The sequence below is a fragment of the Haplochromis burtoni genome, unplaced genomic scaffold (genome assembly GCF_018398535.1).
Source record: "Haplochromis burtoni strain Fernald_Lab_line unplaced genomic scaffold, NCSU_Asbu1 Contig_634, whole genome shotgun sequence".
Taxonomy (NCBI): Eukaryota; Metazoa; Chordata; class Actinopteri; order Cichliformes; family Cichlidae; genus Haplochromis; species Haplochromis burtoni.
This window is the reverse complement of record NW_024582995.1, coordinates 118,246-258,837: the sequence shown is the minus strand read 5'-3', so window position 1 is coordinate 258,837 and position 140,592 is coordinate 118,246. Positions and strand designations below refer to the sequence as shown.

The 140,592-nt window shown below is 39.3% G+C and overlaps 10 protein-coding genes and 2 non-coding genes across 28 annotated transcripts in view; 7 read left to right on the top strand and 5 right to left on the bottom strand.

The window, feature by feature from the left end:
* Positions 1–15,579, top strand: part of LOC102291114 (UDP-glucuronosyltransferase 2A2) — a 16,768-nt gene extending 1,189 nt beyond the window's left edge. The window contains exons 1-9 of one of the 4 annotated variants that reach the window (XM_042214976.1): positions 38–361; positions 1,283–2,041; positions 3,360–3,362; positions 5,483–6,109; positions 6,266–6,414; positions 6,559–6,690; positions 6,980–7,067; positions 7,666–7,885; positions 15,099–15,579. In XM_042214976.1, coding sequence (XP_042070910.1) covers positions 1,324–2,041; positions 3,360–3,362; positions 5,483–6,109; positions 6,266–6,414; positions 6,559–6,690; positions 6,980–7,067; positions 7,666–7,885; positions 15,099–15,384 — 2,223 coding nt within the window. In that variant the 5' untranslated portion in view covers positions 38–361; positions 1,283–1,323 and the 3' untranslated portion in view covers positions 15,385–15,579. Of the gene's footprint in view, positions 1–37; positions 362–1,282; positions 2,042–2,209; positions 2,359–2,502; positions 2,635–3,178; positions 3,267–3,359; positions 3,363–5,482; positions 6,110–6,265; positions 6,415–6,558; positions 6,691–6,979; positions 7,068–7,665; positions 7,886–15,098 lie in introns of those variants that run through there. The other 3 variants (XM_042214973.1, XM_042214974.1, XM_042214975.1) reach the window with 3 other exon arrangements.
* A 3,350-nt stretch (positions 15,580–18,929) lies between these two features.
* Positions 18,930–34,083, top strand: LOC102290397 (UDP-glucuronosyltransferase 2A1). 5 transcript variants are annotated; one of them, XM_042214972.1, is made up of 8 exons: positions 18,930–19,713; positions 27,647–28,300; positions 29,297–29,445; positions 29,591–29,648; positions 29,777–29,850; positions 32,135–32,222; positions 32,575–32,794; positions 33,604–34,083. In XM_042214972.1, exons 1-8 carry the CDS (start codon positions 18,996–18,998, stop codon positions 33,887–33,889), a joined length of 2,247 nt encoding a protein of 748 aa, XP_042070906.1. In that variant the 5' UTR covers positions 18,930–18,995; the 3' UTR covers positions 33,890–34,083. The 5 variants fall into 5 exon arrangements, with proteins under 5 accessions (XP_042070906.1, XP_042070905.1, XP_005949147.1 ...); XM_042214971.1 differs by lacking the exon at positions 27,647–28,300 and having other exon boundaries at positions 18,936–19,713; XM_005949085.2 differs by lacking the exons at positions 27,647–28,300; positions 29,297–29,445; positions 29,591–29,648; ... (2 more) ...; positions 32,575–32,794; positions 33,604–34,083 and adding exons at positions 20,044–20,192; positions 20,332–20,463; positions 22,717–22,804; positions 23,140–23,359; positions 23,628–24,106 and having other exon boundaries at positions 18,949–19,713.
* Positions 34,084–49,071, bottom strand: zgc:152968 (uncharacterized protein LOC564848 homolog). Of its 4 annotated transcripts, none has more exons than XM_042214969.1 (16): positions 48,958–49,071; positions 44,943–46,342; positions 44,758–44,853; positions 44,106–44,358; positions 43,293–43,648; positions 43,061–43,204; positions 42,843–42,957; positions 42,139–42,210; positions 41,913–42,053; positions 41,671–41,784; positions 41,322–41,395; positions 41,128–41,232; positions 40,781–40,896; positions 40,389–40,527; positions 34,685–34,805; positions 34,084–34,489 (listed from the first exon to the last, which is right to left on the bottom strand). In XM_042214969.1, exons 2-16 carry the CDS (start codon positions 46,236–46,238, stop codon positions 34,401–34,403), a joined length of 3,231 nt encoding a protein of 1,076 aa, XP_042070903.1. In that variant the 5' UTR covers positions 46,239–46,342; positions 48,958–49,071; the 3' UTR covers positions 34,084–34,400. The 4 variants fall into 4 exon arrangements, with proteins under 4 accessions (XP_042070903.1, XP_005949157.1, XP_042070901.1 ...); XM_005949095.3 differs by lacking the exon at positions 48,958–49,071 and adding an exon at positions 46,717–46,969; XM_042214967.1 differs by lacking the exon at positions 48,958–49,071 and adding an exon at positions 46,717–46,969 and having other exon boundaries at positions 41,913–42,050.
* Positions 46,312–54,400, top strand: poli (polymerase (DNA directed) iota). Of its 2 annotated transcripts, none has more exons than XM_042214970.1 (11): positions 46,312–46,385; positions 47,125–47,386; positions 47,507–47,626; positions 47,715–47,879; positions 48,979–49,125; positions 49,322–49,558; positions 49,805–49,983; positions 50,576–50,667; positions 50,750–50,883; positions 51,925–52,145; positions 53,464–54,400. In XM_042214970.1, the coding sequence occupies exons 2-11, from the start codon at positions 47,293–47,295 to the stop codon at positions 54,235–54,237; spliced, it is 2,163 nt and encodes a 720-aa protein (XP_042070904.1). In that variant the 5' UTR covers positions 46,312–46,385; positions 47,125–47,292; the 3' UTR covers positions 54,238–54,400. The 2 variants fall into 2 exon arrangements, with proteins under 2 accessions (XP_042070904.1, XP_014185370.1); XM_014329884.2 differs by lacking the exon at positions 46,312–46,385 and adding an exon at positions 46,881–46,951 and having other exon boundaries at positions 47,109–47,386.
* Positions 54,401–54,402: 2 nt separating this feature from the next.
* On the top strand, positions 54,403–62,377 carry LOC102291626 (ras-related protein Rab-27B). Of its 2 annotated transcripts, none has more exons than XM_005949090.3 (6): positions 54,403–55,769; positions 55,884–56,056; positions 57,340–57,425; positions 59,696–59,799; positions 59,939–60,062; positions 61,188–62,377. In XM_005949090.3, the coding sequence occupies exons 1-6, from the start codon at positions 55,733–55,735 to the stop codon at positions 61,375–61,377; spliced, it is 714 nt and encodes a 237-aa protein (XP_005949152.1). In that variant the 5' UTR covers positions 54,403–55,732; the 3' UTR covers positions 61,378–62,377. The 2 variants fall into 2 exon arrangements, with proteins under 2 accessions (XP_005949152.1, XP_005949153.1); XM_005949091.3 differs by having other exon boundaries at positions 54,404–55,188.
* Positions 62,378–66,330: 3,953 nt separating this feature from the next.
* Positions 66,331–75,229, bottom strand: LOC102293170 (sia-alpha-2,3-Gal-beta-1,4-GlcNAc-R:alpha 2,8-sialyltransferase). Its single transcript, XM_005949096.3, has 4 exons — positions 74,638–75,229; positions 71,790–71,912; positions 70,898–71,455; positions 66,331–69,022 (listed from the first exon to the last, which is right to left on the bottom strand). The coding sequence occupies exons 1-4, from the start codon at positions 74,793–74,795 to the stop codon at positions 68,740–68,742; spliced, it is 1,122 nt and encodes a 373-aa protein (XP_005949158.1). The 5' UTR covers positions 74,796–75,229; the 3' UTR covers positions 66,331–68,739.
* A 1,184-nt stretch (positions 75,230–76,413) lies between these two features.
* trnac-gca lies at positions 76,414–76,485 on the top strand. The gene has a single exon. It is a non-coding gene; the product is annotated as a tRNA-Cys (tRNA).
* A 2,481-nt stretch (positions 76,486–78,966) lies between these two features.
* On the bottom strand, positions 78,967–84,798 carry LOC102294549 (cyclin-G2). Its single transcript, XM_005949100.3, has 8 exons — positions 84,596–84,798; positions 83,946–84,068; positions 83,679–83,816; positions 83,320–83,570; positions 83,110–83,188; positions 82,933–83,031; positions 81,544–81,746; positions 78,967–79,805 (listed from the first exon to the last, which is right to left on the bottom strand). The coding sequence occupies exons 1-8, from the start codon at positions 84,656–84,658 to the stop codon at positions 79,694–79,696; spliced, it is 1,068 nt and encodes a 355-aa protein (XP_005949162.1). The 5' UTR covers positions 84,659–84,798; the 3' UTR covers positions 78,967–79,693.
* A 246-nt stretch (positions 84,799–85,044) lies between these two features.
* Positions 85,045–96,814, top strand: LOC102294057 (coiled-coil domain-containing protein 158). 2 transcript variants are annotated; one of them, XR_006053114.1, is made up of 23 exons: positions 85,045–85,454; positions 85,537–85,594; positions 86,300–86,439; positions 86,758–86,945; positions 87,071–87,180; positions 87,260–87,563; positions 87,655–87,707; positions 87,953–88,063; positions 88,200–88,281; positions 88,439–88,558; positions 89,584–89,799; positions 89,938–90,174; positions 90,516–90,684; positions 91,948–92,100; positions 92,450–92,562; positions 92,780–92,938; positions 94,185–94,277; positions 94,473–94,595; positions 94,947–95,110; positions 95,409–95,459; positions 95,654–95,715; positions 96,076–96,161; positions 96,677–96,814. XR_006053114.1 is itself a non-coding variant. In XM_005949099.2 (23 exons), exons 1-22 carry the CDS (start codon positions 85,322–85,324, stop codon positions 96,116–96,118), a joined length of 2,955 nt encoding a protein of 984 aa, XP_005949161.1. In that variant the 5' UTR covers positions 85,045–85,321; the 3' UTR covers positions 96,119–96,161; positions 96,677–96,814. The 2 variants fall into 2 exon arrangements, 1 of the variants encoding a protein (XP_005949161.1); XM_005949099.2 differs by having other exon boundaries at positions 96,003–96,161.
* A 38-nt stretch (positions 96,815–96,852) lies between these two features.
* Positions 96,853–103,150, bottom strand: zgc:158260. Of its 2 annotated transcripts, XR_001335804.2 has the most exons (5): positions 102,657–103,150; positions 101,653–101,781; positions 98,250–98,577; positions 98,007–98,129; positions 96,853–97,638 (listed from the first exon to the last, which is right to left on the bottom strand). It is a non-coding gene; the product is annotated as an uncharacterized zgc:158260 (transcript). The 2 variants fall into 2 exon arrangements; XR_006053115.1 differs by lacking the exon at positions 101,653–101,781 and having other exon boundaries at positions 96,864–97,638; positions 102,657–102,977.
* Positions 103,151–114,486: 11,336 nt separating this feature from the next.
* scarb2a (scavenger receptor class B, member 2a) lies at positions 114,487–130,994 on the top strand. 2 transcript variants are annotated; one of them, XM_005949101.3, is made up of 13 exons: positions 114,487–115,012; positions 119,161–119,318; positions 119,493–119,640; positions 119,891–120,085; positions 120,638–120,729; positions 121,537–121,656; positions 122,010–122,188; positions 123,646–123,764; positions 124,712–124,785; positions 124,915–124,966; positions 125,057–125,209; positions 126,257–126,304; positions 126,682–130,994. In XM_005949101.3, the coding sequence occupies exons 1-13, from the start codon at positions 114,890–114,892 to the stop codon at positions 126,811–126,813; spliced, it is 1,593 nt and encodes a 530-aa protein (XP_005949163.2). In that variant the 5' UTR covers positions 114,487–114,889; the 3' UTR covers positions 126,814–130,994. The 2 variants fall into 2 exon arrangements, with proteins under 2 accessions (XP_005949163.2, XP_005949164.2); XM_005949102.3 differs by lacking the exon at positions 126,257–126,304.
* A 6,921-nt stretch (positions 130,995–137,915) lies between these two features.
* LOC102296064 (serine/threonine-protein phosphatase with EF-hands 2) overlaps positions 137,916–140,592 on the bottom strand; it is a 14,965-nt gene continuing 12,288 nt past the window's right edge. For both annotated transcript variants that reach the window (XM_005949109.2, XM_042214984.1), the window contains one exon: positions 137,916–140,472. In XM_005949109.2, coding sequence (XP_005949171.1) covers positions 140,219–140,472 — 254 coding nt within the window. In that variant the 3' untranslated portion in view covers positions 137,916–140,218. The remainder of the gene's footprint in view (positions 140,473–140,592) is intronic.

Sequence of the window (140,592 nt, the reverse complement as noted above, 5' to 3'; positions counted from 1 at the left end):
GAGTCGGTATTTCTCCCATAGTGAGACACGAAAGGAATGCTATGAAAGAACTTAAGGTTATGTGTTGTTTTGAATGACATCTGATGCTATGTCAGCCTATTATAGAGGGAGGCATTAGTCCCTCCTAACATGGGCGTCACTTAGCAGCCTGTAAGGGCTGGCATAATGGCATTTGAGCTTCTGATGATGTCACGCAGGAAGCGTTTCCATAGTATGACACTCACTCATGTTACTCAGAGAACCAGAGTTTTATACACATACCGTAACCTTAAGTTTTAGCGGATTCAGCCCGTGTTTACTTTCGCCGGTCTTGAGCCGCTGTTCTGTCACCTGCTGTCGGGATCACCGTCTCTTTACTCTGGTAAGCTACACTTGGAGACATTTTGCCCATGTTGTGCAAGCTGTTACATTCATACTGATACTTTATACTTTAATTTGGGGGCTCTCGGATCATATCTCCGTCAGGGGCCCGACTTTAACGCCTTAAATCCAGGTTGTATAACGGTAAAACTTTGGCGGCCTGTCCTTCTCTAAGATTGATGTCCTTACTTCATTGTTTGGTTTTCCTCGTGGCTTTATTTGTTTTGTTAACTTAATTTCTTTCAAGGGCGATTTTGTTCTAGAGAGCTGTTGGTGTCAGGTTCAGGTGGCAGGCTAACTTAGAAATTGTTTACTTACACACAAGAAATAGATAATGTTTTGACTGGAATAAATCTTTATTGGTTTTATTTGCAATATCTCACAGTTAAACACCTCAGTTTCTTAGTTAAATCCAGGTTGGGTTTTCTTCAATCAGTAATTATCTTTTGGGAGGGGGGGCATTTTAAAAATTAATAGGTGGTTATTATAAAGAGAGACTAGGAGTTTTTTCCCTTCTTGTAGTCACCATGAGCTGCTCATAGTGGACTGAGAAAAGCCCAGTATTCGGACCATAATAATAATCAATCTGTTCATACCTGTTGTGAATTTTTATGTAAAATTAAAAAGAAATCTGAAATCGCTGCAGTCTTTAGGTGGATCCTTTTGAATACTTTGACTATTATTTTGTATTACTTCACTCTCTCTCTCTCTCCTCAACTAACAGCTACAACATCAGGCTCTGACATATTTATTTATTTCTCATACAAGTTAGATTTTAGTCTTGTTTTTTCAGTACTGTCAACTTTACAATCATTGCTTTATAACCCATTGTAAAATGACCAATGCAATACAGAAAGAAGTGAGCCAGAGTTCACCTTTATTAAGTTAATAATTATTTTTTCCTGGAATGCTTTCACCAAAGGATCAGACCACAGCTGGTTTTCCTGCTGAGATTCAGACACCATGGAGCTGCGTCTCTCTGCCTGCATTCTGCTGATACTTTGTGCAACATCGTGTGCAAATGGAGGAAATATTTTGGTGTGGTACACCGAAGGCAGCCACTGGATAAACATGAAGCTTGTTCTGGAGACGCTGATTGACAGGGGACACCAGGTGACTGTACTGGTCCCGAGCTCGTCAATGTACATGAACACCAATGAACCTGCCCGCTTTCACTATGAGCCCTTCAATGCCTCTTTCTCATTGGAGGCTTTACTGAAGTATCTAGAAGAGTTCCTCCAATTCAGTCTGTATGAGAGTCATTATATGAGCTACTGGGAGATCTACATCAGATTAATTGACATGATGAAAGCTAACCTGCGGTTTTCTATCCAGTATTTGGACGGTGTGGTGAAATCAGAAGCCATCATGAAGAAGTTGAAAGAAGGAAATTATGACCTTCTCTTGGCTGACCCCATCTACCCTGGCAGTGACTTGGTAGCAGATATTTTGGGGATCCCACTCATCTTCTCCTTGCGCTTCTCCTTAGCTAATAACTGGGAGAGGCATTGTGGTCAGATGCCTGCTCCACCATCCTTTGTTCCCGGTGCCATGAGCAAACTCACAGATAAGATGGACTTCTCAGAGAGAGTGTGGAACTTTCTCTTCTACGCTCTCCAAGACATCATGATTGATCACACTTTTTGGAACGTATTAGACAGATATTACTCTGATGTCAAAGGTGAGCAAATGGACATGAAGCACACGGTTGAAAAAAAACAACAATATTTGAAGTCTGCTAAAGCTTTAAATACAGTGTTTTTATATCCCATCTAACCTGCCCAAGAAAATACAACCTGCATGAACTATTGGTGATATGTTAATGTCTATTGTTCATGCATTGCAACAGGAACTCCCACCAGTGCCTGTGAGTTGATGAGTAAAGCAGACATCTGGTTAATCCGAACCTACTGGGATTTTGAATTCCCTCGTCCTTTCCTCCCCAACTTCAAATATGTTGGTGGGATCCACTGCAGACCTGCTAAACCTTTACCAGAGGTAAGGACACTCAACTATTACCATCTGATTAATCATTACATCACAGAATATTCCTGCCAGGAGCAGTGAAACCATCAAAATGTTGAACAAAAATGAGAAAACAGCTGGTTGGCTGGTGGTGGGATAATATTTGACTTGTTACAGGATCTGGAGGAATTTGTGCAGAGTTCTGGAGATGATGGCATTGTGATCTTCACTTTAGGATCCGTAATCAGCAACGTCACCAAGGAGAAGGCAAACATGATAGCCTCAGGCCTCGCTCAGATCCCACAAAAGGTCAGAGGATAATGTTTGTGCCAACTGTAATCAGTTTGTTCAAACCCTGAAAGCATGGAGTAGTTTGTAAGGTTTTAGGGTAACCAGTTTCAGCTCTGGAGTTGGCCACCCCTGACTTAGATCCTTACAGTCTGAGGTGCAAACTGGTGGTGTCGGATGTACTGAAACATAGTGTCCCAAAGATGTTCGATTGGATTTAGGTCAGGCCAGTGTGGGGGACAGTCAAGGGTATCCATTTTTTATCTTCGAGAAACTGTCAGCATACTCCTGCCACATGAGCCTGTGTATTGTTGTGCATCAAGAAGAACCCAGGGTTCAAGGATTTTATCCACATACCTAAATGCAGTAAAAGTACTGTTGTCTAGTCTGTAGGTCTATGCATCGCTCCATGGATATACCTCCCCAAACTATCATGTAACTAGAAACTCCTCCATGTTCACGACACTGTGCTGGGAGACAGCAAACCTTCTTTCAATGTGACATATGAAGTACTACCTGCATAAGATGTAATGGAAAAAACACCATGTGAACTTTCTATTTAAAGGTGCTGTGGAGATACAGAGGAGAAAAGCCAGAAACTTTGGGTGCCAACACTCAAATATATGATTGGATTCCTCAGAATGACCTCCTGGGTAAGTAAAGTTGGTACCAATCACAGTTATTTCTTTCTATGTCTGCCTTTTATTCCATGAGAAATAGTCCTAATGAAATCAGATGCCACAGAGACGGTAAAGTTCACAGTAACACCGCCAACTAAGAATTTTTACAAAAATACTCAAATCAGCTCAAATTAGTTGTTCAGGTTTATTGAAACCTTTTTGCTGTCTTGATGTATTCAGCTGTGAGCTTGTTGCGGGTTAGCTTTTAACCACTGATGTATCCATCACCATCCCATGGAGCAGCTGTAGTAAACAGGAAGACATCTGAAGATTTTCTTACTGGTTACAAAAAAAGCAACCTACATTTTACTGTCCAAAATATTTATGCAATAGATGTGTCAATTTAATGTGAAATAGAGCCAGCAGTACTTTCACAACTTGTGAGTAGATACAGCATTAACTCTGCCCTGGAAGATGTAGGAAATACAATGGAGAGGCAGAGGAAGTACCAGTGTTGTAGTCAATGGGACAGCATGCAATGAATGAAAACCTTGAAGGAGACCCTCATCACCACTAGAGTCTCCCAGAAAGACACCATGCTCATTTCCTATGAAAAAACAAAAAACCCAAACACGATAGCTCTTCAAGAGTAAAATAAATCAATGATTAACAATATTCTTGTTGACTGATAGAAGAGGCTGATATCTATGAATATGTAAGTGTTAATAACAGTCCAAACATGTTTCAAAATGTTTTTGAGAGATCTTTCATATAAAAAATATGATTAAGCTATTTGATTAGCTTAGTTGCAAATCCTTTAATATTTGTTACTACTCCAAGAAAGGTGCGAGTAGCTACATCAAGACTTTTTCCAGTTGCCACGTGGTGGTCAAAGTTGTAGGCAAAATTTGGTTAGGCACATTACAAATAGTAGAGTTAAGATTGTTGAATTGAAATTTGTTAAGACTGAGAGATATAAAGTGAGATTACTTTTGTATGCATGTTCTTGCCAAATCACTTTTGTCTCAAACATTACTGTATATTTTTACACTTCTGCCCAGAAACGACTCATAATCAATTAATTCCGACTCTGCGGGACAAGACCACATGAGCATGATGCCGTTTCAATATCTGTTTCTCTCAGTCAGGTAATTGTGTTTGGCATGTTGTATCTTGTATCTTATCACCTTATATAAAAGGTGAGGTCGGGGGGGGAATTTCATTGACAAGCACTCAGAGTGCCGTCTTCAGATGTGACAAACGTGCATGCTTGTGGTTTCAAATATCCAGGTGGTTTCGTATCTTTTTCTTGTGTATCAAAGTTTAGTGAGGATTGTAACTGACAGATGTGAAAATGGCTGTGTATTAATAAATATAAAAAAGAAGCTGAAAGGTAAATTTGATTAAACACAAGTATGTTTTAAGGCTGTATCCAGTTAGAATGGAGTCAGGACTCATGAAACTCAACAGGATCTTTTGGACCTCTCTTATTAAAGTGAGTTCAGTTGAATTCAGTTTTATTTAAATAGTGCCAAATCACAACAGCAGTTGCCTCAGGGCACTTCAACTTCATCCTTCACATTCTCCTCAAAAAATCTGGAGAGATCATCACACAGACTGTAAAAAAAACTTTTTATCAATTCCTTTATTTTACCAGATATGTCTTGAATGATAACTCTCCATCACCTTTTAAATATTGGCTTAACCTTGAACCTCAACACTGGCAGAGTCAAATCATCAATGGGGTTACAGCTTGTTTGACTCCTAACAATCCTGACTCCTTTGTGTTTCAGTGGCATGCATGGAAACAGTTGCACAGGCACCCACAACTTCCTCAGATTATGCAACAGTGTCCAAGCCTATACAGTTGAAATGACCATTGTTTTGCATTACTTCACTCCGTCTCTACCCGACTAACAACAACGTCGAGCTCTGACATTTTTACCAATTTCTTAGTGGATTTCTCATACCGGTTCAATCCTGCTTTTTTCAGTACTGTCAACTTTATTCCCATTAACTTTTAACCCATTGTGAAATGAGCAATACTGTACAGAAAGAAGTGAGTCAGAGTTTAACTTTGAGTTAATAATTATCTTTCCTGTGATACTTCTACAAAGGATCAGACCACAGCTGGTTTTCCTGCTGACATTCAGACACCATGGATCTGCGTCTCACTGCCTGCGTCCTGATGGTACTTTGTGCGACATGGAGTGCAAACGGAGGGAACATTTTGGTGTGGTACACCGAAGGCAGCCACTGGATAAACATGAAGCCTGTTCTGGAGACGCTGGTTGACAGGGGACACCAGGTGACTGTACTGACCCCGAGCTCGTCAATGTACATGAACACCAATGAACCTTCCCGCTTTCACTATGAGCCCTTCAATGTCTCTTTCTCATTGGAGGCTATGGAAGAGTTTCTAGAAGAGTTCCTCCGATTCTCCATATACGAGATTGATTATATGAACTACTTGGAGCTCTACATCAGATTCATTGACATAATGAAAACTGACCTGCAGTTTTCTATCCAGTATTTGGACGGTGTGGTGAAATCAGAAGCCGTCATGAAGAAATTGAAAGAAGGAAATTATGACCTTCTCTTGGCTGACCCCCTCTACCCTGGCAGTGACTTGGTAGCAGATATTTTGGGGATCCCACTCGTCTTCTCCTTGCGCTTCTCCTTAGCTAATAACTGGGAGAGGCATTGTGGTCAGATGCCTGCTCCACCATCCTTTGTTCCCGGTGCCATGAGCAAACTCACAGATAAGATGGACTTCTCAGAGAGAGTGTGGAACTTTCTCTTCTACGCTCTCCAAGACATCATGATTGATCACACTTTTTGGAACGTATTAGACAGATATTACTCTGATGTCAAAGGTGAGCAAATAGGCGTAAAGCACTGATTTATAAAACGATTTAAAACTTGCTAAAGATTTAAACGCAGTTTTTTTTAATATCCCATCAGATCTGATTAAGAAAATATGCCTTGTATGAACTATTGGTGATATGTCCTTTACTTATGCACTGCAACAGGAACTCCCACCAGTGCCTGTGAGTTGATGAGTAAAGCAGACATCTGGTTAATCCGAACCTACTGGGATTTTGAATTCCCTCGTCCTTTCCTCCCCAACTTCAAATATGTTGGTGGGATCCACTGCAGACCTGCTAAACCTTTACCAGAGGTAAGGACACTCAACTATTACCATCTGATTAATCATTACATCACAGAATATTCCTGCCAGGAGCAGTGAATCCATCAAAATGTTGAACAAAAATGAGAAAACAGTTGGTTGGCTGGTGGTGGGATAATATTTGACTTGTTACAGGATCTGGAGGAATTTGTGCAGAGTTCTGGAGATGATGGCATTGTGATCTTCACTTTAGGATCCATGATCAACAACGTCACCAAGGAGAAGGCCAACATGATAGCCTCAGGCCTCGCTCAAATCCCACAAAAGTTAAGTTTTCTTTAAGGACAAGTGTCCTCTTTTTTGGAAATCAAAATATGGTGACCTTAGACTACTAGGACTACCAAAACTACCATTTCTACCATCTCAAATTTTACATCACTCAGTTTTTCCTGCGAAAAGTCAGATTTTGTCTGTTTGTCTGTTGTTTGTCTGATGATTTCTAATGACAAGTCTTGAGATGTCCCCTACCCTTCAAGTGTTGAAAAATTACATTACAATATAAAACTAGCATACAAACCCCCCCCAATCATGTTAGCAAATATCTTACTGTTTATAGGTGCTGTGGAGATATAGAGGAGAAAAGCCAGAAACTTTGGGTGGCAACACTAAAATATATGACTGGATCCCTCAGAATGACCTCCTGGGTAAGTAATGTGGGTACCAATCACAGATGAATAACGGATCAATAGATGATGGGCAGTATAGAAACATTGATTGCATCAAAACTTATCTTAGTGAAAACAGATTCCACAACGATGGCAAATTTTCACTGCACACTGAACATAATTTTTTCTACAAAAGTTTTTAAAAGCCTGGAGCTTATTTTGCCACATTCAACACTAAATGTTTTATTGGAGGCTGTGAGCATTTGTTATATTAAAAACAAGGAGAACTGAATGAAATATGATTTTCTCACAGATGAAATCATGATTACAAGTTGCACGCTGCGCTAAACTACTTTGTTTAGTTCATTTTCTCAAAGCTGTTCCACTTTAACAGATGTCTGGACATGCAAGTTAAATTTCAACTTAAATCACTTCTTCACATATATTGACATTCCCAAGTAGTCCAAGTGTGTAATGAGTAATTAAATGTTTAATGGTTTGTTTAATGGTTATTTGGCATGCCTTACGTCACCTTAAAACTAAAGCTAAGTACTTGTCCAGGTTTAGTGAAACCTTTTTGCTGTCCAAGTGTGAAAAACTTACTCCAGATCTTTCATGGTTATTTGACATGTCTTAGGTCACCCTAAAGCTAGAGCTTTCATCACCCATGGAGGTACAAATGGGATTTATGAAGCCATCTACCACGGCGTTCCCATGGTGGGCATCCCCATGTTTGCTGACCAGCCAGACAACATGGTCCATATGAAAGAAAAAGGAGCTGCAGTTATTCTCAACTTGAACTTCATGACGTCTGAAGGTCTTAGAGACGCAATCAACACAGTCATCAACTACAAATCGTGAGTTCTTTGAACTATCTGTACTTTGGATTAGGATTTGAAAGTATAGATTTTATAGCAAAGATGAGTGTGGGCTCAAGAGTATGAAAAGTATGAAGGCCAAGCATAACATACCTTAAACCAGAATTATTTGCAATTTCAAGTCACAATGATCAACCTACACTGAACACAATCTGGTCTTGGTTTCTCATTCGTTTATTTATTTATTTTTAATTGATTTGCAGCATGTTTTGGGGTGCTTTATAGAGCCTTTGCGAGGCTTTTTTTTTTTCATAAATGTAAGTTGTTATGCTGTACCTTACTAAAACCACTGAGCCCTTTATTGTCACTGGAATGTGCATGTATTAATTTAACAAGACAAAAAAAAGGTTTAAATGTTCTGGCAACACTTTATAACACAAACTACAAATATGGTGCAAGTACGCTGTACTTACGTGCATTTTGTGTCAAGTCAGGTTTTTGCAGGATATAATGAAAGAAGTACACTGTAAGTACCCTGTACTTTCTGGAATGCAAACCATATTATGGAGTCACCAGCGAAACAATGAAACAATTACAATGAATGTAGCACCCACAACTAAGGCACAAGTAGCCTTTAATTACATGTAATGTTTTGTACCAAGTCAGGTTTTTGCAGGAAATAATAAAATAATTACATTGTTAGACTACAAGTACCCTGTAATTAAGTGCAGTTTTTTGTGCAACATTTTTTAGTTACACCATAACACAACCCGTGCCCCAGAAAGCACAGGATATTTCCAGTGTACTTGTTTTATTGTTTCTTGCAAAAACCTAAATTGTTGCCTGCAAATTGCACATAAGTGCAGGGTACTTATACGCTGGTCGTGTTAAAAAGTTTTAGCAACCCTTTTGTACTTTGTTTTAATTTGCTGTTAAACCTCTTTTACACTGATGGAATAGTAGAACACACACCAAGAATACCCATTCACACAATCAAATTCGTTTCACTTAAATCTGCAACAAACTAAAGTTATTTCCATGTCTCTTATTAGGCTTTGAGACCATGACATTTAACGTTTGGAGTTTAAGCTCTAATGTGCAGCCATCTCCTTAGAAATAAACAGCAGCACCGAGACTGCACAAAGTGATTAAATTATTAACTGGAGTTGAGGGCTCTTTACAATAAATTTCAAGATTAATGATTTTCTGTACCATTAATCTCTCAGTTTTCACAGCTCGTACATTTTCTTTTTATAAATATATGTAAGCAATGAGCCAAATTTAGTAATGCCAACATACTGAAGGAACAACATTTGTCTCTTATATATGATACACCTATATATACACTGTCAAAGATACTTGTCTTTGAGTGAAGATTTAAGGTGATAAGACAAATAAATAACTGCAACTTGAATCTGTACTGAGGCTCAGTATTTGACACAGAGTTCATGTTCACTGCTGTAATAGCTAATAATGATTAATATAATAACTATAATATTGGCCATATTATATTTACATTACCAAAGTGATATGACTTTAGTCTCATGATGTCATGGTCCTGGGCCATGTTGGCCCCGTATTCTTAGTTTTCATTTATTCTTGTATTTTGTTCCTTATTTAGGCCATGCTTCCTGGGTTGCCCTGTTACGTTGTTCTTTATGTGTTTTCCCCTTGTGACTCTTACCCCCTGTGTATTTGTGAGCCCTCGTCTCTCCTTGTGTTTTATTCCATGTTTTCCCCAGCCTGTTATGTCTGTGTGCCCCCCGTGCTCTCTCTCCTCCTGTCTGAACCTCTGTACTTCCTGTTTTACTTTGCCCGTCTCCCGTCAGTGTAGTGTTCACTCCTGCCGTGTCTTGTTATGATTATCAGTGTCACCTGTGTTCCCCGTACTTCCCTCGTTTACCCTGTGTATTTACCTGCGTCTCCCTCAGTTCTGTGTCGCGTTCTCACTCATGACTGTGTGCCCCTCCGTGTGTTTCCTCGTAAGTCCGTTCCTTAGTACTTCCCAGTTTAGTTTCATGTTATTTTATATCGCCGTTATCTTTTGTCAGCTTTTGTCAGCAATAAAGCTGCATTTTGAGTTCAGTCCTGTTTTCTCATGAGTTTGCGTTTGGGTTCTATTTCCTGCCTGCCACACAGCCAGATCATGACACATGAACAACATTAGCTAATTGTTATTTACTAACTAATCTTAAATGACTGTTCAGTACAGAAATGAAGCCCAAAAATCATGTTTTACTGTCCTGTGGTCTCAGCCTCAGATACTTATCAAATCACACAAAGCTCTTGCAGAAAAAAACAAAAACAAATGAACAAAATATGTTCTCCTTCATTTCTGTCAAACAAAGTTGTATAACATGTTTCCAGCGGTTAGTATCATGGTTGCTAGGCAACCTGGGCAGCGTGACGGAGACTAGACCCATACAGCCCAAAAAACTTGCCGTTTATTTTGCAAATCGAGCTCAACACTGCCCCTAGCGTCCTGGAGCACTTCCATTGTGATTTGTAGTTTGGATGTGTTTTGGATTTTGTAAGTGTTTTGTAGTTTGCATGTGTTTTGGATTTTGTGTTTTGGATTTTGCATGTGTTTTGGATTTTGTAAGTGTTTTGGATTTTGCAAGTGTTTTGGAGTTTGCATGTGTTTTGGATTTTGTACGTGTTTTGGATTTTGTAGTGTTTTGGATTTTGTAATGTGTTTTGGATTTTGCATGTGTTTTGGATTTTGTACGTGTTTTGGATTTTGAACGTGTTTTGATTTTGTGTGTTTTGGATTTTGTACGTGTTTTGGATTTTGTATGTTTGTAGTGTGTTTTGGATTTTGTAGTGTCGTGTTTTGGATTTTGTACGTGTTTTTGAGTTTGTGTTTTGGATTTTGTACGTGTTTTGGAGTTTGCACGTGTTTTGGATTTTGTAAAGTGTTTTGGAGTTTGCACGTGTTTTGGATTTTGTAAGTGTTTTGGATGTTTGTACAGTGTTTTGGATTTTGCATGTATTTTGGATTTTGTACGTGTTTTGGATTTTGTACGTGTTTTGGATTTTGCATGGTTTTGGATTTTGTACGTGTTTTGGAGTTTGCACGTGTTTTGGATTTTGTACGTGTTTTGGATGTTTGCATGTGTTTTGGATTTTGTACGTGTTTTGGATGTTTGTACGTGTTTTGGATTTTGCACGTGTTTTGGATTTTGTAAGTGTTTTGGATTTTGTACGTGTTTTGGATTTTGATGTGTTTTGGATTTTGTACGTGTTTTGGATTTTGTACGTGTTTTGGAGTTTGCTCGTGTTTTGGATTTTGTAAGTGTTTTGGATTTTGTACGTGTTTTGGATTTTGCACGTGTTTTGGATTTTGTACATGTTTTGGAGTTTGTAAGTGTTTTGGATTTTGTACGTGTTTTGGATTTTGTACGTGTTTTGGAGTTTGTACACCGGGGCCACCGTAATAAAGGTCTAATGAGCATAAAAGTTCAAGTACCACAAAGTTGTTGTTTTTTTAAACGTATCTCTTTATTTGAATTTTTTGATACAAAACAACAACAACAACAACAAACAACAAAAACAACACAATGTCATGGTTCTGGGTCAGTATTGACCCAGCATTCTGAGTTCTGGTCTATTTTTGAATGAACGTTTTGTTTCTCTGGTGTTTTGTTGATGATGATTATTATTGTTTGAGTTCTATGTGTTATATTCGGTATGCCTGCTTATGAGTCTGTGTCTCTGTCGTGTGCTTCCTGTTTTATTTTGTAGTTCTGTGTCCTATGTCAGTGCGTTCAGCTTTGTGCTCTCCCTGTCTCGTCAGTGTAATTAGCGTCAACCGTGTCTCCCAGCTGTTTCCTCTTCACTCCGTTCACCTCTTGTATTTAGTGTCTGTGTCTTCCCCTACTCGGTGTCGTGTCGTTAACATCTGTTCATCCTCTTACCTCCTCCATGCTGTGTGTTCGTCATGTTCCAGTTCTCCAGCACCACTGTTTGTAAGTTTTTGTTCAGTTTTGTGAGTCATAGTTTAAGGAGTTTTTCCAGCAATAAAGCTGCGTTTTCAGTTTAAGTCCTGTCTCCAAGAGTCCTGCGTATTGGGTCCACCACTCCTGCCTGCCTGCCACACAGTCAACCATGACAAATAAGCAGTCTGAGACATGTAAAAGGAAAACTATTAGAGTATGGTAAATAATTGGGTCTACCAGCCATTTACACATTTGTCCTGACAAACCCAACCTGCCATTGGAATGGGGCTGCCCCTCTCACTATAGTTTTCCTCAGATCATCAGGTAAGTAATCACTGGAGGGCGCCATATATTAAAAAAAAAGTGTCACTTCAATTCAGTCTCTGCCTCTGCTCTGGCCCCAATCTGTAACAACCACCTATTGCCACCATCCCTCGTGAACTCGTGTATATGGGAGTCCACGAGTGATGGGTATTACATGTTTTTATGATTTTTTTTTTAAACATAACACTATTCTAACCTTTAGTGACCTGTCTTCTTTGTATAATTTGCATTATTATAACTTGTATCATTTCTTCCGCTATTGTCAAATAAGACACTGTGCATCTTCTATCTTGCCAGAGTTTCCAAGTCAGCCCCCTAAGCAATGGTAGGAAGAATTATTTGAGCTGAAGTCTCACAGTAAGGCTCTTAACACAAAAAAGGGCGATCGTGGCTCAAAGAGTTGGTATTTCGTCTTGTAACCGGAAGGTTGCCGGTTCGAGCCCCGGCTATGACAGTCTCAGCGTTGTGTCCTTGGGCAAGACACTTCACCTACCGCCTACTGGTGATGGCCAGAGGAGCCCATCGCGCGATATGGTAGCCTCGCTTCTGTCAGTCTGCCCCAGGGCAGCTGTGGCTACAACTGTAGCTTGCCTCCACCAGTGTGTGAATGTGAGAGTGAATGAATAGTGGAATTGTACAGCGCTTTGAGGGCCCCAAAAAGCGCTATATAAATGCAATCCATTATTATTATTAAATCCTTATTAAGACATGGGGCAATTACTGACCCCCCCCCCCCCAAAAAAAAAAAAAAAAAAAAGGACCTGGGCCTTAAGTGGGAAAGATTACTGGGACAAAGTAATTGACAGAATTCATACCTTGTCCTCATGTGCAAGACTCTCTTATTCAGTTTAAGACGGTGTACAGATTGCACTTCTCAAGATCTAAACTTTTTGCAATGGGTACCACCTCATAAAATATATGGCTCTTAAAGTACCATGCTTATGACCGACATTAAAGTACAGTAGTATAGGCCTATTTAACACCTACATACAGTTTACACAAGACAATTTTATGTCTTATATGAATATTATTTATTTTAACTTTCATAAACAAGATGTGATGAGTGATAATATAACAACTGTACTGCATCAAAACATTCACAGCAGGTGGGATATCCGATCTTTAAGTGATTACCTGATGAACCCTGCTTCTGGGTCCAAACTACTCTGCATTTATTAAAGTGGTTTTAATGCTTTTTATTTTGTTCTATTTATTTTGAACAAGCCCCTAAAAACAGTCAGTGATCACTGTCGGCCTCTCTCGGTTTTTATTACTGCTAATCATTTTAAAGCTCAGTTTTTAAAACCTTACGATGTAACTACACCCCAGCCCATGCAGCAGAATATTAATGACTAACCTTGGATTGTGGATGGATTATCTCAGTTTTTCTACTGACTGAAGTTTGGTCTGTTTACAGCATCCAGCCATTCGATTAAATTTGTTCCTAATCATCAGGAACTCTCGCGTCAACTTTTATCGAGTTGTAAAAAGTTAGCTATCATACTCCAGCTTCACTGAGTTTGTTATGCTAACATAGCTGTGCAGCTAGCCACCGTGCAGCACATAATTATATACCAGCTAGCCCAACTTCAGTAATCCTACAAACGCCACTGCTGTTTATTTTTCAGTCTTCATTTATGTTGGAAGTGATAGCAGAGCTGTACATTTTATCTTTTGCTGTTGTGGTTAAGCTGCCGGAATTATAGCTTCACGACCCTCCTTTGTGGTTCGTGCTCGTCGAAGTTCAGTTTACTCTTCGTGACGTTTCAGCTGACAACATGAATTACTATCGTGTGGTGGCCTCGCTGGATCCGCTGTCCACCCGCTGTGTGATGACCCTCCATGATGATGATGGTGATCCCCCCCCCACCCAAGGGAAATGCACCCCTCTCAAGGCACTGCTGCTGTGGTGCTACTCCCTCTCCGATGCAGAGCGGGCTGATAAACTCCCTCTCTCAGGCCTGGGTGATGGTACAGCTCTCAAGCTCATGGAGGGCATGCTGCCCTTGCTAGGAACGGATGACGTTGGATTCCTCTTCCTCCGACAGTTGCTGTTGCGAGGTGACCTCGCCAACTCCCCACTGCTGGTCGCAAAGGATTACCATTCACTCGCAGAAGAAGCAGGTTGCCTTCTCCTGGCTACCAAGAGCTTCGGCATCCAGGTGATAGTTCCCAACTCACCAACGGTATCTCCCGCGCCACGGATTCTCAAACTCATCGATTGTACCTAGGATTGTGGCACTGCGGAAAAGGGCTGTGTTTTTACCATCAGTGCCGTTCCATCTTTGCAGTTTTAAGGCCCAGGGAAACAAGCCTGCCAGCGCTCTGTAGTTGCCGTGACCGCTGGCGATAAGGAAAGGCTGCTCTTCACAGAGGACTCGCGGTTGGAGAGACGTTTTCTGGTTCACTCCGGCTCACAGAAGAGCCTCGGGAGTCAACCCGAAAACGTCGGGAGCCTCCACAATGGCACATTATTTAATCTTAAAAAAATTGGAGCTTTCCCATGTACCACCAGAGAGAACCCAAGTACTACTAGTGGTACACATACCACAGTTTGAGAAAGACTGATCTAGACTATCTAAAATATACCCCGACATTCCTGACCTGTGTAACAGTGGCAACACATCCACCTCGTATTTAACTCATGTGTTTTTTACCTGCACAACACTTCAGTTATACAGGACTTTTTATTTTGCAGTGCTCTCTCCTGTTTTGAGTGTTACACTGAAGCCTTGCCTATTTTTATTTTTTTATTTTTTTATTTTTTTGTATTGGACGTTTGGATCAGGACTGGTTATCAGCTGTTCACTAGTTCTCAAAAATTGTAATTGCCTGAACTGTAATGAGGTATATCTTTGTATCATTTGGTACTTATTTTATTAGCCCTGATATGTCAAGCTACATGTAAAAATTCTATAACTAAAGAGGAAAAAAATAATAAAAATGTAACAATTCAGATTATGTTTTTTAATTCATATACACATTCACAGGTACAAAGAAAATGCTATGCAGCTGTCCAGCATCCACCACGACAGACCCATGAGTGCTCTGGAAGAGGCAGTATTCTGGATTGAATTCACACTGAGAAATAAAGGGGCCAAGCACTTGAGGGTCCAGGCCCATGAGCTCACCTGGTACCAGTATCACAGCCTGGATGTCCTGGGCTTCATCCTCGCTATAGTTCTACTTCTCATATTCATCTTCATCAAGACCTGCAGTTTCTGTTTGAACAGGTGTTGTGTCAGGAAAGGAAAAAAGAAAAGGAAGGCTGAATAACAGACTGAACTGAAACAGAGATGTGGGACCAGTGCAGTATTTGTTACCTACATGAGATTTTCTTTCATGTATGTTGAGTTTCCCACCATCTTATTCTTTATGTATCACCACTGATTACTTTAACTAATTACAAGTGTGTTAATTTGCATAAATGTACCTGAAGTTAATCTGACATTAAAAACCAAATGCTGATTGGCTGTTGGGTATATTTTTTTAAGAAAAGAAAATTCATTCTATGCCTTTAGCTGAGTAACACAAGTTTCTCTTTTAGTAATCTAGGCATACATCCTTGCCATCAAAAGTCATATAGATATAAAAGGTTCAAATTAAAATTTTACATAAATTATGTTATTATGAATTATGAGGAAAAACAAAAAAAACACTAAATCATGTTATGAAAGAGGTTGATACAAGCTGATACATTTGGATGACAAAATTTCGTAAACATTTCCTTTGTATGAACATGTTGAAAAGTACAGGAATAAGTTTTTACTTAAAGTGCTGCGGTGTCCTAAAACTCATTTTTTTGACGATAGTTCAGAATATGAAAAGATAAAAAAATTAATATGAAAATTAATATTAATATGAAAAAGCAACCACTACATGCTATCACGTCCTGAACACGATGTAATGTAACGTGGCTATATACAGTATCTCACAAAAGTGAGTACACCCCTCTCATTTTTTAAATTTTATTATATGTTTTCATGGGTACAACACTAAAGATATGACACTTTGACACAATGTAAAGTAGTCAGTGTACAGCTTGTATAACAGTATAAATTTGCTCAAAATAACTCAACATACAGCCATTGATGTCTAAACTGGAACTAAACTGGAGTCCGCTTCCACTCCTCCATTATGACATCATGGAGCTGGTAGATGTTAGAGACCTTGTGCTCCTCCACCTCCCATTTGAGGATGCCCCACAGATGTTCAATAGGGTTTAAGATTGTAGACATGGTTGGGCAGTCAAGTATCTTTAACCTCAGTTTATTTAACAGGGCACTGTTTTGGGGGGGAATCATTCTCTGCTTCAGTATGTCACAGTACATTAGCATTCATGGTTACCTCAATTAACTGTAGCTCCTCAGTGCCAGCAGCACTCTTGCAGCCCCAAACAATGGCATCCCACCACCATGCTTGACTGGAGGCAAGCCACACTGTCTTTGTACTCCTCACCTAGTTTCTGCCACACACCCCTGACACCATCTGAACCAAATAAGTTTGTCTTGGTTTCATCAGATCACAGGTAATCCATGCTCTTAGCCTGCTTTTCTTCAGCAAACTGTTTGCAGGCTTTGTTGTGCATTATCTTTAGAAGAGGCTTCCTTCTCGGACAATGACCATTTGATGCAGTGTGTGGCATGTGGTCTGAACACTGACAGGCTGACCCTCCATGCCTTCAACCTCTACAGCAATGCTGACAGCACTCATACAGCTATTTTCTAAAGGCAACCTCTAGATATGATGCTGAGCACATGCACTCAACTTCTTTGGTTAACCATGGTGAGGTTTGTTCTGGGTGGAACCTGTACTCTTAAACTGCCTTATGGTCTTGACCACTGTGCTGCTTCTCAGTTTCAGGGTGTTGGAAATATTCTTATAGTCTAGGCCATCTTTATGTAGAGTAACAATTCTTTTTTTTTCAGATCCTCAGAGAAGTCTTTGCCATGTTGTGCCATGTTAGACTTCCAGTGACCAGTATGAGAGAGTATGAGAGCAATAACACCCACACACATGTTCACCATTTGCACCTGAGACATTGTAACACTAACAGGTCACATGAAACCTGGAAAGGAAAATAGCTAATTGGGTACAATTTGGGGTGTACTCACTTTTGTTGCCATGGGTTTAGGCACTAATGGCTGTGTGTTGAGTTATATAAAGGTGACAGCAAATTTACACTGTTGAACAAGCTCTACACTGACTACTTTGCATTGTATCAAAGTGTCATATCTTCAGTGTTGTTCCATTAAAAAAATATATACAGTGAGATACTGTCAGCTGAAGTTGAAATAGGGCCGGTGTTCTAGATTAATTGGCATTGTAAATTAACTGGTGACGGTCAAAGAAATGGGTTTATGTATTTATTTGTCGGGTGGTTTGCCATGTGTTTTTTTTAGTTTTTAGTTTTGAGGTTAGAGATTTAGAGATTTTTAGTTTTAAAGCCAAGTTAAGAATATTCACAGTTTAATTTCCAAAACTTGCATATGATCTTCAATTTGTAGCTGATCTACTGACGTATCACATAGCAGCTGGGGCAGTCTCAAATGGAGTTTAGTCCACTACTACCACCTGTGGCCAAGTGCCATACGACTACCAGATTAACTAGTGACCATCTGCACCTGGTTCTATGACCACCTTGAGTAGAGGCTGAGTGGCTGCACTTAAACCTGGTGCATTCAGATCTACCCATAAACACGTTGAAAGATGCAATGCCAGCAATTTGGATTGTCAACACTTAAACCAATCATTGAGCAAAGACAACAGGGATAATTTTTTCTGTGTATTAAGCCTGGGTAACATTTGTAGTCGCCTTCTGTACAGGGGAAGTCCATGCACAGTCCTTGTACGACTTTCCACAGCAGGTGCATTCAATAAGAAAGAAAATTTAGATTGTCAGAATCATTCATCTAAAGTCGGGCTGTTGAGTGAAGCAACTAACGAAGATCCTCTAATCGCCTGAGCCAAGATAGATGGCAGACCAACTGTCTGCCATCTATAATCCAGTTTTGAGTTCCCTCCCCAGACACCTTAACGCCGACTCACATCCTGGGTCATCTGACCTCAGGAATTTGCATGATAAGGTGGGGCCAGGTTTCACAATGAGCTCACCCGAAATCCTGGCTGATTGGGACCCACACCCAGTTTCACACCTTGGCTAAGGGGATTAGAGGATCATCAGGGGGTCCTTTTGTCCCTCTGTGGGGGGATACTTCCACTAGGTTTAAATCTGAGACTCTCCACCATTTGACCTTAGAATGGAAGAAGCTTCGTGGATGAGAGGTGAAACGTCTTCAAGCAACTTAAAGAAGTCCAGACACTTTTCTTTGCAAGCTCCTTTGACTACGATGACCTGGATGACTGAGAACCTTCAGAGACACAATCACAGACAGAATTGAGTAAATGTTCATCTTAACTGAGTTCAGAATTATCTTTCATAAAATACTTTCACCAAAGGATCAGACCACAGCTGATGATCCTGCTGACATTCAGACACCATGGAGCTGCATCTCTCTGCCTGCATCCTGTTGGTACTTTGTGTGATATGGAGTGCAAACAGGGGAAATATTTTGGTCCTCCTCAGATTATGCAACAGTGTACAAGCCTATACAGTTGAAATGACCATTGTTTTGCATTACTTCACTCCGTCTCTACCCGACTAACGTTAACGAGCTCTGACATTTTTAATAATTTCTTAGTGGATTTCTCATACCGGTTCAGTCCTGCTTTTTTCAGTCCTGTCAACTTTATTCCCATGAACTTTATTCCAATAAACTTTATTCCCATAAACGTGAAGTTTGCCTTTGAGTTAATAATTATCTTTCCTGTGATACTTCTACAAAGGATCAGACCACAGCTGGTTATCCTGCTGACATTCAGACACCATGGAGCTGCGTCTCTCTGCCTGCGTCCTGATGGTACTTTGTGCAACATCGTGTGCAAATGGAGGAAATATTTTGGTGTGGTACGCCGATGCCAGCCACTGGATAAACATGAAACCTGTTCTGGAGACGCTGGTTGACAGGGGACACAAGGTAACTGTACTGATTCCGAGCTCGTCAGTATACATGAACACCAATGAACCCACCCGCTTTCACTATGAGCCCTTCAATGTCTCTTTCTCATTGGAGGCTTATAAGAAGCTTCTAGAAGACTTCCTCCAATTCTCCATATACGAGATGGATTATATGAATTACTGGAAGATCTACATCAGATACATTAACATTTCAAAGACAAACCTTCAGTACAATATCCGGTATTTGGACGGTGTGGTGAAATCAGAAGCCATTATGAAGAAGTTGAAAGAGGGAAATTATGACCTTCTCTTGGCTGACCCCTGGAAAGCTGGCAGTGACTTAGTAGCAGATATTTTGGGGATCCCACTCATCTTCTCCTTGCGCTTCTCCTTAGCTAATAACTGGGAGAGGCATTGTGGTCAGATGCCTGCTCCACCATCCTTTGTTCCCGGTGCCATGAGCAAACTCACAGATAAGATGGACTTCTCAGAGAGAGTGTGGAACTTTCTCTTCTACGCTCTCCAAGACATCATGATTGATCACACTTTTTGGAACGTATTAGACAGATATTACTCTGATGTCAAAGGTGAGCAAATAGGCGTGAAGCACTGATTTAAAAAATATTTAAAATTTGCTAATAATGTAAACACAGTTTTTTTTAAATTTTCTGATTAAGAAAATATGATCTCTTGCATAAACTATTGGTGATATGTTAATGTTTTTGGAACGTATTAGACAGATATTACTCTGATGTCAAAGGTGAGCAAATAGGCTGATTTAAAAAAACTATTTGAAATCTGCTAATAATGCAAACGCAGTTTTTTTTAATATCCCATCAGATCTGATTAAGAAAATATGATGCCTTGTATAAACTATTGGTGATACATTGATGTCCATTACTTATGCATTGCAACAGGAACTCCCACCAGTGCCTGTGAGTTGATGAGTAAAGCAGACATCTGGTTAATCCGAACCTACTGGGATTTTGAATTCCCTCGTCCTTTCCCCCCCAACTTCAAATATGTTGGTGGGATCCACTGCAGACCTGCTAAACCTCTACCAGGGGTAAGGACACTCAACTATTACCATTTGATTAATCATTACATCACAGAATATTCCTGCCAGGAGCAGTGAAGCCATCAAAATGTTGCAATGAGAAAACAGCTGGTTGGCTGGTGGTGGGATAATATTTGACTTGTTACAGGATCTGGAGGAATTTGTGCAGAGTTCTGGAGATGATGGCATTGTGATCTTCACTTTAGGATCCGTAATCTACAACGTCACCAAGGAGAAGGCAAACATGATAGCCTCAGGCCTCGCTCAGATCCCACAAAAAGTCAGAGGATAATCTTTGTGCCAACTGTAATCAGTTTGTTCAAACCCTGAAAGCATGGAGTAGTTTTTCATGATTTAGATAACCAGTTTCAGAGTGCTCTACTTCTGAAAACCAGAACTACCAAAACTACATGTTTTAATGAGATTGCAGACTTTGGACATTTTAGGCTGCATGTTCTTTGTGAGAATCAGCCATCTCCAATTTTACATCCATCACGCACTGCCGCTCAAACTCCACTCACACTCGCTCCTTTTCTACCACTCACTCTCAAATTCCACTCACGCTGCCACACACAGGAATCTCAGGAAGGGTCCACCAACAGGTCCGGGAAATCTATTTAAAGAAACAACGGTTAGTTAAAGACAGACAACTTTAAAACAGAGCAGAGAGCATGAACTATGCGGGTTCAACGTTTCAGCGATGAGGTGCTCAGAGCCCTACCCTTAAATAGCGCCAGAGTGATCAGGACAGATCAGCAGGAGGTGGTGGCAATAAACCCAGGTGTGAAAGGTGCGAGCCAAAGGCAAGAGCCCAGTAACTCTGAACTCTGCCCAGGCAAGCAGGAGACAGTAGGGAGGAAAGAGAGAGAGAAACAAAAACCCAACCTGTAACCAGTGTGGGCCAGCCAGAGAGACACCGGGACCGTGACAATTCCTTTGACTGTTCACAGCAAAATCTTCTAAATGCAAGCACCACCCTTAAATTTAACTCCAGGCCTTTTATCTGCTTAATTGATAATGACATAACAAAGGAATTGCCCACACCTGATGATGAAATGGCCCTTTAGTCCAATTACTTTTGGTCCCCTTAAAAAAAGAGCATGGCACATGTTAAGGAGCTAAACACTCCTAAATAGGGATGGGTATCGTTTAGGTTTTATCCGATACCGGTGCCAAATCGGTACTTTTGAAACGGTGCCGGTGCTCAAACGGTGCTCGAACCGGTGCTTAAAGAATGGAGAACACAAAATTGGTCCAAAAACCTCTCATGTTCAGCTGTTTTTTGTAAAAAGATAACAATGTTAGCCTTTTCTGCAGCTATGGGGCATATATGGTATCACTCTTGGCTGGAAGCAGTGCTTAAACAATGGAAAAAACACAAACTTTGTCCTAAACCTCTCATGTTTAACTGTTTTCCACTTTTTCTTTGGTCATTTTAGCCTTTTTGAGCCAGGGTGAAGGGAGTATCTGCCATCAAACAAGAGACAGCCGCATGTAGCTATGATGATGTTTGCTAGTTCACCTTACATGCATTAATGTAATAACGTGGTTAGCCTACTCAACGTATACAACAACATTAAGCTACTCACGCAGAGAAGAACGGCTGCTGCTGCCACCATCATCCGTCATCATTTCTGCTACACTGGCAGGGCTAGGGGCCAGGACTCTCCTCTTCGTGTTTTTGGGGGATGTTGCATAACAGGCAACCCACCCGCAGTAGATGTGCTCGGTGTGAGGTCTCGCAGCAAGCTATCAAATACGGCGCATTTCTCGGCTTTTAAAAAAACGCTATGCGTCGCCAGGTGTTTCATCGGATTCGAGGTGTTACCTCCTTTGACAGTATCACAGTATCAGCTTAAAGCACTTGTTGCTGCTGAGTTTGCATCTTTTGCTGTGAAGTACAGCCAGACTTTTGACCGCTTCGCCTTGGACATTTTTAATCTGTAGCTCTGCTCTAACAGAACGTACGTACCTGGCCCCGCCTACTATCCTCGGAAACGTAAAATGATTGGCTAGAAGTGTATCACAGCTCAGGAAAAAAAAGCACCGAAATAAAGCACCGAAATGTGCGCTGCTTTTCGGTCTGGTTACTACCGTTTATGTCAGAACCGGTGCCATCATGGCACCGGACACCGGTACCCATCCCTACTCCTAAAACCTTCATCCAATTTGAATGTAGATACCTATCTGAGAGTCTACAGATTATGTCGATGTAAATGATATAACTACAAATAGAACAGGTTTCAGTAAACAGGTAAAAAGAAAAAAAAAACTTGCATCAATCTTGTAAATACATATATATAAATCTAACTTTAAAATAAAATCTAAAATTAGCATTCAAAGAGTTTTATACCCAAATCACTCCGATTATGCAGCTTTAGATGACAGGTAGAAAACAGCTGACTAGAAACACATACTGCAGTTCTATTTTCCCATAATATTTTGTGATATATTGCCTAAAGTGTGGCTGTAAGTATACTACAACAGAAAACAAACAAATCATGTAAGCTAAGAAATATGTTACCTTTTATAGGTGGTGTGGAGGTACATAGGAGAAAAACCAGAAACCTTGAGTGCCAACACTAGAATATATGACTGGATCCCTCAGAACGACCTCCTGGGTACGTAAACTTGGCACTAAACACAGATTTTCTTAAAACTGCAATGACATAAATTAAACGCACATTCAACATGAAATGCAAGCTGTGAGCATTCTGTTTATTAACAAAAGGAAAAATTGATCAATTATACTTTTCTAACAGATTTGATCTTGATTGATAGTATTGCACCCTGTGCAAATCTAATCTGTTGCACTAAAAGATTAGTTGAATGCACATAAGTATTAGAACGTGCAAATCAATTTCAACTCAGCACTTATGCCGGGTTATTGAAATTCTCCTGTTGTTCACGTGAAAAACTAACTTTCAATGTCACATGGTTATTTGGCATGTGTTAGGTCACCCTAAAGCTAGAGCTTTCATCACTCATGGAGGCACAAATGGGATTTATGAAGCCATCTACCACGGAGTACCCATGGTGGGCATACCCATGTTTCTTGATCAGCCAGACAACATGATCCATATGAAGGAAAAAGGAGCTGCAGTTATTCTCAATTTGAACTACGTGACAGCTGAGGATCTAAGAGATGCAGTCAACACAGTCATCGATGATAAATCGTGAGTTCTCTGAACTATCTGCACTTTAAATTAGGCACTGGAAACAGGCTTTAAAGGGAAAAAAATGTAGCAGGGTCAGAGTATGAAACGTGAAGAATTTACCTTGAACCCCTTTTTCTTGGAGCCAGCTAACACAAGAAAGCCTTGCTGAGCTGAACTTTAATGACCTGTGTAAACAATTTTTTATGGTCTCATAGCTTTTTGATTAATACTGCATGATATTCATTTTTACAATTTTTTTTTCTCTCATTTATATACACATTCACAGGTACAAAGAAAATGCTATGCGGTTGGCCAGCATCCACCACGACAGACCCATGAGTGCTTTGGAAGAGGCAGTATTCTGGATTGAGTTCACACTGAAAAACAAAGGGGCCAAGCATTTGAGGGTCCAGGCCCATGAGCTCACCTGGTACCAGTATCACAGCCTGGATGTCCTGGACTTCATCCTCACTATAGCTCTACTCCTCATATTCATCTTCATAAAGACCTGCAGTTTCTGTCTGCACAGGTGCTGTGTCAGGAGAGGAAAGACCAAAAGGAAAGCTGAATAACAACTGAAAAAGGTGCTGAGTGTGTTGTGCCGGGGCAATATTCGTTACCTACATGAGACTTTCTTTCATGTATGTTGAGTTTCCCACCATCTTATTCTTTATGCATCACCACTGATTGCTTTAACTGAAGACAGGTGTAACGATTTGCAGAAGTGTACCTGAAGTTAATCTCACATTAAAAACAGAATGCTGATTGGCTGTTGAGTTTTGCTTTTTTAAGAAAGGAAAACACAAAATTCATTCTATGCCTTTACTTAAGTACTGCTCATGAAAAGTCACCACTGTGGGTCCTCTTGGCACTACATGTGGTCAACATTTATACATATATGGAAGATGGGCTCCAAATTGAACTTTAACATACAGAACTCATTAACATAAATGTTAATGTGATTGTGGCTCAAGAGTTGGGAGGTCATCTTGTAATTGGAAGGTTGCCGGTTCGAGCCCTGGCTGGGACAGTTTTGGTTGTTGTGTCTTTGGGCAAGACGCTTCACCCGTTGCCTACTGGTGGTGGTCAGAGGGCCCGGTGTCGCCAATGTCCGGCAGCCTCGCCCTTGTCAGTGCGCCCCAGGGTGGCTGTGGCTACAATGTAGTTTGCCATCACCAGTGTGTGAATGTGTGCGTGAAGGGGTGGATGACTGGATGTGTAAAGCGCTTTGGGGTCCTTAGGGACTAGTAAAGCACTATACAAATACAGGCCATTTATATTAACAAAAACCAAACTGCCCTCCGTGTCCTGAACGAGGTTTACACAAAATAATACATTTGAATCACAGCTAGTATTTGTCCCCCCTCCCCCCACATGAACTGTACAGGAATAATTTTATTTCCATCATTTTTTCAATTTTCCATCTTCTTTAACTTTCCACAGCATCAGCTCCATACAGGCAGTAGCATCTTCTGCAGTGTCATGGCCACAAACTAAGGGGTATAAAAATAATCTTTTATTGGTGAGTGACTCAATGTAGCATGCTCTCTGCCCTGAAAGGTGTAGGAAATATAATGGAGAGTCAGAAGAAGTACTGGCCTTCTATTCAAAGGGACAGCAAACAGTGGATGAAACACCTTGATGGTGGCCCCGTCATCACCACTAGATCCTCCCAGAACGACACCATGTTCAGTTCAGGAGAAAATAACACTGGAGCAGCTTTCCATCACTGCACACAGCTCTTCAAGAATAAAATGAATCAATGATCCTTGAATAATAGATCTTTTTTGACTGCTACCTGTTAATAACTGTTCATATATGTTTTCTAAGGTAGCTTTTTGTGAGAGACTTTATATACAAAACAATTGCTGTATGTGATTTGCTTAATTAGGTCACAGCAAATAGTGACTTTTTATTTCTACTTCAAGACAGGGATTGGTAGTTACATTACACTGAGACTTTACGGTAATGTGCTGCCACCTGGTGGTAAAAGCTTTAGATAAAAATTTGGTTCAGGTAATTACAAATAGTATAATTAAGATGGAAAAAATAAAATACTTTTAGAGGACATCAGAGAGAAATAAAGTGAGATTACTGTATCATGACATTTCAACCCTTTTGTCCAAAAATGACTTATGACAAATTAAATTCAGGGTATACAAGACAAGACAAGCAGACCATGACGAATTTTCAATATCTGTTGGTCTCTGTCAACTATGTGTTTGAAATACACCATATGGAAAAGAAATAGTAAAAACGTATATGATTTATATGTTATATTGGTTTAGTAAGTATCCAAAACATACAAGTTTCATTTATATAATTTTTCAAGGCATCTTATATCTGTTTTCACTCTTGTATGCTTTTCATACAAGTTTCACACAAGACAGATACAAACTTTATAAGATTTATATATATCTTTTCTATATGGGACACTACCCATCAAAAGTTTTGAAACACCTCAATTGTCCAGCTATTTATTCCAATTTATGTAATTCAAATCCAATGAATAGGTTGAAATGGTACAAAGGTAAGTGTTGAACTGCCAAAGGTTAAAAAAAAAAGGAAGAAAGGTTTCCCTTGATCTCTTTTTTGACTTCAATTGTTTGTTTCTACTATGCTTTCATTTCAGACTGCAATGTGACATTAAACAGCATGATTTTCAATAGAAAACTGGAATAATTGGGGTGTTCTAAAACTGGTAGTTTTTTAAGAAGACACAGTGGTGTATAGTATCTCATCAAATCGAATGCCTCAGAAGTTTGTATAGCTAACATTTTTGTATTTTCACAACAGCTGACCTCTGACCTTAATGCTGAGGGCACTGGGGTAAAAATGCGTGTTTTAAAAATCTTTCATTGATTAATCTAAAAAGACAAAGGAAGTCCTTGCAGTCCCCATGTGCTGCTCATAGGGGTCTGATTATTGGGATTCAATACCCGTTGCCGTGAACTTGTATAAGCTGCAAAATTTCTAGGCGAATCCTGTTGAATACTTTGAGTATATGATAAATAGAAAACATAACATTTAAAAAAATAAGTGTAACAAAAAACAAAAAGGTCCCAAATGGTATGTTCACAACCAATCAGATGTTTTGTACTTCATTTTACAAACGCCTTCCATGGTTCTGGTTCAAAACAGACATCCAGATGATTTTGTGTTAATTATTTGCACATTAAAGTCTACTGAGGACTGCAACTGGAAGATGTGAAATAAGCTGTGAAAAACTTAAAAAGAAAAAAGAATACATTTTTAAAAAAGGAAGTCAAGAAGTCACCTTGAGTAAACAGAGGTCTGTTTCCAGGCAGTGTCCAATTAGAATTGTGTCAGCATTTCTGAAGCCCAACAGCATCTCCTGGACATCTCTTAGAGAACCATGGTGACCCTTCACACCCTCCTCACTAACACCTGAAAATCTGGCCAAGTAAGTTGTCACACGGGTTCTAAGCAGAGCTGCATAATATGCGTTATAAAGCAAAACCTTACCATCTTTGAAATACTGACTAAACCTTGCACTTGGTGTTGACCAAATTTTCAATAGACAGAAAAATTTTCAGACTTCTGCCACACTTCTGTAGTGACAGAGCGAGTTGGTATAGTTTATGTAGTGCACAGAGAAAGATGAGGGGTATATTATCACATTACCTGGTGCTATAGTCAATGACATCATTTTCAGGTTTAATCCAAGGTGTCATATAGAATTAGCTGACTCGAGTTGACCGTTACTCTGGATAACTCCAAACCATGAATGGTTTAAAACTACAAAGGTAAACATATGTTTTCATTGCAAACTGATTAAAACAAAAATCAAACTTCAGACATCTTTTTCCACACCAACAAGTTCTGACATAAAGCCCATGGGCACAAGAGTTAAAGGTAGAGTATATAATGAGGTGAGCTGAAGTGTCATACAGCAATCCTACACACATCAACAATCCTGCTGTGTTGTGCATGTGTCACAAGATATACTTAATATTATACTTAATTAATAATGCCTCCCGGAACCAGAGGCAGACAGAGAAAGACCTGGGTCATCCGCAGCCACCCTAGGGTACTAGGTTAGAAATCAGTCTTGTTTCTCAGTACAGTCAACTTTACTGTGACTACCTTTTAACCCATTGTGATAGCACAGACAGATATGAGTCAGAGTTCAGATTTATTGAATTAATAATTATCTTTCCTGATATACTTTCACCAAAGAATCAGACCACGGGTAGTTTTCCTGCTGACATTCAGACACCATGGATCTGCGTCTCTCTGCCTGCATCCTGCTGGTACTTTGTGCAACATCGTGTGCAAATGGAGGAAATATTTTGGTGTGGTACACTGATGGCAGCCACTGGATAAACATGAAGCCTGTTCTAGAGACGCTGGTTGACAGAGGACACCAGGTAACTGTACTGGTCCCGAGCTCATCAATGTACATGAAAACCAATGAACCTGCCCGCTTTCACTATGAGCCCTTCAACGCCTCTTTCTCATTGGAGACTATAGAAGATTTTTTGGAAGAGCTCCTCCAATTCGTATTATACGAGTTGGATTATATGAACTACTGGGAGATCTTCACCAGATCCGTTAAATATGTGAACACACACATTCAGATTTCTTTTCAGTATTTGGACGGTGTGGTGAAATCAGAAGTCATCATGAAGAAGTTGAAAGAGGGAAATTACGATCTTCTCTTGGCGGACCCCGTCAAAGCTGGCAGTGACTTAGTAGCAGATATTTTGGGGATCCCACTCGTCTTGTCCTTTCGCAGCTCCCCAGTTAATAACTGGGAGAGGCATTGTGGTCAGATGCCTGCTCCACCATCCTTTGTTCCCGGTGCCATGAGCAAACTCACAGATAAGATGGACTTCTCAGAGAGAGTGTGGAACTTTCTCTTCTACGCTCTCCACGACATTGTGATTGATCACACTTTTTGGAACGTATTAAACAGATATTACTCTGATGTCAAAGGTGAGCAAATAGGCGTGAAGCACTGATTTAAAAAAATATTTAAAATTTGCTAATAATGTAAACACAGTGTTTTAAAATTTTCTGATTAAGAAAGATAATCTGATAAGATAAGATAAGATAAGATAAGATAAGATAAGATAAGATAAGATAAGATAAGATAAGATAAGATAAGATAAGATAACCTTTATTAGTCCCACACGTGGGAAATTTGTTTTGTCACAGCAGGAAGTGGACAGTGCAAAAGTTATGAGGCAAAAATTAGGATACAATAAGAATAAATACAGTACACAACTGTACAGAATAGAATAAAATACTATATACAGTAGAATAAAATAAAATAAATATACAATAAGATAAAAATAGACAATACAAATACTATATACAACTGAGTAAAAATACAACGATGACAGAAAGGATTATTGCACTTAGTATTATTGCATATGTATGGATGTGTGTGCTTGATCAGTTAAAGTTTTTATTATGGAGTCTGACAGCAGTGGGGAGGAAAGACCTGCGAAATCTCTCCGTCCCACACCGTGGGTGCCGCAGTCTCCCACTGAAGGAGCTGCTCAGTGCTGTCACAGTCTGCTGCATGGGGTGGGAGATGTTGTCCAACAGGGATGACAGCTTAGCCGCCGTTCTCCTGTCACTCACCACCTCCACTGGGTCCAGAGGGCATCCTAGAACAGAGCTGGCCCTTCGGATCACCCTGTTCAGTCTCTTCCTGTCCCCAGCAGAGATGCTGCCGCCCCAGCAGACCACACCATAAAAGATAGCAGAAGCCACAACAGAGTCATAGAAGGTCTTCAGGAGTGGGCCCTCCACTCCAAACGACCTGAGTCTCCGCAGCAGGTACAGCCTGCTCTGCCCTTTCCTGTAGAGGGCGTCTGAGTTATGAGTCCAGTCCAGTCTATTGTTCAGATGAACACCAAGGTACCTGTAAGGTACATAAACTATTGGTGATATGTTAATGTCCTTTACTTATGCACTGCAAAGGAACTCCCACCAGTGCCTGTGAGTTGATGAGTAAAGCAGACATCTGGTTAATCCGAACCTACTGGGATTTTGAATTCCCTCGTCCTTTCCTCCCCAACTTCAAATATGTTGGTGGGATCCACTGCAGACCTGCTAAACCTTTACCAGAGGTAAGGACACTCAACTATTACCATCTGATTAATCATTACATCACAGAATATTCCTGCCAGGAGCAGTGAATACCATCAAAATGTTGAACAAAAATGAGAAAACAGCTGGTTGGCTGGTGGTGGGATAATATTTGACTTGTTACAGGATCTGGAGGAATTTGTGCAGAGTTCTGGAGAAGATTGCATTGTGATCTTCACTTTAGGATCTTGATAGGTTTGTAGCTTGAACCTATTCGCTGGAACGTTGAAGACAATATAATTACACAGCAAAAGCATTGAACACCAAGTAGACAAAGTTCTTTGTGTTACTCAACAATACAAAACCTAACAGGATCCCTGATCAACAACATCACCAAGGAGAAGGCAAACATGATAGCCTCAGGCCTCGCTCAGATCCCACAAAAGGTCAGAGGATAATCTTTGTTTCAGCTGTAATAAAGTTGTGCAAAGCATGGAGTAGTTTTACATGATTCAGATAACCAGTTTCAGAGTGCTCTACCTCTGACTACCAGAACTACAAAAACTAGTTTTTTAAAATTACATTGCAGACTGTGGACATTTCAACGTGCAAGTGCCCAGTTTCCATGTTATTTCCACAATATTTATGTTTGTTTTCCTAATACAGAGTGTGAAAAATCTGACTTTGTCAACAGCTGATGATTTCTAATGACATATTAACCTCACGCTTCAATATACAGTTAGGTCTATTAATATTTGGACAGAGACATCTTTTTTCTAATTTGGCTTTTGTAATTTTAAATGATATAACTCGGATGCCATTGTAGTGCAGACTTTCAGCTTTAATGCAAATACCTTGTATGAAAATGTGAGGAACTAAAGCATTAAAAAAAAGAAAAGAAAAAAGAAAACACACAATCCCTTCATTTCAGGGGCTCAAAAGTAATTGGACAAATTACATTGAATAAAAATGAAAATAAAATGTTCATTTCTAATACCTGTTTGAAAACCATTTGCTGGCAATGACAGCCTGAAGTCTTGAAGTCAAGAAAATCACAAGATAGTGGGTTACCTCCTTTTTAATGCTCTGTCAGGCCTTTACTGCAGCGACTTTCAGTTACTATTTGTGGGCTTTTCTGTCCAAAGTAAGAAATTAATCAGTCTGTCAGAAATTTGTATCAACAGCAGGAATGACCCCACTTTTTAAATTGCTCCTGTGAACCCATTTTTGACACCAGGAACATAAAAACACACTGTTGTGTAGACATGTCCTCACGGTTCAAAGGGTCTTTTTGATAGGAGTTACGGTTTTGGATTTAGAAGCAGTTTTTCAACAGGTGCGGTCAGGGAGATTTGACTTAGTTTTGCTATAGAGTAATAGTATTCCAGTAGTTAGTGCAGGCCAACTGGATAGAGCATTCTGATTGGCCTGTTAAATCCAAGCTTGTTGTTCATTGGAGGATTTCTTTACAGCAAACAGGTGGTTCAAATCTGGGCAGTTGGAGTCAGTTGATCGAGTTTAGAATCATCTTTTCTGACTGGATGATCAGACATGAAACTATTTACCTGTCTGTAGTGGATTCACCCACAATTAAACTCATCTAACCTAATTTAATATCTCTGTTATTACTTTGACACACGTGCATAAACGCACACAGACACACACGAACACAGAGACAGATATGTGCACAGATGCAGAAACATTTTTTCACATTTGTGATTCTTGATTTTAGACATTTAAAATACATAATTCCACTCTTCTACTTTTTAAGGAATATAAGCTGTCAACACTCATCTAGATTTGTTCTGACTCAATTTTTTTTTGACATTTCACATATGTACTTCCAAGTCATTTAAAGAATATCAGATTTCAATATTCATTCAGATGTTTTCTGACTCTAAATTTTCTTTTGTCATTACTCAGCTTTTTCTAATGTGTATTTAAACATGTTGAGCTACCTTTCAATTTTGAAACTTCTTCTGTGTCAGCTTTCAACTGTTTAGCACTTTTATTTTCAGGTGAAAAATTCTCTTCTTCAGCTCATTCAGCATTTTTTACTTAACATTCAGGAATCATCACAATCCAGCTCAAAACATTCAACTATCAGCATTCACACTGCATTTTCTTCAGGAAATGCATTCTGTAGCGAACCCCCCCGAATGAAGGATGACACTTTACTGATGACGTTTTGAAGGTTTAATGGCAGTAAACCATCAATCTCACCGTAAGAGCTGGGGATGTATACATAGAAACAGCGTGTAAGCAAAATAATCCACACTCTTACAATCGTAAACCTTATAACATGAAGTTCGTTTCAACGTAACATTTAACAAATGTAGCGACTGTCACAAAAACATCTAAACGTGTCCTCATTTATATCATAACCATACCTTGTGCCTCTATCAAGGGGGCTGCTAATGACAAAAGAAATCTCCATAGGCTCCGTTAAGCCATCACATTTCAAAACTCCCGTGACTACCGCTGAAAACTGCGCCAAAAACAGTTTTACAGGAAATTGTCCCATCAAAATAAAAGCTTCTACACCCGAACAGGAAGTTAGTAGTAGAAGACAGCAATGAGTGCCAAAATAAGGTGCAAGGAAAGGCATTCAGGGATATTTACACATTCTCTAGTTTTTCTATAATACGTTGTGATATATTACTTAAATATACTGGGCTGTGAGTATACTACAAAAGAAAAAATGTAAAGTAAGAAATGTTACTTTTACAGGTGCTGTGGAGGTACAAAGGAGAAAAACCAGAAACCTTGAGTGCCAACACTAGAATATATGACTGGATCCCTCAGAATGACCTCCTAGGTACGTAAACGTGGTACCAAACACAGACTTTCTTAAATCTGCAATGACATAAATTAAACATGCATTCAACATTAAATGCAGGTTGTTAGCATTCTGTTTATTAACAAAAGGAAATTATATTATATACTTTTCTAGCAGATGTGATCTTGATTACATTACCCTGTGCAAATCTACCCTGGCTAATTCTTTTTCTCCAAGAGGTTTCACTAAAGATTAGTTGAATGCACAGAGGTATTAGAACGTGCAAATCAATCTTGGCTCAAAAAACTTTTTCCAGGTTCTTGAAATTCTCCTTTTTTTCACATGTGAAAAACTAACTTTCAATGTCACACGGTTATTTGGCATGTGTTAGGTCACCCTAAAACTAGAGCTTTCATCACTCACGGAGGCACAAATGGGATTTATGAAGCCATCTACCACGGAGTTCCCATGGTGGGCATACCCGTGTTCAGTGACCAGCCAGACAACATGATCCACATGAAGGAAAAAGGAACAGCAGTTATTCTCAATTTGAACTTCATGACAGCTGAGGACCTAAGAGATGCAGTCAACACCGTCATTAATGACAAATCGTGAGTTCTCTGAACTATCTGCACTTTAAATTAGGCACTGAAAACAGGCTTTAAAGGGAAAAAAATGTAGCAGGCTCAGAGTATGAAACGTGAAGAATCTACCTTAAACCATTTTTTCTTGAAGCCAGCTAACACAAGAAAGCCCCGCTGAGCTGAACTTTCAATTCAATTTTATTTACATAGCGCCAAGTCACAACAGCAGTCGCCTCAAGGCGCTTTATATTGTACAATAGATTGTACCATAATAGATACAGAGAAAAAAACAACAATCATATGACCCCCTATGAGCAAGCACTTTGGCAACAGTGGGAAGGAAAAACTCCCTTTTAACAGGAAGAACCCTCTGGCAGAACCAGGCCCAGGGAGGGGCGGCCATCTGCTGCGACCGGGTGGGGTGAGAGAAGAACTTTAATGACCTCTGTATACAAATTTCTGGAGTTTTTATGGTCTGGAGTTTTATGGCTTTTTCATTAATGAAAAAGCAAAGAAATGGTAAATGGCCTGTATTTGTATAGCGCTTTACACATCCATTCACACACTGGTGATGGCAAGCTGCATTGTAGCCACAGCCACCCTGGGGGGCACTGACAGAGGCGAGGCTGCCGAACACTGGCGCCTCTGACCACCACCAGTAGGCAACGGGTGAAGTGTCTTGCCCAAGGACACAACGACCGAGACTGTCCAAGCCGGGGCTTAAACCGGCAACCTTCCAATTACTAGGCGAACGCCCAACTCTTGAGGCACGATCGCCCCATAATGAATGATATTCATTTTTACAATTTTTTTCTCATTTATATACACATTCACAGGTACAAAGAAAATGCTATGCGGTTGGCCAGCATCCACCACGACAGACCCATGAGTCCCCTGGAAGAGGCAGTATTCTGGATCGAGTTCACACTGAGAAACAAAGGGGCCAAGCACTTGAGGGTCCAGGCCCATGAGCTCACCTGGTACCAATATCTCAGCCTGGATGTCCTGGGCTTCTTCTTCACCATAGTTCTACTCCTCATATTCATCTTCATCAAGACCTGCAGTTTCTGTTTGCACATCTGCTGTGTCAGGAGAGGAAAGACCAAAAGGAAGGCTGAATAACAACTGAAAAAAGGTGCTGAGAGTGTTGTGCCGGGGCAATATTCGTTACCTACATGAGACTTTCTTTCATGTATGTTGAGTTTCCCACCATCTTATTCTTTATGCATCACCACTGATTGCTTTAACTGAAGACAGGTGCAATGATTTGCAGAAGTGTACCTGAAGTTAATCTCACATTAAAAACAGAATGCTGATTGGCTGTTGAGTTTTGCTTTTTTAAGAAAGGAAAACACAAAATTCATTCTATGCCTTTACTTGAGTACTGCTCATGAAAAGTCACCACTGTGGGTCCTCTTGGCACTACATGTGGTCAACATTTATACATATATGGAAGATGGGCTCCAAATTGAAATTTTACATACAGAACTCATTAACATAAATCACACTAACAAAAAACCAAACTGCCCTCCGTGTCCTGAACGAGGTTTACACAAAATAATACATTTGAATCACAGCTAGTATTTGTCCCCCCTCCCCCCACATGAAGTGTACAGGAATAATTTTATTTCCATCATTTTTTCAATTTTCCATCTTCTTTGACTTTCCACAGCATCAGCTCCATACAGGCAGTAGCATCTTCTGCAGTGTCATGGCCACAAACTAAGGGGGGAGGGAGAAAAAAAAAAAAAAAAAAAAAGCTTATTCAACTGAAGTCAGTATCTTCAGCAATAAATCTGATATCTGCTGCATGAGTCTGTGGCATTTAATGTTATAAGTCATATTAATAAGTCATCTTTATTTGGAATGTAATGATATTATAGTAACAGATAAACCATTTGCATAGTGGTAACCCACCACTCTCTTGAATGATCCTTCTGAGGTATTCAGCTGTGAGCTTGTTGAGGGTCAGTTTGTGAGGAGGGCCCAGGCGGTGAGGAAAGACTACCGATGTATCCACCACCATCCCGTGGAGCAGCTGCAGTAAACAGGAAGATATCTCAAGCTTTTCTTATTGGTTCAAACTTGATAAATTACTCTGTTTTACTTTCAACATGAACTATAGCTACAGAATATGAACAAAATCCCGAGAAGTAACCAGTGAATCTTACTGCCCAAAACACTTAAAGAGGATATATAAGCTGAAGCTGAAATAGGGCCCAGCAGTACTTTCATGTAATACCACTTTGTGCCATAAAATGGTGCAGTGACTCAATGTAGCATGCTCTCTGCCCTGAAAGATGTAGGAAATATGATGGAGAGTCAGAGGAAGTACTGGCCTTCTAGTCAAAGGGACAGGTTGGTGGCCCCATCGTCACCACTAGATCCGCCAGAACACCATGCTCCGTTCAGGAGAAAATAACACTGGAGCAGCTTTCAGAGCAGCTTTACAGGGTTTGTTGTTGTTGTTTTTTTTCTTTTTTTTAATGAGACTGCTTCCTGTTTCTACCAGTTCATATATGTTTGCTAAGGTAGCTTTTTGTGAGAAACTTTTCATACAAAAACAATTCCTGTATGTGATTTGCTTAAGGCAGGGCAAATGGTGACTTTTTCTCTACTTGAAGAGAGGGGTTGGTAGCTACATTACATTAAGACTTTCCAGTAATGTGCTGCCACCTGCTGGTGAAAACTTGTCAAATTTACATAAATATTCAATTTCATAGCAGTGTGACTAAAGTGCTGTACTTTGTTTGCTGTGGAGAAAACTTACAAACATAATATCAATGAAATGTTTTGCACTGTCAAAGGCACCTGCAGGGGCCGTTGGTTTCATTCTATAATACTGGACTTATTTTTCTACAAAGGTTTGAACTTTGAGAGTGTTTAAACAAGAGAGAAAAGTGTGAAAATGTTCATGCCTGTCTGAGAAAAGTGTATAAAGTGTGTAGTGAGGGGTTTTACAGCCTTAAAACATCTATAATAATTGTAAAAATAAAGTTGGCTACTTCGCAGATTTCACCTATAATGTAACTGCCGCGATAAACGAGGGACCACTATAGTGCAATTAAGATGGTCAAAATAAAATACTTTTGGAGGACATCTGAGAGAAATGAAGTGAGATTACTGTATTATGACATTTGGACCCTTTTGTCCAAATGTCATACAAAAAATTAAATCTAGGGTATACAAGACAACCAGACCATGGTGTAGTTTCAATATCTGTTGGTCTCTGTCAATTATGTGTTTGAAATACATTACTGGTCAAAAGTTTAGAACACCCAAATTTCTCTGTTATTTACTGCAATTTATGTTGTTCAAGTCCAATGAACAGGTTGAAATGGTACAAAAGTGTTGAACTGCCAAAGGTTTAAAAAAAAAAAAAAAAAAAAAAAAAAAAAAAAAAAAAAAAAAGATAAAAGAAAAATAATGTCCATTTCAGAGTTCTACAAAAAGGCCTTTTTCAGGGAACACAAAATGGGTTAATAATTTAAAGCTGTTCTACAGCAGTGGAGGTTGATCAGGCCTTGAAAGCTAGAGGTGTTCCAACTTTTCTGGATTAGTTACAACTATCCTGTCTGCATAAAAGCAGTGTTGGAACACACTGTGATACCATACCCTCGTGAGCATCAGCTGAACACTTTTGTGCTGCAGAAAGTACTGTGTTTCTACAAAAATGGTGAGAAAAAGGCAATTAACAATGGAAGAGGGACAGACCATCATAACACTTAAAAATGTAGGTCTTTCCTGCAGAGAAGTTGCAAGGAAAGTCAAAATGTCAGTGTGTACAGTTTCCTTTACCATCAAAAGGCACTCAGAAACTGGAGAAAAACTGGCAGAAAGAGGTCTAGCAGACCCAAAGCCACAACTGAATCAGAGGACAAGTTTCTGAGTATTAACAGCTGATAGGCTGCTCAAAGGACATCAGCTTCAAACACAGCTTAATAGTGGTCGTAGTAATTAAGTCTCAGTTGCAACTGTGAAGAGAAGACTTCAAGCTGCACGTTTGACAGGACCAATTGCAGCAAGAAAGCCATTGCTGAGATTTCAGAATAAGACAAAGAGGCTTGGCTGGACCATGAAACACTGCCATTGGACTACTGAAGACTGGAAGAAAGTATAATGGATTGATGAAAATGCATTTGAAATCTTGGCTTCATCACACAGGATCTTTGTACACCATTAAGTAGGTGCAAGGATCGTTCCACAGTGGTGGCATCAACTGTCAAACATGGAGGAAGTGTGAAGGTCTGGGACTTTTTGCATCCAGAACCAAAACAGCTACCACAGCATTCTGCAGCACCATGCAGTACCCTCTGGTATGCGCCTAGTTGGTCAGGGGTTCATCCTACAGCAAGATAATGACCCAAAACATAGTTCTAAGCTACGCTAGAAGTACCTCAGGAGAACGAACAAGGTTGTAAGCTTGAAAACATGGAGTGGCCAGCACAGCCTCCAGACTTAAACCCCATCAAGCTGGTTTGGGATGAACTGGACAAAAGGGTGAAAGCAAAGCAACCTACAAGTGCCACACATTTATGGGACGATACCACTTATTTTTTATTTTTTTTATGTCCGATACCGATATCATAAATTTGAATATCTAACTATACCGATATAAATCCGATAGTGTATTTCTTAATCAATAAAACTATTTTTTTAATATCTTGCTGCATTTTGTATAAGTTCATACTCAAGTTTTAACTAAAGCTATTCTGTTAAACCTGTATGCAAAACATACACTGCACCCCAAATATTTCATAGTTCAGCAAAACTGATCAATCTAATACACTTAAACCTGCACCAACCTCCCTATTCTGGTATTTTAAAGAGTACTCAGAAATATTAAGCACCCTCCGTCTCGTGATGCTTAATCAACATAATCAACTTTAATTTAACTCGCGCATAAAAAAATTAAAATAAAAAAAAAAGCTCAGAAATCAATTCTTTTTCCACAATAATTAAATAGCTTCAACATCTTACTTCAACAGAATTGCAGACTGCACAGATGGTACATTTCTGAAGGAAAAAGTACTAGCTTACTAGGGTATATTAGACTTATTAGTTACTATATACAGTAATGGACTTCTATACATTTTACATCAGATTAAAACTTTGGTTGTAAGATTCAGATAATTATTTATTAAAGCGAGACATTTTAAATGAGAATAAGAAAGAAAAGTATTTCTTTGTGCCCCCCTTTCCCTGTTAATGCCCCGGCTAAACTTTGCTAGACCCGCCCCTGCACAGTAGAAAAGGATCCTGGTGCTGGTTTCCTCTTTCTGGTACAAAGTGGGCGATAAACTTACAAGAGAGACGAACTCACGACAGAAAAGCCGATCAGCTGATTATTGATCAGTTTCATGATTGAAGAGAGGCAGTCACTCCATATTTTGTTTGTTAAGCTTAACGTGGGAATGCTTTACAAACATCCAGAGATGAACTTACACACTTGCTTTACTTCTCTCTGGGATAACTTTCTCGGAGATGAAATGCCGGTTTGGTAGCGAGGCTCCAAATGCTCAACCTGACCACCGACAGGTCTCAAATGCCACAGCCGCTCTATCACGTGACGCATACTGCTCCGATGAGTTACGCCATGTCGCAAGCTTTCTGAGGTGCTTTTGTGATATTTAATGGATCGGATTACATTTTTATTTCTCTCCGATATCCGATATCCAGTAATTTAGGTACCGATACGCAATATCGGATCGGTCCATCTCTAGAAAGAACGCAATGGGTGTGTTCAGCTGTTATATCTCCCAAAAGTGGCTACTTTGATGAGTCAAAAATTTAGAATACATTTGGGTCTAATAATTTATTCCTTGATTTCTTTTTTGACTCCAATTGTTTGTTTCTACTATGCTTTCATTTCAGACGGCAATGAGACCTTAAACTGCATAATTGTCAATAAAAAAAATTGTTTAAAAAAAAAACCTGAAATTAGTATTGTAAAACCAATAGGTTTTGTTTTTTTTGTTTTTTTAAGAACACCCAGTAGTGTATAGCACCTTATCCAATCGAATAGCTCGGAAGGTTGTAAAGGTAACATTTTTCTAAAAACTTGAAAATCCTAGGTCTTTTCATAATAGCTGACCTCTGACCTTAATGTTGAGGCCACGGGGTTTCAAAGTCTTAAAATATTATTAACAAATTCACCTATGCATGTATTTGAAAACCCCAGGTGACTTCTTTCTTGATTTATAACATTTACAAGATTTTCAGAAAATCTGATGTTAAGGTCACAGGGATTCAAACATTCAGATTTTTAATAGCTACACCTAGGGTATCAATTTCAAACTCCTACGTTGCCTCAATCTCGAATTACTCAATTCACAAACTGTGTCCACGCTGCCTGTCCAGCAGGGTGTTGAAAATACTCCATCACTTTTTTTTTATTTTTATAAAACCGCCTGGGTGGTAAGAAATGCCTTATGTAATTACAGAGTTGTTCATTCAATAAGTGTTCTAAAAATCTTTCACTGATTAATCTAAAGAGACAAAGGGAGTCCTTGCAGTCCCCATGTGCTGCACAAAGGGGAGTCTAATTGAGATTCTCTCAATAACAGTTGCTACAAACTTCTTCCATGGTTCTGGTTTAAAACAAAAAGCTATCCAGATGAACCCTCAATGAACTCACTAGAACCATTACATCAGTGTCTCGGTGAAGTTAAATCCTGGATGGCCTCTAACTTTCTTAACTTCAATGAGAACAAAACCGAAGTGATAATTTTTGGACCAAGTGGCAATCCCTTTTATCAAATCGCATGCCAAAAATTTGGTCTTATATTTGACAGCAATTTCACCTTTGAAAAACAGATAAGCTCAGCTGTACAGCTGTCTTTCTTCAAACTGAGGCTTTTATCTAAGGTGAGATCACTTTTATGTTTTAAAAGCTTTGAACTGGCGATTCATGCTTTTATAACATCCCAGCTGGACTATTGTAACTCCTTATAAGCTGGAGTTAGCCAGACCTGCCTGGCAAGACTGCAGTTGGTCCAGAATGCTGCAGCTCGTCTTCTGACACGCACTAAAAGACGTGAACATATTTCCCCCGTACTTGCCTCTCTTCATTGGCTCCCTGTCCACTTCAGAATTGATTTTAAAATTTTATTGTTGACTTACAAAGCCCTGAATGGACAGGCTCCCGGGTATTTGTCTGACCTCTTGCAGCCTTATGCGCCCTTTAGATCTCTTAGGATCAAGTGATCTTTTGTTTTAGCCATACCAAGGTCGAGGCTGGTTCATAGAGGCGATTGAGCATTTGCAGTCGTAGCGCCTAAGCTGTGGAATAATTTACCCCTACACATCAGACAGGCTCCTACTGTCAATCTTTTTAAATCTTATCTTAAAACTCATGCTGTATTAAAAGCCAGTAAATACAAATGTGAGTTATTTGTTCATTTATATTTGATGTTTGGTATCAATATTATCAGGTATTTTACTAGGTATTTTGTATTGTTGTACAGGACTTTAGTCAACATTCCTGTTGTAATTAAATGTGCTATATAAATAAATAAACTATAACTATAAGGACTGCAGCTATAAAATGTGGAATACGCTGTGCACTTAAAAAAATAAAAATAAACAAGAATATGTGTGAAAAGGGAAGTCAAGAAGTCACCTTGAGTAAACAGAGGTCTGTTTCCAGGCAGTGTCCAACCAGAATGGTGTCAGCATTTATGAAGCTCAACAAGGTCTCCTGGACATCTCTTAGAGAAGCATGGTGACCCTTCACATCTTCCTCACTAACACCTGAAAATCTGGACAAGTAAGGTGTCACACGGGCTCTAAGCACAGCTGCACTGGTCTTGTTAGCTTCATTCCATCATCCTCATCATGTGTGTCATAAAGCAAAACATCTTCCCCATCTTTGAAATAATGGCTAAACCTTGAACTTAGCACTGACTAAGTTTCCATTATACAGAACAATTTTCAGACTGCTGCCACACTTCTGTAATAACAGAGCGAGTTCGTATAGTTTATGTAGTGCACAGAGATATATTATCACATTACCTGGTGTTATAGTCAATGACCTCATTTTCAGGTTTAACAAAGGTGTCATATACAACTTCCAGACTCGAGTTGACCACTGTCACTCTGGATAACTCCAAACCATGAACGGTGTAGCACTACAAAAGCAAACACATGTTTTCATTGCAAACTGATTAAAAACAAAAATCAAACTTCAGAAATCTTTTTCCACACCAACAAATTCTGACATAAAGCCCATGGGCACAAGAGTTAAAGGTAGAGTATACAGTGAGGTGAGGCTGTTTAGTCTGTTAGTGTAGCTTATAAAACTATCTATTTAACTGCACATTTTAATAAAGCCACATGTAAATCCCCAAATCCAACATCACCATTTCACAATCCAAGGAATAGACACCAGGACAGCTCCTGTCTGAGGGACCCTGGGAGATGGTAGACACAAACCCATCCAGGCTGAGGGCATCATGGACATGTAACTGGTTGACAAAACAAAGTGGTACTGGTACATATGAAATATTTGACAAGAATTCCTTTAACTCAGAGGACTTTTCCTTCCCCTTTTTACCTTAAACACTTGACATCCAGGGGCTCCCATGACTCCCTGACAGCAGCTGTAGCGAGTTTCCACTCCACCGGGCACTGGAAAATTTTATTAAAGTTTAAAAAATGTACCAATGCTTAAAAACTGTTACTGCACAGCCCTCAAGTCTTCAGGTTGCTTTGAGGCTGCTGCTTACAAAAGGAGAGCTTTGAACTAGTATCAGTATGGTGCTCCTAAAAAGATGGTCTACTAGGACGGTGCGCACCTTCAAGCATGTTTATATAGCACATAGATTTAACATTTAGATGGTGAAAAGACACCAGTCAAAATATTTTATAAAATAGTCAAGAATAACCTGGTAATGGTTTCTAACCTCTATTCTCAACTCCTTTCCCATAATGGTAGTTGCATTCCTCCTTGCGAATGTGTTTGCCACTTTGGCTCACAGAGTATGTAGCACCACAGCGACAACAGATCCTCTTCAGTGCTTTTAACAAATAAAATACAACACTTAACAGAGAGAACCAACCCGGAGTCCAAATACTTTAGTCAAGCACGCCCTCTAGTGAAATCATATAGGAATACCAGGGAGCATGGTTGGATATTTCCACTTACCATCTGGACTAACTTTCTTTTCAGCAAAAAGAACTGCAGAACCACATTTCTCTGGGTGTTGAACAGGATAGTTACTCTCAATTAGCTTTTCATCAGTCAAAATATAATCCTTCAGACTCTCATACAATGCCATGTCATCTGCTGGAATAATAAAAAACACTCATAAACTGTCAAAATATTTAATAATTATAAAGTCTACATTTGTACAAAGGAAACTAATGCTCACAATTTCCTTTAAACTTTGTTGGGTTAAGAGGTATGTTCCCTTTCCGTTTTTGATTGTAGACTTTGTTTTCATCTGCAAAACAAATATTTAAATGTCCGTTATATACCAGATCAAAACAACTGTTTATTATTATCTTTTTTTAAGTCAAAAAAAAAAAAACTCAAGATATATCAAAAACAATAAGCACAAAATTACAATTACGAGATATTCATACCAATTATAATGTGGTTTATCTAGTAGCCCATTCATCCCTTTTAACACTCTAATCAGACAGGTAATTGATTTCTGAAAGACCCTGCTTGAGGAACTGTATCCAGTCCCCCCCGTAGTACATGTCCTTATTCCGAGGCCACCTATCAAATGTTTCAAGTATGTTTAGATTTCAGGAGTGTAGTATAATTTTCTTGCTAGTACTGTGAATGGGGAGATGTCGGTCCATCTGCTCTAAACAAGTACAGTTAGAAAGCAACAGGGAATTTCCTTATTTAAAGCCCTGGATAAGAATTTAAATAAATTATCCCAAAAAGTCTGTAACACTGAATGAATTATCAATGAGTTGAACATTTTGACTATTTTATGTAATTCGGTGAACAAAAAGTACAATAATTGTACAGTGAATGAATTGTATGCCCAACATCTACAGAGATTCTGGAGATATTTTACAAACAGGTAATTTCCTACAGCTTTTTCCATGAAGTGCTCACCTTTAGCAGCAACAGTGCTTTGACTCTTCAGCCTCTTGAGTGCATTCACTGCAACACTCATATACTTGAGCTTGTTCACACTCCGATTGTACACTGTCTTCTCTTCAGCAAGAGCCTATCAACAGAAAGATCAGAGAAAAAAAAAAAAAATACATACATATGTCTCTCTCTTTCCACACTAGAGGTTGTTACTGAGGAGGATTGTGACATATGCTCACCTTTTCAAAGGCATCATTAACATTGGGTGTCGTTTTGAGGAACTCCTCTGTAAACATGTTGACATACCGCTGTCTGACATCATGGGGCACTTTGTCTTTGGCAGCCTCACACTGCTGCTTCAGTTTTCGTTTAACAGGCAACGGCTGTGGGGACAGAACCACATAATATTTATTAAGTGGGTTAAGCATTTCTAACTTGTACTGACGATCCAGGTTTAGTTGAAGTTCTTACCTTTGCAGAAGCTTGACCAGAATTTTGAGGAACAGTAGAAATAGTTGAACTTGAACGTAAAGATGCAGATGTAAAAGTAGAGTTTAGTAAAGGTTTGCGTGCAACAGCAGGAATGAGCACTGGTGCTGCCAGGCGGCATCGCTGCATAGGATGCATAGGAGTAACTGCATGTGGATGGTATGTTTGTTTTATAGCAAGGGCCCTTGTGTGAACCTGATTTATTGGAGTTAAAACTGGAGTAACTGGATTGGAATTGGAAGAAATGGGCACAGGGAAGGCACCGTCTGGAAGGATCAAATGCAAGTTGTTGCCCACTTCAATAACAGCTGGTCCCAAAGGTATATAGTTCACAAAAGCTATGGAACAGAAAAAATGTGTACTGAGGAAAAGCTAGTAAGAGCATACTCATACTAGACATGGTTTACTTGTACTGTGCCAATAATTAAAAATAAATAAAAAAAATACACAACTTGCACAGAAGTTTAAGAAAGGATGATAGAGCTACACAGAGCAATACAAGTATGCTTTAGTGATAAAACTTTCTATATCAAACACAAAAATACAATTTCAATGAAGTGCTTTCATTTGTTTATTGGAATGGTTTTTGTATACATTATTGTATATACATATGTACCTACATTGTTTGCACTTCAGATTAGAAGCCAAACTGCATTTCATCTTTTGAGTTATACTATCTCAATGACAGTAATCTGAATCTAATCTCATTTACACGTTATCATGCTCTTGCATTTTTTATTTTTAATGTGTCTAAGAACTAAACAATCATCACTACTACTGCCAACAGATACTTACCATTGCGCACAGGCTGGAGGGTTGCAGGGTTTTGAGTTAAAACAGAAGGTGTAAACTGGGTCTCTGGTTTCTTCTGAGAGGTGGAGGAAACAAAAGCCTGCCCACCTTTAACTGAAGCAGTCGGAGTGGAGGCTCTCTGCTGAACCTGCTGGGTTTTGGAACTGACAGAGGGTCTAGAGCCAAATCCTGAAGTTACTGGCTCACAGAGTGGAACCAAAACCTGCGGCTGAGGCCTGCTCTTAGCTACTGGCTGCTGCACAGAGGAGGTCATTCAAAACACATGCTTAACTTTGATTATCCAATCCTGGGTAAAGATTAGTCAACTTACATCATGTCACAACAGATCTTAAGAAAAAGGCCACGACTTCTAGTGAGTCATTATGGACATAAATGGCCAGCCCTACTTTTTAATGTTCCTGAGTGTGACCTTTCATCTGCCAAGCATGGTGATTTTTTCCCCCCACATTTCTGTCATATTATTTTTAATACGTTATTCAATTAAAATTTGTTATCATTATTAAAAACTACTAGGTTAGGCTTGGGTATTAAAATACTGTTTAGGCAATAAAAACAGTGTTTTGGATTTTAAAAAAAAGACATCTCCTGTCTTTAAAAAAAAACACATTTTGCTATGAGACTGGACTGTACCTACCTCTGTTTGTTTGGCTTCATGAGCCACTCTTTTCCTTCCTGGTAATCCCTTGGGTGTGACATTTACCTCCATCTTCTCTGCATCCACAGCCCCTAACTAAGAAATACAAGGGGAGAGAAAAAAAATCTTTATATTCTCAAAATAATTTCTTCATAATGAATTTGCAGTCTCTACAGGCTACTTACATGTGCACCAGGAGTCTCTTCAGTTCCTTTTTCCTCATTGTTTGCCTCCATGAAGATCCTGTAGCATTCCTCCATTGGGTCGCTATCTGAGAACTCCATTCCTGAATGGTTGAGCCCTTCCTCCTCCTCCTCATCAGAGCTGGAGTTGATTAATATGATCTCTTCAGTATTTACAGTCACCAAATTCTGCTCAGAACACGGTTCGGCTCCGAGTTGTGAGCTGACAGAAGTTGACAAAACATGCCGACCCTCAAACTCGCTGTTCTCCGACCCTTGTTCTGCTTGCTCTAGAGGCAGGTTAGGACCGTCAGCAGCTATTCCCTGTGTCTGTCCTGACATTTTGCTTGACTTTTTCTGGTTTCCTATCACTGCTGAGGGTGTACTTTTTTCAGAACAGCTGTGACTTTGAACTCTGTCCTGAGGCACTTGCCTGCGTGATGAGTTAGAGGCTGGAGATTTACAAAAAAGTAAATTCCTGGGTGTCTCCTGCTGATTAATTTTCTCAAAGATACTGAGCAGGTCACACTGAGGATTGTTCAGGTTGTGATCTTGTTGTTCGGGGATCTTCTCCAATACTGATTTAGTAATTTTTTGACATTCATTTACAAGGTCTTCTGGACTTTCTGTTAAGTCCACTACATTGCCACCATTTTTTAGATCTTCAGACTCTTTGTCAGCAAGTATAGTTAGTAAATCTTGACTGTTTTCAACATAATGAGTTTTATTTGAATCTGATGAAGACAGAGGTATTTTATAGTGTCGTGATGGAGAATCAGGTAAATTAGGCTCTTTTTTTTCCTCCGTTACCTCCACTGCTGTCACCTGAGAGGATTTACCTGCTACAGACTTAGCAGTTCTCTGACCAGTTTTGTCAGGAGAAGGAGGAACATCAATAATTAGGTCTTCACCTTCAGAAGAAACATCAAGTGGCTCCGGAGATGGTGATCGGGAAATCGGAGCCTGATACGCAAATGGTTCTTTATCAATACATGGGGCAGTGTTTTTCGGACTTTTGTCTTTTACTTGTCTACTTTTCAACTTCTGGTCCTTTGTCAATGAGCCGAAAGAGAGCAAGTCTGCAGAAAAGTTGGACAGTGGGTCATACTCCAAATCAGTCCTCGGTTTTGAGTTGTCAACCACATACTTCTTTCCTCGCTGGTGTGCTTTAGTAAAATCTGTGCGAGACGATGGCCCATAAGCTTTTCTGTCTACAGTTTTACTCCCAAACTCACGCTTGGAAGCAGGCCTGTTGTTTATGCGGTCTGCTTGTACAGTCTGGTAACGTGACAGTCGCATCCGCTCTTGCTCCACCTCATGCCTTACAGATTCAATCTCCTTGTTGATCCGCTCCAGCTCATGAAGGCAGTCATCTCCACAGCCCGTATAAGGCCTCTGTTCTTCTGTTCAACGTGAATATGAAACAGAATAAGTATTTACTTAAATGTAAGTGACAGCTTGATAATTTGCCATTTAGTTTTTGTGCTATTTGATGTGTGAAGATCCTATCGTGCCCCTTTAGTGACAAAATAGAACTTTTAAAGAACACAAGGTAGATGGTAGAAGTGACACTTGTCCTTACCTGCAGTTACAATAATGTGCTTAATTTTTTATGTTACACCTGTAACGTTAAAACCCTTTTTAATCGATTTAAAAGCTTCTTATAATTCCCAGGGTTTATGGGGTTTTTCTTAAACAATTAAACCTTTTTAACAGGTAAAACGGCAAGCTAATGCACAAGCTGTTCGAAGTCAGTTGGCATAGTTGAAGCACTGACCTGTGAAGTCCACTTTGGATGATTCAAATGAGACAGCAAACCAGTCCCGCGCCTGCTTTGTAGGATGTTTGTATAAACAGTGAGGCCGCTCACAACGCCCATGTTGTGAGAAGGGACAGTTTATATCAGCAAAAAAGCCCGAAGAAGGAAACATTAGCTACTTTCCGCACTTTTTTTCCTCAGATTTTTTTATAATTAACAAACGGACGCTAGCAGTTGAAGCCGCCGACATCAGGTGACGTCAGCCTTGTTTATATACGTTGTGGTCAGGTCGCGTGACGACTGTCGAAAAACCAATTTTAATACCTTCAAATAACACAGTATTCCGTAACATTTAAAATTTTGATTTTATTTATTGTGTTTGTAAATCTAAAAAAAAAATGCATTTATAGAAACTTTTTTTGGTAGTTGCTGCGTTGCAGTAACCCCTCCATGTCGAGAGATGGCAACGTTGCACGTAACTGAATTGGGACCTACAATGAAAGAACTATTACGACGACGACGACGACAACAACAGCAGCAGTAGTTGTAGCAGTCTATATTTCAGCAAAATTTATTACATTTACGAGCTTTGAGATGGAAAACAGCGAGGATGAGGAGGATGAAAACGAGTGGAGGAACAGTTTCGTGGATTCACCGACACATAGCCCCCCTGCTGCTGCTGCTTCAGGTAAACTTGGAAACTTAAGCTAGGCACTCTGAAACTGAAATCTGACAGTTGCTCTTTGCTTTCATATGACTTTCAGAGTTCAAGATATGGTAACTGTTGTACATATAATGTGTGTTTCAGGACCAAGCATCAGTAAAACGCGAGTACCTGCACACAAAGTCATTTTGCATTTTGACCTGGACTGCTTCTATGCTCAGGTGGAAATGATCAGAAACCCTGCACTGAGAGAAGTCCCGTTAGGTAAACTTGCATGCTATAAAAGCTGCAAAAGAAAAAAGTGTAAAAAAACATTTGTGCCAAAGCTTCCAAATGACTCTCATATCATCAGGTATACAGCAGAAGTACATCATAGTCACCTGTAACTATGTGGCAAGGGAGAGGGGTGTCAACAAGCTGATGTCTGTGACTGATGCTAAGGAGAAATGTCCTGAGCTGGTGCTGGTTAAAGGAGAAGACCTCACACACTACAGAGAGATGTCATATAAAATGACAGGTAAGCAGTGTATCACACCAGTGTGACATGAAAATAATGCTCTGTAGTAAGTAAAGTAATTTTTGTCGTAGTGTGCAGTATGATATTAAAGTGCACTCTGAGAAAATGAAATTGTAGTTGCTGCAATAAAAGAAGCTTGGAAGGTCAGGCTAAACATGGAGATTAAAGTCGCACCATAGCAATCAGGTTGGACTTTGGTCCACTGCAGCATCTTAATTCTTTTCTTTTTCAGCCATTCTGCTGTAGATTTGTGCTTGGAATTATTATGATGTTGATAACCCAGTTTTAGCCAGGCTTTTGCTGTATTTTGCTGTGTATGCTATATTTTACTCTAAAATACTTTGGTATACAGAGATGTTCGTGGTCAGCTCAGTGACTCCAAGATGTCCAGGTTCTGTGGCTGCAAAACAAGCCCAGATTAGCACCATGCTTGACAGCTGGTATAAGATGTTTGTGCTAATATGCTGTTTCTGTGATTTACAGCCAAATATTTCCACTTTGGCTTTGGAAAAAATAGTCATCCTTGATTTGTGCCGAATGCTTTTTATAGAGGTTGTCACACTTAGTGATGAAAAAATAATCAGCTGCATTTGATTTGCAGTCCTGTAAAAACCTTTCACATGACTGAAAGATGTGGGTAACAAGAGGGCCTTGCTGTAACTTCTTTTGACTAGCCATTTATGCCAGATGGGAACGTGACCCTTAAAGTTTATCTGGGATGCCATTTTTCTCCGGTGACTAGTGTTTGTTTCTATGACATGGATTTATTTTCAGCTTGTAGCAAGCAAATTAAATAGTGAGCTGCTTAAAGCAACAAGATATCAAATTTTGGAGTCGGTCTCTTAAAGAAAATCATGATTTGGTCAACTTTTAAATTCCACAATTCATAATGAAAACAACCCTTTTTGACTAAACTGCTAAAATCTCTAATTCCTACATTTCAGCAATTGTTTTCCTCAAGAATGTAAACAGTTTTTAACCCACTGTTTGGTTCACCACCCTGCTGGTGTTCCTTGTAGGTTATTAGAAACTAAATGGAATTGATGTTTTCATCTGATAACCGTTTGTATATATTTACCTTTTCTTGTTTGCCATCCAGAGCTTCTGATGTCTTATTGTCCTCTCGTGGAAAGGCTTGGATTTGATGAAAACTTCATGGACGTCACTGAGATGGTAGAACAAAGGCTTGCACAGATAGTGAAGTCTGAAGACTTTTCATTTAAAGGACACGTCTACAATCATCCAAGTAAGTCACATTTGTGCTTCTCAAGTGTAGATGTACATCTGGCCCACTGAAACTGGGAAATGGCTCGTAAAAATAGCTCAAACTCGTGAGATATTTGCATAGTGCTTTCAGTTTTGTTCTTCATGAACAACTCACCTGCAGATCCTAAACTGTATCGCATGTGCTCATACCCACAGTTTTTCCCCTTCCTGTTCAGGTGCAGATGTTAAAGCCAGTAACTACCCAAGGTTGGCTTTAGGTTCACACATTGCAGCAGAGCTCAGAGAAGCCGTCCACAGCAAACTGGGCCTGACCGGCTGTGCTGGCATCGCCACAAACAAGCTGCTAGCCAAACTGGTTTCAGGCACCTTCAAACCCAACCAGCAAACCACTCTGCTCCCAGAAAACATCAGTGACATCATGGGCTGCCTAAGCAGTGTCCGCAAAGTGCCAGGTATAGATGCTCTAAAAGATAGTTAATCATCAGTAGATGGCAGGTAGGTGAACAGAAATGCATAACACGATATGCATCGAGATTGAGTTTTAATGAAGTATAGTTGTTACACTGTTGTCCTTAACATTTGGAGCATTTTTAATTAAAGATGCTTTTATCCAAAACTCACTTATGCATTTTTGTTGTGTGTCACATATGTTAAATATGCCTGACAATATATTTTGTGGTGCCATCTTGTATTCTCAGGGGTGGGTCACCAAACTGCTAAGAGACTTCAAGCCCTGGGATTGGTCAGCGTAAAAGACCTGCAGCTGTGTCCTCTGAATGACCTGGCGAAGGAGTTTGGAAGTCCCACTGCTCAGCGTTTGAAGAATCTGTCCCTCGGTGTTGATGACTCACCTGTTACTTGTACTGGGGCTCCTCAGGTAGGATGCGACATCTGAGATTCCTGGTATCTAAGAAAGCTAAGGTCGGGAAGCTAAATGAGTTTTTCTTTTTTGTAGCTACAACCTGCATTTTTTCTGATGATCAGCAGGGAGCGGCTGCAGTAAAAAGATTTATGAATAAATGGGTGTTTGCTCCATTTATTCAGGCCCCCATTTTTGCTGTGCAGAAACTCTTGCAGTACTACAAGATAAGAAACTATTGGAACTTAATTACTGCTATCTACAGCTTATATAGTGTGAGGTTGTATGTTTTTAAACACTTCACTGATAAATAAGTTTTAGTAGTATTCAAACAAAACATCAGTGACTTGGTTTTAATTTGGCGTTTTGAGTTTAAGCAATCCAGTTCAGTTTAGTGAACCATAGTTATTTAGTTTTAAAATATAGAAAAAAGAATCCAGAAGTGACCTTTAAGGAAGCAGATGAAGAGTAAAAATGGAAGTTCATAAATAATATTGATTCCTGTGTTTTTAATATGTAAATTGCCGTAGAAATCCTTTAATTCTAGTCATGTTTGATGGGAAACGATTTTACATTTCTTGGCTGCATTGCTCTCCTCTTTATGTTTCAGTCTCTCAGTGATGAAGACTCTTTCAAAAAAATGTCCTCAACAAAAGAAGTTTCAGAGAAGACACAACAACTTCTGAGCAGTCTGGTTGAAAGGTCTGTTTTACCAGCTCAAAGCTGAATCGCCACAGGGGGATGGCTTCCTTAATCTTACCTTTGGCTTTATATTTGAAAGCAGGATGCGCAAAGACGGCAGGCAGCCTCAAACCTTCAGGCTCACAATCCGTAAATACACAACGACCAACAAGTGGTTCAGTCGGGAGAGCCGGCAGTGTCCGATCCCCAACCACATTGGACAGAAGATCAGCTCTGGTATGCTCACGTGTCAGGGAGAGCTCAGAATGATATCTGTAGAGGTTTTATCAGGTTTTTAATTTTCTGTGTGTATAAATTTTTGAAAAATGTGCTTCCACACTATAGTGGTTTACACATTTGCCTAAAGAGCAAGAGTTACCCACTCTGTCTATCCCTTGTCAATAATTAAATTTTGTTTTTTCAAAAATCTTCTCTCATAAATGTTTTACAGATCCTTTTCTTATGTTCTGTCACACATGTACTGCTAAATGGTAGATCCTCAAAATAAGATCATTTCTAGATGAGCCCTTTGATCCAACATTTCAGATTTCAGATTGCTCCAAATGCTCTGTTAAAAGCTGTTTATCATCCACTTAGAGTTTTACAATGTCACTCTGAGCAGATATCTCTATAAATGATCATTACACAGGAGGCTCCTCCTCCTTCTGCTTAACAAAGCGCCTCCTTTTAGAGGAAAAAATAAGGTTTAGTTTGAACTGTGAAGCATGCAAAGCTTCTCTAATAGAGTCAAAAAATAAAACGTAGCCAAAATATTAAACAATGTATACATTTTTTAAAAATATATTTGTCCTGGCTCTCTGCCTTTGAAAACTACATCCTTTTCCCCGAGATTTTGTCAGCATTCAGCAGTTTCCCCTCAGGCTAACTATAAATGAATATTCCTAGTCTTTACCCAACACAAACAGGCTACGCTGGGAAGGAGCTTAACCTTGCAGACTTTAGTTGCTAAAGTTGATTTCTCAAGTCAAAATCAGAGCATAAATAAACTTTTTTGATTTTGAGTTTAAGTCGGTTTACAGTGATTTCTTGCTTTTTCGCTAAACAAAAACATAATGAAAAGCTTTAGTCATCCAGGTCTGACTATAACTAGAAGTCTAGATGTACCATATCTACTGAGCCTTTGTAATATCTGGTAATGTCTTCAATCACATTAATTTAAATTAATCGGTTAATTAGTTGGTTAATGAAAGCAGTTAAAATCAGCTCAGTTAGGAAAACTCTTTCCATTAAAACAGTTTTTCTCTAATGCGTCTATAGGCAGCAGTGATGATGCTGTGATGCAGCTGCTCCCGTTGGCCATGAAACTCTTCTACAGGATGGTGGACTGCGGCGCCCCCTTCCACCTCACCCTCATTAACGTCTGCTTCAGTAATCTGCAGACCAGAGCAGCTGCCGTCACCGGGAAGGGCTCGATAACATCGTTCTTTTCACAGAGCACATCTCCCAAAAAATCCCAGGCCGTCTTATCGCAGTGCCAGGTAAAATGTAACGTGGCTTGTCAACACTGTTAGATAATCTTAGTTTGATTTTTCCATAAAAAGGAAAATGAAAGGGGTTGTAATAAAAAACATAGTAAAATCTTTTAACTGTAGCCTATAAAAGTGAAATTTTTTGGATTGCCCGCTAAGGCCTTCAGAATCACTCATGAAAACTGTTGGATCTGATTTCTGTCTGATTAGGGCTGCAAATAACTTTATTTTCTATCATATTAGTATATGAATTAATTAATTAATTATAAAATGTCAAACCATAATGGAAAAAAAAATTATTTATCATTTTCTTTCATTCCTATTACTAAGCGCCATTAGAGTTGCACTCGACAATTTCAATACTACGATTTGCAGTAGCTGGATCACTGAGGATCCACTGCCAGCATCCTAATGTTATAGACACCCAGAGGATTTTTGTCCATACTCTGATGGGTCAGAGATATTGAGCCAGCCATGGAAACCATGGCACATCACTATAGGCAAATTGATGTAATGAAATCATTGGATTTCCTGTTCTAAAAATATGCTACTGTAACCTGATTACCACCATTGGCAGTACTCCTCTTTCTTATTTGGCTGTTAGGGGCAAATATTTGTGGGTTTCTAAAGACACTCCAGAGCAACTTCAGGGGTTTTTCCTGACTTAAAATTAGCCTTTCAGGGTCAAGTATGGACGTAAGCACAACTAGTCATCATATTCTTGAGGCAATAAGTGTGTGTAACCATACGTAAGAGAGGTCCGCACATTATTTCTGGCCATGCTTGAGGAAATGAAAGCCCACTTAAAATATTACAACCCCTGCGATTTTCTTTTTAGGTAGCAACAAAACGTCTTTGTTAGGTGCCAAATTTATTATTCCGAAGAAAAACTGTGAACTGTGTTTAAATAAGTAATGACAGCTGAAACTTTCCTTCATGTTCTGCCTCAAAATGTCATTAAAGACATAATTTATCCAGATCATGTGGTCTGAGCTGATGGGCTTTCATGAAACATGTTTAACTTGAGTGGACTTCATATGTAACCAAACTCCATGAAAACGCTGCTTTGTGTTAGCAGTGGGAAGTCCTGAAAAATGTATTTAAGGCCATATTGGCTCTACTTTGAACATCATGATCATGAAATAGGTATTAAATTAAAGTCAAAGTGGTATTAGAAGGGTTCTTAAGAAATAATTAATGTTGGTCAGTAGAAAGGCTGTTCTTTCACACTGCCCAGTTACCTAATGCAGCATTTTTCTTTCCTGGAAGGAATGTGCTAGTACTCTGAATTTCCTCACTTCACTTTTGTTCCTCTTTCATTCTCCAGTGTGTTGATTCCTCTCAGGGTATTGATATGGATCATCAGTTTGGCACAGATGGCATGATTACTCAACACAATAAACAACCCGCCATACAAAGCTCTTCTAGTTCTTCTAGCTCTGAGGCACCATTACACGGGTTAAGATGGAAACAGAACTCTGCTGTCATTGTAGAAGAGACTCGAAATGCATCCTGCAGTACAGCTGGGTGCGACCCTGACGAAACTGCTAACGCTGTGACACGGTTGCCTCCCAATGTTGACCCGGAGGTGTTCAAGCTTCTTCCAGAGGACATCCAGAAGGAGCTGTTATCTCCTGCTTATGTGAGCTCCCTGTACAGCACTTCTAGCAGCCAGTCAGGCACTGATGTCCCCAGCACATCAAAAAGCAAACTTCCTGAGACACTTACAGACTCAGAAAGTATTAGTGACACAAAAGATGCTGCAAACAAGTTGAACTCTTCCAACAGAGCGACCACCGTCAATCACCAGGGGAAGGCAGGTACAAGCGCATTCCCAGAAGAAGAAGTCATGGAAGAAGGGGGTCTGTCATTCCCCCGGTTATCTGACTGCGAGTTCCCGGGAAATGTGGACCCTAAGGTGTTTTCTGAGCTTCCGCCAGATGTTCAAAGGGAGCTGATGTCTGAGTGGAAACAGCAGAAGCCAATTCTGAAGACTTCCTCATCTAAGAAACCAGGAAAAAGCTTGATGTCCAAAGACAGAAAGGCTCCAGGAAAAGGCAGCCAGGCCAACAACTTGTTCAAGTATTTCAAACCCAGTTAGAAACTATGTCACGAAGATAAATGAAAGTTTTCTTGATGTTGGGTTGTTGAACAAACTAAGCAACTTTTCTTAAGTAATTTATAACCTAAATTGACTCAGATGACCTTGAATGTCAGAAAGTTTGTTTTTCTTAAGCATTAAATAATTGATATCTAATACTGTGTGATATCTTTACCGTGTGTATAAAATATATTTTCTATCATACAACATATTATAATGGTAGATGTTCATATTAAACATGGTCAAACCATTTTTTGTGAGAGGCAACCAATCTGTATGTAGTTCACGTAAAGGAAGGGGGACTTTAAAAGGAGGGGTATACTAAGCTTTTAATCCTGCTTTTAACTGTTTAAGTATATATAGAAAAGATACAGAACCTGCCCAGCAATAAAGGAGGAAATTAACTGATTCCATCAATGATCAGTAGTTAAGCTCAATAATGGAATAACTAAACTATAACCTTAAAAATTAGTATGAGCAGAAAGCCTCACTTCAGACATTACTGATTAACCTGACAGTGCTGACAATTGATATATATTTAAAGTTCTTTTTTTTTGTACCACAGCACATATAAGTGACATAGTTTTCCTTTTTAGAAATAAAACCTTTTATAGAACTTAAAAACGTCTACAGGCCGCTTTGTGTTTAGAAGCAGGATTACTTCACTGAGCCTCCAGACGTGAGGCCCGTTTTTTTTGGTTGGACCATTTCCACTTAAATCCACAGACTATCCAGTGTTCAAAGAGCCCTTTTTCCTCGTAAATAACAGCGGAAAACACAAGGGTCTGTAAACACAGCAGAAGCTGGTATTAAACTCCTCCCTGGATCACATGTAGCACAGGGGAAAGGTTCAGGCTATGCAATGTACCATCGAATGATGATAGTGGTTATTTATTAAGAACAAGCGGTGCAACTTGTGAACGGATGTTTTCATTTTCTCCACGTAGACTGGTAAGATTTTAAAGTTTTAATGGTTTGTGTGTGTTGAGGGTGTAGTATTGATGTTTGGACTATTTAGAAAATTACTAAAGTAATGTTTTGTGTTAATCTAGTCAGTCTTTTTGTTAATCATTAGAGGGTTAATTAAGCAGCATCCTTGTCACTTGATTGCACAGAGTAAGATATAGTAATATCTCTTTTAATGTAGTTTTTTTTAAGTACATAAGGGAGTAAGAAAAATACTTTTAACTATTTGGCATCATTAAATGGGATTTCCCATCCTGCCTTTACTGGACTACCCCCAGCTGACAGTGTAAGCAAAGCATTGCGATGACATAGTTGCGTCATGCACTGCTGAGCTGTCTGCCCATAGCTCTTTAAGTCAATAAAAGGACTTCTGTGTGCCAAACAAGCTGGGTTTTGCTAAGCAAAGTTAGAGAAAACTCTGGAGAGGCATTTGACTACTCATGTGGAAGCCAGCTCCAGTCATGTGCTAGTCCTTCTCTGATCAGTGCCTAATGAGTGGGGAGTTATGACGTCCTGCTAAGCCTGTGTGATGGTCCTACAGCCTCAGACTGAGAACTGCAGCTTAGGTTGAAGAATTTAACCTTATAAGTTGTTATTTTCCCACATGTGTCTCAACTCTCATGGTTTGGGACATGTGAAAACCAGCAAAGTGTTGTAATGTGAGCTAAACTCTGTGGCAGGTTCGGCACTCAGCTGTACAATGGCTAACTGGGACTATGACTATCTGATCAAGCTGCTGGCTCTGGGGGACTCAGGAGTGGGAAAGACCACCTTCCTCTACAGGTACACTGACAACAAGTTCAACCGCAAATTCACAACCACAGTGGGCATCGACTTCAGGGAAAAGAGAGTGGTGAGTACATGTTAATGGTATTTAAATTATAGGGAAAAAACCATTTCAAAAACTCAGTAAGGCCAGGTAAGCCTTTTACACATTTATCTTTTTAAGTATTTTATAATAATTGGCAGATAATGTTTGATACAGAAATAAGTGGCCATTAACTTTTAATAGAGTACACAACAAATTATTATTTGACAGGTTAATGTGGGATCACTAGAGTCAAGAAAGCATTCTAGTGGAGATATATTGTAGGAAATATAAAAGAAGCAAAGATATGTTTGAAGGGATGACCCCCAGACTCCCTCCAATATTGATCCCCACCAGTGAAATCTGCATCTTTAATATCAAATGTTATTTAAAATGTTTTTGTTGTCTTTGTGTTAACAGTCATATGTGGTCTTTTTTTGTTAGTTTGTTTGTTTGTTTCACTGACTTCTTGCAGCAAGTCACAATAAATTGAGGCGTTCAGGTTGCTCTATTTTAGTAGAACTTTTCACATTTATTGAAACTATTTTAAATTTTACAAGAAAGACAAAGAAAAATCTGCAAATACTCACTGGACTAAAAAACTATCTCAATCTGAGAGTGTTCTTCTTACTTAAAACAATAATAAAGAAAAAGTATGCATATAGAGGGTAAAATTATTTTCTGGCTTCATCGTCTGTTAGAAAAAATGTGTTAACTCAGGTTGTTAGTAACATGGTAATAATCTATTGAAGAAAATCTAACTGAATGTCTAATAAACACTTAGACGTGCCAAACTCGTCTTAGGGAAATAATTAAAACAAAATAGAGAATTACAAATCAAAAGTTTAATACTTTCTTCTTGAAAAAATATAACAAAGAACAAAATGAAATCCTGTAAATCCTTATTGAGTAAAACCACGATTTTGAAGCTGAAGTAGCAACCCTAAATGTATTTTTCCTGATGTAATCAGCTATACTGAAAATGCTAGGTTTTTATGTTATATGAAAATCTCTGTAGTCAAGTCTGTAGCCAAGAGAAAAAAGACGTCTCTATTTGCTGCTTATATGAAACTAAAACATTAGTGTGGTATTATGTTGCCAGTACAGCTATGGTCACGTTGAGTTTTGTCCATAAAGTAGACCTGTTATATCAAATTATCTATTTTGCTTGATCCCTATCATAAGTGTAACTGTGTTGCATCCGTCCACGCATCCTGCTAATCCAAAGAAATGACACAAAACGTAAAATAGAAATCGTGTAATTTGGTTTGGATGTGGAGCATTTTGAACTTTTTGAGTTGATTACTGGGCTCTGTGTATTGCTTTAGGTTTATACGGGGACAGGTGTAGATGGGGCAACTGAGAAGAACTTCAAAGTTCACCTTCAGCTCTGGGACACAGCAGGACAAGAGAGGTAATCATGAAATTTTTCTTTGTTTCATAATTCATAGTTAATATTTCATAAATAAGTGTGTGTGTGGAGGATCGAAGCATTATTTATCATTTTAAAACTCTTTGCACCTGATAATTAATTCCTCACACCTGGTTTATGTAGTCCATTTCATGTCCGGAATGTCCAAATTTAGCTGTCAGGCACATGATACATGATGTGGTTGCAAAACCAGCTTAATTCTTCACCCTCCACTAACAGTCTTGACAGGTGGTATAAGGTGTTTGCCTTGATATACTGTGTTTGGTTTCCTCCAAGCTAAACACTATATTGTGCATTATGGACAAACATCTCTGCTTTGGTGTCATCTGTCCAAAAGATATTGTTCCTGACATCTTGTCATTTGTTCTGACATGTTCTTTTTAGAGAGAACAACTCTTGTTCAGTCTTTTGCTAATTGTATTGTCACAAACTTTCAGTGTTGGGGAGTAACGGAATACATGTGCCGGTATTCAGAATGCAGTTACTTTGTTGAAATAAATGGATTACACAGCGGTCTTTTCCTGCTTTATATGTTAAGCTATGCCCTCTCTATTTTTGGTAATTCCACACTGGTGGGAACCCAAACAAATCACATTAAGAGACTCTGTCTGTGTCTCAATCTCACGACCCATGTCACCCCTACTTGCAGCCCCATACAACGATGTGAAGGAATATCTTTATTATTCAAAACATTATTTAATATGAAGGCAACAGGCAGAGTGTTACAGGCATAGCCCTAAAGGATGTAGCCTCATGGGCAGTGTAGTCCGTGCTGCAGGGAGAAGGCACTGCCATACTCATTATCTGTCTGTGTGCAAGGGAGGGAGAAAAAGAAGAGTGGAAAAGTACGAGTTGTCACCGACCAGAAACGGGAGCTGGAAGCATGTAAATATAAAAATAACCACTGCAGCCAAAAAGAGAGCCTGACGAGCCCAGTTGTAAGTAAGCTATTAAGGCTCGACTGTACACTGTGTTCGTGTTTTCCTTCAAAATAACAATAAGTTCAGTTGGAGCAGCCTTTCAACGCCTCTCTCTGTCTCTCGCAAAGTTGACCCAGAAAACAAAGTAAAGCTAGTTTTCGGCTATGAGCCCGACACAGAACCCGACGTATTAGCCAGAGGTCCCTTTACTACGGTTCGGAGCTGCTGACCTGTTTTATAGTTCGCTACAAAAAATGCAGCCTTACCTAATGTCCACCCTACTGTTTCTCATTTTATATTAAGATTTAAAAATCTAGTTAGTATTGGTATGGCGAGTAGCCTTCAGTAATAGTAATAAATCACACAGCAATAGTACATTCATGTAGTTGTAAAAAGCATGATAATATATTAAGTAATCCAAAGTATTCAGAATACGTTACTCTCATTGAGTAATGAAACGGAATACGTTACAATATACATTTTGGGGCATGTATTCTGTAATCTGTTGTGGAATACATTTTAAAAGTAACCTTCCCAACGCTGTAAACCTTAGCATGCTAACTGAGGCCTGTAGAGTCTGAAATTTGGCGCTTGTCTGAATTTGTTGTTTGATCTGAGAAAGGTTGTAGGATTGTGCTAACTCACCCTTCAATGCTCCAGACAAGCAAAATGCAATAGATTCTGCATTTAAAGAGATCCTCACACTTGCTGATGATCAGTTGATTAAATGTATTTGATTAGCAGCCTCCTGCTGCTACTTACCTTCCTGTAGAAGCACTAAAGGTGTAATCAGGACTGCATAGTTCTTACTTTAGTGTAGCCACTCTGATGTCACCCACTTGTTACTGAAGTCCTATTTCTTTGAGCCCTCTCCATCATAGCTTTATGAAACCAGACACCATGTGTACAAGGTGGCACAGACTTTATCAAGTAACCCACACGTTCATAAGGTAGTGGCTAAAGCATACTCTGCTTTTATCATCATACGTAATATTACGCTAAGACTTGAAACTAGTGATAAAGACCCTAAACTGGAATAACTTTTGCTGAGGCCACTGAAAAACCAAACTGAAAGCTATTTTCTCTTCTTGGAACCAGAGTAGTTACCTCCTAGAAACAATGCAAGTAACATCTTCCATCCTTTATATACAGTCTGTGCTAAGAAAAAACAATTTTAGCCTTGTGGGTCTGCTGGGGATGCAGTTACAGAAATCCCAAACGCCAGTAGGATTCTTGGGACCATGAATGTTGTATTGTATTTAAATCCATTCAGCAGGTGCTTAGACATGTCACTTTGACATCTGCTTTCTAAAAAATCTGCTTTTTCTTTAGGTTCCGCAGCCTCACCACAGCTTTCTTCCGAGATGCCATGGGCTTCCTGTTGATGTTTGACTTGACCAATCAGCAAAGTTTCCTCAATGTCAGAAACTGGATGAGTATGTTTCCACTGAGCCCCCTGTTCTGCTTCCAATCAATATATTTAGTTTTATGTTGCTGCACAGATAATAATCTCGACTGATTCTGAGTTTCTTCTCATGTATGCTGAGGCTTTGCGTGGCTTCCTCTGTGTTTCAGGTCAGCTGCAGGCCAACGCGTACTGTGAGAGTCCAGATGTGGTGTTGGTGGGTACCAAGGCAGACGTCAGAGACATGAGAAGTGTTCACGCCAGGCAAGCCAGAGATCTGGCAGACAGATATGGGTAAGGCCTTACAAACACTGTATTAATCATAAAAATATGTCTGTACCCATAAAGAGACATAATAGTGTACTTTCATACTTGTTTTTTCATTTTTCTTTCCTCTGCGCAAACATAATTATGGCTGCTGTTTGTTTGTTTATTAATACTGCCATGGTATTAAATTAATAACCAAACTTCATGTGACAACAGTTTACAGTTTTGTGTATGACTTTTATTGATCTTATGTCCTGTTTTATTTTTTTAATATTCAGAAGACTTATTAAACCTGACGTTCTACCACATTAAATATAAGGTTACTGTAACCTTTTTATTGCTATTGTTCTGTGGTAAATTATTATTTTATGAATTGTTTTTACTCATTTTAGCTTCTCCAATTTTAGTAGGTCTCTCAAAAAACTTTCCCTTGGCCTTCATACATTATCACCTGATTCTAGTAACGATGCCAAGTGTACAACATAAAAAAGACATCCAGTGTGTCCTACTAGATTTCCTACAGATTTATAAATGACAGATGAGAAGGGGATAACTTTTGGACTTTTTGCTGATTCGTACACAATATCCATTATTATGAATAGATGAAAGTGGTTGCCTGAACTGATGAGTTCATTTGAGCCAGAAGTGTGAATTATCCCAAACGAGACCCCATTTTCCAAGCTGAAGCCCAAAGGGGCTTTTCAGCATGACCTACAAATACAAACTGACAGTGGGATCATTATATTTTTACAGCCTAATTGCTGAGAAAGACATTATCAGCCAAACCAAAACGAAATGACACTTTATTAAAATTGTTTGCTATCACTACTCTGGTGCCATTTTAAATTTTAAATTTAATATCATTTTATATTTATATAGCTTCATCTGGTAACTGTGACTTAGAAGTTTGTGTTTTCCACAGGTTCATGATGAGTTAATGAGTTCAGATTAGAAATTATTTTCTCTTTTCCTTGAAGATGACGGAAATCTAGTTTTAATTCTGTCACCATAAGATGGTGCTGGTCAACAGTTTTCCCTGATCTTGGATCTGTAAAAAAAACTTTTACAGCAAAGACTTATTTTGGATTGTAAAACAATCATTTTTAAGATCAGCTAATGTTTTTGGTTTTTTTTGTTCCACATTCTCCTAAGCATCCCGTACTTTGAGACAAGTGCAGTGACGGGTGCTGATGTGGACCTGGCGGTGACCACCCTGCTGAATTTGGTGATGAAGAGGATGGAGCAGAGCACATACGGGGGCCAAGGCTCAGAACCCAATGGCAGCCCCGTCTCCAGCCATGAAGTGGAGGAGGCATCTGTGAGGAGCAGGTGTGCCTGCTGATGTTGCAACCACCAGCTCCTCTTTTCTCTTTTACACCATATATCACTGCATTTTGAGATCCTACCATTTTCTCGAGATCTACAACAGCCTGTGAAATGAGACATTTGAGATCCTAAAACCAAGCAAAATATAAGCCCATACTGTACATGAAAGGAGAAGAGCTTTGGAAAGTTTCATTTAAAGCGTTATTATTGTTACAGTATAAATTCGTCTTCTAGTGTTATTTATTCACACACTTTGTATTGTCAGAAACAACATAAAAGAAAACTGCAAAATGAAACAACTGTATGTCCACTTATAAAAAACTGCAGTACTATGTAAAAGTCTTGAACCCCTTATTTCTTTATATTTTGCATCCAAGGAGCCAAACTTTCTTATTATGTTGGTCTTTACTTTCTGAAGGTCATTCAAAGTTTTTCTTTGGACACTGGCTGTTTTTAACACATTATCTGAAGAATGTTTATTTAAGCCACTTTAGCCTGACTTATAATCATTCACCGGAAAATATGCAACTCAACAGATGAGCCAGTATTGTGTCTACACATAGGAAACAACTTGGCAAATAACCAGTCAATACCCGTGTCTTTCAAGTTCTTTCTTTACGATTGAAAACTCAATTTCTTACTTTTTAAACTGCATTTCCATATATGTCTGTTTGAAAAACATTCCTGGCCCTTATTCCCATTTTCAAGTAAAGTAGTGGTCCAAAGACTTACACAGCTCTGTGAACAGGTCGAATATTGGCTCTTTTGACATGTTTGTACAAACACACCACAGATAAAGATATGGGTTCAAACAAATGCCCCAGAGTAATTTTTATAATTCAAAAAAATAATTAAAAATATAGATAGATACAAAACAGATAGAAAAAGTAAGTACACACTGATACATTTATCTTTCTTTAAGTGTAAAATTAGGTGGTTGGGTTGCTAGTGTTTTGAAGAACTTTATGCAGTGATATTTAAACATGTGGTCTGTCTTATTTAAACCTTTGACATCTTGGGTGTGTTGTTCTTTTTGTCATTGAAATGTGCGGTGTGAGTATCTGAAGAACTCTCAGACTTTTTACAGAATCCTGTGAAATCTTTTGAAATGATCATTCCACTGTGAAGTAAATCATATACCAGTGGCAAATATAGTCCCCAAAACTCAGTCGTAGGATGTGCAGGTAACTGTTGGTGCCAGTGCGTACATGTCTACTCTCCAAAGAGGCTCAGAATGCTGATAAAGACAAAAGCCTTCTCTGGGCATACAAAATCTAGGAAAGAGAAGACCAAAGGGTGCTTTCCAGAGGAAAGTCATACTAAGTGTGATGGATGATGTTGGAAATTATCTGGTCTGGGGTTGCTTTGCTGCCTCAGGCAGCTGGTAGTCAATGATTCCACTCAGTCACAGATAATGTGAGGAAAGTTGTCTAAAAGTGGAAGTTAAAATTATCCAAATCCACTAACTGTATATAAAAGATGGACATAGCCTCTGGCTCTGAATGCCAATTCCAAAAGACTTCCCATTCCAAAGACGTTTTGGGGGGAAAAGGCCCTTGGCTTTCAATAAACATTTTCTTGATTAATTTATGGGCTTGTGGCAATTTCCAGTTATATTAAACACACCCAGAAGTTCATATGTTAAAATGTAACATTTGTGATTAAAGATTTTTGATTTACAAACTGTAGATCCTGTTGTAGTCAGATCCAACACTGGGCTGGTAAGGTGTAGTTTTAAAAAGGTGTGATGGCAATAGTGAAAATACCCAGTGTGGGGCTTCACAAGAGGACTTCACTAGCCACTTACATACAGTCTATGTGTGTCCTAAGCACCACTGCAAATCCACCCAGGAACGGTTGGAGGGTTAATAACAGTGTGAAATAGTCTATGCAATAAAACCTTTGAGCATTTTAGCATCTTGCAAATAGAGGAATCTTGCATGGAACAGTAGTAAAAACGCAAGAAGCTGAAATTCGGGGACAATAAAAATGTCTCTACATGTAAAGTATATGTGACTTTATGTGTAGCCACTATTTCAAGCAGAATAAGATTTTTGTGTGTGTAAATATATTGCAAAGCCAGCAATTTCATTTAGTTTATGTAGTTGTTGTTAGTTTACTTTTTAAAAAAAATATTTTAATCTCCAAATGGGTCATACCAGAGAAAAATACTGTTTATTTGACACGTTGAGGCATTGATGGAAGGAATATGCAGGCACATAATGTATATTTATCATGGAATATAATCAAAAAACATTTACTGTAGGACATGGTTTCTTACTTGGATGATTGCTGTTGATCGAACAACCAGGATAGTACAGTCACTTACATGATTTATGACTTTTATACAACATGTACATAAGCAGCATAATGGAACAAAATCGCCATGCAGATCAAACACAAGTACAGAAATGTTAAAGGGTTGTTAAAGAACAAATCCTGTATAGTGCTCAATTTGGAATAAACACATTTAATGTTTAGGTAATGCACATCACTGTCTGGTCATTTAAACATACTGTAATGCACAAAAAATATATATTACTCTGACTGGAATACAATCATCACAGAGTTTCTTGGCATCAGCATATTTTACACACATTCTGCACATTGATTTTTAATGTTACGAGAAATTTTCTTAGAGGAGGAAGTGCCCAGCAGTATACCAGTGGATATTTCCAACAAATAACTCTGAAGGAGGACATTCATAGCTTTACAAGGAAATTCTACAAATGTAGTTAATTAGGGAAATCGCTGCAAAACAGTGGCCATTAGGCAAGTGTCAGCCCTAAAAACCTCAAATGTTTGTGGGGTTACCCTAGTGTTCTGAAGCCAAAGTGCCTCAAACTTGTATTCCTTTTGCATCCAGCAGGGGGCGACTCCATTGACTGCAAAAAGACTTCCTGTCCTATTACATAGAAATATGGAAAAACACCCTTCGCTCCTTCAGTCTGTGACATTTATAAACATTTTTATCATTACTTAATCAACTCAATGGGTTAGTTTTGTAAGTCATGATCAGGATATTGCAAGTCGTTAGCCAATGAGAATACATGTACGCAGCCAGATCCAGCCCTCACTTGCCACAGGCAGTCTCAAAACACCAAGGTGGTCACGGCGAAAACACTTAGCTTGAGGCTTCATATTAAGACTTTACAAATCAGTGGAGGTGTGCAGGGCTGCCACTTTCATTTTTTATACTGTCTACTGCCATTAGTTGTCATAGAGCTTTCACAAATCAGTTTCCATTATTTCTTTTAAGCACATGGTCTTTGGTGTACCTACAAAACATTCAGTGAAGGGACTGCTTAAATTATTCTTACACATCTATAACAATCAAAGTCCTAAAATTTGGCTGTCTTTTTACAAGATGTGCAATTTCATGGTTGTTGCTTTTAATGTCGTGACTGCACTGTGATTTAAAGATTAGACACACAAGTTAACGATTTGAATTAGTTCGTTTGAACAAGACGAAAGAACAGACACTACATATGGTAAATGTGCATGACTGCATTTCTCTGTGTGTTAAACCTCAGCCTAAGCTGGAATTTGCAACAAGGAGCACATGTTGCAGAGTCATGGGATGGTCATGTGGCCAGCTTTTATTGTTTGGGTCCAGTCTTCCTCACCCCCATATCCACCAGTCTGTTTCAGTCTGGCACGATAAGGTGGACTGTTTAAGACCCCAGGACTATCTACAGTTATAAAAAATAAAGCTTGTTCATTTTTAAGTTGATCTGTAGAAGTTTGGTCCCATGTGGAATACAGCGTTCTTTTTAGCCTTCAAACAGCTCTCATACAAAGACACCAGTGATATTCTTAAGGAATACACCACCAGGAATACAAACAATAGCAAATGACTAAATTTTACCCTTCAAAAAGGTTGTATAAAACTAGCCTAAAAGATCTGTTAGTGCCTCACATGCATTACCACTTAAATATTTCATGCTGTTTGTACAAGATGCAATAAGCCATATAACATTCATTCATTTTATCTTGCATCACGAATATTGAATTTGATACAGTTACGGTAGGAATAAAGAACATTTCTTCAGTCAACAAAATAGTGAAGTTCAATCGTCGTTTGGGACATAGTGGGAAACCTCAAGATCGGTTATTATTTAAAAAAGTTCTATTTCCTGATGTTTTAAGCCACACTTGAGCCATGATTTACATCACAAGGTGGTCCGAGTCTGGTAGCCCCTGGTCAAAAATGATTTTTGACATTTGTTTGTATGCTTAAACCAAGCTTGTGTTTACTAAGTGAGAATTTAAGCATACATATTGAAGCATGTTGCATAAATATGTTGTTAGTAAATAATAAATATCATAACCCACTTAGACTCTCTCATGTAACTAGCTAGCTAACATTAGCTCCCTAATGTTTCCATTTAGGCAGGAGAAAAAGAAACAATCTGAATGTGTAAACATAAACTTACAAGATCTGAAATTATATCATGTATAAGCAAAACTACATTCCACTAAACAGCATTAAGTAGGCTAGCATAATCAACTATGCACAACTCCCTTTAAGCTAACAGTGTGCTAACCACAAAACCATTCAGATTTGGAAGATATGTTACAGTTCAATAATAAAGTCTTTACTAATGATGATTTGGGGTTTTTCTGTTTGGAAACGACCAACATTTTCACATATTTCCACAAGGTTGCTAGGTCAGTGCTTTCTATTTTGGCCTAGGACACCCTCGCAAAAGCTATTCTTAATCTCAAGAGTTCAATTCCTGGTACACTTAAGGTAGACATACAACTTCCTCACTGAGCATTTTTTTAGCAGTTGGTTGGTTGCTCATGAACACTTCAGGCATTTGGTTGTGTAGGTCAGTGGTCCCCAACCTTTTTTGCGCCATGGACCGGTTTATGGCCGACAATATTTTCACGGACCAGTCTTTAAGGGGTTGCGGATAAATACAACAAAATAAAACCAGTACTGGTACCAAAAAAACAAGAAGATTTATTCATAACACACAGGAAAAGACCCAGAGAAACCGAGTTAACAATAAAACCGATAAAAAACCCTGAAAACCATAAATTCCATAAATCACACCCAAGCCTCAACTTTTGCGGCCCGATACCAAACGACTCGGGGACCGGTCCGTGGCCCAAAGGTTGCGAACCGCTGGTGTAATTAACCCTCTGAAGTATTTACCAAGTACTCATTTATCCACTGAGAAGTCAGCAGGGCTCCTGAACAGGGCTAATTAACCTTGTTTCACTAAAATCTCACCAATACTCTGGGAGTAAGTAGCAATCCAACACTGCACTGCACCACATTCAAGAGCAATGCACGCTGGTGCCCAATGGCTCCCAACAGAAATCCTTATATCAACACACAAACGCAAACAAGAGAGTGTGAGGGAGAGAAGCAGAAGCCTCTTTTACTATTCTTCCTGTCAGTTTGCAGGGAAACACTTGCTGTCAACCACAAACAATTATCACGTATCACTTAAAACCAACCAAAGTAACAATCCATGCACATCTGTGCTCCATTTTGCACATACCCATAGTCAATTTAGCACACCCAGGCATCCACACACTCTACCCACTTATATAGTAGGTGCATTTATACTTACTTTATATTTCAGACTGTTTATTTAAAAATAGCATGACTGACTATTTTTCATATAAGCTTTGATTTAGATGCTTCACCTCACTCTCCCACTCCTTTCTGTAGTTTATATATGTATACATTTAACCCACTGTGGCAGCATCTTCTCACTGATATCTGACATAACATAGCAGCAACTGGAACATAAAGTCTTAGTATTTCACGTCATGGCAGACAGTCCGCCATGACAATTTCGGATTAGGTCAAATACGTACACTCTTGGGTTTTATTGTGAACTATCATTTAAAATGATTATTTTTAAAATCATCAAAAAGGATCCCAAAACAGCCTAAATTTTGTCCGACACAATTTTAACCATCAAGGTTAAGCTTAAAACTGTGTGGAAAACCCACTCTGGCAACACTCGTGCCTTTAACTGTGAAATAAATATTTTTACCTAATAACTTAGGTTTGATTAAGAGTGGAAATAAATAGCTTGGCTCTTCTGAAGGATCATAAATTTTGGTTGGCAGATCTTTTAAAACTCACAAAATAGCATCTTGCATCTGCACGGGTAAATATTTTTAGACAATGTGTGAAAGATTTGCAGTTTTACAGAGTGGTTAGGTCAGGGATTACCATGTTTTGGGTTTGACCAGTGGCTTCCTGAGGTCCCAATTTAGTAAGCTAAGTTTTAAACTAGCTTAGGTACGATATTCAAACTTGGTAATAGAATAGAATAAACCTAGAACAAACCTTTATTATCCCACAAATGAGAAATCTGGGATTTAATCATGAATTGGCAAATAGATGGAGCTGTTGCTCCAGTCTGTCATGTATTTTGATAATATTTTAATTGTAAACATCGGTTCTTTTATACATGATGATAACAAAACTTGATGATCTCTTATCAGAAATTACTTGGCTAAATTTGATCCTAAATCAAGTAAGTTTACCATTACATATATTTTCATTGTTACTGATGGAAAATTATCCTCGTAGTCTTTTTGGTAGATTTTGGAAATGTCTCATTTTCTCAACACCTACGTAATGAAAGCCGGTAACACGTTCTGCAGTTCTGATCTAATGATCACAAAACACCTCTCCATGAATTTATGGCTTATTGTTGGAATGTTGATTATTATTCCAAAAATTTTGAAGTGGACAGTCAGGCTGTCTACAGAGAAAAAAGACACACATATATTTATATAGAGTACAATCTTGTAAACAAATACCATCTTCTAGAGCAGTGCAGATTGTCTGACACCTCGTGGGGGAAAAGGCCTGAAAACAGGAACTGCACCTCTCTGGAGGCATTAAATCTGATTACAAAAAACACTGATCTAACTCCTTCCCTGAGATTAGGCAGTGATTTCAGTGTACAGAATTGGTATACTGTTGTAAAGGTGATTAATCGATCTGTTTCAAGCAGAAGTGGAAATTTACTCCGTCCCACAGCTGAATCCCCCGTAGACTCCAGTTAAAATAGATGTCTGTTTGGCTCAAACTATTTAGCCAGCAGTCATGCAAAGGAGAATAATGAAAGCAACTGAGTTGCATGAAAGCCCCTAACTGTGGTGCTGAACACAACATGTTGAATGAATAACAACGCTGGGATCTGCAGCTCGAGTGAGCCTGACATCTTCATGTAAAATTACAACGTGACACGAGTGTGTATTTGCAGGATGATCATAAACTGCCTAAACACTTATCATGCTTATCATGTGTGCCACAACAGAAGTTTGAACTGAGCTGATGTATGTCGGTAATGGTCTCTGGAGTCACGTCTTAAACCATCCCGGACTCATCGAATGTCTAAGAGCAGTGCGTCAAGCTGAGTTTGATCACGCCTTCCCTGTGCAGCTTGTAGAGCAGCTTGAACTCGCTGGGCAGCTGGTGGGTTTCCTGCCACTTAGTGGTGAATTTGGTCCCTTTCTTGTCGTAGTAGTGGTACGGCAGATCCTTGCCTGTGTTGGGGTCCCAGCCAAAGGGCCAGAAGCCGTAGAGGTGGATCTCGTCACATATGGCTGAGGCCAGCGTGTACATGAGAATACCAGTGCTGAGACGCTTGGGAGAGAGGTTTTTAGTCTTCCAGTATCTGAGAAGAAAACAAATAGATCACAAATTGACTGTAACTTTGTGTTGTCTGTTCAACATTTTATCATGTGATGTACAATTAAGCACATACATGTTTTGATGGTGATACAATTTTTGTGATTTTGTGTCTGTTCACCACCACAATGAGTTTTAAATCAAATAGTCAAGATGTGATGGAGGTGCAGATTTTCCATTTTAAATCAAGCAGTTTAACAAAAGTATTGATGTAACTAAAGTACAACCAGTCATTCACCAACTAATTATAGGCCTGTGTGGTCATGGTTTTAGTGTTTGCCACACTTTAAATAAAACTACCATGTTGGTGACACCAGGGTTTCAGAAATACTCCCACAATATGCCCACATTTACATCAGTCGGTGGTGTCATATCAATGCTTTCATATTAGCGGTGGATTAAATTGGTCTTTGTACGTGGTTCAGTTTTACTTGTTACATATTAACAAGACATCCAATAACTCTCTGATATTTAGCTCATCTGGACAAAGGACAGCAGCCAGGTGTCTTTCCATCTGTCCATTTCATAATTCATAATAATTATTATTCCTTCAAGATTACCACACAGGTTTTTGTGAAATTGCGCAATGATCAACAATTGAATGTGATCAAGGTCAAGGTCACATGCATTTTCAAAGAATCACTTACTTGCTCCCAGAGCATTGGTCACATTTTAGTGAAACACGATTCATTTGTCCTGTTTAGGAGCCTCCCTGACTTCTCAGTGGATTTCAGTTCTCATTAGTTTGTGTAATACAGCCAAACAATAACAACAACTTATAGGTTCTGTGATTCACATATTACAATAACCTGTCAATTGTGATGGATCATGAGTCGGATGAGCTAAAACATCACTGGCATTCCAGTTATTGTTATCCTGTTTTTTCCTTTTGCATGTGCATCCTGTGTTCCTGTGTGCACTTCTTTGTCTGCATGAGTTTTGTCCTGGTCCCTCCTTCACTTATTTCTTGTTTTATTTTGAAGGTCATATCCTCAGGTGGTTGTCTGTGTGTGTGTGTGTGTTTTTTTACTGCCTTCCTCTGTTCTTTTCCCAGCTTTGTTAGTGTCCCTTCACTCGTACTGTGTATTTAGTTGCTGTCTTTCCTTTTGGTTTTAGTAAGATTATAGTTTTTGCAAACCCTGTGTTTTCTCTGCTAGATTTCTGTGTTTGGGATTTATGTTAGTTTCTCATTTTGAGATGTTTCTTCATGGATTTAAGTTGTTTTTAGGCTTTTTGGCTGCCAATAGAAGCAGCCTGTTTTATTTTGTTTTGTTTCTTTTTCTTCAGTGTGACATAAACCTCTCTGTTCAGTCAATAAAGTTAGAAAGCATTTCTACACCTAACCGATAAACATTTCTCTGAGCAACAGGTGGAGAGCAGAAACTGGGTGACAAGGAATGTGAATATAAAGAGCTGCAGGAACCTGGAACTGATTGAGGATTTTGCATGACTGGTTGACCTGGGATTTTTCAGTGGATGTGTGGTTTGAAATAAGGAAATAAGGTTTTTGGTTAACAGAAGCTTTAGCTATTTTAACATTGTGTCCCATAGTATAAAATTTAAAACTACAGACCTATGATAGGTCTATAGTCTACTGTCATTTATTCATAGACTTACAGTACAGTATTGCAGTACAGTAGCATGATAGTCTTTATAAAGGCTGCAGTAAATTGTGAATTCTGATGATTATTAAGCATAATAAAAAATTCTTTATTGCGGAAATGTTTCATTTTCTGTGATAATTAAAAAGCCTATGGAAAAATCACATTGGTTTCCAGGTTTGCCTAAAAAAATCCTCCATCCCTGCAAAGCTCAACAGTTACCAGGTGAAGAAAACAGCAAATTATGAATCAGATCTTACTTGTTCACGTCATGCATGATATTTCCTGGCCAGGCCAGTTCAATCTTCAGCTGTCCCTTGTGCTCCACAAAGAAATCCACCAAGGTCCGAGTTACTGTAGCTGAGGTATGAAGGAAGAAGGCAGGGATCCACAGGATGGCTCCCTCCAGTTTCTTTAGGTTGAGGAAGAAATTATTTCTGTCTTGAATGGTCAGCAGGTTATTGTAATACCTCTCCAGGATGCTGGGGTTAAAGGTGGTCAGGTTGGTCTTCTTGCCTACATCCTTGGAGTAGATGTCGGTGGGGGCAAAGTTGCAGCGGAAGACAAAATCGGCTTGGTCAATTTCAGGGCCACAGTGGCTGCCGGTAAGAATGCCACTATTTCCCACCACGGCACACATGCTGTAGTGCTTATTGAGGATGGGAGAGGTGTCGGGAAGCAGGGATTTGAAGTTGTTACTGATGGAGAAAACATACTTGTGGCTGGAATAGTCAAAGTGCATCAGCTGGCCAACACGCACGCTGTTCTTCGTAAGGGAAAAGTTGTTGGGAATGTCGATGTAGTTGAAGATATCTTTCCTGAAAAAAAAAAGATGTTAAAAAAAAGTCCAAAACCAATCACAGCGACTACATCCCTTTTTTATTTACAGAATGTTACAGGCACATACATACATACATACATGCATACATGCATACATATATATATGTACACATATATCCCATATAACAAATATGCAAAATTAGACACACAAACAATTCACTTGTTGGTTTTGAATGTTGGTTGGACAACACAAGCAAACAGAAGACAAAATGAAGAGGAAGGATGTTTTATGCTGTCTGATTTCCAGACCAGAAAATACTCAAGTTTCACAAAGAAGACAAGCAGAGTTCAGTTAGGAGTCAAATCTTTTACCTCTGATGATAAAAAGCTGTTTTGTTGAACTTCCATTTGGACGGTTTTCCTTGGAGCTCTTCGTTTAGGGCATTAGTTAAGGGGATGAAGGAGGGGTCCAGGAAATTCATGGCGAACTGAGACCTGAAATTAATGTCCACAAAACATTGGAAGCTGAGTCATCATGTAATAACAGCAGCAGCTATACTGGCTGCTGTTTAGAAAGATCCAATCAGATCTGCTCCTGGCACACTTTGGTCAATCTGCTTTTCATATCAGTCCCTCAAAAGACTTTCATGTTTAGAATAATTACAGTTAAAAATGTTCAAATGATTCAACTGTTTTTTTGTTTTTTCTCTTTAAAGAGGAGAGTGGGAAAAATGAAAATATTTAGATATTTTTCTAGTTAAAACAGGCCTAAATGAGTTTAGACGCCTTTGGGTTTTTATTTTATTTATTTATTTATTTATTTATTTATTTATTTATTTTGTAGAGAGCCCCTAAAAACTATTATTAGTATTAATTGTGGCATATTTTATTATTATTTTCTGGAGTTATCTTCTAATGGTTTATTTTCCTGACTTTTCTATTGACAGCAGTACAGGAAAGAATGAGAACAGGTTTTATGTCCAGCGTTGTTGATGTTATGATGTTACTGAGCGCTCACACACAGGCGTGGCTCGTGGCTTCTCAAGAATAATAAGACTTTTGTTGCTGCAGCAGAAAGAACACGAAGAGATAATTACATGACACAAATCAGTGATGCAGAATTAAAACACACTTTAACTGAAATACAACAAAACATTGCCATGACTTATAAAACTCATGTGCATTATTATTTTAGTTTGTTACAAATTTTGATTCCTATTCTGATTAAATTAGGTTTCAGTGTTTGTTTACGATATGCTCCAGATCCAGGTGACAGCAAGTCAAAAGGATGTTACCTGTCTATGTCCTGCAGCAGCCTGTATTCAGTTTGAATATTGCTATAAAATGATATGGATCAGTTTGTCTTTCATTCACTATAACAATTCACCAAAAATGATAAAGCTGTAGCTTCTGTTTTACCCACATTCGCATAACTAAGCAGTGTGTTGTCTTTTTGTCGACTGGGAATCCCCCGCTAGCTCTTATAATAATTATTATATTATTATATTTTTGTCATTTTCCAGTTTCTATTTGAGTGAGGAGGATGGAGAGCGAGGGGGAGGACAGAGAGATCCTACAAGAAAAGTAAAAAGGAGGGAGCAAATAGTCAAGGTAGCTGGAAAAACAAAAGTTATTTTTCATATGCAGTTTTTTATGTAAATGGCCTGTATTTGTATAGCTCTTCACTAGTCCCTAAGGACCCCAAAGTGCTTTACACAACCAGTCATCCACCCATTCACACACTGCTGATGGCAGCTACATTGTAGCCACAGCCACCCTTGGGCGCACTGGCAGAGGCGAGGCTGCCGGACACTGGCGCCACCGGGCCCTCTGACCACCACCAGTAGGCAACGAGTGAAGTGTCTTGCCAAGGACACAACGACCAAGACTGTCCAAGCTGGGGCTTGAACCGGCAACCTTCCGATTACAAGGCGAACTCCCAACTCTTCATGGAGGCTGTTGTGCTTTCCAGTAGCACACTTAAAAAAGAGAGTTTGTATTGTATGAATTCAGAAACCTTTACATAAAAGAACTCTATTATCAGTTTGTTTTGTGTGATGTTCTAGTGTCTGTACTGAATAATGATACTTTAAGTGCTTGATGATTTGGTGAACTGAAACAATGTTGTGCATGTTTCTCCGTTATTGAGTGTGTCATGAATCTCTGTGTACAGGCAGGAGATTGGACCCAAAATGCAGGACCCACAACACACAAAATACAGCTTTATTTACTGACTCAAAGGAAAGATATCAAACTAAACTAGACTGGGAAAATATAAACTAAACTTTACCCAAAGGCACACAAGGGATCACACAGCATGAGGGACGGTGCGACATGGAACATAGGGAGATTCTGACATAAATACACAGAAGGTAATGAGGGACGTGGGAACACACGGGGAGCACAGATGATGAGGGTTACACATAACAAGACAGGGAGGACACGGAACTGACAATACTGACCCAAGACGCGGACCTTAAACGCAACACAGGAAGGACACAGAGACGCAGACAGGAGGGGGGAGAGAGATCACGGGGAGATCACAGACATAACAGGCTGGGGAAACACGATAAACATGATGGAATAAAACACAAGGGGAAAAGGGCACACGAATTCACAATTAAATAAACACAAACACACAAAGGGAGACAGAGGGCAAAGACATAAGGGGAAATCTGATCAACCATAGGCTGCTGAACAGACAACTTAGGGATCTTAAGAATGCAAATGAACTTAATACAGAATGACAAAACTCAAAACACTGGGTCAGAAGTCCCGGGACCATGACAGAGCCTTTGCCTGAGTTTGATAACTAAAGAGTCCGCCTTAAAAACGGGTGGATTCGATTGAAATCTGATCAATAACTCTAAATTATTCATTCTTAGACACTACACTTAGACACTATAATAGGTCATCCAATTAATTGGGTTGCTTTTGAAAGTAACGTTGTAATGTTTATTCAATTAAATGGAGGTTTGCAAATGTGAAAAGGATTGATTACATTTGGAAACAGCATACTCCATTAACATTAATTACAAGGTACTGCATGAATGACATTATGATTGGAAGCTGAGGCCCACTTAAAGTTTGAACCTAGACAGCAATAGAAGGTAAAGTATGAAGTCTGGAGCCGTGCACAAAAGGCCACACTGTTTACATCAACCCAATTCTGCATCTGATCATCCATCCTCATTGTGATGAAAAAAAAAATCTCACTCACCGAAAGCCTGCATGAAACATAATCCTCGGGCCTCCCATGTAGTATTTGGAGGAGGAGAAGAGGCTGTCTTTTCTCAGAGACACGTAGCTGATGAGGGATAAAATGAGCACGGCGACGCACAGAATAACCAAACCCAGGGCCTTGGCGATGCGGACCATCTTGGGAGCGTTTTCATTCCTTGTATGTAGCTGCAGCGAGGTGTTGGCCTGTGTTGTTATTCCCGGGTCTGCACAGCGCTGCCGCCCGTCTGAAAAGCACACATAAACTGGCGCTCATCGGCTCATATAATCGTGTAAAATGGACGGGTGGTGATTTTCTGCGGCTGCATGATAAGGATGCCGCTGCTCGGTCCGCGCTCATTCCTCTTCCTCTCCTCTGCGGCTCGAAACCATCCAGGCTGCCGGGTTAATCAAGGAGATGGGAGCAGAAATGCGTGTCAACACATCCCAGACAGCTCCACCGCAAGCCGCGTACTTCAGCAGCACCAGCTGCACCAGCAGCATCACCACCTCCAATCCCACCCCCTCACACTCACGCTGATGCAGCTTTCGGCACAAAGAGACGCTTGTTCGGTAATTAGTTGAATGGGGCTGGCAGAAGATTTAAAAGTTCCGAGCATCAGTCTAATATGTTAAGTCATGCGCACTGGAATTTAATCTCGATATCCCGGCAGGGCATACATTTTAGTATTTAACTGTATTTTCGTTTTATGGAGTTTTCTTACTGTACAAGACTTTCTGGGCCACCTGTGTTACTTCATCAATTCACTTACTATGTACAGGTATTGCTGTCAGATGGTAAATGCCTAACAGCCTCTAAATAAATAGAGCGGTAAATAGACTGCAGCATGCATTTAACACAGGGGGCATCCGGACTTAAACCAGAGACCTCTTGATCTGCAGTCAAATCCTCTACCACTGAGCTATACCCCCTATTCCCTTTCACGTGTTTAAATTGTTTGTTTATATACATATATACAGTTTATCCAGTCTAACGTATTCCTGTAGTACAAACCTGATACTGTCGATTTTGATTGTTTGTTAAACAGTAACACAAACAACAGCATCTGGATTTGAACTGGAGACAATCTAAGCTGCAGTGCTCTTCCACTGAGTTATCCCCCCTGTGTATGACTGCACACAGTGTGGAACTTGAGGTCTCATCTTTCAGTTGTGGCGCTCTGGGCTTGTTTTCTAATGCATTCTGATATTTAATCTCAACACTGAAGCTCAAATGAAAAGCAGGTAAAAGCTGAGTAATTTATTAGGGTGAAAACAATCTGCGGTCATACAAATAAAGTTAATGGGTTTTATATACTGGGTTTTAACTGATTGAATTTCCTTTACTGTCTTTTTGGTGCTGAAAAGTACACAAAACAAAAGCAAGCACAGGTCAGAATTTAGAACAAAAAATAAATGCTAAAATGTGTGGGAGGAGCAGATCACCTGCTCACATATCATCATATCCTTATTGTCACAATAAAGCCTCTGCATGTCCTGCTTCTTTAGCTAGTGTTAGCACACTGGCACACTGTTGGACAGCAGCTGACATTAAGAATTTTATCTGCCTTTCAGAGATGTTTTTACAGGTTGACAGCCAGGAAGGATTTACTTTTACTCTTTTATAGAGAGACCTAAGTGCTATTAGATTAATGAATCTGCAGAGTGTGATTTTGTCATCTAGGCAGTCTTCTAAAGGAGAACTCTTGATCTGCAGTGACCTATAGTGTGTGCCTCTCAATGACTCTCTACAATAGCAGTGCTTAACAGGGAATTTGGGGGTATAGCTCAGTGGTAGAGCATTTGACTGCAGATCAAGAGGTCTCCGGTTCAAGTCCGGATGTCCCCTTTTTTTTTATATCAGAATTGCGTTTATTGACCATGTATATGCACCATGTATCACTGTTTAACAAACAGTATCAGGTTTATACTACAGGAACTATATATATATAAATTAATGGATTTTTTTTTTTTAAACCCTGGCTAAAAATTGTAGTTGCTATCTACAGCCACTGGATAACATGTTTGTTAGTTCAAGTGATAACACCAGTCATGTCTCTATTACATATTATTTGAGACTGTATGACTTGTACATCACCTACCCACATAGCAATATTGGTATGGCCCCATATGGCCCACACAATGTGCTTAACATGGCCCACATACCGCAAAGAATACGGCCCTTTGGTGGCCCAGACTGGTTTGCCAGAGGTGGCCCACACATGGGCCAGCACAAGCCAGTTGCAGACACACTGGTGGTCCTTTGCTGGCCCATGTGTGGATTACCTCTGGCAAACCTGATCTGGGCCACCAAAGGGCCATCATTCATTGCGGTATGTGGGCCATGTGTAGGTGGTGTGCAGCCACGGGCCAGTTATAGACACACTGCTGGCCCTGTGCTGGCCCAGAACAGACAGTTGTGCTGTTCAGACAGTGAATGGACTGATTTTTATATAGCGCTTTTGTACTCTTCCAGATTACTTAAAGTGCTCTATACAACGTGTCACATTCACCGACTTTCGCTTAACTGAGTGCTTCCTAACTACATTCATACACATTCACACTCTTGACACGCAGACTGGAGGAGCCACGGATCAAACCACTAACCTTCAATAAGTTTGTAACCTGCTCTACCACCTGAGATATGGCATGCCATCGCATAAACAGTGGCATCATTGCCAGACCTGGCACACATCTGGTTGATATACACTCAGCCAAAACACCAGTCAGTCAGAAGTGCCAGCTTGATGCCAGATCTGAGCCAGACCTGTTTTCTGTAGGGCTGGGCCTCATAAACCAAACCACAACCAAGCCAGATATGGCATGCCATCACATAGACAGTGCCATCTATGCCAGGCCTGGCCCATATGTGGATGACATACGTCTTATCATGCCAGAAGTCAGCCAGCAGTGCCGACTTGATACCAGATCGGGCCAGACCTGCTTGCCATGTGGCCACTAACACACACACAGACACAGTTACTTTACCAACTGACCCCTGAGCTCCTAAGTGTCCCTCAAACCTCATTCAGGGATCCACTCCTCTACTTCACTGTCACTCCCTGAAAGCTCACTGTCCTCACTTTCTGAGGACAGAAAGTGCACATTCCCTTGGTTTCCTTCCATAAAAGGTATTCACATCCATGTCCTGTAATTATGAGTAGATTATAAAGTAAAAAAACATTGACTGTGATCATATAAATGCACACAAACAAATCTCTACACACATATGCAAATGCATTATATTGCCTGAAAAAACTGGGCTAACTGCGCAGTGTTGCCTTGAGGCAACGAATGAAAATGAACATTTTCACAGTATAAATACATTTTAAAAAGTAGAACAAACAATCAAATATGCTTCTTTACATATTCATGCACATACAAGTATTTTTTAATATACATTTATGTCACTATAAACATGTAAAATAGTGATCTTTATCTTGCCTCCTAATGGAGATGTCTCTCATGTAGTGTAGCTTGCAGAAAGGGTTTTGTAGTGCATTATTATTTATAATATATCTATTTGTAATATCAGCAAGTCAAATTACTCATTCGTCACAGATTATTTTCTATAGCAACATCTATTTTGTTAGAAGAAGGGGGCATCCAGATTTGAACCGGAGACCTCTTGATCTGCAGTCAACTGCTTTACCACTGAGCTATACCCCCTTACTGAGAAGGTCACCCTAAACTATGGAATCTGAAGGCATCACGTGATTCTGTGACACAAAACACAGTAAAAACAGGTAAAAATATTGAAAAAAAAAGAAGCTAAAAATACAGAAAACTCCCCTCAAGGGCAGTGATTCCACTTTTAAACACGCAAATAAACAAACCAGCAGTTACGTCTAAATTTGGACAATACTGAGCCTGCTCCCAGTGTAGAATCTTCACATCCACATTAAACAAATATGTAGAACTGCTTTCTTTCAATATTCTTAAAATTAATTTTAAAAGTTACATTAAAACCCTCTTCTCGGTCCTTCAGTTATCTGCCACTTCTCCATGTCATGCGTTGCATGTCTACTCTCTCCTATAGCTTTGTTCTTCTATTTTGTCTCTTCTCTTTCCCCTCACCTACTAGCCCAAGACAGCAGCTCTCTTCCTGTTAAAAGAGAGTTCTTCTTCCCCACTGTCGGAAAGTGCTGCTCAAAGGTGATCATTTGAATGTTGGGTTGGGGGATTTTTTTTTTTGCCATTATAAGGGTTGTAGGGTCTTCATAATACACTTTGAGACAAAAACAAATCTAACTGAATTAATCTTAGAGGTCAAAATGATAAGACTTGACAAAACCTCAAAAAGTAAGAAAATAAAAACAGAACAAAACACTTAAAAAGTATTTTTTTAATTGGAGGGATTATTACTGACCTTCCAACATATTTCACATTATATCTTAATACAATACACATTAAGCACCATGTTTTTTTCTTATTTTTTTACATGCTATGTACATTTTTTTAAAATGTTTTTTTCAGTAAGCTTATCTTGGTAAACATGAAAACATTCACTGTCACATATTAAAAATCATCCATGCATTTACAGGCTGGTATTTTCCCACCACAACGTCATATATTTCACATTAGAATAACATTTGTTAGTTAGCACACTGACATCTGCAGAATACTGTGAGTATGTGTGGCATATAATATATATTAAGAAACAATAAAAGGATGTGGATGTGCTAGTGTGTTAGCTGGTACTCAACAGTGAAGGTGTCTAATTACTGACATCCTAAAGTTGTTACTTGTGCCTCACTAGTTTTCCTGGAATGTGTCGAGTTTAGACACAAACAGAAGACATTCACATGTATTGCCATTGAGCTGCCGAGATATTGCAAATTTCGATTTTGCACTATTATGATATGTTTTTGTTTTTTAGTTTGTTTTACATCAGAATAACAGTAAAATGAATTAACACAGGCACTTAATAATCCAAACCCGTCACTTGGCATACATACGATACACGATACACAAGTGAAACACACAGGTCTGCCCTGAAATCTGTTACAGTTCAGGGGACAAATACACATCTGGTGTTACTGCACAACTGGGAGTCGTTATTGTCTGCAGTTGAGAAAAGTGGAAGGGAAGAAGGCTCCTTCACCGTCGCTTCCTAACGAGCCGCATGGGCTGTCCTCTTCGCAGCTCATGTCCTCACAGGAGTCCTCGCTATGAGACAAGACAGCATTAATACTCAATGTTTCCTTTGTTTAATCGTTACAACCCTACTTACAGTCATTTTGAATGGGATTTAAGCAAAGTCCCACTCGAAACAGCACCAGCACCATTATTTTTATAGCATTTTCCAAATTGACTTTGATTTCATTGGTTACTGCTAGATAAAATCTTAATCTTGAACAGAATCTGTTATATCTGATAGAAAAACACCTAGAAGCTTTCCTGATTTGACCTAAAATAAGGTTTTAAACAAGCAGCAACTTCCGCAGCAGAAAAACTGAAGTGCCTCTCGTGGCTGCGTGAAGCTGATGGTGGAATTAAGGGTGTGGCTGCCTCACACAATAGGACAGTGTCCCATCATAAGCAGCTTTACCAATCGCTCTGCCTCACTTTGGTTAATGTGACTCAGTGAAGTGGAGTCTTCACTATTCAATTTTAGTGAGTAATGTTCTACATTTTGATGCATGCTCAGCCAGTCAGATAAAGCAATCCCAGAAAGTTGAATCTGTTCATCTGGACACGGCGTCAGAAAACATTACGTCCAAATGAACAGAATTAACTTTCTGGGACTGATGTTTTATCATATTTGTAGGTGACCTTCTACTAATAATAAGATTTTTGGGTGTGTGTTTCTGTCTACAGTTTGTAGATGTAGCTTCCCTGCTAATGTGAGCAAAAAACATTCAAAAAGGAATAAAAGAGAAAACATATTTGATACAGCGGTTGCCAAAACCCTTAGAATTCAGGTTCAAAATGCAGAGTCCTAACTCACAGAGTAAAGTTAGTCTTTGTTTTTATTTTCCTCTGGAAGTTTCTACATTTCTACCACCATCTTTGCTCTCCAAGAGCCACGCCTCACTCTTTTAATGTTTCTGGTTTTGGTTTAGTAGTGAAATTAACTAAGGGAATAATGAGTCCAGAATTCTATTAATGCTAACCATAACCTAATTGAAAGTTAATTGAGAATAATTCTTCTTCAGCACATATTTAACCAATCATTTTTACAATTCTGCTGTAAAATTAGAACTTGAAAAATGACATTTTGACTTTTCTTAAGCCATTTGTAGAACAGCGGTTCTGCAGGCTCTAACCTGCTGGATCTTGAAAAAACAAAACAAAACACACACACACCAAGTATGCATGTTAGTACTAATATGTGAAGGACAAATTTGTGTTATCTGAATGCAGCTTTACAGATCCTCTTACAAAGTAAATACAATAAGCATGTATGGAGGCTAGGTGGAAAAATAAAAGGCGAATCTATTTTTTCACCTGCTGATCCAGCTTATCATCACTTTTTAATACAGTTGCATCCATAGAGCACACATCTCTTTTTTAGGGCATGTTTTATTGTGAGAATTGTGTGTCAAATTATGTACACTAGAGAGAGTCAATATGAAGGACAGAGGATCAAAGGATAAACATAGCAGTCTAACATAAACTGTATCCTAGTATAAAGTCCGTGCGATGTTAGATTGCACTGATATGAGAAGAGATCGGCTAAAACTCCTAAGCGTTCATTGCTATCGACTGTGCTGTTTCCTGTAGTTACCTCTTCTAAACCACTGCATTCCATTAATGTGAATACATTTGCTGTGTGCTACACATGAGCTGTGGAAAATATTCTGACCTGATTTTACCATAATTATCCCATTTAGTTTTCCAAGGAGCCCAGCACACCCGAGAAATCATTATAACACAAAGAAAGTAGAAAAGATTAACTATTAACCTCTCGCTTTCATCCCAGCTTCTCTCGGGAATAGTTGGCAGACCGGGCACACTGAAGTGACTAGTTTGGAGATTCTGAGCCGTCCTCCTTGACACGATCCAAACAAGCTTTTTGTTGTCTGGTTTGTTGCATTCACTCGAGCGGTACTCCACCATGCACTTGGCCACATGTTCCTTCCAGTGGAGTAGCTCACTGTCACTGATCTGAAGAGAAGAAGAAAAACAGGAAACATCTGAGAGGTTACAAACAGGAATGGCCTTAAAATATATATTTTTTAACAGTTTTCCCATGCACTCTACATGCATTTGGCCAGGCAACAATAAGTAATTTTACACATTTTACAGTCTCCGCGGGATTACACCGGCCAAACTGCAAACAAGTTTTCTGAACACAATTATCTTTAAAAATATAACAGGCTACGTTTACACACCAGATACAGGTGCTTCATCTGGGGGAGTAACATTTACTCTTGACTTTTGTTTATAGGTTAGACTTTTAGGTTAGACTGGATTTTTAAGAGTTTTAAAAGCATATTAGTGGTCACCATGTCTTTCTAAGGGAGAGACTTTGCTGCTTGTAAATTTTTCAGTTTTAATAAAAATTAGACTTGTTTTGCAGTCATGTCTGGTCGCACCGTTTCTGTTTGGACTTTCATGTTGAGTGGGGTGAGACAGCTCCTCCAAACACAGGGATAGGTGAAACAAAGACAACATGTTTTTGGCTGGAGACAGAAAAGTTGGTGCCAAACGAGTTGGAAGAAAAAGTCTAAATATAAATAGCTTCAAATTCTAATTTTTGCCTCATAACTTTTGCACTGTCCACTTCCTGCTGTGACAAAACAAATTTCCCACGTGTGGGACTAATAAAGGTTATCTTATCTTATCTTATCTTAAATTCTCATTTCACAGCTATGATAAGACTACAGTGAAACTGCCAAAACATTAAAAACCACAACATCAGGGATGTGGAAGCTCATCTGGCTCCATCACAATTCCCGAGTTGCTGCCCATTGAAAGAAAAAGAAAGAAAGAAAAGAATTAAAAATGTGACCTTGACCTTGGGCAAAAGTTGGGTGAAGATGCATTATGTGATAATTATGTGCAATCCTGATTAAATAATGACCAATATTGTAGCAGGAGTCGCAATTCTTGTTAATTGTGAACAAATGCATGGATGGATGACTGACTCCTGACTCATAAGTACATTAAACCTTCAGCTCGATGAGCTAAAATATCATCAAACAAAATTTTTCTTGTAAAAAGTACACTATAAAAACTAAAAACTAATATGATAATACCCTGATAATACCCTTGTTACTAATACATTATGATGGAATAATACTGACTGTTTGAGAGAGGATTTAGCTGCCGCACCCTATTCTCTTCATACCTTTACATGTCTTTGGAACTGCTGGACAGTCTTCAACAACATGACTGACTGGGGGGCTTCAAATTCCTGAGCAATAAGGGCCAGCGCCAGCACGGATGGCTGTGAAGAAGAACAGATTAATTAGTCCTGATACTCCAAACTAATGCTGCTATGCTGTAAAAGTGTCACCTTGCTTACTTTTGCTTTAGAGAAAACAAGCCGGCATAAGCAGGCTTTTAGCTGGGCTTCCAGTCTCCCAATGCTTGGGATCTCCTCCCTTAAAATATAGAGGGAATCCTAATGTGATCTGCTAGTACAAGCCTCAGTCAGCAGTAACTATTTGACCAGCTCCAATCAGTCTGGAGCAGCATTAGCAACAAGAAAAAGTAAATACAAAAAAATATTTACCTTCCAGCAGACAGGGATGTGAAGGCGGAGTAGTAGAGGTGTAGAAAGGTTAAGGCTGTCACTGCTTTGGGCTCCACACTGAGCTTCTCTGAGATGATCTTCTCCATACGACACAGGTCTGACACGGTGAACTTGCTTTGGCTGATGCGAATAAGCTCATGAGTGGGTGAGACATTGCTTTCCTCCTCAACCATTTTGGCAGCAATGTGAAGACAGCAAACTCCAATACAGGGCAAATGCTTAGGCTGCACCTATCATCAACAGAAATGAGCCAAAATCCAATGAATCAAAGTCAAAGGAGTCTAAAGGACATTAAACATGCACAGTTGCAGTCTTGGCATTAAACTTGGAATTCTTACTTTCATAATGGTGAGAAATCTATCAAGTAAATTGACAGCTTGAACAAAAGTTTGGGTGCAGTAGCCAAAGAAGCTGGTCAGGCTCCACAGTTCTTCCACTCTGGTGTCTCTGCATTTTGCAGATACTCCGCTGTGATTCTACAAATGTACCACTATATATTAGAAAGGCATCACTGAAAATAGCAGTCATTTTAGCAAACACATATGCCTGCAAACACAGCTTAAAAAAAAACACTCCACAAAAACAAAAGCAGGTCAGTGGGCTACCTCTGTGGAGGCAGACTCCATCAACTTCAGGCCAGTCTCCCTGGGAAGAAAGTTGTACTCTGTCGCACAGCATGACTTCAACTCTTTCAAGAGCAAACTGTCAACGTCCTGAAGATCCCTCATCTGGAAAACAACACAGTGTAATATTTGTTTATTATTTTCCATTAAAATCCAAGAGATTGTCAGAGTAACCCTATGTTGACTGTAACTGTTGCCTCCTAAACCACACCTACAGGCTGTCCGGTATCCCTACGAAAAAATAAATAAATAAATAAATAATCTGGTATATAACCTGACGATCGTTACAATATTATAAGTGATTTATTAAGTGAATGCATAAAATATGCCGAAGCACAACTACTAAACCACCACCAAATCGCAGTAGATGTAGATATTTGAGCTAAATGACCACTGACCTGAAACTAGGTCACCGGGCTAATCCAAACAGGGAGATGATTTCATATTACAGACGGGGCTGAGTTAATAGAACTAGGCTATTTCCTTCTTTTGGGTTTTAGAAATTGTGTTTTGAAAAACAAAAACATCAATAATTGCCAAAAAAAACCCAAAAAGCATTCGGGGGGCGTCACCCACACAAAGTACTCCAGCGTAAGCTAACTTAGCTAGCGCTAATCAAGCAGTCGTTTTACCTTGCCCAGGAGCGGAAGGCGTGCAGGATAGTAACAGCTCCGTGACTTCAATTCAGATTTCATTCCTCCATGTTTCCATTTTGATTGGGATGATTGACGAGAAATAATAAAATAAGACCTCGATCACCGTCGAAGAGCGACGACCCCCTCCCCGCCGCCCGTAATAAACAAGCAGCTCCGGACCTGCTGGGGAAAACTACTTTAACCGTCATGCATCTCTAGAAACGCAACGTCTTGCCTGTTGGCGTCACAAAGTGGCACAAAAAGGCGCCTGTTGGCGGTGACAGTCGTCGGCAGTACTTATGTTTTGCCTCGTGTTTACGGTCACTTAACTGATAAACTTGCAGTTCATCGGTTCTGACTTTCACATACAAGTCTGTCATTATATTTTAACGGTTACACTCAAAGACCGCTCAACTACGTCGGCCAAATTAGCTACGGATTAGTGATGGCTCTTGTGGCACGGCTCCCAAAGAAGAGCTGGCTCTTTTGGCTCCCAATTGCTCTTAATATATTACCATCTGTAGCCTCATATTTTATCTTTATTTGGCAAATATGATGGGAGTTGGCTCTTCCAATTAGAGCCGATGCTTTTGCGCATGACACGTCACTACCACCGATGCTGTTTCCATGGTGATGAAACTGCGCGCTCTAGCAACTTGTTAGCAGTTGTCATTTGCAGGTTCTTGTAAATGTCTTAATCAATCACTTGACATAAAAAATGAGATGTCTTCCACGGGGTCCCAGCCCTCTGAGCCCCAGAGCTATAGGCTTTCCATCAATAGTGGCACTAACGTTTTACGATACCATTACACAGCGAAAGATAGAACAGCAACAGCGGCAGGAACTGGAACCGCTGGTAAGCTAAATAAGCAAAGTATTGCCTGTTAGTATGCTAAACTTTGTTTCAGTAACTTGGACGGTTCCTATTTACTTTACAGATCCCCATGATGGCCCTCTTCCGTTGAGATTCAACAGTGTGACACTGGAGGAGCTGAGGTAAGGTTCCTCACCATAACTTAACAGCTTTTGCACTGAAAAAATGACGCGCACTACGTTTTTTGTCCCAAAGATGCTAAAGGACAGACCCAATGAAAGATAAACATTTAAAAAAAGAACTTAGACTTGCTTCTTTCACTCTATTGCACTGTATTGTCAAGATTATAAATGTCCTGTCTCACAGTGAACTGAAAGGTAGATCACGCATGTGCCACTCTTGGATGGACTGTTATAATTCCTATTAATCCGGCTGTTCTAAAAGCTCCCTGAAAAAGCATCCAAATCATCAAATCGTCATCCAAGTCACAGCAGCAAGAGTATTAACAGGGACTGGAAAGAGAGATCGCATTTGTCCCGTGTTGGCTCCCTGTTGAAGCCAAAATTGAATATCTTAGAGACCTCATAGTACCATATTATCCTAACAGAGCACTTCATTGTAAGACAGCCCTGTCAGGCTTACTTGTGGTTTACTGTGCTTTAAGTAAAGTGGGAGGCAGAGCCTTCAGCTATCCTCTCCTGTGGAGCCAGGTCCTGGTTTTGATGCATGGCAGTCTTCCTCACAGCTTTAACGATTAGGCTTAAAACATTCTGTTTTGATCAAAGAAAATAAATCAGGCTGTGCTGCAGTGGGTACCATTAGTAAACAAATCTGAACTGAATTCACTGTATGAGTTAGTCTAAGCCTGAGCTTCTATGTATTGACAGTGATGAGCTTGATCGCCGCACCAAAGAAACCCAGAGACTACAAGAAGAGGTGGAAAATGCAACTAAGGTGGTTCTGGAGAGATTTGGCGGCAGCTGTAGGTCACCTGGACAAAGCTGCCATGATATTAAACCTCATATCTGTAAGTACAAGTGTTTCCACACATCTTGTTTATGCCGCTCTAACTTGAAAGATGGGGGGGGGAATGTGTTATCTAATGGCTTATTTATTATTGTTTTACAAAATCCAGAGTAGAATAAAATGGCTGAAAACTAAAGGCACAGAAGTACTGAAGCTCAAATTCTTCTAAGCTATTTGGGTCTCAGAAAATGTTTAAATCCAAATAACTAGCATGCATACACAGATATGAAGGGAAAGAATTCAACATAAACAAACACCCTAGCTTAACAGTGACAGTGTACGCTCTGAGTGTTTTAAACATCTGTTGCTGTTTTGGCAGATGACTCTCCTGGAGATTCCTCCTTTCTTCCAACCCACCAGCAGGCAGTGACTCAGCCTTTGGTCTTTGGTCTGGATATTTTAAACCAGGAAGTAGCCCAAAGGGACATCAGCTCTCCTGGAAAGCAGGTGTTAGAAAATGCAATGGATGACTGCCTTCAGCAGCTGTCAGACTTGCAGCTCAACAAGGTTCATATTTTATTGCAGCCATGAAATCTTATGTAATAGTTTGGTCATGTGTGATGTTAATAGCAGAGGAGGGTAGTGCACTCTCTGCATTATGTATCTTTTATGTTTCATCTCCCCAAACACAGACAGTTAATCAAGCTGAACAAGAAACATGCTGTCCTCAGAAAGCCATCACAAACCTGAAAACTGAGCTGCATAAAGTCCAGATGGAGAATGATGCCCTGTCTGACCTGAGGTGAAAACACAGATACAGTTCTACATATATAAAATAAAATGCCTGAATCACTTTGACCCACAAATCTTTTGATTTATAGATTAAAGGATTCGAGGAAACACGTTGATCAGATGGAAAAGATGCTGTGCTTGTTGGAAGAGCTTCAGAAACTCAAAAGGTCGAGGGACAAGAAGCTGCAGGAGATGGAGAATGAGGCGGTCGCGCTTAATAGGAAAGTTGAAACATTGGAGCAGACCATAAAGGAGGTGTATCATACATTGGATGGGAAACAATCTGAGCACTCAGTTATCAGCACTAAACATGAGAATCGCAAAACGCAGCAATTTATTCCTAATAAAGCAAATGTGGATCTCAATGACAAGCTACAGGGGAGGCCTTTTTTGGTAAGTGATAGCATTCAGTAGAGTACAATAATGGGTGTATTTTGCAAAAAAATATGACTCTCATGATTTTTTTCTTTCTGTTTCATATCAGTCAGAAGAACAGATGGGGAACAAGGAATACAGTGGAGCAATTGAACAAGAAAGGTATATCATTTTCCTAACTAATCAGTGAATTCTGTCATTTACTGAATGTCAACAACTGCCCATCACAGATTCTTAGAGCTGGGTTTGTCAAACCTGTTGTACAAAAGCTAAAGATTTTCCATTCACTCACACGAAGTACAAAGTAAAGCAGCAAATTTACATCAAAGAAACAAAGTAAACTTAAAAAGTTGCTGTGCCCTACCTTAACCGTGTAAATAAACCCTGTGCAAAATGTGTCAACTTAGACTGGAACACCTCATTTCAACTCTTGGCCAGGAGATGGCGATGTTGACTGATATACTGAGCTCATCGAAAGACAACAGCTTCAACTTATGTGCCAAAGTGGAATTGCTCAAGTAAGTGGCTGTGAAAAAATGTCTTCTTTTTATTATTCATCAGATAGTTTGCAGTGATAACTCCCTGCTGGTTTCTGTATTACTGTAAACCTGTCAGACAATATGAGAAGTATTCACTCATGATTTGTATACCCAGAAAACTCACCGTGAGACCGCCCTCACTGCACGAGTATCAGGCCAGAGAATTGGAGTCAACCTTTTCCAGCCTTAAAGATAAGGTAAAGATGATGTTGAAAAGATGAAGTTATTAAGTCAGGCAGGTATAAATTCGCTTCTCTGAACTGTGCTGCTTGGATGTGGAGAAGCAGCACCAGTAAATGGCCAGTATGTGCATCTTTTTTATGTGGTTTGTGAATGTGTTTTGTCATGTTGTAGGTTTGTGGTCTGGAGCAGCAGCTAAGTGAGGCTCAGACGCAGCTCTTGAGTGCTCAGCAAGAAAAAGACAAATCATTGCAACAGGCAATGGAACTTCATTCTCAGCTTAAACAACATAAGGTGTGGTACCACAGTTTTGCTTCTGTGCATAAACTGTTATGTCGGTGTATTAAAGTACAGTGGTTATGCCGGATTAAACTTTGTGTCAAGTTTAGGTAAAATTATGTAATTTATTTAATCTGCTTGTGAAACTTCTTTAGATGTAGGTGGGAGTGGTCAAAGACAATTAGCAAAACCAGGAGGAGGCTTTTTATAAATGGATGGGTTTTAAGGTTACTAAGGCAGTATAAACTGAGCCTGTACCACCCCTCTTGTAATAACTGATATTTTCATACTGTTCTTATGTACTGCACCGCCATCTATACAATAGGGCAACAATTTCCTTTATAGCAACTGAAGTTTGAACATCCTTACTGATCAGGTCTTTCTGTAATGCCAACACTAGAAGGCTGGAGTTCATTGTTGCTGTGAGGCAATATGTAAAAAACAATGTAACTGGGCATGCAAATTACAAAGCAACAACACTATCCAAGAGGCCTGGGTTTTTTTCTGTCTTAAAGTTAGCCTTTGGGCATTAGCTAAGGATGGAAGCATGATCATTGAGGTAATGAGCCTGTGTTACCTCAGTTAAAAGAAGTCTGTGTATTTTCCTGTTATTTGATAAATAAAATGTGTTGCCAAAGGCTGAGGAAAGGAAATACAGTGTTTTTTATACAACTCTGGTGATTTTTCAGTCACCCAAACAAGCTATTTAGGAATTACACTGGTCATACACTGGGCAACTGCTATCTCCCGCTTGGCATTAGTGTTGTGTAACGAATAAAGTTTTTTCCCACATGCCATCTAAAGACACAAAAGCTAATTGGACTCAGTAGTTGTCATTTCCAGTTGGCTATTTAGCCCATGTGGATTCAACAAGGTTGCTGTTAATTTTGGCCTCATGATTTACTATACTCACAATCTTACTATGTAAGGAGCAGTTCTCAACGTTCAGAGAGGGTTGCCTTAATGTGTAAAATTCCAAACGATTATAATTTTTGCCCATTCCAGTGCAGGCAACTCACTGTGCTTCCTGCTTTATCCAGAGGTGCTGTGACCAGCAGCAGTGTGAGCTCCAGGAGGGATTAAAGGTCCTTCGAGGGCAGCTGAAGGTGACTAAGGAGCAGCTTCACCAAGCTGGGGAGGAGAAAACCCGCCTAGAGGCCCTGCTGGAGCAGAGGGACCACGAGGGAAGGAAATCCCAGGAACTCCTGTGGGAGAAAGACAAAGAATTCCACTTAAAGCAACAAGAAACTCATCAAGTAATACACTTAAGAAAATGTGTTTGTGTCAGGTGCTTTTTTTTCTTTAGAGAGAATATTTTTAATGTTTTTTATAAAATTTTTTGGGGGGGGAGAGATCACCATTTTCAGTGAATTCAGGCTTAAATATTTTTTTAGCATCTTAACAGGTTAAAAGAGGCTCAGAGTCAGTGCCAGACCCTGCAGATAGAACAAGAGACATTGAAGCTGAAGCTGAGTGACAGAGAGAAGACGATAGATCTTCTAAAGTTCCAGATCGAGAGCAGCATCCAGATGACAGTCCAACAAAGCTGCACCATCGATGATCTTCAACAGGAGAACAGCCTCCTCAGCAACCAGCTCAACCAGCACAAGCTGGAGATGCAGCAGCTAAGGGTCAGAAGCAAGTATTAGGTCAAAACACATTTTTCCCTTTCTTTTTTCCTGTTGACATGTCCTAATGCAGGGGTGGGCAATTCCAGGCCCCGAGGGCCAGTGTCCTGCAGGTTTTAGATCTCACTTTGGGTCAACACACCTGAATCACATGATTAGTTTGTTACCAGGCCTCTGGAGAACTTCAGGACATGTTGAGGAGCTAATTTAGCCATTTAAATCAGCTGTGTTGGTTCAAGGACACATCTAAAACCTGCAGGGACACCGGCCCTCAAGGCCTGGAGTTGCCCACCCCTGTCCTAATGCCACCTTTTCTCTTTTTTCTATTACCATTTGCCGGTAAGGCTGAGGTAGATCGCCATAAGTCACACCTGGCTGCTGTAGAGCATGAGAGACAACAGCTCGAGGCCTCTGTGGCTGAGCAGAGCCAGCGCATCCGGGAGGAGACTCTGGAGAAACAGCAGCTTACCACCCAGCTGGAACTGCGACGTGTGCAGTTAGTCAGCCTTACTAGTGAGTTGAATGTACCCTGTTTCACAATCAGTGAAATAAGGTGACTGGTTAAAGCGTAGTCTGATGAAAGTTTAAAGATGCTGTTCAGCTGATTAATGATGATTCTGTTGACAGTAATGTTTAAGTGATCTGTGGTTAACACAAATCTGCCTTTTCTCTTGTTATTCATTCCCTTTAAAGAAAACTGTGTAATTAACCAAATTGTGGTTTAGGAGAATTGTTTACACCCTTACTGTCTGTGACATGCAGTTTGTCTCACACTATGCAATAGAATATCTTAAAAAGGCTTTAGGTTTTGTAAGAGAGGCATTCCACTCAGACACTCAGACTTTGAGGAGAATTCAGCAAAAGCATTGTAATCTTGGTAAGAGTCTGATTTCCAGGGAGAAAAAAAGCTGTTTAAAAACTTCTCTTTGGGAAAAGCCAGCAAATAGATTAAAGTTATTACAGTTACATTCAGGTGTTAACCAATGAAATTGAATTTAATTTAGATAACACTCAAAAATACCTTCATAGTAAGCACAGAGAAGTGTTAGAAGTTTTGTGCTTGATTACCTTGAATGATAGACCCTGACTCTGTTCTGTTACTGAGTGGAGAGATGGATAGTTATTTATGTGTTTGTTTGTTTTTAGCTTTCATTTTAAGAGGAATTCCTGTTGAAATTAAATCTCTTTTACCAGGGTGACCTTGTTCCCTTGCCCTCATTACAGTACTAACCTAAGTATCAGTGTCCAGGTTAATATAGACAAGTCTGAAATGTGCTGCCTAGAATAGTAAGCTGGCAAAGTACATTTTTACTGTATTCAGGGTTTTCCTGCACATATCAATGACCCTCACTGAAGACAGCTTAATTTTCTCAATTTTAAAACACATTATTTCTTATCAAATGGACAACAACGACAGGAGAATGCAAAACGTTTTGTTAAGTGTAGGAACACTGTGTAAACCCTGTATAACATAAGCTAAGCATCCATCTTTGGGTCGTCTGATACCTCTAATCAATAAACTGCTGAAGTCAAGCCTTCCATTTACCAGGAATTACTGTGTAGACCATGGAGGTGTTTCTCGAAAAACTTTAGCTCTCCTGGCTTTTAGTCTAATCAAATTATCTTCTTGTCCTGCTGTGTTAAGAAAGCAAAGAATTATGTTTGGTATGTTTACACTGTTAACCAAGCCCTTCTGTTGTGGTGTGTGTTTGCTTATGTGTTATCGTCTATTTCTCTCTCTGGACGTAACACGTGTTTGTCCGGGCACGATTTCAGAGGAGCACAAGCAGCTGCAACGGCTGCACAGCTGTAAGAACGAGGAGCATGAGGGTGCGGTGCTGAATCTTCAGAGTCAGATAAGGAACGCCCACGATGAGCTCGATCAGATCCAGAGCACCTTGGGGACCCTCAAAGGGGCTGACAGACATGGTTTGATCAATGTTTATAATTTAAAATGCAACTTAATTAAAAGTCTTCATGAACAAATAAAACTCTGAGGAACTGCTTGTGATTTTCATATATATTTGGTCAGGTGCACAGATTACAGTGAAGTACTTTCACGTTAGCGACCTTTAGTATCACAGAGACATTTTGCATTTCAGAGAACAAAAAATTTTATATTAGTGAAATTTATTCAATTCACTTTCTGACCTCCTGTGCTTCATTTCAGTCTGAGAGATGTAATCTGCAATTCCCTACCCTGTAATCCACCCTAAAGAAGAGCTCTGTGATTATTTATGTTGCCATCTTTCTGTCCCATGGTTTGACTCCACTTCAGGCCTCCAGGTAGCCTTGGACATGCAGAAGGAGATCACTGCCAGGAGAGAGCAGGTGGACTCGATGCAGAGCAAAATTCAACATCTGGAGGAGAAAGTGGAGAAGCTGCATCACGTGAGCTGTTACCATGTTAACTTTTGACAAGTTAGCTCTTGATGACATAGCAGTCAAAATGTCTTAATCAGTAGTCTTCAAATATGCAACACTATACAACTGGTTTTTGTTGTTGTTGTTGTTGCTTTTTTGGCAGTTAATTTTTCATACTTTTTCCAGTTCTTCACATTCATCTGAAGTGAGATGGGCATTTACTCCATGTTCTCTTCTTGTCCAGGAGAAAGACTGCCAGAACTTGGAGACCGAGCGTCAGCTCCAGGAACTAACCTTCGTCAGGGAGGAGAAGAGACAACTTGCTAACGAGCTGGAGGTGCTTCGCTCCAAAGATCAGCAGTTAACAGATAGGATCAGTGAGCTGGAGGCAATCCTTCACAAGGTGGCATTCATTTACACTTCATTTTAGTCATGACACAATTTTTGACACCTGCAATATTTAGAAGCGTGAATATGTTGGTGACTGCCTGAAACATGCAGAGGTTTGAGTGTAAGCAGTGTGCGGTGAAGAATAAATGTTTTAAAATACACTTTCTCCTCAGCTGGTAACTGTTTTCTTTTTTAACAGTTTCCCCTGTTTGCTTTTTTTTCTTTTGCTGACACTGTTTAATAAAATCATAAAATGCTCTTTACTCTTCTAATTATGGCCTGAACTTTACTGGACCATTGTAACACCTTGATTCTTTTCTTTTCGGCCATCCTGATGTAGATTTGCTGCTGTGCTTGTGATCATTGTCCTGTTCCGTGACACAGTTACGGCGTCAGCTGACACATATATGACCACATATTTGATTTTAGAATACTTTAACATACAGAGGAGTTCATGGTCGACTTAATGACTACAGGTCCCATGGCTGCAAAACAAGCCCATTTCATCCCTTTGACTTGGCATAAAGTATTTAAGCGGATAATGCTCTGTTTGGTTTTGTGGCTGTGCATTATGGCCAAATGTTTCCACTTTGACTTTGAAGAACATCGTTCTAGAGGTCCTGTGGTTTGTTCAGATTTCACTTAAGCTGTGTAGCCTGTTCTTTTTAGAGAGAGAGGAAGCTTTCTCCTGGAAACCCTTCCAAGCAAGCCATACTTGTTCAGCTTTCTTCAATAGTCATGCACCTGAACATTTAACATGCTAACTGGCCTGTAGAGTTGGAGAGGTAGCTTTTGGGTTTTTTCCTAATTCTCTGAGCAATGCGCAGTCTGATGTTGCTGGGGTATCCATTCATGGGGCGATTTTGGCATTGTGTTAATTAAACAGCTGAATGCACCAGACCAAGCTGCCAAAATTCTGGTTTTATACAGGTGTTCAAGTCTGATGATTAGAAAATCCAGTGCATTTTGATTAGTAGCACCTGGCTGACTCTTATGGAAGCAGTACATAATCTGCCCCATTTACATGATGGGCCCACATGCTTCTGTTAATGTTCATTATCCTTTTAAAATAAAAATTAATTAAAAGATTCTACAATTGGTAGCATCATACTTTCCTGTTTCCCAAAGAATAATTGTGTTCCTTTTGAATTAAAAGTTCAAAATTTTATAGAGACAAGTATAAAAAGGAACTTTGTCAGTCCTCTTGTATCTCTGTTTGTGTCCCAGTGTGACCGCAGTTTCTTTTTGTATTTCAAAAGATGTCGGAGAGCTTTGCAAACTGTCAGGATTTTATCCAGCTGCGGGAGCAGGAATATTTCCGCTTAAAACTCCACCATGCCCTCCACTTGAAGGTAAAGCTGTTCTACATAATTAGTAGGACAGAGCTTTTTTATAAGCAAGAATATGCTGTATTCTATGTCTGTGTATAGAAAAAAACACAATAAGTGCTCAATGCTAAGGTTCTCAGCTGTGTGTTAGGCTAGGCTATAATTTTTAAATATTGCACATCTTTCAGTGGGAGACATGACCACATTTGTTTTCTGTAGGAGCTCCAAGGTCAAAATCTGCACACAGCTCTGAAAGTGTGTCCACCTGATCTGGACTCCCTGATCCCATCTGCACACACTGCTCCACCTTCCTCCCAGCATGCCTTCAACGCCAAGATCAAGGTACAGTGAGAAACTCCCTATATCTCGCCTATCCCTCCTGCTTTCAGTCTGTCAAGTGCTTGTGTGAATCATTTTATTTGGCTGTACAGACACGAGACATCTGCTCAGCCTTTGAATTGCATTCCTGGAGCTGGGAAAGAAAACAGACTGTAAATAATTTCAACACAGGGTTGAAATGCTATTTGTGTTGGACTGCAGAGACAGTTTTATGTGTTTTTATTGATTTAATTCAGATAAAAGAAGACTGTCCCATATATTTTGATTTCACTGTTAAAAATGAACATTTTAATAAATATTTTACCAAATATCACTTCATTTACATTGTCATGCACATCTTTTTGGCTGCTGAAGTCAAGGAGGCAGCTGGAGAGCCCCACTTGTGAGCTCAGATCTCTTGACAAAATCCTGAGAGGAGGGATTTTGGAGAACCCTGGACCACACACCGATAACAGCACCACTGGCAGCAGCTTCCACAGGAGGAGGTCTGCACCAGAGAGAGTACACAGAACCGCACTGTACGTCTGGCTCAGTTCCCACACACCCCAAGCATTAGCTTTATTCTTAGGCCGACTTAGGTCACATATGGAAATCATGTGATATTTCTAAGTGAGCAAGAAATCATAGATGAGCCCTACGTGGTGAGTGCTTTCACTGACCACACAGTTTCAAAGTCTATGTTGTAATATAAAATGTAAAAAATTGCCTTTTATCATTCAAATGCTTGTATGTACCCAAATTTCTGCTGTACTCTCATACGCTCTTGTTATATCTCACTTTACCCATATTGTAATATTTCTTTTGTCTGTGACGCAGAACTGATCATTGCGATACTGGCTACAAACTGAGGAGAAATACCTTCAGCAGGTAGGGAAAGTGCCCCTTGTTTTTGTTTTTCTAAATATTTTGCATGACTTTGTGAGTGTGACTTACCCTAAGGCTGTGAGATGATCCCACCATATAGCCATGTGACCTGTTACCTCTCATGAAAGGCCCTGCAGTGTGCTACAGGCCTGTAAAGCAATGTAATGAATCTCTGTTTGCACACACACTGTGTACAGCGAGCTATGTTTCCTGAAGACAGCTGAACCAGATGAGAAAATAATCAAGTCCTTCAGTCAGAGTGAGTTTCATAAGCAGTTTTTATTTAATATATCTAATTTCTTATTACTAAGCATTAATTTATTTTATTTTAATTTAATTTTAGACCTGCAACAGTTTCTTGTCACTATTAATTGGTCTTGGTTGTTGTTTGGTTAAATACGCAGGTTTTTTAAAGTTACTGAACAAGAAAATCATCAAGAAAATATTTAATAGATAGTTTAATAGATAACTCTAGATAATGCAAGATAGAGCAGTTTAATAAAATAAGATTTGGTTTAAATCTGTAACAGACACTCTGCTTTTTAGGCAATTTTATATTAATACCAGAGACTGCAGTGAGGGATACTTCCTCACCACCGCTACTCTCACTGGGTCGCAGGTCACCAGTCCACTCTCTCCTGACCTCTGACCCCAACAACTAACAGAGACATGCCAAAATGCTTCTGAACCCCTCTTCTTTTATCAGTAAGTTCTTAAAGTTCTTAATGATCACAACTGAGCAAAACTGAGGTCATTCAAACAGTAGTCAGGAACAAACCAAACTGATTTGAAGACTTTTACTTTGAAAACTGTTTCCTGCTGTTGATGATAGTTACAGTTACATTGTTTTAAAAAACATGTTACAAGCATTGTTCACTCTACATCGATATCATGACATGAGTCAACTGTTTGTACAGATTGAGTCATTTATAGTTTATTCTTTTACTGGAGAGATCAAGGCAACCATTTCAGAGTCTTTGAATGTGTAGGAAAGGCTGAATAACATCAACAAGAAGAGTCATGTAGTTAAAGGTAAGTCAGTAACAGATGAAAAGACTTTTAGGTGTGACAGCAGCTGAAATCCAGTTCTGCGTTAAAGGCTATTACACTTGTCCTTTAGCATCTCACAGCATCTCATGCTTAGCATTCCATTGTGTTTCTGATTGATCATAATCTGTCAAATATCATACCTTTATGTTTTTTTCTTTTTTGTCTTACAGATGCCTCATTTTTCAAAGGTCACAAGAATGAACTCTGACAGCAGAAGGTTTTGAAAAAACAAGAATTTCACTCACATGTACTGTAGCAGTGTACCTCCACATGTGATGTGACAATAAAAGTGATTTGATTGATTTGAAAAAACAATCAGCTGTATTATCATGTTTAAATAAAGTGCTTGAAAAATGTGAAGTCTGTTAATAATTATTTTATTCATAGCATAGATTTATAATAAATTTATAATAAAAGCTGTGATTCAAGTAGTTGGGACACATGCTGCCCATACAGTACATCTAGTACAGTTCCGGCTGCTTTTAGGGACTCTGGAAATCTTCTGCCATCCTTTGTTTATAAGCACTACTTAATTATCCATATTTCCTTTATATGATAACAAATATACACACCTCTTGTTATTGATCTTTATCTTACTCTTCAAAAAAAGGAGATTCTTTAGAAATAAAGTCATACTTAAACACCCTTGTCCTTTGTATCCTCTTGAGCTTTTTCCATATACAAACGATGTGGACCTACCACGCAGAGGTCTTTAAATCCAAATATTTTGTATCCTCTTCACTCTTGATCGTTTGTGTTACATGCCATGAAACCAGCTGTTTGTTACGTTAGACGGGAAAGGACGATGGGTTTTCTTGAGATTTGTGCCAGATCCAAGTCCCCATTCTATTTCTTGTTTACATTTTAGTTCAGCTACTTGGACCTGTTGCCAGACTCTTGAATTTGTTTATTTTTGCAAGTAACTGTTTTTTTCCTCCCCAAGTAAAAGATATCAAAATTTATATTTCACTTATATTTGTGATCTGTACTGAATTTTGTTCTTGCTTCGGAAATATGAATAGCCTTCCTGGTTGGGATTTTGTGCAAAAACCTGAGAAGTTGCTGTGTGCTTGAATGGGCACAATTGGTGGCAAACAGACTTGAAGGAGGAGCACCATCAGAAGCATTCATCCTGCAAAAGTCAAACATAAGTATCATGTCATTATAAGAATATATTAGTTATTTTGTAACTTCTGCGAAACAGTAATGTGCTCTCTTGTTAGTTTGTTATCTCAAACTGAAAAGTTTGAGATAACAAACCTGTTACCAGGAAGGCAGACTATCTCCTGAAAACTATACTTTGATGTCCTTAATTGTGTTCAGTTGTTTTACTGAGACCAACTGGTCTCTCTTGATACCCTTTATATGTGTTTTTTTATTATATAGAAGGGTTTCTTGGAGTTGGATTTTGGACATCGTGACTTCTCTGCATTTAAGCAGAGAAGTCATGTTGGGCATTACTAAAATAGCCAGGTATTTCTAAGCTGCGTGTGTACCTACATTTTAAGTTTGGCTGTTTCCTGTTTTGACCTCCTCTGCGAGGTCTTCTGAAGGTGCAGGAAGTGCAGAGGCATTGCTCACATTCAAATCTGGGTCCAAAACAGCCACCACCCGATTAAATAACTAGAGAACAATAAGACCATGTAAATATGTTTTAACACAGTGTGAAGGTATTTGCCTTCATTCAGGCATCATTTATCTGCCTAACCTGAAGCTATGTCATTCTGGCATAGAGGAGCTTACTTCAGGAGTCAGGTGATCCTTATAGTGAGGGTACATAGCCAGAGGGTGCTGCTTGAGTTTTTCCTCTACAGAAGCGACATACGTACTGCGAATCTGCTTCTGGATCATCTGCTTTGAGAAGCAGGCATGCTCTTTAGAGATGCTCTTTCTAGGCGTTTGACTGGAGTTGTGCTCTTGAGTCCCCGGGAAAATAAGAGGTGAGACTCCTGTGTAGACCTCAGGTGTCACTGATGAGCAGAGACTGGTGTTTGTGAAACGCCAACACCTGATAGATGACAGCTTGTTATCCGGGGCTTTAAGATACTTTGCTTGCAACCTTTCCCTGTACCTGGGGATTTAGAGAAACGTAAAAACTTTGTGAAACAACATGAATACAACCCAGTAAAAGCGAATTTGTGTTGTTCAGAGAAACAAAAGCAGATATATCAAAGCAGACACTCATTGTGCATTTCCTGCTGAACAACACAGATATTTTTCTAGAAGCTGTTTTTCATATTCTGTTAAGAAGAAGGTTGAAAATGTGCAATTTATATATATCACAACAGCAGTTGTGACAGAAGTGTTTGCCCCTTTCCTATTTTTTTGTATGTTTGTCACAATTAAATGTTTCAAATCATAGAATTTAAATATTGGACAAAGATAGCACAAGTAAACACAAAATGCAGTTTCTAAATCGCTGTGTATATCATTAACCTCCTAGGACCTGGTGTCCACATAGGTGGACATCACATTTTGGGTGGTCTAGAACAAAATACTAAATTTTGCTCTACAAGGGCCTGATATCCACTTACAAGGACATTATACTGCCACTGTCCTATCGAAATTTAAAGCAAATGTCCTCATATGTGGATCTTATTTTTCTCAGAAACAAAAATCAGGTAAAAAAAAAAAATTGCGTAACTCCTTGTTTTTATATTCATCAGGTCCCAATCAGCCCAAATAGCAAAGAGAAATTAAAGTCAAAGTCGTGACCTGAATGCAACTGAGATACTGTGGCATGACCTTAAAAAGGCGGTTCATGCTTGAAAATCCTCCATCATGGCTGAATTACAACAATTCTGCAGAGATAAGTGGGCCAAAATTTTTTCTCGGTGCTGAAAAAGACTTTCACAGTTGTTGCTGCTAAGTTGGCCCAACCAGTTACTAGATTTGGGGGGCATGTAGGTTTAGATATTGTTTTCTCCCTTAATACCGTCATTCAGAAATTGAATATTTTAATTACTTGTGTTGTCTTTGTCTAATATTTAAATATTTTTGATAATTTGAAACATTTTTGTGTGACAAACATACAAAAAATAGGAAATCAGGAAGTGATGGTGGAGAGAAAGATGTTCTTTTTAACAGGAAGAAACATCAAGCAGAAGGAGGAAGTGAATGGAAAGACACAATGTACAAAACACTCTCATAGTTTATGAGAGAATGCTGTAGTGGGAGTGGAGAATAAAAGACATGCAGTGCATCGTAGGAAATCTCCCAGCAGCCTGACTGTATAGAAGCCTAACTAAGGCATGGTTCAGACTCACTTAATCTAGCCCTACCTATAAGCTTTAAAAAACAAACTAAAAGTAGGTAACGTCTGTCTCCTGATCATAGACAGATAGCTCGTTCCACAGGAAAGGAGCGTGGCAAGTGAAGGCTCTGCCTCCCATTCTACTTTTAGGAGCTTTTCTAAAGTTTGGTAATGTGAAGACTTTAATATGTCATGGAGCCTGGTCCTTCAGGAATGAAACTTTTTTTTTTTTAAATTAAAGTGTCTCATCATGTAAGCAGACACTTTTTGTGTATTTGAAAAGGTAACATGCTTCTGCTTCACATACTTGCAATCTGTTCTCTGAGTTGTCTTTATATTTACCTCTGCCAGCTAGACACTTATGTAGTCTGTACTAACTCCCATGTCCTTCTTTATCTGCTCAAATGATAAAATGGTTTATTTTTTAAAAAGGCTTGATAGTTTATTTATTTATTTAATTATTATTATTATTTGCTGGAATGGAATTCAACAAAATGTTCTTGTGTTTAGACTTTTTGATACTGCAAAAACATTCTCCTACATGAACACCCTTATCTGTCTTTCCAAACTTTTGGCAGTAGCAATATCATATTTTGTAGCATAGCGCAGTTTAAAGCAAGTTCAAGTTTCAGATTCTTACTGAGGGAAATTGGAGTAGTCTGGTGTATGACTTTTACCAGTTTCAGATATATTATGCTACAGTCTGCAAAGAAAGCAATGTTTGCTTCTGGTAGTGTGACCTTTATAAGCTTTCCAAGGGTATTATTAGTTGTATGACAACTGTATTCATCACCTTTGTTAACTAAGAGTCTCCTTGGTTGTTCAGATCTTTATGAAAAATTCAGGTGAGGAGTGTCCGAGTTAATGTGCCATAACATTTGCATGATGTCTACAGAGACAATATATGCGAAAATCTATCAACAAAGATGGTGTTAGTATATCTTGTTGGAGATTAAAAATCTTATTTTGGGACATAGCCAGCAAACTTTTCAAGCACTCTCTATCTAACTTGACTTGTGAGACACTACATACAGTTTTACATCCACATGACCACTGAAATTAAAGCTCATATAAAATGATAAATGCCAGAAGTTGCTTTATGGATGCTAAGTTGTAAAACTCAGGATTTAACCCTTAGAAAATGAATGGCTTCCTGCTTAAGTGTACTTTGTTTTATGAAATTATTCACTTTAATCTGGTAATTTCAAATTAGTCTTTTGCTTAATTGACTGTCTCTTATGTAGCACTTTTCTACTCTGCTTAAGCACTTTCTACAACATGTCTCGTTCACCCATTTACGCACATTTTTAAAGTTCAAGCAAGTGGTTTCTAAGCAGAAAGAGACATAATGGATTACGGAAAAACTGAGCCAGCATAGTGGTGTTTTTAATAACAACAAATTGAAATTTAGCATTTATGTTAGGAAGTAACTTGATGTGTCCACATGTGGCATTCAGTACAGATAATTAATTATATAATCTAATAACTCACAATATTGCCATAAAATCAATTTTCCCTGGTTAAAAATGTTATTGTTTATTTATTAATTCTTGTGGCATGCCAGCATTTAATCCTTTTACCCGCTTAAGAACAGCGGCATTATATTTTCTTATTTGTGTTTCTCTAGTTCCCTTAGATTACCTGCAGACTGGTGTTGTCTTATTATTTATTCTGTACTGTGTTCTCAATCTCAGAGATATTGAAATTCTTAACCAGGGTAAAGCGTCCAGCTGTGTCGCCTCTCTCTCAGCAGCATAATGGCATACATCAACCCCCCCCCCCCACTTACATGCACATCTCTCATCCTTTAGAATATAAATAAAGATATAAATAAAGCAGCTCAGTGACAATTTTAAATAGCACTCTTTCCATGTGTGCGGTGATGTAGAGTACCATGTTTGTCTTCCCTAGTCCTGCCTCTCCCTTTTCCTCTTCCTCATCTGAATTCTATGTATTTCTCAAGTCTCCTCATCCCTGCCCTCATACTTGTTCAGGTCAGGTGGGCAAACACAGGAAGTAGGTCTAAGAGGCAGCATCAGTGATGGTGAACAATATGTGGACATCATATTTTGGGTTGTCTAGACCAAAATACTAAATTTTGCTCTACAAGGACCTGATATCCACTTACAAGGACCGTATACTGCTACTGTTCTATCAAAATTTAAAACGAATGTCCTCATATGTGGATCAAATTTTTCTCAGATACAAAAATCAGGTTAAAAAAGAATCTGGTAATTCTTTGTTTTTACATTCATCAGGTCCCAATCAACCCAAATAGCAAAGAGAAATTAGGAGGTTAAACCAGTGCAATGGTCTGAAAAGTAAAAATGAATTAGGTATTAGAAATGCACACATAAAATACTGCCAATAATACAACTAGGAAAAATGCTCTTTGAAGCAAATTGTCCCTCAAGCGTAGAAGCAAAATATGAGTAGGAAATTAGTATTTTATGTAACTGTCCTATTGTAGCCATTTTATAATATTATATTTTATTGTTGAACCTATGTGAGATGGAGTTAAATTCATTAGATAAGCCCTTATGTTACTTATACGGTGTTTTATACGCATAAGGTTACTCAGCATATAAATTAACTGGAGCATGCAGGCCTGCTGCACTGCAATACAACATTAGCATAAAGCTGAAATAATTTTACTTGTAGATGAGTAAATGCATTTATTGCTGTTTGCCAGAAATAAAGCAGTCTGAAAGGGGATGTTATGTATTAGTGCGATTTCTATTTACAAGTAACATTATTTAACACTATTACATTACAAGTACATCTTTTTAGACAGTGCAATGACACTTCTCTTAGCAGTGGTTAAAAAGGGCGAATGCAAATATTTTCTATGTAAATAAAAGAAAAAGTACAGTAAAAAAAAAAATTAAGTGACTTACCAAGGAAAAACTGGTTGCTTGGTTTTAGACTCCATCTTCGTAAATATTATCTGTTAATGAGTTTTGGAAAACCCCACGAAAAACAAGCGTTACGTTTGCTGACTCGTGAAGTCCGACGGCGGTTTGTTACTCAGTAACTATGGTAACAGCGGAAGCCGCAAAAACTCTAGTTAATTTGCTAAAACTGCTAATTTTCATATGAAAGGAACCCAGGTTAAAATAACTTTTGCTTTCATTATGTTTCCGCTGTGTCACATTTAAGGTGTACAGCAAACAAGTACCAACGAGTATTTGTTTATTTTACCGCCAAATCCAAATACCCAACCTTAATTTGCAGTGAGCGTGTTGCGGTGTTCAAAGCGAGGAGATCACAACTTTGTTCCCCAGTAGCAGGCAAAAAAAAGATAAAAATCTGAAACACTTGAATCACATTCTGGACAACAGCTTTATGGCCAATGTCTGCTTTCTGTACGACAGAAATAATAACAGAATAACCTAAATGTTTTACTACAGAGCCAAAACTGTCATTAACACTGTGTACATCTAAAGTCAAGCTTAACCTTCTTTTCGACTGAGTTGAGCAGAGGGTGCATTTTCCGACACTCCGCAAATGCATCTCATCACCGGCCCAAGTCGTGGATGTGATGACTGATTTCATAGCGAAGTTGAAAGAGAAGCTTTCTGGTCGGTTACATGGACTCGTGGTGTTGTAACAGTGGGGGGCTTTGCGGTGAGCCCTTCCACTGACGAGTTTTGGACTGATGTCAACACCCACCAGTTTCCTAACATTAAGAAAGTAGTAGTCGTCATGCTCGTTATGTTTGGGTCGACATACACATGTGAATCAAGCTTTTCACGTACAAACTCGATAAAAAAAAAGCAGCTGTCATTGTTCACTGATTGACAGTCCTCTTCACCATTGTCTTCAGTTTGCACTAACATCTTATAAGCCAAAAGTCGCTGCCCTTATTCAGAAAAAGAAATGTCACTTGTCCCAGTAAGAATGCCAGTGTAACTAATCTACATATCAACATAATGTGGGTGTGTAACAAGCCATGCCTAATCAAAGGTGTTGATTTAAAACAAACCTATGTCCCCTCAGTGTGGATCAGTAGATGTTGTTTTCATATGTGCTACTGCAACTACAAAGTCAAACATATCTTTAGATACAACACACATCTCCAGTAGAGATAAGTTGCCTAAAATCCTTCTGTGTTTCCCAGGATACATTTGTACTTCACTCTTAAAGCATACTTTCCATATTTTTCTGCTAATGTGAGAAATTGTTCAGATTGTATAGAAATTAATGACAAAACCTGTTGTTTAGAAACATGGCTGTTGCTGCCGACTGCATTAAATCACATGTTGCTCCCTTCAGGCCTCATGAATTAGCTAATTAGCTCCAGTTTAGGTCCCCGGACTCTCCTGCTGTTTAAACATCAGGGAAAAGACTGCTGGGACAGAGAGACTTCTGTTTCCCCTCTTTGAGCTCTGATGATCCCTATTTATAGAAACAAACTGAGTTAGTAAGCTGTTCAAATGCAGTCAGTGAACTGTCTAATGCGCAGTTTCAGTTTTCTTTGCCAGCAACACAGTCCGCTTGAATGCAGCCATGTGACAGTGACACCAGAAACCTGCCTATGTTAAAATGTACACAGGAGCATACATGGCCCCTTTGCTGATGGAGCAGCACCTGGTGTGCTCATACTAAATTAAATTTGGTGCTGAAAGCAAGTACTTCTCCATAGACCTTTTGGCTGGAGCTATGTACCATCAGCTGATGGAAAAGGCAACCACTAGACTGGAACAAATTCTTAGCATTTAAAAACTGTGCTGGAATTTAAATGTCAGCAAGTATAGCGTTCAGTAAGACCAGTGTTGGAGCTGATACAGACTGTGAATGGGTTGTTTGCCGCCCTGAGGCTCTTCCTCATGGCTGTAGGTTTGTGGAGGTGTCGCAAGACTGCCCTGAGGTGAAGACACGATGCATCAGCAGCAACACTGATCAGTAAGTGGTTGGTCATAAACATCTTATGCCTAGAGTTATAGCCGTAGGTAAAGTTTCACTTTTGCGACTCTGCTCCACCCAGAAGGTGTCTTAAAAGCTTTTTCTGCATACGTCAGTCAGATTGAGTGGCATTCAGTGGACTGCAAAGGTCAGGTGTCAGGTCAGATTGTCCTCTTCCTTCGTGCTTATGACCTGAGTTTTCTGTTGCATCAAGGGCGTAGATTTGGTTTTGGCATTGGTGGGGACGGACGATTCAACCACCGAACCTTTCTTTTTTTTTTTTCCTTTTCGTCTTTGCTTCTTGATAAAAAAAAGGAGAAATATACTTGCCTACATATGCTATTCTACGTGCTTTTAAACCATTTAAAATTACAATTCATAGTTTTATATGTGAATTATATAATGTTAAGTTACTATTAAACAAATGACTAAGTATTTTATACTTTAGTTTACTTCAACCATATTTCATATAAATCAGATATCATACAAAAATAAAAATAGCTTAAAATACAGTCATGACAATAAAAGAATATGACTTTAAGGACTTAACAACATTACTTCAGTTATATTACACCAACATCTCTGATACATTAGCACTAAGGGAACATTGAATGACCTGGTGGATTTTGTCCATAAAACTACTCATCTAAGATTACCACAAAGTAAAAGATCTCTTAGCAAAATTATGCAACATTTTAGGCACACTATTGCCCCTATCAAGTCAGTGAGCTGGGGTGTTTTACTCTAAACATGAACTACTGTTACAGCAACAGACATGGACTACTGGTGTCCCACACAACAACTCAATGTCCACTATGTGAAGGAGCCAAACACATGCCTTCTCCTCTCATTAACTGAGATAAACTGCTGGCATATTTGTTTTACATCTATACTGTCCAGTCTCTCCTGGTGGACATGGTAACACGTTATTCATGGTTACATACAATTTTAGACTGATGTGGGCCAAAGCCTAAAACGATGTGCCGGGAGTTTGCTGTTCTCCCCGGTTCAGATATTTGAAGTTTGCACAGCTACATTCTCGCCTGAAAAATTTTTAAAAGTTTATTTTGCAACCCAGAAAGAGTAATAAGAGGGGCACTGAAAAACGGGAGGGTTGGCATGTATTGCCTTGCATCGCCTGATCGCCTGCAACGTTATTATGATGAACAGGTTTTATGAGTGAACTTGACTTTAAGTGACTTACAGGCTTCTTTGAAAAATACTTTCTTATATCCAGGTTCTTTTTGCTGCCATCCTCCTCTCCTGCTCACAGGATTGCCGCTGCTAAAACTAAACAGAGCTCCCTGAAAGGCACAGCCAATCACATTGGCCATATTTGTCACATGATATAGGACTCCAGTAGAGAACGTAATTTAACTCTTTCTGCACCGCTGGGTGAATGAGACGTTGACAGATCGCCTTTTTTTTTTTAAAATTTCTATCGGTTTTCTTCTTCTTTACTCGAAGAGATTAAATTATTGGTGGGGACATGTCTCTTCCGTCCATGCCAAATCTACGCCCTTGTGTTGCATACAACAAAATTGTCACCCTTACTAATTTTTAGCATAGTTGTTGACCTTTGAACTTTCCAGTTTGTGTGTGGCATCACTGTGACACTGACAGCTTTGACCTGCTGTTGGCATTTACCTAAAGTGTGTTTTTTTTACTTTTGTCTGTAAGTGCAACCAAGCTAACTATAGTTGGCATCAGAATATTTTCCATGTTCCTATCTCAGACTTGAAGCACTACCTGTCTGTCTGAAGGGCAGGAAAATTCAGTCATCTCTGCCTTTTCAGGCCGCCTTTTACTTCTTTGAAAGTTTTATATCTTATTTAGTTTCTAGTGCTGCTTTTAGGGGCTGCAAAGTTACTGAATACTGATTTCATTCTTTCTTTCTTTCTTTCTTTCTTAACTGGGAACATATTTTCTTGTTTAATCTTTTGCCGGCAGTGAGGAAATTCCTGAAACCATATGCACTCTAAGTTTTACATGCTGCACCTTTATTCTCCAGAAGAATTTCTTTCCCATGCACTCGAACTTATCAAGTTGTTTGACAATGACCAATTACACTGGCGTGAGTGGACATTGTCTGCAAAGAGCTCTCTAAATGGTTGGATGGAGATGGCCTGACTTTAGAAAGCTCAGCCCCATTTAGAAAAAAAAACAAAACGTCTTGGCGCAAACACTGGGATGTGGACCAGTGTGTCTACAGTATTTACACATTCAATCTTTAAGATACTGTGTGTGCTGTGATCTGTGAAAGAGTCATTTGTTATTACATTACTGAAACAAATCCTACTTTCATAAATTTATCTATAAACAAATCCAATACAATGGTGAAGTAATAATTCAGATGAATTGTTTAATTTTCTTTATTTTTTGGGAGGAGGGGGGTTATCTTGGCCAGATATGTCAAAAGTAAAAAGAACCGATTTTATTATTTGTTCGATTGCATGCATTTGTATTTATTTTGTTTATTGCACAAATGCACAATAAAATCAATTTTAAAAAACAACAGGTCAACATTAACTTTCCTCCAGAGAGTTTCTATCTTTCATCAACGGGAATCGGAAAAGTACAATTGAGGGAAACTATTACAATAAATAGGAAATGTTGTTGTTTACAGTGAAATCAGAGGGGTTGCCAGCATGCTGGCTTTCCAGTTATAAAGTCTTTGCTGCCAATTTGAACAATGTTTTACAGCCTTTAGGATGTTGAGCAACCGTACAAAACAATACACCAAAGAGGATGTGCAAACCTCCCAACATGCTCTTTGTAAGGAGTACAATACATCTGTTGCACGATAGGTCATCGCTCATCTTCAGGGTCCTGTGGTCAAGGTCCTGTCAGCCTTTGAGGGAGTGAATTTCTCTGAACTTTACTCACACTTTGTCATATAACCACCTCCACGTCTAAAGTAATGCTTTTAAAGCAGTGGTTACTGCTTTTTAATGGAAAAAAACACTGACCATGCTATTTTTCTATATAAATATTTTTGTATTCATTTTTATATTGTTTTTAATGACACCTGTTTCCAGTTAGGCTGTATCTAAGAGAATACATAATTCAGGGTGCAAATGACAGTTAGTTTCAGCATGGATAAACACTGGAATTCACTTTCCATAAGTTGCTAATAAATTCATAAATTCAGTCAATAAATTGTAATAGGACAATTATTCATCACAGTCCCAAATCGCAGAGAGGCATTAGCAAATTGCTGATCAACAAGCTGAAATAATAAATGTCCTTATATTAATCAAGTTGTTCATTTTGCCTGGTATTAAATAATTTCTTATCACCCCTACAAAACAACTATCATTTTCCGCTGCCTTTCCAAGCCATCCTGCAGTCCCGCAACTTTTACTGAGTGAAACAGATTGTGGGCTGGATTTGTCAGACTATGCCTAAAGCACAATGCATACATTGTTGCATGACTTTCCTCTAAAGCCCAGAGACTAAGCCGGGTCAACTCAGTATATGTTTAAACCAGGTGAAAACTCACTGATTATTTCTCAGCCATTGTGATGTAATGTGAGAGAAGCGCCACCTTGAATTCTTAAATTAACGCTCTGCCCTGGAACAAAGAGTCATTGGCTCCAGTTAACAAAACACATTAAGCTGAATGGTGGGAAATTAGCCACACCTAGGCAGACAAAGAAATACTGTGGTCAGTCCATCACTTAAACGCAGATGAGTAACATACCATGAGAACACGCATTCATACAGTGAGAAAGGAAGATTGTCTCTTAGGTTGCACTACCTAGTAAAGTAAAAGTACTTTCATTACATTTTTTTTAATTACTTTAAAAAAAATGTAAAACTGCATTAATTTGTCACTTTTTAAGGTGGAGCTAGTCCTGTGGTTTTTAACCTAGAAGTGTGGCGCTCTTCAGAGACTCAAAAACTACTCACTTAATCAATAGACTATTGATGTTTGATTGGAATTGTGTTGCCTGACCTTTCCTGCTGTGAACATGAAATCTCATGAGAAGTTTAAATGAAACTGAGTCTTTGGTGGAATTGCTAAAGCTGTATACTCACCAGTACACACATTTAGGAACTACTAGGTCCATGTTGAACAGTATTTCTATCTGAAAAATAGTCGAGTCAGAGTATTAAGTTGCAGAAAGCACCTAAAATACTTCAAAATTGTGTGCTTTCACTGCTGTACAGGACATTGTCTTTGATCTCTGTGTTGCTTCTTCAGCAGTTATTGGATTTCTCCGATTACCTAACATTTATTTTTCCTGATACAGCGCACTTTCAGTCACTGTGAGTCCGTACAAAGAGAACCAGGAATGGATGAAATAAATTTAGTGTTCAGTCCTCTTCCCATAGTACTTTATGGCTCTGTTTGCATTAATCACCTCCAGTGAAATTTTCCCAGCACTCCTCACAAGACCCCATGCCCACAACTATGCCTGTATATCACGGCTCGAGCCTTACAAAGGCTGTCTCTGCCTCGCTAGTATCGTGACTTAATGTTTGGTACCAGGCTCCACTATGGTGCGGCCCTATGTCAGCTTATGTCAAGCAGTATTTACAGAAGGAGTTAATGGTGTTTCTGTTGTGTAGTTTTAAGGAGGGAGGTGCAGAATACAGATGATAAGATGTGCCTGGTGGATGGTGTGATTGGTTTTTACTTTTTGAATCTACAGAAAGTACATCGTTTCTGTCAAGTAAAGCTATACCGTGCTTCTATTTTTTTAATAATTAAGAAAAGCTGCCTTCATTTTGTTTTATTACCGTGCAGCTTTAACATTGCCTGGGTTAACTAAACGGTTAACCATCTAACCATCTAAAAGTTCAAGTTATCTTTTTTTTCTTTTTAAGATTATGTTTAAAGGGTGATGTAGACCATGCTGCTGTAGTGTTTAACAAGTCCTTGATGGTTCTCACAGCGTAACAATGTTGTGTTTTTAAACAAACTGCCACAGCTTTGTTTACAGTTATTATAACAGAGTTTATCATTTTAGATTTGACATTTTACTCCATTCCAAATGAGAGTATGGGGGATATTACTCCATCTTCGGAGAGGAAAACTGAAGATGAATAAAAACAAGGAAAGCAAATAAGATTCCTTTAAAATTCTTTCCAAACTCAAAATCAAACTTTCTCAAATGTTGCATATGAAGCAAATTAAACCTAAAGGCTTTAGACCTTCAAGTATTCTAAAACATTTAGATGACAGTTAAACTGTCATTTTACTCATGCTAGCATGACTAGTTTAGAGACTTCAGTGTATGGTAGACTGAAATATCCCAGCAATTTAATTAAGTTTACATTCGTGGCACCCATAGCATAAAGAGTAATAGCTTTGGTAATCTCCCCCAGTTTTCCTAGTTTTATTCGGTACAATATACTGACAACTACTGGTCCTCTGATTTCACATCAAGCTCAATCATCAAGTCACATTTCCATTTTTTTTTTTCCAATGTGTAATATCTGCAACATAACCAAAAGCATTTACATCAGCTCAATTCATCCATCCGCCCATTGTCTTAGCTGCTTATCAAGTTCAGGGTTGCAAGACGCAATAATTAGCACATAAAACCATACAAGGCTACCATACTGAACTAACAGGAACACAGTAAACGTCAGCATGTTAGCTAAAGTTATGAGGATGTTAGCATGCTGATGTTGGCATTTAGGACAGTCTTAGTTTTCCATTTACAACGGTCTTAGTTCAGACACACCTCTTTGTCCCTGTTTACACGTGAAGATATAACCTGCAGCTACTTTTGTGAAGCTGTGAGGGTGTTGGCTGTATTATTCGTACAGTGCTGCTGATGAATACACTGAAAATAAATTTCAGTCTAAAGACGTGAATCATTGTTTGCATACCGCCTGTGTTATCTGACACCTTCTTTATCGGCTAAGATGTGTTTACAATTGGCCTGTGAACAAATATGAGACAGGATTTACTCTTCAGCGGTGCCCATACTTGCAATAGAACCACACTTAATAACAACTTTCTGTTCACAATATGAGACTAAACAGGGGCCAAAGAGTGACTGACTCTAAACTGACTGACTCATTATAATTGTTGGGCGTGTGAGGTTGGTGACCTGAAGTTGTTCCCAGGAAACAATGTGAAATGAAGTCCCATTTCACCATGTAATCACGGACCAAGCTGACTCTGCAGAATGACAGATACGTTCATAGAAGACTTTCTTTTCCAAAGTCATGAATGGCCATTTGTTTAAAAATAATAGGGCTTGCTGTTCAACCACATTTGAACTTTAGCCATGTCTTCAAAGCACAAACCAAAAGCTATTGGTGTAGCCCTGTGGATTGGGAGGGGGGCTCAAAAATGTGTCAGAATACAGTGAATGATCTATGTGGGCAACAGACACTAGTTTGAAGAACTTGTCTGAAATTATTTACCCTACAGATAAGAGGCTTCTTGTTGGGGCATGTATAAATAGTTTCCTTTATCTCACCATAAGCCCCATTATTTGCATAAAACAGTTTTTTGTCAGCTTTCAAAGTTTGATGTCTTCTGCCTCCAACAAGTCCAGCAAGAAAAAAAAAAGACATCAGTATCGCTCTGCTGACCGAACATAAAAAGAGACCATTACAAAGGTTGAACTGTTTTACCCCGCTTCACCCTCCCAGCCTTTCTTTTGGCAGAAACAATGTTGCAGCATTACTTGTTATCCTTCCCCCCTGATGATTTTCTTTAGCATTTTTTACTCCGCTTGTTTGAACAGATGCTGCCCCCTCCTGTAGCCCCCATCCTCTGGGATTGCCATAAGGCTCAGCACAATGAGGTAACACTCAATTTCATTAATGGTGAGAGTCCGGTCCAGTAAGTTCCTTCCACTAACAAACATCAAACAATGTATATCTCTTCCTAAGAAAAACCTGTGCTCTTTTGTCCTGTTTTATTTATGAATGGATTATGAAAGAGGCCGCTGCATGACCTTGCTCACCTTACAAGCTGTCCATTACTGCATAGACAGCCTTTTATAGCAGGGTGAATCCTAACCTGTTGGCCACCGACCAAACATCAAATACCATCTAGTCAATAACAAACAGATTACTCAAAAGATTGGATCTCTTTCACAGGGGTCATTCAGATTTCACATTTATTGCAGAGAAAAGCTGCAACCACTGGGATAAATTTGTGAATGGGTGATTGAGCTGGGAAGCAGAGTCAGATTTAGCCAGTTTTTTCTTTTTAATGTGTAAACTGGTGTCTGCACTGGTATCTCTTTTACAGCTGGTGTTGCCTGTAAATAAGGGTGATGGTGGCTCACACTGGCCAGTCCTGTTTCAGCCTCATGCTGTTTTCATACTAAAGAAATGTCATCTCTGACCTTTTCTGATTAAAAACATCATCACATTTCATACAGATTCTGCTAGCACAAGGTCCATTTTGAGAAGAACGTTGTAAAATACCAAAAGACAAACATTAGAAAAACTACAGAAAACTTCAGGAAAAAGTTGAGAAGAATCTTATTTTCACGAATTTCATCTGGTCATAACACATGGCTGAAAGTTTAACATATTTAAAGTGAGATTAGTCAACCCTACTGGCATTGTTTTGCAACAAGTGCTACCTGTTTATCTCTGTCCCTACTTCCAGGACTAATTCATACATACATACAGAATCAGCATTCACATGAACAGATGTCATGTGAATACATGTACAGCAGTAGAAAAGGGTTTTAAAGCACTGACCCAAATTATTCAAGTGCAGCTGCAGAGTTCATGGCCCTGGAAAAGTGATCAGTGTCCCCACAAATGTCATCATATTTTGAATGTTTAAAAATAGTAATTGGTGCAAAGCCCTGCATACTTAAAAACAATGACATGACCTTGTGTAAAACCAACTAAAAATGTATTCTGTAAAATACCAGTACATGTAGTGTGCCTTTACTGGAAGGAGCTTACTGAGAAAATAGGCCTTCAGGGCCTTTTGATGAAAAGTTGCTCAATTACCCTGTTTGTAGAACTGCACACACGTAAGCATAAGTATAATGTCATGGTCCCCTTACATTCCTGTTCAGAGAAAAAGGGTGTGACAATAAACTTCACATGTACGAGGCTGATCACAGAGTGTAAACAGTACTACATTAGGTAAATAGCAAGAGAGCATGCCAGGACAGCCTCTCATGATGGGTGGTTATCGAGCTCTAACATCTTAACTGTTAGAACAAACATAAAGTGGGCCTGCACATTTATAAAATGGGCAATAATCCATTATGCATCAAGAAGGAGGTATGAAGAAATAAATCTTTAATGTTTTACTTCCACACAGCTATTTTTTTCAAAAATCTTATTACTTTTAATTAGTTAAACTACACAAATAAACTTACAAACAAGGAACTTCAGGGAACACATTTTTAAATCATTAAAAAAAAACAACTTGTATAGTCCTGGTGTTGTTATGTTTAATGAAACATGTCTACAAACAAAAAATACCAAACAAAACTGATGTGTTTCCTTGGGAAGTTAAAACTGACAATGGCTTGCATGCCAGTCATTTTAATTGTTCGTTTTCAAGTCTCTATATATAGATATATAACTTACAAGAAGAACCTCAGACAAAAAAACAATATGAATCCAGGAAGCTCCTACTCAAATAATTTCCCAACTACACAAATACACTGATCTATTTAGATGCCCCAGTGTGTGTGAAATCAAGGCTTTACAGCTCTTGCACATCCGCATGTAACTAAACCAAACATTATTCATTGTTTTGTTTTAAAAACAGCTGTACTTTCCTGTACGTGCTCTATAAAGGTCATTCATACCTGCTTTTAGTGTAGTTAAAGTAAAAACATAAATTTTTCAACACGATCTGTTTTTGCTTGTATACAAGACCTAAAATATTACACTTTTGCCGGTATTTAATCGTACTTTGCCTCACGATAACTGTGCAATACAAGCAATAAATCTTCCACATTCTTCTTGTTCTCCACAGCATCATGCGTGGGCTCAGCCGTGTCCTCACAAGCCGCTGAGAATCCACTTTCCTCCCGGCGGAGAGCGTCACATCGTCCGGTTCCCCCTTTATAGAAGCCCCGCCCAGAAATCAGTCGATGAATTCAACATCGTACTCACCAGCGTCTGACCAATCAGCGCCTCGAGGGGGTGGTCTCGAGACGGTGGTCCGGGAGGACGATAACCAATGAAAACGTGTGCTGGTCGGACAAAGGGCTCGCGTCAACAATCGTTGGTCGCTTGAATGGGACATTATTCATGTCCACGCGGTTCGTATTTAAGGAGGTAAGATGAGGCGAGCTAGCGGTTTCCGTATAAAAAGTAACGGGTCCTAGCTGTCTGCACAGTTGATGTGATGTGCCACGAAGCGAGCTGAAGGTGTTTCCTTCCCAACGTCACTTTTCCCAAAAACGGTTACCGCCAGTATGTGCGGTGCAGCTCGGTCCCAGTAAGCTTATTAAAAAGTCACCGGGTGTCACACTACCGGCGGCGTGTGGATGTGCACGCTGCTGCCAAATCATTCATAACCCTGGTAGCACTGGGTGTACTACTGCCAGCTCGTGTTTCACTGTGACTTAAAATATAATCACAGTTGTTAAGCATTAACTCAAAGACAAGCTGTCTGGGGTCATCTGGCTACAACAAAAGCAAACAGTGTGCGCAAAGACGCACAAAAAATCGATATATAGAGAAATATAAAAACATAAAAAAGAAAGACAAAATATACTGTTTTGGTGTGTACGTGTTTTGCTGTGTTTTTATGTGACTTCGGTCTTGTAAGAAAAACATCATCACTGCCGTTTCTTTCTCTTTGCACACGCCCACCGCCCCTGCAGCCTACCCAAACGACGCTGTTCGCCTGTCTCCTGACCGGGTACATTAATACGTAGAGCAAGGGGAGGAGGAGGTCAGCTCCTTTTCTGTGTCCCGGTGTACCGAGAGCTGCCGTTTCATTTCATCACCGCCTCCGAGCAGCTCCGTCTTCTCTCTTTCTAGGTACCAGGTTTTAGTAGTATCTGGTATTTTAATGAAGAAGTGCCAACATTTTTGATACACATTTCCTCCACCTCGCCTCTGCCTGACTGTGGAGCTCACGCCGGAGCCGTTAAGAGAGAAGTTTAAACCCTAGCTGCTGCTCAGGAGACTGGGGTTACACTGTCCCACACCTCCCCTTCGCCGTCTCTAGTTGAAGATTTTTGGAGAATACCGTCCAAAAGTTTTCGTTTCTTTTTTTTTCTGTGTGCCAAGAGGACAGCAAAAGACGCCCGGCAGCATGACTCGGAGATCCTGTGCCATTTACGCCACCGGCTTCATCTGCGCTCATCTCCTGATAGTGGGAATCGCCCTGGTCGTGGCTCAAGTCTTCCAAACCATGATCCACAGCCGCTTAAAAAAGGTGAGTTGGATCTCTTAAAAAAGAAGATTTCTTTATGTTTTCGGTTCATTTGCCACTCTTTACATATGTCACACACGAGGGGTTCAAATGTTAGCGTTTCGTCTGCAGTAGCCAATCATGCACCTACACCTACAGCATCTCACCTGTGATGGCACATGCAGGGTCACACGACCGAGTAAATTGTATAGATTCAACTGTTCACGTTATTATGGGCTGATTTTTGCTGCATTCTGTCCCTCCAGCGATGCGGGATGAACCCAGAGCCTGCCCACCTTCACGAATCCGCAGGATCCGAGGCTTATACATTGTTTAAGTCGCCTTACAATGCTCTGTGATTTCGAGGGTTTTGTTTTTTACAAGCTTCAATTAAGACAGGCCATTTAACGTGTTTCGGTTTGTTTTAATGGTTTCCACAAAGACCGCTGTAGGTAGAAATCCCCTGTAACTCCCACAGTGAGGGGGGAATATGATGAGGTGAGCTTGTCATGACCTTATCTCCTTTCATAATAATTCCTCTTATTTGTTGGCTACCTTGAACAGTTTTTGTTTTGTTTGTTTTTTTGCATCAGTTTGCTTATATTAGATGCTGCTGATTTTTGGGTCAAATGAGAGAAATATATAATCTATCATCAGTATATCATTTCATAACCTTTCCTGTACCAGGCAATGACCTGATGGCACAATTCTGTTCATACAGGCACCATGCACTGTCTTTTTCAGGTGTTAGGTTTCTGAGAGGGATCATCGGTGGTGGTGGTAGTAGTAGTAGTAGTAGTAGTAGTAGAAATCTAGTTTTGGGGGGTGGTCTGCAGGTCTGGAGGGATATGGGGGGAAGGGAGTTGAGTGAGCGGGCAGGAGAGACTGAGAGTGGTGGATCTATATCTCTCTTTGCATATTGTAGAACTCGTCATTATTTCTGAAAATCAAGCATCCAACTTGTATAAATCAGGCAAATCTGCATCTATTTGATTGATAAATCCTCACGTCTTGCCAAAGATAATTGGCTCTTTGGTGAAGTAGGTCCTTAAAATACAGCTGCACGCAGTCCAATCCTGTACATTTCTTAAATTGCAGCACTGCTTTATTTTGTGTCTTTGCTGTGAGCAAAATTTTCTTGTGCAATTTTATCTGGGTAAAAATTACTCAACATAAATGCTTAATTTTAGTGGGTTTCAGTTTTGTGTAGTGATTTTACAAAATAACGTTCACTTGAGAAATAACTCAGGCTAAACATTTGTGTTTTACTGTATTTTGATTCAAATTTATACAGAAACAGCTTTTGCTTCAAAAACCTGCTTTCACCATTGCACTTTTGCAGTTAAATGTCTGCATGCTTGCGGACTGGTGGGGCATTAGGGGTGGGTCAGCCTGAACCATGAATGTCTGCTTTTTATTGTAGTTTAGGACATGGATGGGGTGATGGAGCGGGGGTGCTGCCAGTTGACACCCTCTCTCAGATAAACCTGCTGCTCTCTGCCCTTTAAAATGCCTCACATTCCTCTTACTGACACAAATTGTGTTGAATGCCATCTGCAAATCCTTATCAGTACTTTAAAACCTCTCTGCCTTTTCTTTCCTGCTTCAAAAAAAATTGCATCTTCATGTTAAGGAGGAAAAGGCTAAAATCAGCTCAGCAGAAAGGTTTAACATTCTATGCGTTTCAAGTTGGCGGCTCAATAACAGCTGCCTCACTGACATGGTTTCCCCTTCCTGGGGTTAAATTTAGGTCGGGGTCGCATTTTTTCTCTCATTCGCAGTCACGGCACCATCCCAGGGGACCCAAATTAAGAGAGTTAGTCAAAGTTCATCAACAGGGGACCTAATTCTGATGTGGCTGGCGATTACATGAAATGACAGCATAGCTAATCCTCTTTCACCACAGTCTTCCTGTTGAGTTAGGCTGTCTTGTACGCGTTGAACCAACTCCAAACAAATCTATCTAATCTGACTTTAAATTCGTCTCTTTGTAATAAGAAGCAGCCGATGTGTTTGGGGCAAGTCTGCGTTACCTCCAGGCACAAACTCTTGAGTTAAGCCGGATGTGGAGGAAGAGTCATAAAAGCCATGTAAGGAATTTGACAGACGTCTTGCCCCCAGGGGTATGATTTTTGTTTAGGAGCAACCTCTCCTAATTCCTCGCTGTTGTTCCGGGCTTGGCCTAGCCCAAGTCGTTGAGCTCAGATGACGAAACTGAAAAGAAGAGAACACCCACTCACGCCACTCCTCAGCTGTGTTTTCACTGTAGTATAAAAGCCTCCAAGACCAAGGTCATGTTGGTAAAACTCAAAATGTGGCACAGTTTAAATGTTAAAGCTTCAACACTGTGGAAGCACAAAGAGAAATTTACAAAAGCTTTTATTTTTACAATGCCTACAATGTTTGTTTTTCTTCTTTTGCTGATCAAAGCAGGAGCTTGTGACGCCACACCTTAGTTGTACCTGAAGTTGCTTGGCAAAGGTCCAGTTCATTTCAATTTTTCCACTAGCAAATTCCACCGCAGTGTGTCTGTGTGCACTGAAAAACCTCCCTGCTTTGTCCCTTGGCTATCTTTTTTTTTTTTTTTTTATTTCAAGGTTTTTCTGGAGATAAATTATGCTAATACAACTTTCATGAAGGACTTTCCAAAGACCTTTGTTCAAGGTTTGGCAAACACAGGGATCCATGCGGGCTGTCACACAGAAAAAACCCGACGTTGACTCAAACCTGTTTCGAAAGTGAGACGCTTTCTTTTAAAAGGGAACAAATTGGGTCATTTTTGCTTGTTGTTTACTGCGTGGACACATCTTATGATGGTAGCACTCTTTCTCACTTCATGCAGTGTTATTCGAGCTCTTAATTAAGAAACAGGATCTTCAAAACTCAAGAGAGTCTCACTTCTTAAGTACCTCAAGTTCTGTTCTTCCACATACTGGATAGTCATCTGCCTGGGATGTCAGGCTGAAAGTAATTATTCACAATTTCAGTCTCTGAATAATTTACATTGCACTATTTTTCACAGAATAAATACTAATCGGCAAAGAAACTAATTGCTGATTGTAGTCAGGTATGAACAGAAGACAAAGTAGTTTGTCTTCTGTAGTTTGCTTTAATCTTATGTTCCCCTCTTTAATCAGTTGTCTAACTTGATCAAAGTAGATATTTTAGCTGACCCCTGTGATAATCTGATATGTGGTTTTCTTAAGCAGGAAAAGAGGAACTGATGTAACAAAGCTCGGAAAACAATAGCTTTAAGTAAAACAAGATGTTAACCCAAACAGGAAGTGCAGCCACACCTTAAGCTATAGTTTCACAACAGTAAGCGCCCGTGAGAAGCCATAGAGGACTATGTATAGGATCTCTAAAGAGCACCGCTCAGCCGACAAATCATTTGAGGAATGAAAGACACAGACGGAAGAGGGTCGTTTCTCCACACTAAGTTTAGAAAACTGGCAGGAATGGGAGGGAAAAAAAAAGTGTTTTCTTGTTTTTTTCTGGTCAACGAACAATCAACATACTTGAAGGTCTTTAATTTTCTTTTTACAGCTGGCAGTTCAAGTTAATTGTTACCGTTCCTCATGTTCAGCCATGTGGTGTCCAGGTTAATCTTACAGACGGTTTATGTACTAGAGACCTTCATTTTTGTTTAGGTTTTTTCCCCATAGGAGTTTAGCCAAAGAATCTGGGAAATGTCTGAAGCTGTTTTCAGCATTTTTGTGGTCATTTTGTTTTTCTGTATTTTGGCTACAAATCTTACCTGACATCCTGCATCCAGTATGATGGCTAACGCCACTAAGTGCAATGTTTTCTCATTCCAATATGCGAGTACCGTGGGCGGACTGAAAACCCACTGTCAGATTCTTGCCTAGGCTTGCTGAAGTTGGAAGACTGTGCTCAGTTTTTGCTAAGACTGGCTGGCTGTGCTGATGGTTTTTCAGCTGTGAAGGACTTTCCTCTGCTTCCCTCTGGGTTTTGAGGTGTTGGCCCGGCACCAGCTCCTTGCTGAAAGGTGCCATGTGTTCTTTCAGATGGCCCTCTTTGAGACTAGAAAAAGAAAGCACTCCTAATATCAAATGCAGCACAGCAACATTCTCATCACTTCATGCTTTGGGAGATATTATTCCTGTTTTTCCTGTTTTTTGAATGTTTTTTTTCTTTTCTTTTGTTGATAGGAAATTACTTTAACAGAGAAGAGCCAAGTGTTCGAGGCATGGAAGAATCCACCTCCACCTGTTTATATGGAGTATTACTTCTTCAACGTCACCAATCCAGAGGTGTTCATGGCAGGTGGGAAGGCATCTGTTAAACAGATCGGACCTTATACTTACAGGTTAGTTTGTGAAGAAATTTAAATGCGTCTGTAATATGTAATGTTGGAAAAGTGAAATATTTTAGCCATGTTTGCAAAAGCCCTGTTTAAGGAAACTCATCTGAAGTTATTTTGATGTGTGAAATCAAAACAAAAGAAACTTGGAATAACTGACAAATGTCCTGTCCACACCAGGGAGTACAGGCCACGGGAAAATGTAACCTTCCTGGAAAATGGCACCAAGGTTTACGCCTTGAACCCAAAGACTTTTGTCTTTGTGCCTGAGAAGTCCGTCGGAGACCCACAGGTTGACATCGTCAGGACTGTCAACATCCCGTTTGTGGTGAGCGAATGGATTTCTATGACTAGAAGCAGAAAGGTCATATAGATTTTGGATGACATCCAAACGCATGTTCCCAAAATTTTCATTGTAGCATTTTCATTTTTTTGAACGGATAAACAGAAGGCAGCAGGCCAAGGAAGATGCAACTAATGACTCAGTGATCTTTTCCACTGTGTGTGATGGGAGCACTCTCACCTTTTGCCTCCAGCCTTCTGATGGTAGCATTGTTCTCTTTGTCCGTCTTCCTTAGGCAATAATGAACGAGCTGAACTCCTACTCCTTCTTCTTGCGAACTATTGTTTCCATGTACATAAACAGCCTGGGTATTGAACTGTTCATGACCCGCACTGTGCACGAGGTTCTGTGGGGCTTTAAAGACCCTCTTCTCACAAAAGTCCACTCCATGAAGCCTGAAGTAGATGAATATTTTGGGCTAATGTGGAAGGTAAGCTCAGCTGCCATTTAAGTTTTACTCACTTTGTTGTTTCCAGAGATTTTTTTGTTTCTCTTGTTCTTGGGGGTTAGTCACACAAGAGGAAGTCTGTGGTAATGTCATGTAAGAAAATTCTGAATGCTCACATGCTGATGGATGACATTTTTATTTCCTGTTTATAGAGTATTGTTCGCATCTTAGCGACGCCACAACCACGTGATCCTGAGTGTAGCATTTAGAGTGACTTAAAGACAATTACTAATTTGTTAGTCTGTTTGTTTGTTTGTTTGTTTGTTTGTTTGTTTGTTTGTTTGTTTTTGGTAACAGAAAATTTATGTATTTGGCCTTTTTGTGTTTGAACTGATTTCTGATCAATTTGTTGTTCAAAATATTGATTTAAACTGAAGTTTAATCTTCACTTGGTTACTTGTGGTTGCGCTGACAAATACAAAAGCTGAATTACATTTATTTGCTGATGTTCTCATAGCAGCAGAATATCTGTTTACCATCCCGCACAGTTTTCTATCACAGCAGCTGACAGCAGTTTTATTGTCTGTTCAACAGAAAAACGGCACCCATGAAGGAGAGTTTGTGTTCCACACCGGTGAGCAGAATTACTTGGATTATGGGAAGATCGACACGTGGAACGGCCTGAGGTAAAAACTCATACAGGCCACTTTCAATTGTCTTTATATAAACTCTTTTATTTTCATTGTTTCTTGAATGGTAGGAAACACTTTCTAGCCGGCAAATGGCTTCCTCTTCCTTCCACGCACCTTAATAGCATTTACTACGTTATGCAATGTTCATCCGAAAGTCCAGAGGGGAAAGTCTTTGCTCCCTGGCTTTAGGGGGAGAGGGGTTGCAAAATGGATATTTGGATATGTACATCAACCTTGCACTTTGAATGTGTGTTTAGAGTACTGTGTGTGCTGAAAAAAGTACTCACTTTGATGAAGCAATACAGAAATACTCGGTTTCTGACACACAAACGGTCAAACTATACTGAAATTCCTTGTTCGTACAAAATGGCTGCTGTTGTAGTGACTCTGTAGCACAGTGGCGGTATGGGTGTAATCGCAGTCAGCAGTTTGATTTTTCAGCTCGAGAGACCTTGATAATTCCCTGCTTTCTATTCACTTGTCGTATAATACCGGAAATGTGAGTAAGGCCAAATGCCAAAAACATAATGTCTCTCAGCTGTGAGAGATGTGAAATATTTATGGGTTTCCCCTGTTTATTTCAGCTTTCAGGAAGATTGTATTGTTGTAGAAGGTGAAGGCTGAGAACGAGTTGCAAAATAATTCTGAGGGAGAATTGGGGGGTGGGGTGGGGGTGGGGGGTTAAATGAGTATAATTTCTTTTAATATTTGCTTTTTTGTGGAATTGCAAACTAGAGCAGTACTAATACTTGTTTGTTTGTTTTTTGTACAAATTAATATCTGGTTCTTCTTGATCAAAAGGGAAATGTCGTGGTGGTCATCCAATCAGAGCAACATGATCAACGGCACCGATGGCGCGGTTTTCCACCCGCTGATAAACAGGAACGAGTTGCTCTACATCTTCGCTGCTGATCTCTGCAGGTGTGCATCCTTATGTGGCTTTAAATTTGTTTACAGGCAAAGCACCCGGTGGGGTGAGGACAAGAACTTCAACCGAGGTTAATGAAAGGAAATGCCAACTGAGTCGCACAGTGTGTGCTTACAAACACACTGATAAGGGCAACTTCTGAGAAGGCATCCAGTAGAAACTCAGTTGGAAAGAGTTAGGCCCAGACATGCCAAGATTGAACAGGAAATGAGCGTTGTCATTCTTTATTCTGTTTAGAAGATTTATAAATGTAAAGAGAACCATTTCCTTCTTGAATGGCACTTGAGGTCTTTATTAAACCCATCCTGAAGTCCTTAAGTGATGAGTGCTTTCTTTCTCTCCTCAGGTCTATTCATTTAGCCTATGTGGAAGACGTGGAGGTGAAAGGGATTCAAGCGTACCGCTTTGCACCCCCTAATGACGTCCTCATGAGCCCCAAAAACAACCCCGCCAACGCGGGCTTCTGTGTGCCAGCTGGTGACTGTCTCGGCACCGGGGTGCTTAAAGTCAGCGTTTGTCGAGAAGGTAGGAGCACCGAGCCATCCCACCGTCAGCCTCTCCCTTGCCCCAATTACCCAATTCCCCCACACACTGGCCCCATGACACATTTTTGTTTTTCTCCTCATTTCCCCCACCCCTCAAAAAAAAGGTCCTTCCACTCAGCAACCCTGTGCCCTGGCTGCTATCTGACATTCCCACTGTTTGAGCAGGCCAGATTTTACTCAGTGGTTTAATAATTAACTGTGCCGACTGAGATTGGAGGGGTTATTGAACTATTTTATGGTGGTTATTAAGGGAAGTACAGTTGTTCTGATAACATGATCTTAACTGGGCTTTAAGGAAAGATGCTATACCGTAACCTCTAAACTTTCCTGCTTGTTCATTTGATTAATTACTTTTATAGTTTTATTACTTTTGAGTGAAAAAATCCACACTGTAAGAGTCTTAAATAGGAAATGTTTTATGGTTTTATATTAGGCTGCTGCTGATTAAACTCAGCCATAATCGAACACGATTGGCTGTTGGCATCGCTTCCTGCAATTCAAATGTAAAGGAAAATCTGTTGTGGTGTGACATTTCAGCCAGTCAACATCAAGGCCTGCTGTGATATGCAAAGTGGTGTCATCCTGAAACTGTCTGAGTGCTGTAACCACAAAAAAAAAAAAACATTCACTGTAGCAGTGATGTGACAGTTACAACCTGCACCCACCTTTTTTTTTTTTTTTTTTTTTTTAGAAACAGCAGCTTTCAAAGGTTGAATTAATATAATTAAAGGAAATTTGTTTAGGCTACAATCAAATGAGATTAAATTCTCAAATCAGATCTTTAGCACAGTCTGTCCACGCTGCAAGTGTTCAAGATTTGTGCATGCAGACATCACCGACCCATCTCCATAATTGGAGACTCGGCTTTCCAACGTGACTTTTCTTCCAGCATTTCTTGTACCGACACTTTGTCTGCCAGAGGGTCCAGACTAAGACGAAAAGATGAGGATGTTGCATTTCAAACCACATCTAAATGTTTTTTTTGATCTGATATGGAGAAATATTTAGTTCTCAACACTTTCTAAAATCTAAATATGTTTTAAAGAAAAAAGGGAAAAAAAATCAAAGTTTCATTTTGATTGACTAAATGAAAAATACTATTTATACTTTACTCCTATGACAGAGCATCTTCGTGTTTCTGTTTTGCTAATGCGTCATTTTAAGGAGTAACGTCTTCTTTGCTAAAGGACTGATCACATTAGTTTTCTTGTTTTTAAAGAAAAGCAGCGTTCTCAGCTAATCATTACCAACGCTCAATAAAACCTAAAACACACATTCATTAGCTATCATTTCTATTATATCATTTAGTCACGAGTGCATGTTTCCGTCACACAGAGCACTAGCTGTTATCTTAAGTTACTACTTTTATCGTTTTTCCTTGACCCTTGCTGTTTTAATCTTTAGATAGAAATATGACTCTGATTTGTTTCCCTCAAGGCGCTCCCATCGTGGTGTCCTTCCCACACTTTTATCAGGCTGACCCCGCTTACATCAACGCCATTGATGGCCTTAACCCCAACAAGGAGGAGCACGAGACGTATCTTGATCTGCAGCCGGTATGTTGAACACTCAGTGCTGTTATCATGACTAATGGGTGTGTAATGGACTTCGATCTGTCCTTCCAAATTAGAGTGATTGCTTTATGATTTTTTTATTTTTATTTTATTTTTTTTGAGGGGAGGGTTAATCGCTCTATTTGTTTTTGTTCGGACTTCATTTTATTTTGTGTCCGGCTCATTGTAAGTATTTTTACTGATCAGTGCTCAACACGCACGCAACATTATTTTTTTTGTTTTTCACTCCTATAAAAAAAAAAAATGTTCAGCTATATTATTATTATTATTATTATTATTATTATTATTATTATAGTCTGAATTGTTATTGCTATTGTACTGATCATCCCTACCACATAAACAGGGCATCACTTTAACATTGAGTGAGTTAAATTAAGTCTTTTACTTGAGTGTTTTTTTTTTTGTTTTTTAAATCTTTTATATTTTCATGCACAAGTCACTTTTCAAATTGCACATGATGTTAAAATAACAGATTTAGCTTTTTTTTTGTGATCTACTTTCGCATCAGAATGGTCCCACGACCTTCCTTGTTTCTGCTTAGAAATGCTCAGAGCACATACTTGCGGTAGCATTGTGACTTGGTGGCTAAGAGTTTCACTTCCTGGTTAAATAAAGATTCAAATAATACACAAAGATGGAAAGACGACAGCGATCGCATTCTTCTGACGATGGGGGGGAGAAGAATATCTATGTGATATCATGCGTACAGTAATCCAAACAAGGAAAAGAAAGTTTTCAAACAATAGCTAAAGTATCTCATAGTTTGGAAATTATAAACACATATTTCTCTGATACTGTCTAACTTGGCCTCTAAATTCTGTTGTTTAGTTTTTCGGGGGTTTTCATGCTTGTTGCTGCAGTTTTTCTTAAAAGAAAAAGAGAAAATTAAACTTCTTCCCCAATTTTTGTCTTTGCTCTCCTCTTCATAGACGGCAGGAGTTCCCATTCGTGCCTGTAAGAGAGCTCAGCTCAACATCATTCTGAAGAGAGTCCAAGGCTTTCCGTAAGTCAGGCTTTGTTGAACTCTGATCCACTGTTTACTGTTGCCACATACACTGTGACACCATTTCAGCCACATGTTGAGCCAGATGTCTCCCCCTGACCTTGCCGTGCTTGTCTTTCTGCCCCGCAGCAAAACGAAGAACATCACCGAGACCATTTTCCCCATCATGTTCGTCAATGAGGTGAGGATCTAATCTTTTAGCACAGCTTAACGTGTTTGACTAACCGCGAGTGAACTGCTTAGTCAGTACTGTCATCTTTCACAACTCTAGACGGCGACTATTGACGATGAGTCAGCAGCCCAGATGAGGTCACTGCTCCTCATCGTGACTCTTGTGTCCAACTTCCCCGTCCTCATCGTGGGCTTGGGCATCATCCTGCTGCTCGTGTTTCTCGTCTTGTTCTGCCGAAACCGCCAGAAGAAGGTAGGGACTGCCACATTCTGCCGTGAACTAATCTGCAGTGATGATAGAGTTACTCTGTTTTGAGGTGTGTGTGCTGCCCACTGACATTATCTCACAGTATAACTAAGTCTGGTAGTTAGACGTTAGTCATAAGTTGCAGTAAACACTAGTCTTAAAGGTTTTGATCATTTGGTTCTTGCATGGACAACAACTTCCTCTACCATTGACCCTGAGGAGCTGCAAGTTTAACCCACAGCTGCGTGCATGTTAACTAACACATTGCATGATATCTGTGCAGCAAAGTCAGCATGAGCAGTTTTCCACAATACGAATGGATCACGTGATGCGGGTTGGGATTTTTTTTTTTTTTTTCCCTTGTTGAACGTTCCCTAACAGCTGATGCATGTTTGAATTCAGGAAGCAAAAGTTGTCCAACATTTCCTTTCAGTCAGACCAGACATGAATGTAGCGTAGTAGCTGCAGTTCATTGAACGATAGTAGCCTAGAGATGATGTACAACACATGTTCCCCCTGTTATCTCTAACAGTGCAGGACTGCTAGTTTGAAGCCCCAGCTCTCAGATTATTACAGTTTGCTATTCTGTGTGCAGAAGGAGGCCTGCTACATGTTACAGGAATAGCTTGAAGAACTATTTGCTTCTGTTGCTAATCTCTTAAATGAGATTGATACCACTGTGTGCGTCTCTGCGTGGCCACATATGAAACTTAATCGTGAGGACAGCTTGCCTAGCTTAGCAGAAAAAAATAGAAGCAGAAATTTACCTGCAGGCACCTACTTCTCTGGCTTTTGATTACACAATATAAATGATCTGAGAGATTTGGAGATGGAGCCAGGCCAGCTGTGCACCCCTGTGCTAAGCCGAGCACTGTCTCATCTACAAAAGCAAATATTTCCAAGAGCTGTTCCTGAACATGCGCATGTGCATCCAAGTTTATATGTCGGCACAAAGAGGATGTTGATGCTTAATTGCAATGTGAAGAAATGTTGTATTAACCATGTTCTAATTTTAATTTTCTGTAACCCCCCTTTTTTCCTTTTCTGTTTTAGAATGAAGTAAAACGTATTGATTTTGCTGAAGCTTTTCATTCTTTTGCTGTAAGTCTTCAGTTTTGCCTTGTTTTCTGTTCTCCTTTTTAATTTGTTATCCACCATCTCTCATTGTTATCATTTTAATTATCATTATGGGACATTTTCTCACCTCACAGTAGTTGTCATTGTCATTATTATTATTATTATTATTATTATTATTATTATTATTATTATTATTATTATTATTATTATTATTATTATCATCATCCCTAATTTAAGTTAATGTTTCTGTGGTGGCTTTGTTTTTGTACTACTGGTGCACATTTGCATTGTAGTGTAAACATTTCAGAGCATTTATTCATATCTTTAATGTTAATGAGCAGACTTTTTGCCACTTCTGTTGTTTGTACTGACGACGTCTATCCTCGATTCTCCACGCGCAGACGGCGAAAGATGACACGGCCTACACTCCGGTCAGCGACAAAACAGACGAATCGTCAGAGACGCCGGCCAGCCAGCCAATGAAGAACGGTTCCTACATTGCCATGTCTCCAGTGGAGGCACAGAAGTGTTGATCGAGGATCCCCTCAGGAAGGGGGCTGAGGAAGCAGAACGAGGGTTTCACGTTATAACGGGCGGGCGGGGGGTTGCATAAACAGTGGGCTCATTTTCACTTCACTTTGGGGGTTGGGGAAAGCAGTTGGACACAAACCCCAGTAATTGTTTAGTCAACAAAGACATTGCTCCTCTCACTGAGCCTTCTTAAGACTGTCTGTCCTCCTCCACTCTACCTGCTGAGCATGGCCCTCTATGCCTGCTGCAGCACAACCAACAACCCTGCACTCTAATCCTCATTTCTGTCCTGGTTGGCCCTAAAAGATAAAGGGACTGGCCGGGTGGGCTCAGCCAGGACGCGGCTTTCTTTATTTCCTGTAATTCTTCTGAGGGAACATGGTAGCATACATAGGTGTCACTCTAGCACTCTGATGCATGACCTTCTGAGCAAAAATTTAACGGTTAACAAGACACGCAGAGCATTTTGCATACACGCGAACAACAGTGGGGGTGTTGCTACTGTCGCATTCCTCCTCTATCCTGTCAGTCAGTGTTGTCCGAGGAGAAAACTTTAAGCCAACAGATTAGAAAATCCCTGCAGAGTAAAGTCTGAGCTCAGAAGACTTGACGGTTTTCCTAGCCTGGTATTTTCTTTTATACGTGGAACAGACTGAGCCAAACCATTTGCCTTTTTTCCTAAGATAATGGAATAGTACAGAGACACACGAACACACACACACAGGACTTCTAGTATCAGTCAGTGAACGTGTGTGTGGACCTTATCTTACACTTCAGTGTCCTGTTTTCATGGACAACGTGCAAATATTTTTTTTTTTCCCCTAACATAAGCGTGATAAAGTGAAACACCGGAAATAGTTTTTTTTGTAATTGCTTCCTCCTTGACTCATTTTTATTTGTCTTTCCCAGAAGAAAAAACACTGGTTTAAAAATGGAATTATTCAGACGTCAGCTATATCAGAGTCCTCGGTTGAGACCTTCACTCGTTAGCTGTAAAACCGATAGGACAAATGGCACTGAGCATCACTGAACACTTCAAAACAAAAAGGAAGAAAAAATGAACACCCACAGAACTTATGAGGGAGTCTTGAACCAGTTTTCTGCCTTACAATGGTTCAGCGTGTTCTTTATTTTCGTGCATCGTTCAAATAAGCTGGAAAAATCTTGTACATATGTAAAGGGGAACTGATGAAATACCTCTGACCAAATCCAGCAAGCAGTCCTTCTCGGTGTGCTGAAAGACACTAATCTTGCTCTGGTGTTCGCGCTCCTGCACGTCTACACTGTTACATATTAGAGAAAGCACAATTTGGATTGCTAAAACCAGTCCTCACACAAGCCTACCGTTTTGGGGGGGTTTTTGGGAGGGGGAGGGTTGTATTTTTTTCCCCTTTGGTCCTGTTATGTAAATGTATTTACAGCTGATCTGTCAAAGACACTGTCGTGTGCCGTGACCACTCGCTGTTCATTCAGTTTGCCAAGGAGCTATAGACACGGAAGGCAAACTCGGCACGCAGCGCTCGAATCACTGTCTGTCTTACATTTCACGTTTCACGTCAGGCACGCCTTCCAGCCCACAGGCGATGGAAGCCAGTGGGGAAGTGAATTTAAGGCCATAATACTGTCTGCGTGGAAAAGTTCCCTGCACTTTGCCTGGAAATTGTGCCCTGTATATTTTCACTTCTTGTCTTTTTGTTTGTGTTTTTTGTCATGTTTTGTCCTGACAATGCAAAGTGGTCCATATGTTAAGAACATTTCAACAGTTTGTCCTGGCTAGTATTGTTTTTGATGGATGTTGTTGTAAATGAACAACAACATGGACATCCATGCCTCTGTGTTACTTGTGTTCAGCACAAGGAGTGTCTTCTTTTTTTGATATACTTTTGTATTTGTTATTGCTGCTAAAAATGCCATAACCTATGAACATGTATCTGTATGTGGGGTCCACATGTGCTCACATGAAATTTCGGGTTGAACCACAGGGGCTTTTTTTTTTTTTTTTTTTTTAACCGACCCTCTGACACCTGAGCACAGTTTGCTGCCATTTATTGGAATTAGAGCAGTTACAGTTATGAGTACAGATATTTTGTAACCTCTCTTTCATCTGTTGGCAGGTGATATGACCATATCACATGTATCTTTGAGGGTTTTATTAGCAAACAGTTCGCTGGAGGTTCTCTAAAGGGCCGAGCCACTTCATTGTCATCTGGAAGGGGGCCGGAGTCGGAGTTTGGGTTTAATAACACTGTGGTCCAGAGTCCTTTAATGCAAGTTTGGAAAAGACACACATTTGCTTTCTGGTGAACATTTAAATGCCACTCTGTCCTTTCAGACTATGGCCTGCTGCCAGTTAGCATAACTTAGCTTGAAGCTAGGAAACAGAAAAAAGCTTGTCTTGCTTTTCCAGCAGTAACAAAACCAATTCAGCATTTCCAAGACGGTGATCCATTTTGGTCATTATTTAGATAACACAGACTGAATATCTACTCTAAGAGCACTTAAGCCCTCAGTTGGTCCTTTCTGCGCTGTCCAATGAAGAAAAGCCACATTAGTTATAATCCATGCTTGTTGCTATTTAGTTGTGTAATCTTTCTTGGTCATGCTTTCTGAGTAGCTGTAGCCTTCTAAGTCTCCAGAAAAGTTGTCCAAGGTAACCACTTACAATGCTGATGGGCTGATTTAGTATATAAAACACCTGTATCCAGCTTTAATTTGTGGTATCCAAGATTTACCTTGCAAAAGTAATTTAAAAAATTAAAATAATTCGGCAAATGTCAGGATCCTTCGCATGCCAGCTTTTTTCCCTTTATTTTCAGTTTCGGCACAGAGTCAGACTAACCATCTTTCTCGCTATAGACTCAATGGACAGATAGTGGTATCAGTTCACAAAAGCAAATATTTCCAACAGTGTTGAAGTCTCATTCTGAAGTGAAATCAATTCACTCAAGGCCTTTAAGAAAAAAAAAAAAAAGTCCACACGCATGCGACCTCCACCCTGTGCAAACTCGCGGTTCATCGTTGTTCAGCTTTTTAAAAATGTATCGACTTGAACCTGAAAGACCTTAATCCAGAGGATCGCGTTTGTGTGTTTGACCCATCACTCTCATTCCACTGTACTATACTGACCTTCGAGTCCGGTCCTTTAAGCCCATTGGCTCATTCCAACTTGACCAAAGATAACCCCTATAGATCTGCCCCGGCACTGTGTTTACTCTCCGCGATAATGTTACAAAACCTACTTTTTTTTTTTCTTTTTTTTTTTTTTCCTCCCCTCCTTCCTTAAACTTGTGCCACAACTTTTGTGAAAGTATCTGAGCATTGTTGCAGGAGCTTGAATGAGTGTATGTGCCTTTTACATCAAGGCGAGAGTAAAGAGAGGGGGGAAAAAAGGAAATTTTTCATGTTTAATGGTATTAGTTTTATTTTCACCCAGTGCGATACAAACAAAAGTGATCAATGCTCTTTGTGGGCAGAGAAAAAAAAATCTCAGTATTATAAGACAAAGCAATACAAAGCTGTGTAAAATAAACTGGATGTTTGCAAGTGGCCACAGAATATTTCAATATTTATGTTGTTTTCCTTTTCTTTTTTTTATTAGTATTGTAATATAGTAATTCATTTTGTATTTAGCCTTTTTTTTTTTTTTTTCTCCTTCCCTACACTGAAAAACACTTAGGTATAAAAGATGGCCCAGTATGCCATACTGGGAACAAAGAGTCTGTAACGATGTTGGGCATGGTTTAAGTTTTGGGTGTTTGTGTTTGATGAGTATGAGAACTTGTGCTTGTGGAATAATGAATTATTTCTGTCAAACTGGAGTGATTTTTACTGGAAGGCTGATTATCTTGACCTAGTAAAGCGGCGATATTGTGTAACATATCTAGATGAATGAAGCCCTCCTTCAGGGATGAGCACTAGTGCCATACCATCCTTTTTGTTGTTACAGTTTTTTGTTTTTCCCCCATTTCAATATCCTGAAGTCACTAACAGACATTTCCTTTATAGATATACTAATTTGTTTTGCTGCTGAAAATGACAATCTCCCTTGTCATGTTAGGTGCAAAATGATTTCAAAGTAATATTCATTTTTAGTTTTTGATAATTTACACTGCACAGATGTTTCTACAGTGCTTTTGTAAACATTTCTAGTGTATTTCCAAAAAAAATAAAAGTGTAAAGTTTACACTGTCTTATGTCTTTTGTTTAAACTTCTGCCTTGAATAAGATGAAGCAGTATAGCTAGGAGACTCATCTTTGTGTTGATGCAGTTTGGATTTGGCTCAAATATTCAGATTTTAAATTAAGCCTAAATATTGAATTTCTCAAATTTATTGATCAGAATTTAAGACTGAGAACAAAACCTGAATATTGGTTAATTTAATAGTGACAAAAACTCTTTGCTGCTTCTCAGAATCAAAGGTTGTACTCATGTACATGCCACTTGTGCTTATTAGCAAAAACATAGTTGTGAACTACTCCTGCAAGCCAGGATGGATCTGTGTTTTTGATTTTTAGCGGCAAATTTGAGGCCTCCTGTCTGACAGCTAAAGCCTGGCTGAAACTAGGTTAGGCAACAGGACAATGATCCCAAGCACATCAGCAAATCTATAACAGGATGGCTTAAAAAGAAAATCAAGGTGTTGCAACGGTCCAGTCAAAGTCCGGACTTCAACCTGATTGAAATGCTGGATTTTTAGCAGAGCTGTGCATAAATGAATGCTCAAACTTGAATGAACTGAAGCAACGCTGTAAAGAAGAGCAGGTCGAAACTCGACCATAATGTTGTGAGAGACAGTCATGCAAAAGCATTTAAAGTTATTGCAGATTAAAATAATAAGGACCAGGGTTTTTTTTTTCTTTTCTTATATCCTAATACAGAAAATATTGAACTGAACTTCAAACTGAAGTTACAAGTTAGCCCTCAAATCATTGTTTTAAAAAGGAATTTCCACATTTCCCTACCTCTAGAACAAGTTTAGTGTTGCGTGTCTGAATAAACCAGGTTAAAGTCTTGAGATGTCTCCTTATTAATATTTAAGTAGTGGCCTAAAGTTGGAGTTTCATGTTGTTTTACTGTGATAATAGACAAAAACAAAAAAACTGTAATAACTTATGACTTAACTAGTCAGTTGTTCTTTTTTCACAAGCAAATGGTTTTATTTAAATAACAAATAAGCCAGTAAGCACTTTATGCTCTCAGTAACTACTTTTAAGCTAAAACACACACACAGACATATTTTTGTGGGTTGTTTATCAATTGGAATTTCGAACTTTTTCTATTCATAAAGCTTATAGTTGGGGCTGGATCAGGTAACCCTGAATCCTTTACCAGTACTGTCTTACTTGTAAACACACACACAAACACACACACAACACAGAGTGCTGCAAAAATAATAGCATATACCAATAATCTTTAATATCAACAGCAGCCTTCCAGCTTTTGATCAGCACCATGGACAACGACTGCAGTCAAAATTCGGAGAAAAGAACACATTCATCATAACCTCACACCATCTTCTTCAACTAGGCGACCACAAGCTTGAAACAAATGTAGCCTTGCTAAATAAAGACAACTGTAATATCTATAAGCATGGATCAAAAGCAAGAAGTCAATTAAACGTCCTCACAGACTGACATTTACAACCGTTTCCAGAGGACCAGCTTCCACACATAACACACATATGCTAGAATATGAGTAAAGATTTTGAACATATAGGTGGTAACAATGTTTCAATTCTTTACAAAAAGTTAAATACAATGAACAATTATTGACAACACCTTTTCTCCCTAAAACTAGCTAATGTGTTCCCAAAACATTTTCTTTTAAAAATTTACCTGCAAATAATGCTTTTTAAATTATTGCTAATGTTTGGTCTGAATCACCATTAAATTCCAAATAATTACATGCCCTGGAGAGTCCACAAAAACATGCAAAAATCATAAATGTGTTGACCTAAAAGGAAGAAAAGGGAAGATTAATTTCAGTTTAACTGGACCTGTGTTTTTTTCCCAAACAAAACTTGATCATAAACTGCAGCAATAAACTAAATCCCAGCTGCAAAAACGATCACACAACCTGTTTCCTCTTATGTTTTAAACTTTTAATCTTCTAAAAATCTTTTGAAAATCTCCAACTTGGAGCTTTCTACTTTTCTGTTTAGCGTAACTTCGAATTAAATGCAGCAGCACTCATTAAAGAAATATTGTGATATAAATGGTAAACGCTTTAACTAGAATAAAAAAACAAAACAATTGATGCATAATTGAAATCACCAGGTCCCTGTGTATTTTCCACAAAAGATTTCAGTATGACCTCAAAGTAGCTTCTGAGCCCATAAAACCACCCAGATGTGTTTACTGATGTGACAGAGGGAGGAAGAGGATTTCTATACATATCTAGGTCATTTCCATCTTGATGAATCGCCCCTTCTGGCCACTGAAGCACACTTACTTTTAAGGCACTTACACAGAGTAGAAGGACCTACCTGCAGTCCAGACTTGTCACTCAATTAAATAGTTGATGCTCTACCCTTTTTCCATATTTACACAATGTTGTTTAAAGAAGAGATGACAGTGTTAAACAAAATTAGCATATATTTTTAAAACACTTTTAAATGTTCAGTTTTCAACATTTGAACTGGGTCGTACTTGTATCCTTGTCCCAACATGACAGGACAAGAAATTCCTTCATAACTCTGACTAAGTGTTTACTGTACTGCTAGTCCAGATCGGTTTGATAAAGCATATATCTTTCATTCATGACGGAATAAGGAGCAATGACTCACTTTTTCCAGTACATCCAGTATATTTGGGGAGTTGGGGGTGGGTGGGCCTCCAGAGTCACCGCTCTGACTGTAAAATAGGAACAACTTCACACAAGTTTTCCAAGGACAGAGGAGGTTACATGTTTATCCTTCATGTCAACCTGTATCACAGACAAATCTACAAATCCACGAGGACATGGCATGTGTACACAGCAGCAGCCTTGTGTTGACGGCCTCGGGGCGGCTCCCTCTCCCTGAGCTCTTCTGAGAATTTACATCATATATTTCTGCCTTCAAGGGGATCATTTCAGGGTCCGCAGGGTCAGCGCATTTTCTCTTTCAGCGGGTAAATTAAATGTTAATTATTTACATTTTTAAGACTTGACTGACCTTCAGTAGAGTTGAGATTATCCTCTGGACTCCTGATTAAGTGATGCCGTTGTTTAGCTCCATATACATAAAGCAACTGAGTGTAAAACCTACACTTCTTGTCTCTTTATCAACCCAAAATATAAGAAACCACAGTTTCTTTACTTGTACTCTGATTTTATTCCAAATTACGTTTCTGTGATTCCAAATTACTTTTAAAGTTTCCTTGTTTTGTTTTTGAACTATATAGCCTGTAAAAATAGTTCCAATAATTGGCTATAACAAAAACATGCATGTTTTCATTGAACTTCAAAGAAAAGTGATAACAGTTTTCACTATTTGTTAAAAACATCAATTAAGATAAAGGTTAGCGAGCAGAGCAAAGACACATTTTAAAAAGAAAGTGAACCACGAGAGAACATCAATATAAAAGAAGATACTTTTAAGTGACAGTTTGCACATCTAGAGTTTAAAAAGTTGCTAGTGTACGTTTAATTTTACTTGTGTGGTGTTTTTTTTTTTTTTTTACTTCATTGAAGAATAAAAAGTTTAAACACTCCAGAGATTAAACGCCAGTGAGACATCAAGGACAAACCATGAAATGTTCTGTGTAGAAACAGTCTACACTGGCAAAATCTGATGAATACTCCGATTGTGGAATTGGTGAATTGAGTTTTGGTTTTGACTCTAAAATTTCTTTCTGAATTAAAACAAAAGCTGTGAGCCGCTGAATTACAGTTACACTCGGTGTTTTTGATTAAAGTGTTTATTCGGTGACTCATTTCTTGGAAACCCACAAAACTGGGTCTATCTGTTATCTGTTAATCCATTTGGGCAAGTAGACATGGTCAAGACGGCCTCCTGAGTTCAAACTGAGCAGAAAGGGAAGGGAAAGTGATCGGGAATTTTCCTACATGATCATTTAGAAAAAGAGAAAATATCCAATGAGCGACAACTGTCTGGGTGAAAACGCCTTGTTGATGAAGAGAATGGTTTTACTGCTTTGAGTTTATAGGAAGGTAACAGTAACTCAAATTACCAATAGTGACAACCAAAGTATGCAGACGAGCATTTCTGAACACACAGAAGCAGAGGACCACACCTGGTGCCACTACTGATGCTACAATTCACACAGTCTCGCCAAAACTGGACACTGTTTGTGAAAAATCTCAACTTCTGCCACAACATTCAGACGGTAGGGTCAGAGTTTTTGTGCTGGTGGTGGCGTAATGGTGTGGGGGTTTAGACAGATATATTAGGATTACTTGAAACTACACCGAAGTGTCCGTTGCTAACTATTACTTAAAAGTATAGTCAACCACCTGCAAATCTGTCATGCCGACCTCACCCGTCACTACATGCTCCATCAAACTGTGAGTCTTCCTTTCACATGGTGCATTAGGCCAGAGCTCCAGAAGCTTTTCAACTGTAAGACCACCTGCAGACTGTGAACAATACTCTGGGAAAACTGGTTCTAACTGCTTTCTGCTTTGTCCCATTAGTTAGAGGGTCTCTGTGTTGGGATTGGTGGTGGTACCATTCAGTCTCAGTCTCTGGGGGAGTGGATAATGTTTTAAAATGTTTAAAATTGCGATTATAGGATAACGTCATCACTCACATGTTTTTACAGTGAAAACCAAAGTTAATCAATACTGGGCGTGACCATCCTTTAAAACAGGAGAAGCTTTTGTAGGCTCCTCTGTCCTGGAGAACTTCTACAGTTCTTCATGTGATTGGAGAAAGTGCGGACTGTACAGACTGTAAACAAGCTCCACAACCAGCTACATGACTTTCAATCACATGTTCAGCATTTGCCACAATCGCTCATGGTGGTCAAGATCATCCCTTAAAACTACACAAGGAATGTAAGCGTTAAGTGCTGAACATCTATTTCTCTCATTTTAAGATTTTACTATTCACAGTATGAACCTAATCCAACGCTTCATAGGACTTTTAAAGATGCTTACACATTTAAAAAACAGAAATATATCATTCTAACGCTACGTTTGTTTTCTAATTAACAAAATATATTCCACACATTTTTATTATGAGTTATTTCTATGAAAAATCAGAATACCTTATTGATCCCTTGTGGAAATGATGTAAATCGATCACAAAATCATTCTGTGACTCCCACCTCAGCTGATTTCTTTTCTTTCTTTTTTTTTGTACAATTTTTCCAGCCCAGAGGTGAAAGCAAACCACAGTTTCCCGTTCTTTCATTTTAATATTTACCCAGAGAACTGCTGCTCATTGGATATTTCCTCTTTTTCGTGATCATTTCCTGTAAACCGTAGTGACGGTTGTGCAGGAAAATCCCAGCAGAAGTAATTTAAATCGCCTTTCTGCCTCACTTTCATGCTCATTTTGAACTTCTCGACGATGACTGCAGTCTTTACCTGAATGCACCGAGTTGAACAGGTGTGTCTAATTACCAGCAACATTGTGCAAAAAAGGCAAAAAACAAAACCAAATTGTCCTCCTCCAGGTAAAACGTGTACACTTTGTTTTGTGAAACTTCAGGCAGCTCTGGACCTGTTTGAAAATCCACCCACTTAAAAGAGCAGAAAGCTACAGCCCTGGCTTTAAGGGCTCAGGGAGATAATGCGAGTGAAACCACAAAAATTCACTGTTTGCTGCTGCAGCTCAACTTCAGGGTGTGTTAGCTTTTAACCCCAACATTGTTTGCTTTCCCACCTAATGACTCCTACTCTTGTGTTAATCACCTGTCTCTTAAATAGTGACCACTTTTCTTCAGTCCTGAGAAGCCGAGCAGTGCAGGAAAAGCTGTACTCTAGTCTGTTGTGCCCCCTGCTGGGGATTCTGTGAACTCAGTCAATCGTTTAAAAACTATAATATGATTTGACTATTTTTACTTTCTAGTATGCAAGTAAAAAAAATAAAGTGTATTAAATTATACAAGAACTTTATCTTAGTGGACTAGAGACATGAGACCCATCCTTTTCATTGTGTCCTTTCTATTGGTTCTTAGGAGGATAAGAAGATAAAAGATCTGGAGTGGATTCCATGTGTTGAAGTTTCATTTAGTAGCTTTTCACTGGAATCCTCAGTATGAGGACCAAGTAATGGAGGCCACCATTAGGCTGGAAAAACAAAACAAACCTAACAGGGGAAATGTAAAAATTTGAGGAGTGGCGAAATTAGCTACTTGGTAAAGTCTTAAAAAGAAGAAATAATAACTGAATTCTTTCCAGGTTTAAAATCAGCTTCACAACTCAAGAAAACTCTTGTGGAGTTAGGTATGTTATTATAAAATCGACAGTCATCTAAGGAGCCAGTTTTCAAAAAGGTGCAAACCACAAGAACAAGAAGGTCAAATTGGACTTTGCCAGAAAACATCTAGAAGAAACTGCAGAACTCTGGAAAAAACAAAAAACAGTGTTTGGACAGAAGAAATCAAAGTTAACTTGTACCTTTATGATGGAAAAAGGAAAGAGGGGGAGGAGAAAAAACAGCCCATGATCCAAAGAAAAGCATGTTGTCTGTTAAACATTGTAGAGGTAATGTTATGGCATGGGCACGTATGGCTGCCAGTGGAACCAGTGGAAACTGGTGTTTACTGATAATGTGACAGCTGATAGGTATACATGGACAATAACCCAAACAATGCAGAAAATGTGATATTCTTCAATGGCAAAGTCAATCACCTGAACTAAACCCAATGAAGCTGTTTTTTCAGGTATTAAATACAAAACTGAAAGCAGAGAGACCCACAAGCAAACAGCAACTATAGGCCGAGCAGAGAGAAAATAAAGCATTTAGTAATGACAAAGGTTTCTAGAATTGCCATTGATTGCAAGGGAAATTTTGAGTTTTATGTTTGCTCTTAAATAATAAGGATGAGAAATAAATGAATAAAAAACTGCTACCTTAATTAAACAAATTAGAAACTAATTACATACCTTCAACTGCAACAACTGAACATTTTTTCCACATACGTCTTAGGAAAGTAAGACATGACTCACTTTTTTTATTTACAGGAAAGGTTTTACATGGTCAACATACTAGAAAAAAAGACAGTAAAATTCACATTCACACGGACTCACTGACTCTTTTAGTTGCAATTGATAATACTCAGAAATGTGGAACAACAGATTAAACTAAAAAATACATCACGCCTTGACGGAACAAGTCCTGCACAATGTTGGATTTACTGTTAAAAAATGATCAATCATTTAAACACTACTACTATTTGGATGCTTAGCTTACCATGAAGATTGAAAACAGCTGTCTTGCTCTGTATGCTCTCTCAGGGCTCAACAGTTATCTTGAAATGCCTCTGGCCACCTGTTCATGCAGTTATTGCAATGCAAAATTAAAATGATCTTTAATTTTAATGGTAGTGGCGGGATTAAAAACTACATGTTTGCAATCAGCAGTCCAATCTGATGAAAATGGGTTAAAAAGCTTTCCTTAAAAAGCTTTTTCCTTTCCCGGAAGTTAAGTTTCTGATGCCATATTTGCTGTTGTAGAATTTTCCTGTAATTCAGGATTCATTTCAGGATTCACCCAGGACCATATTTCTTACTTTAATTCTCACCGATGAAATAAATTACTCCCGTCTGCAACAGGCCTAGAAATGTTTATCTTTTACACTGTATAAAAGAAACAAATGTGTTACTGATCTTCAGAAGATATCACCCACACAGATATCATCTTACATCTGCTGAAATATCAAGTCACTTATTTCTAACCCACACTGAGTCACTGCAGTGTTACAGAACAATGTTGTGTATATGTTACACTTACAATGTAAAAATGTTACTTTTGATAAAGTAACATTACACTACTTTGAATTTAACATGTTAGTAGTATTAGTAACTGGTTATTCTGTGAACATGTAGCTGTAATGATGTCATAACTTACAAAATTGTGACCATCTTCAGCTTTGGCATTACAGAGTGTGTTTTTAGGGTGAATTTAGGTGACTTTGGTTTACTTATAGCGAGAGCAGGCGAGCTGTTACTTTCCATTTCCTGTCTTTATGCTCAGCTGAGATAACATAATAAGCATAACTCCCAAATTCTCAGACTACACCTTTAAACTTCAGAAACTGGAGGTAGATATACATCCTATGAGTCAAATGAATAAAATCATGAGTTCTCCATTCTGGACGGGTTGGGGGATCGTTTGCTGCCCGACAGGAGGAGCAATCCCACCACGCTCACAGAAAATATTATCAGTCCACGCGACATTTCAAGTGCTGCTGCTGCTAAGGCACCAGTAAGTTGCAGATATTTAAAAAAAATTCTCCAGGATTCCTCCTAGATGCAACTCCTTCTGACCTCCTGTATACATCTCAATCAACACTCTCAAAGCAAAAATCACTGACAGTCACCCCAGAGTCTTTCCCACATCTTCATGGTCTCCAATAACCTTATCCCACTGTGGTTACTGCAGCTCCCCTGTTCTTTAATAACTTGTACCGGTACACTTGATCTCCATTCCCTCCATCCTCTTCTTACTCTCCGAGACTCCTTTAGCGAGTCTGTTCTTTCCCAATCATCTGGTAACTGTTCCCTACCATCCAGACCCTGTCTCGTTCTCAGCTGGCACCACCATGAGATAACATCCATCCATATGATGTGTTACCCTATCTTCCTCCTTTTCTTGAAATACCTCTTCACTACATCCAACAAATTCATAAAAAAAAAATATGTAGATGATGTGAAAAATTATTTCAATAAGCTACCTCCCAAAAACCTTTGGCAAGCACTTTTTATATATTTAACACATTTCTTCATATATTTGAAGGATTCTTATTTCTGTGCTCCTTCCCATCTTTTACTCAGTTTTAACTGTTAATCATCACACGAGTAGGATCATTACATGTCCATTTTAACACATCTGGAGTGTGAGAATCTTTTTATGTTGACATGAGTCACATTTGAAGCTGTTAAACGTAAATTCAGTGAATATTAAATGCAAAAATCACCCATTTTTGCATTTAATTAAATTGTTATTTTCTATAAGATGCCTTTTGTTTTTCAGTTTTGGACTATTTTAGGAATATAAAGGAGACGTGAGTTGCTCAAGCTGCTGCGTTTTGCCCAGACTTCCTCCGCTTCAAATGAGCATTCGCCGTCAAACACCCTGACCTCTAACCTCCTCCTAATCCCCTGTGATCCAGGCGGCTGTTGCTCAGCATCATCCTGCATCTTTATGTGCGTCATTAAAAGCAGCTTGCGTTGGCTGCAGCTCCCTCTCCTCCCCTCTGCTGGACGCCGAGCTATCTGTTTAACACACTTTTTCATCAAATGTTGGGATCTCCCTCCAGCTTGGTGAGGTCGGAGGCCGTACCCATGAACATGCTGCGTCCTCGTTCCAGCCGGCTCTTCTTGTCCGTGAGCCGAAAGGCCTCCATGAACTCGTCAATGTCTATGCTGCCGTCATGGTTGCTGTCAATTGTGACGGCCAGGTCGGAGATGGCCTCGTCGGTGATCTCCATTTTCAGGTAGACGCTCAGCAGCTTCCAGGTCTGACGGAAGTCCTGCATGCTGATGAACCCTGAGGTGGAGGAGAAGGAGGAGGAGATTAGAGGTTCAAAAAGGAGTAATAGGCAGAAACTGTTAAAGAAAAGTGTTGCTGTCTGTGTTTGCATGTGATCAGAGAGGCGGGATGGAAAGA

Coding starts and splice junctions, on each gene's coding strand:
- scarb2a (XM_005949101.3), top strand. CDS start 114,890: ATGACTCGGAGATCCTGTGCCATTTACGCCACCGGCTTCATCTGCGCT. Junction 120,086..120,637: donor ATTTTGGGCTAATGTGGAAG/GTAAGCTCAGCT, acceptor TCTGTTCAACAG/AAAAACGGCACCCATGAAGG. Junction 120,730..121,536: donor GACACGTGGAACGGCCTGAG/GTAAAAACTCAT, acceptor CTTGATCAAAAG/GGAAATGTCGTGGTGGTCAT.
- LOC102290397 (XM_042214972.1), top strand. CDS start 18,996: ATGGAGCTGCGTCTCTCTGCCTGCGTCCTGATGGTACTTTGTGCAACA. Junction 29,446..29,590: donor CTGCTAAACCTTTACCAGAG/GTAAGGACACTC, acceptor GACTTGTTACAG/GATCTGGAGGAATTTGTGCA. Junction 29,851..32,134: donor TCGCTCAGATCCCACAAAAG/GTCAGAGGATAA, acceptor TTACTTTTACAG/GTGCTGTGGAGGTACAAAGG.
- poli (XM_042214970.1), top strand. CDS start 47,293: ATGGAAAACAGCGAGGATGAGGAGGATGAAAACGAGTGGAGGAACAGT. Junction 47,627..47,714: donor ACTGAGAGAAGTCCCGTTAG/GTAAACTTGCAT, acceptor TCATATCATCAG/GTATACAGCAGAAGTACATC. Junction 50,668..50,749: donor CTGAGCAGTCTGGTTGAAAG/GTCTGTTTTACC, acceptor ATTTGAAAGCAG/GATGCGCAAAGACGGCAGGC.
- LOC102293170 (XM_005949096.3), bottom strand. CDS start 74,795: ATGGTCCGCATCGCCAAGGCCCTGGGTTTGGTTATTCTGTGCGTCGCC. Junction 71,913..74,637: donor ATGTTTCATGCAGGCTTTCG/GTGAGTGAGATT, acceptor CATTAATTTCAG/GTCTCAGTTCGCCATGAATT. Junction 69,023..70,897: donor ATCATGCATGACGTGAACAA/GTAAGATCTGAT, acceptor TTTTCTTCTCAG/ATACTGGAAGACTAAAAACC.
- zgc:152968 (XM_005949095.3), bottom strand. CDS start 46,870: ATGTTTCCTTCTTCGGGCTTTTTTGCTGATATAAACTGTCCCTTCTCA. Junction 42,958..43,060: donor TTAATGATGCCTTTGAAAAG/GTGAGCATATGT, acceptor TTCTGTTGATAG/GCTCTTGCTGAAGAGAAGAC. Junction 34,806..40,388: donor CAGACCTCTGTTTACTCAAG/GTGACTTCTTGA, acceptor TGTTTACTGCAG/CTGCTCCACGGGATGGTGGT.
- LOC102294549 (XM_005949100.3), bottom strand. CDS start 84,658: ATGAAATCTGAATTGAAGTCACGGAGCTGTTACTATCCTGCACGCCTT. Junction 84,069..84,595: donor GCCTTCCGCTCCTGGGCAAG/GTAAAACGACTG, acceptor GTTGTTTTCCAG/ATGAGGGATCTTCAGGACGT. Junction 83,032..83,109: donor TTGTTTTCTCTAAAGCAAAA/GTAAGCAAGGTG, acceptor TCTTCTTCACAG/CCATCCGTGCTGGCGCTGGC.
- LOC102294057 (XM_005949099.2), top strand. CDS start 85,322: ATGTCTTCCACGGGGTCCCAGCCCTCTGAGCCCCAGAGCTATAGGCTT. Junction 88,559..89,583: donor CTCAGCTTAAACAACATAAG/GTGTGGTACCAC, acceptor TGCTTTATCCAG/AGGTGCTGTGACCAGCAGCA. Junction 92,563..92,779: donor AAGTGGAGAAGCTGCATCAC/GTGAGCTGTTAC, acceptor CTTCTTGTCCAG/GAGAAAGACTGCCAGAACTT.
- LOC102291626 (XM_005949090.3), top strand. CDS start 55,733: ATGGTCCTACAGCCTCAGACTGAGAACTGCAGCTTAG. Junction 55,770..55,883: donor GACTGAGAACTGCAGCTTAG/GTTGAAGAATTT, acceptor ACTCTGTGGCAG/GTTCGGCACTCAGCTGTACA. Junction 59,800..59,938: donor CAATGTCAGAAACTGGATGA/GTATGTTTCCAC, acceptor TCTGTGTTTCAG/GTCAGCTGCAGGCCAACGCG.